The sequence below is a fragment of the Hippoglossus stenolepis genome, chromosome 10 (genome assembly GCF_022539355.2).
Source record: "Hippoglossus stenolepis isolate QCI-W04-F060 chromosome 10, HSTE1.2, whole genome shotgun sequence".
In the NCBI taxonomy this organism is placed as follows: Eukaryota; Metazoa; Chordata; class Actinopteri; order Pleuronectiformes; family Pleuronectidae; genus Hippoglossus; species Hippoglossus stenolepis.
Window position 1 is genome coordinate 22,079,743 of NC_061492.1, and position 144,179 is coordinate 22,223,921.

The 144,179-nt window shown below is 40.6% G+C and overlaps 3 protein-coding genes across 9 annotated transcripts in view; all 3 read left to right on the forward strand.

The window, feature by feature from the left end:
- The window catches only part of c9orf72 (C9orf72-SMCR8 complex subunit), a 15,461-nt gene extending 11,834 nt beyond the window's left edge, over positions 1-3,627 (forward strand). Inside the window, exon 10 of the mRNA XM_035168490.2 lies at positions 2,351-3,627. Coding sequence (XP_035024381.1) covers positions 2,351-2,537 — 187 coding nt within the window. The 3' untranslated portion in view covers positions 2,538-3,627. The remainder of the gene's footprint in view (positions 1-2,350) is intronic.
- Positions 3,628-9,182: 5,555 nt separating this feature from the next.
- Positions 9,183-93,335, forward strand: kiaa1109 (KIAA1109 ortholog). 6 transcript variants are annotated; one of them, XM_035168476.2, is made up of 91 exons: positions 9,183-9,319; positions 12,535-12,670; positions 14,258-14,374; positions 15,265-15,343; positions 15,441-15,505; positions 16,190-16,364; positions 16,842-16,923; positions 17,083-17,276; positions 18,622-18,701; positions 18,986-19,136; positions 19,466-19,622; positions 20,085-20,163; positions 21,492-21,583; positions 21,740-21,857; positions 22,721-22,876; positions 23,905-24,002; positions 24,237-24,421; positions 26,483-26,589; positions 26,727-26,956; positions 28,094-28,312; positions 28,678-28,815; positions 29,483-29,659; positions 30,024-30,152; positions 31,157-31,276; positions 31,408-31,739; positions 33,157-33,407; positions 33,718-33,958; positions 34,115-34,606; positions 36,146-36,419; positions 36,818-36,955; positions 37,087-37,157; positions 37,301-37,474; positions 38,529-38,649; positions 38,823-38,972; positions 40,902-41,029; positions 41,353-41,561; positions 41,766-41,966; positions 42,084-42,295; positions 43,486-43,637; positions 44,220-44,370; positions 45,007-45,159; positions 45,427-45,667; positions 45,887-46,035; positions 46,781-47,012; positions 47,643-47,804; positions 49,613-49,788; positions 50,658-50,833; positions 50,990-51,581; positions 55,038-55,236; positions 56,291-56,554; positions 56,875-56,968; positions 58,573-58,623; positions 58,892-59,098; positions 59,906-60,141; positions 61,080-61,324; positions 61,475-61,580; positions 62,208-62,305; positions 63,453-63,641; positions 63,784-63,952; positions 64,554-64,765; positions 65,559-65,642; positions 67,104-67,302; positions 67,653-67,712; positions 67,877-68,103; positions 68,884-69,060; positions 69,606-69,736; positions 69,875-69,998; positions 70,139-70,251; positions 70,705-70,795; positions 71,643-71,708; positions 73,693-73,961; positions 74,142-74,357; positions 74,623-74,803; positions 74,886-75,075; positions 75,423-75,584; positions 75,675-75,814; positions 77,204-77,402; positions 77,917-78,117; positions 78,610-78,786; positions 80,014-80,151; positions 80,661-80,903; positions 81,103-81,256; positions 82,790-82,947; positions 84,124-84,313; positions 84,837-85,054; positions 85,438-85,689; positions 85,902-86,105; positions 86,922-87,116; positions 87,982-88,116; positions 89,989-90,172; positions 92,096-93,335. In XM_035168476.2, the coding sequence occupies exons 2-91, from the start codon at positions 12,565-12,567 to the stop codon at positions 92,310-92,312; spliced, it is 15,597 nt and encodes a 5,198-aa protein (XP_035024367.1). In that variant the 5' UTR covers positions 9,183-9,319; positions 12,535-12,564; the 3' UTR covers positions 92,313-93,335. The 6 variants fall into 6 exon arrangements, with proteins under 6 accessions (XP_035024367.1, XP_035024368.1, XP_047197612.1 ...); XM_035168477.2 differs by lacking the exon at positions 68,884-69,060 and having other exon boundaries at positions 20,085-20,169; XM_047341656.1 differs by lacking the exon at positions 68,884-69,060.
- A 16,058-nt stretch (positions 93,336-109,393) lies between these two features.
- The window catches only part of sntg2 (syntrophin, gamma 2), an 80,630-nt gene continuing 45,844 nt past the window's right edge, over positions 109,394-144,179 (forward strand). For both annotated transcript variants that reach the window (XM_035168488.2, XM_047341657.1), the window contains exons 1-7: positions 109,394-109,914; positions 137,220-137,357; positions 137,475-137,531; positions 137,613-137,670; positions 140,301-140,344; positions 142,266-142,307; positions 143,347-143,434. In XM_035168488.2, the coding sequence (XP_035024379.1) occupies positions 109,846-109,914; positions 137,220-137,357; positions 137,475-137,531; positions 137,613-137,670; positions 140,301-140,344; positions 142,266-142,307; positions 143,347-143,434 (496 nt within the window). In that variant the 5' untranslated portion in view covers positions 109,394-109,845. The remainder of the gene's footprint in view (positions 109,915-137,219; positions 137,358-137,474; positions 137,532-137,612; positions 137,671-140,300; positions 140,345-142,265; positions 142,308-143,346; positions 143,435-144,179) is intronic.

Consider the following 144,179-nt stretch of genomic DNA (forward strand, 5'->3'; position numbering starts at 1 on the left):
ATGAGCATGTAGTCCTCAGCAGGCAGGCAGAACTCGGCAGAACACCGGCACTCACTGTTTATGGTACACGGTGCACATGAGAGGATTCTGCATGGTGTGCCAATACTTGGATTATTGGCCTGACCTGAGCTGCCCCCTGCAGTTGCAGGTGCTACAGATAAAATCAAATTCTATTTGAAATACTGGCTGCAATTTCAATATAAGCATATGCTACATTTCTGTTTTATAAATCATTTTTAAAGGAATATTTGTTACTGGACTGTTGGTCAGACAAAACAAGAATGTGGAAGACAATACTTTGAGCTGTGGTAAACTACGACTGGCAGTTTCTGTAATTTTATAGACAATAAATAAAAAATAAACAGCTGAGCCTTGCATCACAGGACAGCACTGGTTTGTAAGAAAAAGGGCAAATAATTCATGTTGGAAAGAAACTAGGAAGACGTGGCTGGTTGTCTAGCAACACAGGACGATGAATCCTCAGCATCACCTGAGAATGACTGCTTCCCCTTTTATGTGCCGATTGAAGCGAATACTGTGTTGAGTCATAATGATGTAAAGGACATGCCATTGCTTCACAGCCACACAACCCTGAGAGACTCTGGAGTGCAGCCAGCCATGACAACATCATCATCATCAAAACACCAAATGATGCTTTTATGATCATCATTTTAATCACTGACAAGAAATTCTCATTTCTCTACCCCCCGCAGGCACACAAATGGAGACTATGCCAGGTTGTAAGGTGACCTGGTGGCTTTTGATGGCCTCACACCACATTTGACATTAATTCACCTTTCAGTCAGTTCCTAGAATGTTCACTCAGTGATAAAACAAGTTAAAAACTGCTACTTTAGCTTTGCACTCAACTAAATCCATCGACTTTAGCTGCTCTCTGGAGACCCCCTTCAGTACCTTGTAAAAGAAATAGGAATAATTGTGTCTTGAGTCACGCTCTGGTCCCTTTAAGGTTACAGTAACCACCTTCTGGCTCCGCTCCAGAAGCACCTTCTTTATTCCAGACAATTCATCCGAGACTTTGCAGTCCGCCATGTCATTAGCATCTCTGCATTTTTTCATGCCATCCTCCCTGTGGTGACTTGGTCGAGGCTCCATCTGGGCTAGACGCATCCTTGTGTGCTCGCCATCAGTGGACTGACCTTTCCGCTCCTTTTAGGACAGCAGTCACACCATATTTAATCTAGTTTTACACATCTTGCTTTGCTCTTGTGTGTGAAAGATGTTTAAAGTCTTGCAGCAAGTGTTTCTTTATGCTACAGTAGTATTTAGTCAGTCTTGACTATCTGTAACCTCCTGACCCAGGCTTAAATTTCTTATTATCAGCTATAAAGTTTCAGACTATTATTCTACTTACTCTAACTTTAGAAAAATGTTGCCTTATTTAAATGTTAGTGCTCATTTGTCAGTGTCCTAACACCCTGGCTCTAAGAAACCCAAACCAAAGATTCTCTTACACATAATATGCACTCTAAATTAATTTCTTAGTTATGTAGAAACACAAATCTATGTGCTCGCAAAATACTTAGACAACAAACACACACAGACACACACACACACAATCAAGAAAAAAAACTGTTTTCTACTTTCAAAACTTCACTTTCATTGCTCCAAATTTATCTTGGCATCCTACTACATTTCAGACATTAACATTTCTAGGATCAGTGCTTGTGAAGCTCAGCTTTTTCAGGAAGGCTCAAGAACGGTGGTTGAGCCTCAAGAGTTGAAGCACAGTTTTAAGTTCTCAAAGAGAGATTTATCTGAAGTTAAAATTCAGGAGGAAAAGGAGAATGGACAACCAGTGCAACGCGGTTGTACCTTAGAACCAACACATCAGAGTGATCCTTTGTTATATTTTGGGTTTATTTAGATATAATTATACAGAAATCACAAATTTTGTTAAACTAAATATTACGACAAATGTGGCCACAAAGCATTACCGATTAGATTTTTTTTTCCTTTCTCCTTACAGTGCTTCCAAATGAGATGTTTCCACACAAAGTAAAAACACGAACATACCTCACTGTTGAGAAAATACTAACCACACAAGCAAAACCATTATTCTTGTGCTCGGGTGAAAGCATATAAGCGGTCTTGTTTATGGCGTTGGTAACAATCTAATGTCTAAGGGCGTGCAATCTTCCAGGTGTCTTGACAAGATTGTTTATGCTCACTTGCCATGCTGTAGCGGCATACATAATTCATAGTGGCATAGCATTCCTGTGCACAGCTGCAACCCAACTAGATGCTAATGCAAATCCTCTGACCCTGAGTATTGTAGGTTGTTTACGCTTACACCACAGTATAAATATTTCCTCACCTTCCTTCCCAGGCAAAAGGGGAAGAAGCCGTTTAGATCCTTGCGCAATTTAAAGACGGACCTGGATCTGACAGTGGAGGGAGACCTGAGCATCATAATGGCCTTCGCTGAGAAGCTGAGAGCGGGGCTGCACTCGTTTGTGTTTGGGAAGCCATTCTACACCAGCATGCAGGAGCGAGATGTACTCATGACCTTGTGACTCTTATTCTTCATGTGCACTTTATTTATTGGAAAGTTAACTAAAACATTTTTTTGTGATATTGTTTTTATTTTTATTTGTCTCAATGTTACATTAAAGCATGCGGATGTTGATTTGTGAGATTAGCCTGAATATTTGTTTCTGCTTTGCTGGAATGAAAAGAACATTTTGCCTTCCTTTTGTGTGTCGATCAACACAAGATTGATTGTTGCTGCTGTTATGAGCCATTACAATTAATGTTTTGATATATTGCCTTGATCAACTGTAAGCGTAATGTGAGTTTAATATTTTAAGACGACATAAATTATTCTCTGTGGAATGAATTATTCATGTGTTCTTTGCCTTCTGCTAACAAAGGGTGTGTATTAATTTATGGTGTTAAAATTGGCTGAGGTGCCCACCAGGACACTTGCAATTTAAATTAAATTATATTAATGAAAGCAAGTTATTTTTTTTCTTCACAGCCTGTGTTATACAACAACCTTGACTGGCCTTTGAACCTTTTGAACTTGTGGATTGCCTGTTAGAAAAAATCAAATTATGACTGTGTGCTGAATGTGAACAGGTCTGGTGACATTAAAAAAAGGTTGTGACTAATTTTAGCATTTGGAAAAAAACACAGAGGGTCTGTTAATGAAATCTTACCACAATCTCTCGTTATAAAGCAGATCTCTTTCTGTAGAGTGTCTATATAAATGACTTTACATAGTTGTCCAGTAAATGGATCTGCACTGGTTTATTTTCCTCCCACAGGAACCCAACTTTGCTGTCAGGATTATAAGGACATTTGTGTCTTAAAGTAAATCTGTTTTGTTTATTTGCTTTTAAAATATGCTTCCAAAAATGCTCATTATTTTGAGGTTGTTATATGTTGAGTCGATAATTATATTACAATTATACCGCATGTGTGTACAATTTTAAATCTGGAGCCTTTTTTTCCACTTGTATATGTTTAGCAGACCATGTTTGTTGCTTTATCTGCTCCTTTTCTTTTTACTTAATAGACTCATTCACTTTGTTGTAACAGTGAACTTTTGTCTTAGTGTTCAGATGGGGCAATCAATAATAAAAACTGCTCTAACAAACATCACATCTTTTAGACTGCTTTCAGTTTCTTTAGTCAGTAAACACAGACCGACCCATTTGGAATGAGGAAGCATATGATTGAAGTAAGAATAGAATTGCAAAACATGTTGAGAGCTGACACAATAGTTTCATTTTGATTTCGTAAACTGCAAGCTCCATAGATTTGGTCCCTTTCAGATTTGAAGCTGATCTTTTAACTTAAAGCTTTGAGATATTTCCAGGAATGGAAACTCAGTGTGGTCAATATGAGACACATACATGAGACAGGATGAATCTTAATGATTGTGGAGATCCATTGACTTTCCCTCTGTCTGGGCATCTGAGTTAGATGTGAAAGTCCCTCACATAGACACTACAATGTACTGTTGGTTGGCCCTTTATCTATAACCTGACCTTGGGTACTGCTTAGAGATGGAATGGAGTATCTGTGGAATTAGACAGGCACTGTTCTCCTAATGGTGTACAGATATACTGTAATATACACTATGCATAATATATAGTCGCATATACAGTGAGGATGGTTCCACAACAATACCTACTTCACATTAGCATGTGAGCAGTGTCATTAGCACTCAGCTTAAAACACTGACATGCTACAGCTGCTAGCACGTCTATAGAACTGTACTTTGATGGGCCGTCTGATTCAACACTAGCTTTAACAGCACTGCCAATAAAAAGGGAAATCTTACTCAAACACACTCTCAGATTTCTGGCAAGCTCAGTTTTGGCTGACCCAAGACAGCACTTGAGAAGGTTAATGGAATTGGGTGTGCCAAATATCCTTTTCTATTTTACCATAGAAAGTGTTTTAGGTGTTTCTCTATGTCTTGATTTAAAGATTTCGATAAAGCAAAGCAGTAAATTGACAAGTGAGGCAGAAATGATAAGAAACTTCACTGCAGCAGTTTTAGAACTGTGAAGTCCTTCATCACCAGAATGGTGTTCTCTGAGATGTGGCCACCCACAAATGGTATCACCTAGAAAAAACTGCCTTCTATAAACAACACTGTGAAAAGGCAGCTTAAAGATTGTAGTCGGTCTTTATTGCCTTGAGAAAGCAATATATAATTAGGTATCCTCTAGAGGGCCATGAACTGCTGCATATTCTAAACAAGAGTGGAAAGAACCAAAAAGGGAGAGAGGTGTTAATTACTAATACTCCGTGTTGGCATCGGCCATTTTCTTTGGATTACCAAGCATTTCAACTGCTGACAGGAAGAGACTTGATACATTGATTAGGAGGACTAGCTCGGTCCTGGGAGACCCGCTTGACCCAGTGGAGGTGGTGGGACAGAGGACGATGTGGGCGAAGCTGTCTTCTCTGATGGACAACCAGACCTCATTATTTTGAGGTTGTTATATGTTGAGTCGATAATTATATTACAATTATACCGCATGTGTGTACAATTTTAAATCTGGAGCCTTTTTTTCCACTTGTATATGTTTAGCAGACCATGTTTGTTGCTTTATCTGCTCCTTTTCTTTTTACTTAATAGACTCATTCACTTTGTTGTAACAGTGAACTTTTGTCTTAGTGTTCAGATGGGGGAATCAGTAATAAAAACTGCTCTAACAAACGTCACATCTTTTACACTGCCTTCAGTTTCTTTAGTCAGTAAACACAGACCGACCCATTTGGAATGAGGAAGCATATGATTGAAGTAAGAATAGAATTGCAAAACATGTTGAGAGCTGACACAATAGTTTCATTTTGACTTCGTAAACTGCAAGCTCCATAGATTTGGTCCCTTTCAGATTTGAAGCTGATCTTTTAACTTAAAGCATTGAGATCTTTCCAGGAATGGAAACTCAGTGTGGTCAATATGAGACACATACATGAGACAGGATGAATCTTAATGATTGTGGAGATCCATTGACTTTCCCTCTGTCTGGGCATCTGAGTTAGATGTGAAAGTCCCTCACATAGACACTACAATGTACTGTTGGTTGGCCCTTTATCTATAACCTGACCTTGGGTACTGCTTAGAGATGGAATGGAGTATCTGTGGAATTAGACAGGCACTGTTCTCCTAATGGTGTACAGATATACTGTAATATACACTATGCATAATATATAGTCGCATATACAGTGAGGATGGTTCCACAACAAAACCTACTTCACATTAGCATGTGAGCAGTGTCATTAGCACTCAGCTTAAAACACTGACATGCTACAGCTGCTAGCACGTCTATAGAACTGTACTTTGATGGGCCGTCTGATTCAACACTAACTTTAACAGCACTGCCAATAAAAAGGGAAATCTTACTCAAACACACTCTCAGATTTCTGGCAAGCTCAGTTTTGGCTGACCCAAGACAGCACTTGAGAAGGTTAATGGAATTGGGTGTGCCAAATATCCTTTTCTATTTTACCATAGAAAGTGTTTTAGGTGTTTCTCTATGTCTTGATTTAAAGATTTCGATAAAGCAAAGCAGTAAATTGACAAGTGAGGCAGAAATGATAAGAAACTTCACTGCAGCAGTTTTAGAACTGTGAAGTCCTTCATCACCAGAATGGTGTTCTCTGAGATGTGGCCACCCACAAATGGTATCACCTAGAAAAAACTGCCTTCTATAAACAACACTGTGGAAAAAGGCAGCTTAAAGATTGTAGTCGGTCTTTAATTGCCTTGAGAAAGCAATATATAATTAGGTATCCTCTAGAGGGCCATGAACTGCTGCATATTCTAAACAATAGTGGAAAGAACCAAAAAGGGAGAGAGGTGTTAATTACTAATACTCCGTGTTGGCATCGGCCATTTTCTTTGGATTACCAAGCATTTCAACTGCTGACAGGAAGAGACTTGATACATTGATTAGGAGGACTAGCTCGGTCCTGGGAGACCCGCTTGACCCAGTGGAGGTGGTGGGACAGAGGACGATGTGGGCGAAGCTGTCTTCTCTGATGGACAACCAGACCCATCCCCTGCAGGACACCATCACAGCCCTGGGCAGCTCCTTCAGCGACAGACTGGAGTATCTGATGGAAAGGTATAGCCGGTCGTTTCTTTCTGCAGCTGTTACACTGTACAATCAGATCTGCTCCCAGTCACCACAAGCACCTTCTATGGACTTCTGCACTTTAACTCAGGTTTTTCACTTTTTAACTGTGCAATATACATATCTATCTGTGAAACTCCATGGCTAATGTGCAATCCATTTCACTGTATATATGTTCATACAGTATATATTCTGTTTACAATTGTATATATTTGTTTTTATTCCATTTATATTGTATTGCATGCTACTTATTATTACTTTACTGATGTCTATTTTTTGCTGCCCTCTTGTTGCTGTAATGTTGCAAATTTCCCCACTGTGGGACGAATAAAGGATTATCTTATTTTATTTTATTAGAAGACGATATGTTGTGACTGTACTAAAGCACCTCCATAAGGAATTTAGAAAACAAAGATAATAATTCACATGAGACGTGTTTTTTTAAAGCCACAGTCTTGAGGATGAGGCTTAATTGAAAAACATAGAGCCTGATATTTCGGACTATACTATTTATGAGATCTGGAGCAAGGCATGACAGCAAATTGTGTAAAGTTGAGGATTTTAGGAGTGCTACTGATAGAAGCTGCTAAACTTTCACAGAAACATAATAGCAGAGGTGATGCTGTTTGGTTCCAGATGATAGACACAGCAGAGCTCCAACTCCTGTGATAGCATTTTAAGCCAGGCTAGTGTCATAGCCACTTAGGCCCACTGAAATACCTCATTAACGTTTTGATTCCATTGGATATTGCACTGACATTCATTGTCCCCAGTGGAACAATTGCCTCTTGTGTCGCAGTGAGACTTTAAAAGACTTAAAAAAAATACACTGATAACTGGGTTACCAGATATCCATGGCAGAGGATCAATCCCAACAACCTTGGTGAACACCGTACGTTTCCTGTAGCATCATTGTCAGGTAAAACACTTCATTTTATCTTTTGAAATACCTCATCATACACTGAATGGATTGGAAGGAAATTGAGAACATTCATGTTTCCCAGACTTTTCTTGTAGTGTAAACCATGAGGTTGACATGTGCTGTTTTAAGTGAAATCCCTCAACAAGTATTGGGTGGACTGTCGTGTAGTTTGATGCAGACATTCTTGCTCCTTTCAGTACAAATTGTGATCACTATGGTCCTCTACCTTGCATTTAGCGCCATGATCAGGTCAAAATGTGTGTTTAATACAGTACAGTACAATACCTGACAAAATAATCCTATAAGCCTCCTGTGCTTTGAGAATAGGGCAAATTGTGTAATGTTAACGTATGAAACATTACGACTGAATGAGGATATTAACACTGTCCTCTCAATTTTGTATCTTTTCTGTCAGCTTTTATTCTTGAGATATATTTTTGGGACCCACCTGGTAATCAGGCGCTCCAGCAAACAGCTTCTAATGGTAATAATCAAAAGTATCCAGATACTGAGTATTATAAAGTATTTCCTTTCTTTGTGAATGAAGCAGTTCTGTAACTTAGGTGCTCAGTGGATTCTTGATCCCTGCTGTGAAGAACCCTATTTATGAGCATGTTGCCTTGCTAGCATTAGCATTAAGCTCAAAGCACTAAAGTGTCTTAGCATTGTGCACCTTTAGTCTTGTTTCAACAGGCTGTAAAAATCTCAATCTACAACAGAGCATGACCTGCTTGCATATCGCAGTTTCAGTTACAGTATTAAAGAACACTATTATGGTTGTCTTGGAGAGGGCATATTGCAATGTGAATTGAAAATCTCATTTAAACAATTGAAATTTTGACAATACATTTTTTTTACAATGGCTTACCCACCATAATTAACAGGATATGGGCTCTGTTTTATTATGTATGCATGGGCTGGTCCTTCCAGCACCACATTTCACTGCTGCAGAAACGGACGCTGTTGTCTTAATGAACCCACTGACCAAAGGCCTTGCTTTCTTGAGACGGACAAAGATGTAAATAACCCTTCTGTTTTATGTTTACTTATCATGGGAAATATTTCAGCATGTTACCCTGGACAAATATGGCCCACTCTGAAGATGAAACCCATCTTGTTTAGTCTTGATCTCTTGACCTATTATACATATCTTCATATTGCACATTAATAAATATATAATACAAATGAAATATGATATATATAAATATATATATTATCTTTATTTTTAAGCTTTTACTCGTGATTCTACTCTTGTTCTTAACCACCTGTCTTTCTCTTTCTCCTGTTCCTCACAGCACGTGCTCCTTAATTTACTTGTATGATTTAATATGCACACAATGCACATTCCTTGTATGTGGAAACGTTCTCTGCAACAAGTATGATCCTGAGACATGTCGGTCTTTGCTTTACACTTTCAATTTAAATCTAAAACAATCTCAGGCTGATCCAGTGCACCCACTCAGCATCTCAACAACGAAGACAGAGCCACTGCTGTAAAACCTGCTGCGTTGATTGGTTTTCACTGCCTGTCCGTCTGTGTGCCGTGGCCTCCCTCGCGCTCTCCTCTGATTGGTCAGTCTCCGCCATTCCGTTTTCCCCATTGGTCCATTTTATGAGTGCTCTCACCAGAGCAGGAAGAGATGTGAACTGGCCGTCTGCCAGGTAAATATTGCAGAGGATGCTAGCTGTGCTCTGGTCCGACACGACAAAGGGACGACAACTCCTGAAGAGCCGGGGCAAAGATGAAACCACACTCCTTATCGAGGACACTGAGGTATTTCACAGTCGTGCAGAGACTTGTTTTCACTGTTTGGATCTGGAGAAGTTAAAGGGTGCGGCCTGTTGTCATTAGCTTGCTAGCTAAGCACAGTGCTAACGTTATGATAGTTAGCGGTTAGCTTAATAACCGCATTATCCACAAGCTAAAGCGTCACTAGCCCGTGGACGGGTCAGCAGCAGCTTGTTGTGACGATACAAATACCGAAGAAATTAAGCATGACAGGCAACAATTAGCCTCTGTGAGTGGTGTTGAGGATAATGCTCAGGAAATTACTCAAGACCTGGGATTAGCTAGGTGTGTGGTTAGACTCAGGTACAGCTGAGGCTTCCAGATCAAATCTGAAGACCAGTGAATAATTCATTTAACTCAACATGTACGACTGGACCTGCTGAAGTTTAGCTTGTTCAAGACAGAGACGTGAGGCGATGATGGCTGCACCAGCTCAGCATGTAAACAAAGCCAGATACTGTCAAGTGAGGCTCCATCTCTCTGTTCTCTTGTCATCCTCCTCGGTCAAACAGCACTGGAACGTGTGTTTTGGATTCAATGTCCAAGCTGGTGCTTTGTGGATCACCTCTGTTCTCAGAACACGGCCCCAGTTATTCGGGAGAGGTTTCAGGTCATTTAGAGCAAGGCGCATATTTTGCTGATGAGCAAGTCAGTTGGCAGATGTTCAGTGCAGGTGAGCACAGGTAAATCTGGGCTTGCTTCAGACCAGTATTCCTTTCTAGTCCGTCCACTTACTTCTGCTTTGTGGTTTTCAACACCAGCTTTGTTGTTTAGCTGGTGTTGTGATGTCCTCACAACACCAGCTGAAGCAGCGCAGTCCTGATAGTTAGCTCGTGCACTTATGAAATGTTTCATGATCAAACATGCTTGTCCAGTGGCTGCCAGACTCCCAACTACATACTCAGTAGTGTGAGTACATAATACACAAGGACTATTGAGACATACTAGTGTATTATAACTAGTGTCTGTAGTTATTATACATCAGTGTAGTGTCTGTAGGTATTATCTAGTGTCTGTAGTTATAATACATTAGTGTAGTGTCTGTAGTTATTATCTTATGTCTGTAGTTATTATACATTAGTGTAGTGTCTCTAGTTATTATCTAGTGTCTGTAGTAATTGTCAAGGGTCTTTAGTTATTATACATCAGTGTAGTGTCTGTAGTTATCATACATTAGTGTAGTGTCTATAGTTATTATCTAGTGTCTGTAGTAATTGTCAAGGGTCTTTAGTTATTATACATCAGTGGAGTGTCTGTGGGTATTAACTAGGGTATGTAGTTATTATACATTAGTGTAGTGTCTGTAGTTATCATACATTAGTGTGGTGTCTCTAGTTATTATCTAGTGTTTGTAGTAATTGTCAAGGGTCTTTAGTTATTTTACATCAGTGTAGTGTCTGTAGTTATCATACATTAGTGTAGTGTCTCTAGTTATTATCTAGTGTCTGTACTAATTGTCTAGTGTCTGTAGTTATTATACATCAGTGTAGTGTCTGTAGGTATTAACTAGGGTATGTAGTTATTATACATTAGTGTAGTGTCTGTAGTTATTATCTAGTGTCTGTAATTATAATACATTAGTGCAGTGTCTGTAGTTATTATCTAGTGTCTGTAGTTGTAATACCTTAGTGCCGTTTATGTAGTTATTATCTAGTGTCTGTAGTTATAATACCTTAGTGCAGTGTCTGTAGTTATTATCTAGTGTCTGTTGTTATAATACATTTGTGCAGTGTCTGTAGTTATTATACATTTATAACCTCTCCAAACAGTCCTCATGTGAGTTTGACGACAGGTGTTGTCTGTAGTCTGATGTGTGTCTGTTGGTACGCTCACATGAAGTGATTGGGTTTGTGTCCAGTTGCTTTTAAACGATGGTCCCTGTGACTGACACTCTACAGTCTCTGCTTTTAAACAGAAACTGAAAACTCTCTGCTAGCTGTGACGAGTCACTGACAGCAGTGATCATTCTGGGATGGCAGCATAATCTGTGCTCTCATGACTCATGTCAGACAGGTATCACTTCAAAGCTGAGTTTGAAAGCAGGATCTTTATTGTTACTCATTTAGATGGAGCGAATCAGGTCTGGGTAGTGTGTAAACAGAATTGGATTAGTATCTGGCAGGTAGTTGGTGTTAAATCCCTTGTGAGACACGGATCTTGTGTTAAATTACAGAATGTTAATAGATAATCGTATTTTTATGTAAAATATAACTTTAAAAACGGAACATTTGAACTTTTTGTTGTTTGTGTTTCTTGTAACCACGAGAGAGAGCTGGCTTTGGTTCCATCTCAGAGGTTTTAATGCCAACGTTATTTACAGTGGATTAGATGAGGATTTGTGTTAGTGTGTGTTAGTCGGTGCCTTAAACTGTATTCAAGCTTGTTTTGACTCCTAAGCACGAGCATGCAGCCACACACACACACACACACACACACACACACACACACACACACACACACACACACACACACACACACACACACACACACACACACACACACACACACACACACACACTACTTTCATCAGTCCCCAACACACAAGGACAAAATGAAATAATCCTTTCCATAGAAGCAAAGTTCACCTAATGCATTTCCTCATGACACGTAAAGTAGCTGCACATATTCACTGGAGCTGGTTGGGGTCATGTGTTACACATAGCAGACATCGTTGCTTAAGTTCCCACTGCTCAGGTATGCGAGTACTTTACAAATTAACTGTGTTAAACAACAACTAAAAAAATTGTGCAATACAAAAGTGGTTAATGCATTTATCCATTTATTTTAGCTGCTTATCCAGATTATTGAAAAATAATTCATGTTAATGCAAAATGTAATGTGAATATCAGTAAATGAATGCGCCCCTATTGGTTTTCAGGGATTTATTTTATACTTATGTGATGGTGAAACAGGTAAATTGTATTATATGTGGATTTAAAAAGATCATATATTATTGGAACCCTGAAGAAACCCCGGATTTATATTTCTTGTTATTCAATCTGTCACCATTTTGTAAGACTTAAGTCTCAGTTAGCTTTATTTTCCTGGAAATAAAGCTGGAGCAATGAAAGACATTTCATTATGAAACTTTCCCTCCTTGTATTTCTTTGCTATTTTGCACTTGTTCTTTTTGTGTTTTTGTTTTCTACTACATTTTCTTCCTGTGCCCTTTACCGCAGTCTGACATTTGTCTGTTTTAGTTGTAGACATCAGACGGAGAGCCTGTAGCCATGGATGGGCATGTTGCCAAAAACAATGAAAGCACCTTCCCCACCTTAGGGGACCTGGATGACTTTCTCACCAAGCACAACTCCACCTTCATCTGGCTCCTCGTTGGTAAGAAATCTGCACTGCGAAAAGAAAAATCCAGATCAATTGGATGTTCAGACTTCAAATAATCTTCCTAGGGCTGCAACTGCGATTATTTTGACAATCTATTAATCTGTCTATTCTTTTTTCGATTAATCGATTCGACAAAAGCTACATTTGACCCTTTCCAGCAGCTTATTCGAAAAGCTACTTAATTTAACTTGTACAATACTGTTGTTTTTTTGCATTATAAACATCTGCAACTTTATTATGATAATTCCCGATTTAGATATCTACAATTTAATTCGGAATCATAATCCAAATTCAAAATGTCTTTAATTCGCCCCAATTTAAGATATTAAACACGTTCAGGTTTAAACTCAATTTAAATTGAATTTAAACCTGAACGTGAATTATGAATGATTAGAATTAAATTGTAGATAACTAAAACTGGAAAAATAAATTATAATATAATCTTTATCCTCATTAAGTCGGGGAAGCAACAGTCGTTAAAAGTATGTACATTTTAAACCTCAAAGAAAACTTGTGCAATGCTGATTTTACATGAAGCAGCAGCACAACATCACTGTGGTATGAAGCCAAAGTCGTTTACGATCCTCCAGTAAACCGAGAGAAGACGAAGAAGAAGAGGAAGAATGGCTCCAACATGTTTTCTCTTCAGGTTCATACCACAGTGATGTTGTGCTGCTGTTACATGTGAAATCAGCTTTACACATTTTGCAGCAAGCGGTCTCTGACGTCTTTAATGTAAAGTGTTCTCACACTTTTGACAGCTTGTCTCTGCTGTGTCGAGAGCGATGTTTGTCTCCGCCATTTTTCAAATGTTTACAACAGAGAGGAGACGGCGTATTTGAAGTTTGTTGTATTAAGATGTAGGTTGTTGATATGATAAAACTATTAATATTCCCTAACGTGTTTAAGACGTCCTCTCAGAAAGATTTTCATCTGTATCTGTTCCAAGTTATCCTGCCAGTATCTTTCAATTGAAATATGACAAATGATAGCTTCCAGTTATTGCTATAATCCAGGTGCTGCTGTCAGTAGGACAATGACACTGCATATCTCACAGGAGCTGTTTTCTGTGGAAAACTGCAACATCGTCAACCTGGAAAACAAGTCCTAACAACATTGGGCGTGACAGTGAAACCCAGCTGTCTGCACAGATATGAACGACTCAGTTGACAATGATGAGATAATAATGTTATTTGTTGGAATTCCTCTGTGTATATGGGTCTTGAAAAACAACATGTAACACTCACAGTTTGGTTTTTGACCGTATAAATATTTAAGTCATTCACATGTAATATAAGAACATGGCTAGAAGTTAGTGAGGGAATCATGGAAAAGTCTGTTTCTAGCAGTTGTCAGGCAGTGTAGGTTCATTCGTGTTCATGTGTTACGCTGTATTTGTATCTGTTGCATGTTTTCAAAGTGTAGCCTGCTCTTGCTAGCTTTCCCAGGATTACCAACCCTAGCTTTATCTCCTATAGTCATCTGAGAGTGACGGCAGGAACATAATGAAATATTTTTGTTTCAGTTAACAGGAGGATTGATCATGTTTAACTGGCCGTGTTTTTTTTTCTTCTTTTTCAGCCACCATTCTGTCCTGTGGATGGATCATCTATTTAACTTATTACAACTCCCGCAACATTGGCCTCATCCTCACGCTCATCATAAACCGTCTCTACAAGGATGGCTACATTCACATCGGTGTGTTCATCAGGAGCGCCGTCACAGTTAACTCAGACTGCTGAATATTTCATAATGAGCCAGGTTCTCTCAGTGATTATCTCCACAGAGCCCGAACTGCACAACACACTGCAACCAACAGCATATTGAATTTCTCGACACAAATGACACAGGAATTAATTTCTAAAGCACCTTGAGGCCATGAATTCAGCGGAGGAAGGTAGAAAATGTGTGAGGGCACAAACCTTCAGAACAAATAGCAAAGTTCTGAATCACTTTACAGATTAAATGTGTTTATGCTTTAACCTCTGTCTTTTTATTGTCTAGGCCTGAACTGAGTAAAATAATTCCTGCATAGATTTACATAGGAAGCACTAAACAAAAAACAAAACAAGCTTCTCTCACGAGATTGGCATTGGCCGAGTTACATATCCTGTCTTTAGTCTGACAGCGGATAGGTCAATAAAACCACCAACAGGAGGAAGTGTCAGCGAGGTGATTAGAGTCGAATCACTCAGGCGTCGTCATTCTTTTGACATGAAATAATTAAATCAGAGGGAGACGTGTTGTCTTCACGAAAGGAAATCATGTTTTTCTGCTCTTTCTCCGCGACCGTCTGTGACCTACTTGTTGTACAATTAGATGCTAATTAAGATATTTTTTTCCTAAATGATGTGAGAGAGATCCCAGCAACACACAGAGTTTTTATTATCACCAGGGTCTTACTTACACAACCATCTATTTCCATCTTTTATCTAACATTGAAATTAGCTGACTTGTGAGGATTCAAAGCACTGATCAAGTTTATAGCGGTTCAAACACATTTTTTTTTAATATTGTATTTTTCAGTCAGTATGATGAACACTACTATATATTTTTAATGATAACATTATCGGACATATTCTCCACAGGCTCCTTCTCCTTCTCCGTGCTGTCAGGAAAAGTCATGTTCCGAGACGTCTACTTCATCAACCAGGACATGTCAATCAGGTAACCTGACCTGAGCTGCAGTGTTTGCTCCTTCTTTCTTTCTCTGTCCTATAATCTCACAGTTTTACTGAATATTTTTTTTTTGTCTGTGTAATAGGATACAGGACGGCTTTCTCATCTTTCGCTGGTGGAAAATGTATAACCCGAAACAGAAACAGCACGGTGAGCTGTCTGTGATTATCCTCTGCACAATAAAGGAAATCTGTAATAAAATGTTGTGTTGTTATTAGATTCAGATGCAGATTGTTATATAATTTTTGCTGATGAACTTAACTGATGAGTTTGTAATTATCCTGCAATTTAGGAAAAGCCTTAATGATCTTTTCTTGGGTAATGTGTGTTTTTGTCTGTGGATCATTCAATTATTTTATCAGTCACCTGCAGAAAATAGTGTAAATTAGAGCTGCAGCTATTTTGGTCATTAGTTTTTCAGGATGTTTAAAAGCACATGTGGTGACATGAATTATTTTCAGTTTGTCACAGACAAATAATTGCTGGATTTCTGTTGCTTCTAAGATAATAACATGAATATGTTTAGACAAAGTAAGATTATATCAATGTGAGCTTTGAGATATTGTAAAGCCTTCCACTTTATTTTCCCACACAAAGATCAAACAATGAAACATTTTAAACAAGAAAGTAACCATCAGGTTATGACAATGATTCTTAGCTGTAGTCCCAGTGTATATGTTTAATAGATTCAATTTAGTTCTGTTGATACAACTTCATATTTCAAAATATCCCCAATCCTTTGAGGGAGTATAGTTTCATTAACAAACATGAACAGAATGATGGATATGTGCGATGGAGAAGTTTTGAGCTTTCTCTCTTGTCTTTTGTCATCAGACCCCAAGGCAGAGACCAGGCTATACGTGACAGTTAACGGTTTCGAGTTTCACGTCTACAACCGCACCGACCTCTATGCCCGCCTGCAGGAGACCTTCGGACTTGAACCCACGCTCTTAACACCTAAAAAAGACGAAGAGAGGGGACGAGAAGAAAGAGACAAGACCCTGGAAAGGTACAAGCAAGGCCTCAGATTTGAACTGTATTATGTTTTTGGCTTGTTTATGTTAAATCAAGTGAACATTGATTAAAAAATGTAAAACATAATATTTAAATGAATGTTCACTTTAATTGTAATTTGGAGTAATTGACAAATTTTCGGTCTCACTTTAGCATGCTACAAAAATGTTTCTGGATGAATCGCCTGTTTCTGATTAATGATCGACAATGTGAGCAGTACACAAAACTAGAGGTTGATTAACGTTTATTTATATACGTTACATGATTATCATCCTAAAATCCTCTTAAAGTGGGAAAAAAAGAACTGATATCCATCAGACAGGATTGAAGTGTGGAGATTTGATAACAAGCTATCTGAATAATCTGAACGCACATACTCACCTTTCTCCTCTGTTATCTGCATTGAGAGTGGAGGCCCAGAGGTGAGCTATTGAACTGTTGTAAGCCTGAATGTGTTGTGGTCCTCGTGCAGCGTGAACATCAAAGCAGAGACTCCAGACTCCACGTCGTCGTGGCGCTCCCTCATCCCTGTCATCAAAGTTAACATCAGCACTGTGAGTACCTCAGAAATTTGACAAACTGCATGGACTTTGGTCGGGGGTCTGAGAAAGGACACAAGGATTCCAATTATAAAAATGCCTTGTGGACACTGTTTGGGGAAAAAGGCAATTGGATTTAATTCTTCTACCGCATGTGTATTTTCATTCCTGTAGGGTCGCTTGGCGTTCGGGAACCACTACCTCCCGCAGACTCTGTGTGTGAACTTTGAGGACGCCTTCCTGACGTACACCACCAAGCCTCCATCCAGCCACCTGGACCAGTACATGCACATTGTCAAAGGCTCACTGGAAAATGTGCGTGTCATGCTGGTTCCTAGTCCTCGCTACTTGGGCATGCAGAATGACGAGTAAGTACAACTCCGTGAAATCACCTAATTCCAAAGACTGATAGTTCAGAGGGTTTGCTGTTTAAAATTGGGAATGGAGTTCATGTAAAAGTAATACCAAATACATTAAATATATAATGTAACACATTATTACACAGTATTTACTATTTATTTATTCAAAGCAGTTTTTGCAACATGTAACCATCATCATTTTTCAAATTATGTTTTTGTATTTCCTCCAAAACGTTTTTATTGCTAAAGCTCTTGGCTGAAGAATGTTAACTTCAGAATATGCTTTGCCGGTCATGTTTCAGGTGTGACATAGTAACTACAGTAAATGAGCTCATTATTCAGTTTAAAATGGATAACTGTTTGCACTGCTCTCTCTCTCTCTGTTTTTCCATTTACATTGTAATATGAATAGTATGGTGTGAATCTTAAACACACTCAGGCACAGGACTCACTCTCTCTTTCACTGCTTGTTTGTACAACGTTTTTATGGCACATTTATAAGATGTTAAAGCTCAAATAATCAATGTGAATGTGTAGTGAATTCAAGTATTTTTCAACCCGAGCCCTATGTTTATAAATGTGGGTGTGTAAATGAATGATAATTACAAAAACTTTTGGAATTGGTCCAGTAGATTGTTTATGCTGGGAGCTGTGACACGGCAGCAGTGGCTACAATGTTATCTTATGGGGCAACTGAACTGTTGCCCCATAACTTTACTGAACTGCTTTTACGTTACTTACTGTAGCAGCTGCTGCCCTCTTAAAGCTTAAGGCTATTGGATATAGAATAACAATAATAGGGGTTCAGTATCTTGCCCAAGGGCACTTCGGCATGCATATGGGGAAGACAGGGATCAAACCGCCTCTGGTTAGAAGACGAACTCGCTATACCCCCTCAGCCACAGCCGACCCAAGTAATACACTGGAGTGGAAAGTCAAAAACGGTTAACCCCACTTAAAATTGAATGACTTTGAAAGTAAAATTGCATTTAAGTTTGCCACTCTATAAAACCTTGTTGCCTCTTTAAAAAGCCATCAGTGATTTATACCTCCAGCAGTCCGTGACATCTCTTGAAGCTTTATTGAATTGTCCAGTGAAATATGTAAGAAGAAAGTTACTGTGCTTCATAAAAATCGAATTAAGCGTCTTCATGCCAGGATCAATATGAACTGAATTTTCAATAGTATAATGAATAGAAAATGTAGATGCCTGCTGAGCTGCTTGGTCAACATTAATGTAATTATTTAGATTAGGCTACAGACGTTATTGCTTTTTTTAAAATTTATGAATGTTGTTATTTTTAATGAAAACTAGATTTTGTCTGTAATGTTTGACTCTGGATTTCTTTTGTAGGCCTCCCAGACTGATGGGGGAAGGGTTTGTGGTGCTGCAGTCCAATGATGTTGACATTTATTACTACCAAGATGAACCAGGTATGCACACACACACACACACACACACACACACACACACACACACACACACACACACACACACACACACACACACACACACACACACACACACACACACACACACACACACACACACAAAAAACAAAACATATTGGCAGTGACTGTTTGATGATGGCAAAATTAATACTGAATGTAGCCTACACGTAAACCAGCAACACCATTATTTATAAAGGGGTTCTTTTGTTTTAGGTTTGTTAGCAAGGCTTTGACATCTGCTTGTTTCTGTGCGTGTATATTTGCAGGTCTGGTCCCTGTGGAGCAGGAGAGTGGGGAGGAGGTGGAAACATGCAGCGAGGAGGATAAGCTGCAGGATTTGCCTCCGTGTTGGGGTCTGGATATCGTCTGCGGAAAAGGAACCGACTTCAACTACGGACCTTGGGCCGATCGTCAGAGGTGTGTAGAAAAACACAGCAATTCAAAATGTATTAGTCAATCTCAGCATTATACACAGCTTTAACTGACAATAATGTGTGGGAAAATCATAATGTTCAACAAAATTCTCAAACAAAACGTTTTGTAATTTGATCAATCAAAGTCAGTCATGAACTGGGAAACATTGCACAGTCTTTTGTGTGTATTTTAGCACATAAGGTTAATAATGTTTTTTTCCATTTGAGTCTTTGTTGTTGAAAGGTAACAGCTCACACGTTAAAGGCTTCGGATTTGGCCTTTACAAACATGGCCTTAGATTTACCTCCACATACTGTGTCTACTTTCCTCAGGGACTCTCTGTGGAAGTTCTTCATTCCGGCTGATTATCAGGCCATGAAAGTGACAGAAGTCGCCCAGCCAGGAAAACCCAGGCAGATCCAGGCCTTCGAGCTACGCATGAACATCATCGCTGACGCCACCATCGATCTGCTTTTTACCAAAAATAGGGTGAATCTTTCTTTCTCTCTTTTGTGCTTCTCTCTCTCTCCCCCCACTCTCTCTCTCTCCCACTCTCTTTCTTGTCTCCCTCATTGATCTCTATTCCTCTCCCTGCTGCCCCCCTTGTCTTAGTCTTTATGCCTCACTGTGTTTTTGGCTATTGATATTGGTTCATGTTTTATGCTTTTTCATATTTTTATCCCGTGGCAGTGCAGGGATTTCCACAAAGCTAAGTATGTGGAGTGCATACTAAATAACAACACAAATGCATATTCAATAAAAACATAAAACAGGTAGAGTCAGGGAAGGAGCCTCATTATATTAGCTCTTTTGAACCTAGTTTTGTTCAGATTAGGTGCCTTTCTTTGATATTTAAGTCAGTAAGCCACCCTCGCTTATAATCTGACAGCATCTATGATTTATCTGTTTGCTCTCTCTCCCCCCCTGCTCTGTCTTCATCTCTGTTACTAGGAGACCAATGCCATCCATGTGAATGTAGGTGCAGGCTCCTACTTGGAAGTCAACATTCCCATGACTGTAGGAGAGAATGGTACGTGTAAGTGTGTTTCACAGAAATGAGATCACTGGCTCAAGAACAAATCCTTTTCACGTAGAAGCACACATCAGCTTATAATAATGATAATAACAATAATGATAATTATAATACTATGATGAGACAAGCTCAGTATTTAGAATGAATACAAAGAATTAATACAATTTAGAAATTAATGCATTTGCCATTCACATTTTCTCATTTAATAAATCATCATGGAAATGTGCTGAAATCTGCATTAAAGGGGCTAACAGTACATCTTGCTTTTGCTACAATTTTATCGTCTATCTTCTATCACTTATTTTTTTCTTTTTCTCCTACTATCCCCAACTCAAGTCAATTGTCAATTTCCTATAGTAAGTCACTTTAAATGGTAAATGGTCTGTATTTATACAGCGCTTTTATAGTCTTGATGGCCACTCAAACAGCTCTACTGTACATTTTGCCATCCGACCATTCACACAAACATTCATACAGTGCATCTATGGGCAGCACTTTTTTCTACGAGGGGCCATTCGGGGTTCAGCATCTTGCCCAAGTATTGTAACTTCTTTTCATTTAAATGCAACAAATGCTAAAGCTCTTGGCAGGCGACCATCACCATAGAGGGGTGGGTGGGTGGATCTACTTAATAAATCCCAAACTGGAAAACACATTTAAATTTTATTTTCCTTTGATCCAGGAGCTTCAGGGTGACACAACAGTAAAAAATACATTCATTAATTCATTTATACAGGGTCATTATTGAATGGTTTAAAAATGACATTGAGAACACTGAGTTTTTGTGGAGGCTGAGGTAAGTTTGAGGGAGAACTGGGATGACTGAAACAAATCCAAGATAACACCAAACTGGACGTATCAGAGGAAATGTCTTTCTTTGCCATTGCTGTAAAACCATGTTTGCACTTTGTAAAGGTGGTGGAAACTCCTAATGTTATGACTTAACTAAAAAGTTGCTGTATGAGATTACTTTGGGTGGGTCAAGTGAACTTGACATTAATATTTAAGTATTGCCCATATTGTACAGTGTTCTAGACCAAAGATCACATAACATCACCAGAAACATCATTACATTTAAAGCCATATCCATAATAACACCGCTGAACTCAGCCACGGTCTTACCTCTGATGTTGAGATATGTGTAATAATTTATCATATAGAGCAGATCATATTTTATCAGACATCAGTCAACACTCTCCTCTCTCCCCAGAAATTTAGTTAACATAAGCAGCTTCTGAGGTTTTGCCGGTAATTGACACTATTTCCAAGAATCCTGTCACATTTCCTGAGAATTGATGTCTCTGCTTTTCTGCTTCTGTCCTCAGGCTACTCTCCCACTATCAAAGGTCAGCTGCTTCATGTGGACACCACCAGCAGCATGCAGTACAGGACTCTGCTGGAAGCTGAGATGTTAGCTGTAAGTAGCAGGCAATTTATCTATATATATATTTTTTTAAAGAAATTTGAAACTATTGCCAAAGTGCAAGTGCAGGTGCGAAACAAACTTGCTGTATACACATGGAAATCGCTCTGCTAGTTGTGAAGTCAATACCTGTCTCTGCCTTGAATTCAGTTCCATGTGATAGCAAGTTACCCTCGGGTGTGGAACATGCCTCAGTCGTGGCAGTGTGAGATCGAGGTGTACAAGGCCACATACCACTTCATCTACGCACAGAAGAACTTCTTCACAGGTGAGTCCTCCAGCAAACACACGGGACACATGACAGCATTTGGCCTGTAACATTTTAATAGTAGAACTAGTGAAGCACCTGTTGTAAACCTGCCTGTTTAGAATGGACTGTCTGCTTGGCCTGTGTTAATGCTCCGGAGCTACTTCAGAATTATTCCTTGTCATTATATTGAAGATTCAAGACTTTATTTATCATGTGCACAACAATTGCACACAGCAGTCGCTGGCATTGAAATGCTTGGGTCCCAGGCTCCCTTCTAGCCATGCTATATTACACAAGCAAAAAATAAATTTAAAAAAAGGAAGGGGAGGAAGCTGTCTCTGAGCCTGGTGGTGCGAGCCCGGATGCTGCAGTACCGCCATCCAGATGGCTGCAGGCAGAACAGTTTATAGCTGGGGTGATCGGGGTCAGACTTCACCACCCTCTGTAGAGCCTTACAGTTCAGGGTGGTACAGCTGCCTAACCAGGCGGTGATGCAGCCAGTGAGTCCTCCTCAAACAGTTCTACAATATACTGTCACTTTTTATTTCTTGTGTGCTGGACGTTGTGTGCAAATCTTAGTTGGTGCATAGTGAAGTTAGAAAACTTTGTGTCCCCGCCCTACCTCACTCACGAACATTGACTGCTACAAATTAATATTGAACGTATCGGGTGCCCAAGATTGCACCAAACTCGGCACTGCACTTCTCATGAGTATTCTTAGTGGTCAAGTGTGAAGTTGATTAGATGAATTGTTCTCAAGGTATGCATTCCACACACAACGACAAAAAGAAAGGCCGACAGACAGAAGTTTGTGGAATTATAGGTTCAGGCATGAAACTTAAAGGAAAAGCATCTCTTCACTGATCCCTCTTTCTTTTTAGATTTGATCCAGGACTGGGCGAGTGACAGCGCCCCAGACATCTACTCCTTTGTGCCCTATTCCTGGAAATTCAAGATCCTTTTCCACCAGTTTGAGATGATCTGGGCGGCAAACCAGCACAACTGGATTGACTGTTCCACCAAGCAGCAAGAGAATGGTAAAAATGAGGCTCCTTTTAGATGCAGTTACTTTCTACTGTGCATTGAAGAAAATATCCATATTTTTAGTCAAGATCAAGATATTTAATATATTTTTTCCAAAATTGCACATAGTTAAAAAGGAATTAAATAACTAGTGCTTTGCCTGTTTTAAACTGGCCTGCTTTAGAATTTTTCATGTCATTAGTGAGTCCTCCGTTCGACAGTTCTACAATGTACTGCCACTTTTTATTGGTCGTGTGCTGGAAGTTGTGTGCAGAGCTTTTTATATAAAGTCTATAATGCATAAGGAAGTTAGAAAAGTTTGTCTTCATCCTACTTGGTTTATCTTGGTGAAGATTTTATAGTGTTATAATAATGTTTTTCCTAAAATGAAATTGAATTTGCTTTGTTACTGTTCACCTGTGTGGCTTGTATGTAAGATAGTACTGATTTACTGCTATTTGAGAGGGCTGTTAAATAAGATTATCTAAATAATCAGGCAGCCAGATATTATTGGCAGCAGGCTGCCAGTTGCCGACTGCTGCTGTAGTTTATCCAAGGACGTAGAAGGAATGTTTAACTCAGTCTGCAGACTGAAGACCAGCTGCCTTCCCCACACTACACAGCACTGCCTGTTAATTAACTGCTTGCTATAATTGGACGTATCACGTGTCCAAATCAAACTGAATGTGACACTGCACTTCCCTGGAATTTTAAGAATCCACATGCCAAGTGTGAGGCTGATGAGATGAACCGTTTGTGAGATTTGCGTTCAACATATGTTATATGTTACATGTTATGTGGTTACTGTTTAGCATTTAGTATAGCATTAGCAAAACAAAACAAAGCCCCCAACAAAATACAAACAGTTCAAAACCAGCCATGAAGGCAGTCATAATGCATCTCAATCACTGAATGCTGAAGCCCTCGACAGGACACTTTGACTCTGTTCCTCTTCATCTGTCAGGATGTGTTGTACAGTATTTACTTCACAGAATCCCAAGAGCGCAGCAGACTAATTAGGTGCGTGATTGTTCTTTTACAGTGTACCTGGCAGCATGCGGTGAGACGCTCAATATAGACTTCACTTTGTCTTTCAATGAATTTGTTCCAACCACCTGCCATACCTGCTTCATCCTGAAGGTAAGTCATTCCTGAAATGACAGTGATTTGTCCAAAAATAGATGTCTGTCAAATGTCCAGGTTTCATTTGATTGTAATTGCAATGTGTTTTCTAGTTTGGAAAATATTTCTACAGATGACTGCAGATTTTTTTTTTACTTCAGTGATTTTGCTATACGCCCACAGATGTTAAAACTGACGCCAACTCTGAACATATGTGGGTGTTTAAATGTGTACGTGCTTTGTCCACCTCAGGCGGAGGACACAGACATGCGACTGTCGTTGCCGGAGTGCCACCCAAGCCGCTACCCCCTCCTCACCCTGGCCAAAGACTACCAGAACATGAAGCTGCCCCCAGACATGTTCATGCCAGGAGAGATACACAGTGCTCCTCCTCCTAAACTCAACAAGTCTCGCTGGAGGAACATCACCCACGCAGAGTGAGTTTAACCTACAAACCATCTCTTTCTAGTTGTGGACCAGAAGTGAGCATGTTAGCAAAGAGCAGGGTGACTCACCATCGCAACACTGGCTCACATCAGCGCTTAGGTAGGAAGGAAATGTTTCCCAAGGTAGTAGGAGTTAATTTCAAGAAAATGCACCACTGACCTTCACTTTTCTTGCTTTGGTTGGTTCAGTAGTTGCTGTCTGCTGGTTTTAAGTTAGATGCTGTGGTGGAGGAAGTACTTAAATTTTGCTTAAGTAAAAGTACAAATAAATTGACATATGTATTCACGTAAAAGTACCACATTAACTTTTATACCTGGATAGTAGGAAGTAAGTTCTTTCTTTTAAATATTTTTGTTTTAAAGTATTTAAGGTAAAGGTAATTGCAGAGTGTAGTGTAAACCCTAATGCAGGGGTGGGGAACGTCCGACCTCCGGGCCTTGTACGGCCTGCAAGATTGCTTGATCTGGCCCACGAGGCAATTCATAAATACCAACAAATATTTTTTCTTAAGAATTCAGTCAATTGCACTTTGAAAGGGTGTAGCCTGCTTGCATGCTTATGCTATTGCATTATCAGTGGTTTAAAATGGTTTAAAAATAACGACAATAATATCATTCATCACAAAATTTTCTGGGAATATATAACGTCCAACAAAATTTGTTAGTGTGACAGGACTATCATAATATTTTTAACAATGCCCCAAATTAGAGGTTTGATGTTGAATGGAATCGAGACCTTGAGAACCGGAAATTAATCGATTTGGGAATTAGTGGCGAAACCCAGCCCTAATTAGGACATTACCAATGTATATGGGAATTGTCAAGAAAAGTTTTAATAGGTGTATTATTGCATTCCGTAAAGGCACAGGGAAACATTTCTGTCACCTTAATTATGTGCTAGTGAAGCACCAGTGCAACCAATGTAAAAAGCTAGTCTGGAACCCTGGTTTGATTTATATGTTAATGATAAACAATAATTAAGTATGGCCCTCGAAAGATGTTATGAAAATTTAAATGCCCTTGATAGACAAAAGGTTCCCCACCCCTGCCCTAATGCAAAGGTCAACTACATCATTCCCACAGAATTAATAAATCTGTGGCGGTAACGGGGGTGCACATGCACGAATGTCACTCTTGTGTGCAACAGATTCCAGTTACACAGACTAAAGAGTGAAAGATAAGTTCTCAAGTGAGACACAGAGCTGCATTGCATGACACAACTGCAGCTGTAACTGTGAGCTCTGACTGTCTGGGTGGACTGTAAAAATGATATGGACAATAGCAAGAGCATGCGGTAGCTAGTGGTAGTGCATCACCGAGAGTGAACACATGGCAAATAGCGCTGCACACACCAAGTTAGCAATCTCTTATTATTTACTGGAAACACTGTATTATGGCAGAGTCTCTGCAGTGAGACTTCTGAATCCATTTGAGCTGTATCCTCACCCGTGATGCTGCTGCTGCAGTTGCACTTTGCTCCCTTTTGAAGGAGGCAGGGTCTAATGTTACCTGCCTGGTTTGATTGGATCAGTGGATCAATTCCCCTCGCGTTATTGATTTCTTTAAAAAAAAAACGGAAAAAAAACAAGGTGAACATGTTATGCAATGCTTTTTTATAATTGCATTGGAGTAGAAAGTAATCAACATCCATCTTAGTCTGCAACCATTTTGGACAACCTTGTGCCACTTTGTAAGCACCACCCTAAAGTTCAGCGAGAGTTCAGAGATGCTAAAGATGCATACTCTGTGCACTGGTCTGTACATGATAACTCAACATCCAGATCATTTATTATGTATAGCCCAGAGACAGACCATACTGATAGAACACTGCAAGAGACCTGCTTACCCTCCTGGGAGGTTACGATCGAACACTGTGTGAGCCGGCGCACTCTGTCGCTGCAGCCCATTTAGTTTCTGTTGCCTCTACTGTAGGTCTATGAGCTGAACGGTTCATAAAGCAAATGATGAACTGGAAAATCTATTTGAAATGATGAGAAATTCACCACGATGACGGTGTACTGAGTGCATATGTTTTTTCCTTCCATACTCCAGAGCTGGCTGGGTGGATTGCTGGAGTGTACCCAACTTCTTGCTCATCATTGACTACACCTGGCACCCCATCTATCCCCAGAAGGCTGATGAGCAACTCAAACAGTCATGTACGCGCACTGCTTTCATATCAGCTTTCTACTGTCGTTTTTTATCAAACAATAGTAGTTTTAACTGTCTGTAAAATCTTCAACTTATCAGTGTTTTTCATAATCTTATCCACTACTTGCTTGCTTTGTTTATCTAGTGTCTGAGATGGAAGAGTCCGTGCTGTCAGCTATGCGTCCCCCGGAACAACCATCCATACCCCCCAATGTCCCGCCACGCTTCGCAACATCTTCCTCAGCTGCTCACAGCCGGTTGCCCACTGACCCATGCGAGCTTCCCCCTGACAGACTTCATGTGGAGATGGAAATGTCTCCAGATTCTCAAATCATCCTCTACGGACCTTTGCTCCGAGCACTGGTTTCCATCAAGGTAAAACAATACTTGAATTATTACCTCCACCAATGAGCTTATATTCTCATTTTGTTTGTCTGTCTGTTAAGCTACTTTTAGACAAGCACTGAACTTCACTCCGGAGGAGGTGCATGTGTGAACACAAATGTCAGAGTTAGACGGTCTGGAGTTTCTCCGGACTTTCTCCAGACTTTCTCCGCCTGGCCTCCCGGTATAATGTCCGTAGAAATCCTGGAGAATTCGATGTGAGAACACAGCGGGGGATCCCCCACTGGATTGAACACGTCTTTGCAGAGAACAGCCTGCTGCGTTGTGCAAACTGCGGGTAGCAGTGAATTCTCCAGGTCATGTCTGAAAACTGCTTTAGTAAGCAGGATTATGCTATTGCGCAAAAACGACTGCACTAATTACCATGAAATTTGGAGTGGAAGGATAACCATAACATGTTGGTGCAGATCCAAATAAATGGGCGGATCCAATAGTTGAGTTTCACTTTGCACTCACTCTGCAACAATTCTCTCAGAATTTATTCAACCTATGGCTTGAGCAGGGATGCTCATGCACATGCACAAAAATTAAACCTCATTAGCCAATATCAAGAATTTTCTTAAATTTGTTGTTAAGATGTTTTCTACGAAAACTCTAAGTCAGATTCATGATGTATTCTAAAACTGTATTGTTTCGCATCTGTGTTCTTATATTGATGAATGCTAGGTGTTTGTACGTTGAAAGTGCTTAAAACTACTACATATTACACCAGGGTGTTTAAAACCCTAAAGATGGGTGACTATTTTTGCATTATAATATGCACTGAAATGTGTTTGTCTTTTGTTAAGATAAAATGTATAAAATATTATGGATTTAAATCTGTAGAATTAAAGTAAAAAACACGAGATATTGATGTTATTATGACAAGTGTAAAATATTTCTTGGTTTAGTATGAAACTGTGGCAGGACAAATTAGAATATGGTGGACCGTCACAGCTAAGATATTTAATGGGAAACACTGCTTTGACATGGTGAAATATGGCATTAGCCTTGCTGAGGTCCACACTTTCAGAGAGTCCTTCTAGTTTAGTAATAATCCACTCGAGTGGATTGGTGTTTCCAATAATCCATCAAAGAGCCTTCAAACCTCCCCTGCTGTTCCCACAGGAGAACTATTTTGGTGAGGATGACATGTACACAGACTTTGAGGAGGCGGTTTCCAGCCCTGTGTTATCCACCTCAACCTCCTCGGGCCTCGGCTGGTCTCCTCTGGGCATGGAGGACGGCGAACGGAAAGACACCTCAGACCTCCACCCCCTGGACCTGCGACCCTGGGACATCACTGTGCTCATCAACCTCTACAAAGTCCATGGCCGACTTCCAATTGTAAGACGGATGACTCCCAATGTTCAGTTAATGGGTTGGCAGAGTCAGAGAGATCAGTGTAGAGGCACAGCATGTTAGGGTTCTGTCCCATATAATGAAACGGTTCCATCACTACAGTGTGAAATAAAAATGATGGATATGTGCACTGTGCATGCCAAACAAGCTGTTGCTACATAGACACAAAGTTAATTTGTATAATATAAATTTGATATACATAAATAGATGAAAGATATCTAGTCGCTGTTTTTCACCGGGCTTTTTTTCAATTAAACCTACAAGTAATGTTTGTATCGATGTGAATTTATATTTATGAAAACAGTTTGATGCAGTTTGATGTGTTTGTTAACATTCTCGGTTGCCTCCAGCACTGCAGCAGCGAGGGTCCCGAAGGTCCATCGGGCTTCTTGGAGCGGCTGTGTTTTGAGATGAAGAAGGGTTACAAGGAGACAATGCTTCAGCTGCTCCTGTCTCCCATTCACATATTCATCAGTGACAACTACCAGGTATGAAAAACAACTACACAGCTGCCTGATGCTGCTGGTTTTTGCTCCAATAGGGTGGAGATATTGTTTAACCATTAAATGTTATTTGTATAAAATCACAAGAGTAGGACTAAATGTCCATCTTAGCAGTTCAGGAACACATAAGACAAGACTGTCAAACAGTAATACAGAGACCTTTGAGGTATTATTAGACTAAAGAATTATCGTGCAAACAACTACTCTTCCTTCTGTTAACTGAAAGGGTGACTCAGTCCTTGGAAAACACCCCGAATAAAGCTGTGTTGCATAATGTGAACCATGTTTGCACGAGCCACGTTTGCATAAGCAGCTGCACATTGTATAACCTCACAGAATCAGATGGCCCGCTGCTAAAAACAATCCGGGGGGAAGCTCTGGATCCTGTTTCCTGCCTTGAGTGAATAACTTTCTCTAATCCCTGTCAAAGAACCCGTGGCCCTCATCTCTGTCCTCTGGTGGGATAACAATCTCTATTTATGCCACGTGGAGAATTATTATGGAAACAAAATATCATATTTAAAGATTAAAGATAGATTTCAGCCGCTGCAGATGACCTTTTTTTCAGTTTTTGCTTTTTTGCCCACACTTTACAAAGCAATGGTTTAAACTAAAACTCTGAGTGTTTGATTAAATGCTCTCTTGCCCACAGCGTCCCACAGCAGACGGTGTCCTGAGGGACGGCCACCTAAGTCTGTCTGGACTGCAGATGAGGGCCCATGCCATGTTCTCTGCTCAGGGCATTCCTCCGGGCAGTGACACGTTGGAGTATGCCTGGCTCATTGACATGCAGGCTGGGGGGCTCACCGGCAGGGTCACTATTCCACAGGTGCGTGTGTGCGTATTAAAGCTAATGTATGTACATGTAGCCCTTTGGTACGATTATGTCAATGAATCTTTACGTCACAAGACAACTCCTTGTATGAATCACCTGTACAATGTAATTCTATCCAAGAAACATCCTGCCACAAATGCTACTTTTGTGACTTAATAGTGTTCAGAAGCATTGTTATAATTTGATTTATTTTTTGATTGTTTTATCTTACTTATTGTAATGTTGTATTATATTTGATTGTATTGTAGGTTTTTCTTCTTTTCCTCCTTTTTTAAACCTTTTTTATTTTATACATTTGTGAGTGTTTATTACATCTTTTTGGAGCACTAATGTATCTTTCTGTCTTTATGATTATTAGCTGGCCAGTATAGTAGAGTGGGGTGAAACCTTTGTTTTCCACGTGGTGTCCCGAGAGTTCCAGTTGGAACAACCCAAACCCTCAGTCATCTGCCAGCATGGAGCTGACCGTCGCATCTGTGATGCCAAGGTACAAACACACAAGCTGTGTCCCAATTCAGGGTCCGCCTCCTTCAGAGGACACGGTCTACAGGACGTAGACAAAGGCTGAACCGAAATGAGATGGTGTACAGAGGATTTTCTTGATCAGCGTCACCAGCTTGTCCCATCCCTATTGCTGTTGCTTAGCAACAAAGCTGCAGTTGGGCACAAGGAGAAAGTTTTAATGCCCATTGGTTTTATCACTTGTGCCATTAGCTCTTCTGTTCAGTTGAAGCTTGATATTCAAACATCAGTTGCTCGGTGACGACATTACCTCTTGAAAATCTTGAGGACACATCTGTCGGTAACATGTTTAGGAGCATTACAAATTGGACAGCCTAGTCACGCCTCTGTGACGCAATTGGTCTTCAAATACATGTGAAGGAAGCAGCCCATGAATTGAGACCCAGTTACTGTGTACCAGGAAATTCTACACAAAGTTTGAGCTGCATCTCTTGACTCATTAGCACTCCCGCTGCTGTCCAGCTTTGCTATAAACGAGTCAGCAGCTGTGTGACTAGTAAATTAGCCCATTATGGCTGAAATGCTTTTTTAAAGTCATATTTAAATGTCAGTCAGAAGTGTCCAGTGCGAAATATATATGTGCAAATGACATCAGATAATAAACCACCGTGAACCTTTCTCTAATGATGCAGGACTCAGAACGCACACTTTTTATACAGTGGGAGAAATGGAACAACAGCCTGGAACACAAAACTATTGATCTACTCACCGCAGCCATACACAACGCAACATAACAGACAACACCATGATGTATGGAATGAAGTTGACAGAAAACAAGTCACAAAATGTCTTGTTTGTATGTGAATACTAACAAGGGTATTTTTAACAAACCTGCCTTAGAGCTCTCATTAGTTTGTGACAGCTGAGCAGCTGTGGCTGAAGGCTATGCAGTGTAGTCAGAATAAATTGGTGATGGCGTCTTTGTAAGAACAGAAAAGTTACTGGTTCTAAACAGTGGTTGTCTTTCAGCTGAGCTGCCTGCCAGGTCACTGTCGCACATCAGAGGAGCTCAAGTACACCATGACGCGACTGGCTGTGGACGGAGTGGACCTCTTCATTGTGGAACACGGCTGCGCTGCCAGTGTCAAAGTAATTGTGACCCACCAGTTTTGTATTTTAAAGTTAATATATTGTTTAACCTAATGTCCATTAAAAAATATGTGTTTAATTTTTGGCATGTGTTCAGATCTTTCAATTTTCCTTTCTCTCCTCCTCCCTAGACGGGTATTATTCGCGTGGCCAACTGCAACCTGCACAACCAGGCAGTGGGAGAGGGGATCAGTGCTGTGGTGCAGGACGTCAACATCCGGCAGTACATCGAGCAGCAGCCGCACAGTGAGGCGACCAGGCTGCAGCTGGCCGGACAGGGTCAAGGTCCAGGTCAGCCGCTAGGTCTCGGTCAGCCCCCTTTGCTGCGACGCTCTGTCTGGCTGGAGGCAGGTTCAGTCAACCTGAACCTCATCACGGCAGACATTGCCTTGGCCGCTGACCACCCAGCCAAATGTGAAGTCCAGAGGCATTTTCTGGAACTACACGATGCTCATTCCAAAAGGTAGAAAGCTCACACCATCATCTGTTTTTTGCTTTTCCAAACACCTCTCACATGATGTGAACTACCCCAGAGCAACTTTGCAGCATTGTGGTATTGTTTAGCTCATCAGTCACTTTTGTTCATCTTTATTTCATCTTTTTATTTTTTACAGTGGACCTCTGTAGAATGAGTCACCAATTGTCATTCTGATGTTCACATCATAATTATAAGTCAAAATTTTTTCTCTGTCATATACAGCTTAGGATATCTGCCTCCTTCTGGATAATGAATATATCATGATAAAAGGTCTACAGGGGGGCATTATCGGTATAGATGTTCTTTTCTAGCTTGTAGTTGGACATGACAAGGGATAGTTCACCATAGAAAGAAAATTCACGCATTATCTACTCGATGGAGGGGTGGGTGAAGTGTTTGAGTCCAGAAAACACTGCAGCCAAGTTGACACCTTCTTCAGACATAATAAAACAATAGAAAAATACATAACATGCCTCCATACTGCTCGTGTGGTGTCATCCAAGTGTCCGCAAGCTCCGACATTCATATTCGACTCGAAGCTAGGTCATTTACACAGTGTTTTAAGCCTAAAAGTCTAGTAGTGGACGTTGCGATGCTAGCGCGCATCCCGCACGTGCCCTAGGGCCAGAGCTTGTGTGCGGTTTCCGGTCAGCAGCACCTCAGTCATTTAGGCTTAAAACATGGTGTAAATGATGCAGTTTTCCGTTGTTTTTTTATGGCTGAAGAAAGGGTCTCATTAACTTCAATTGTATTGAAATCTGGCTGCGACACTGTTTACCCCTGAGACTCCAAAAGTGTTTTGTGGACTCAAACACTTCACCCACCCCTCCATCGGCATAGTGGTGAGTAGATAATGAGTGAATTAAAATGTTTCTGTGAATTATCCCTTTAAGTCCAGTTGACCAGTTTTTTAGCACTTGGATATCCCAGGGCCTGGATGACTGAGAATCTCCACAGACATATTAACTGAATGAGGAAATGATTTAATTATTAGATGTTAACCAAGACAGGGAGACTAACACAGACATACCTGTCATTTGACAGATAAAATATAGTAAGATGTTTAAACTTTCAGAGAGACTACATGTACAAAGATCCAGTCCCTCACAGAGGCTCCACTACATCTGCCGATCTGTTTCCCAAACCCCAAGATCCTCAATTGGATTCTTATGTCCTCAAACCAAAGATATTCACTTTACTGTCATTAGGTGCAAAGAAACCAGAAAATATTTACATTTTGACGATGCTGTTAAAATACCACTCAAACTGAATATTTGATTTTCAAATAATTGGCAATAAATTAAGTAGTGAATAACCGATAGCTTAATCAATTCATTGTTGCAGCCCTATTTTATTCTTTGGTCTCTTTCTTCCTTTTTTTCCCCTCCCCTCGTCTGCTCAGACTCTGGTTCCTGTGGCCAGAAGAGGCCGGCATCCGCAACAAGCGCAGTAGGAACCGCTGCGGCTGCCTCGGAGGCTGCAGGTTCTTCGGAGGCACCAACATGGGCCTGGACTTCTTCAGGCTGGAGGAGCTGACGCCGTCGTCCTCCTCTGCCTTCTACTCCTCCAGCTCTGAGTCAGACATGTGTTATGGCCAGTCCTTGCTACAGCCTGGGGAGTGGATCATTACAAAGGAAACACCCAAAGTGGACGGTATGGATTCGCTGTGATTTCTTCTACAGCTCCTGATTTCCTTGAGAGTAACGGTTCTCCTCCTGGAGTTTCTTCAGGGGTTTCTTGTGGAAAACGATGATTACTTAAGATCCACAATGGTTTAGTTTGATATTAAAACATTTAAAATTTAAAAATGTATTCTTTTCTATCTGGGGGTTTATTACATGAGAATATTTGAAATAAGTGCATTATTATTGATCTTTTTATTTTTGTCTTACTCTCTAAATGTGTCTAGATCAAATGTAACATCTGATATTATCTAAAGGGTGCTCTCTCCGTGTTTTCTCAGGGAGAGTTGTTGGACTGAAAACGGACACACACTCGCCATGCCTGCCTCCTGAGCTGCCTGAGAGGCGTGGTCAGCAGCACCTAAGTCTTCAGGTACCTCAACGCTGCCACAGCTCCGCCTCCTCATCCGAAGAAAATAGTTCATCCAGTGCTGCGTTGCCCCTGCTGGCCGGGGAGAGGGACACACCCTCACCGAGCACAGAGGAGCGCATGTTGCCCATGAACGGCAAAAGCCCTGCTGAGTGAGTAACATAGAATTATTCATAGTTTTTTTTTCTGTGATGTAATGTATTTTAACATAAAATTGTTAGTGGGGAGAGAATATTGGAGCCACTATATGGCATCAATTATAATCATTGATTTTTCTAAATGTTATTCTTTCTCCTGTTATATTGCAGCACCCTAGGGGAAGTACCAGAAGCCTCACCAGTCTCCCCCAACAGCTCCCACGATCGCTCCTCCATTCGCTCTCCCCTCTGCTCTCCTCTCAAGCGTCAGTCCTCTGTACACTCCAGTCGGCTGGGCAGCACCAAGAGCCTCTCAGCTGCCGTCTTCACCGACAAGCCCCCTCCAGTGCTGTCTGGAGGCGTCCAGTTCAGCAGTGAGGTTTCACGCAGCGACGAGAACGTCCTGGATTCACCCCGGCAGCGCAGAAGCTACGGCTCCTTTCCCTTCACGCCCTCAGCAGACTCCAACACTTTCCATCAGTACCGCTCTGCTGACTCTAGCATGTCCGTAGCCGACAGCGAGGCCTACTTCTCTGCCGCTGAGGACTTCGAGCCAATCAGCAGCGCTGATGAGGGTCCAGGGACGTACCCAGGCCGTAAGAAGAAGAGGAGGCAGCAGATGCAGCAGCCACAGCAGCCCCCGTATCACATGGAGAACTACAGGTCAGCTGATACGATAACATGAAGTTAAATGAGCGATGAATATTTTGCCAGTAGAGCTCAAAAAAGTTAGTTTCAACTATTCTAGATGCGACTTGTTGAATAGTCTGTCTCAGAAAATGTCACAATGTAGAGCTGTGGACAAATACTACATTAACCCTAAAATAGATTATTGGTTTTACAAACACTTTATTATTGGTTAAATTTCTCCTCCAGCTCTTTGTTTCCAACTATTGTGTATTATACTAGAACCGATGATTATTTTGATTGTGGACAAATCTACTAATGATTCTCAGATCATTTAAAGGGTGGAATCCAGGGGCGGGGCCAGGGGAACACTGTCCGCACCTGAAATGTGATTGATCAGCTACAGTTTTTCTTTAGCATTTTTTTTTCTTCAATGCCATAATAAACACATGTACATGGTATGATAACCATCGATTTTCTTACCATGGTATATACAGTGAAACTGTTACACCTAACCTGGCAAGTACAAGTTAAATATGAAGATAAGGTGACATAGTTCACAGTAACATCAGAGAGTTTCCTACTTTGTCTGTTTAACAGCAGATGATTTAATGCCAGGTTGCTTTAAGCGTTACCCTTTATGAATAATGTTAAAGGGACAGTCTGAAGGGTCCTGCATGATTTACATTTTAAGATTGTGATGAGTGCACACATTTTCCTTTTTTTATTTTTTCAGTTCAAATTTAGGGCTTCTGCTGTGAAATGTCGAGCTATCTTTAATAGTTTCATGCAAAAGATTTTACAAAAACAAATACTGTTCTATTTTGTCCTTATCTTTTCTCAATGTTTCATGATAACTGGGTTCATAAGCAAATATTACAGAAACCTCACGCATTGGTGTTTGTGTTTAGAAACCATTGCAGGTTGGAATGAAAAGCAGTAAACACATGGGTCAAATAACTTTTGATGACTCAGGCTAATAACTTTGCATTGACTGTAAAAATGTCTTGATGACACATTATACATGAATACATTAATGGTGTCATGAGATTTTTATGTTTAATACCCAACAAGTTTTACATTTTTATCGCGTAAAGCAACTTGCCCCAAGTGATACACGCTGCAGTTTTCATTTATTGCTTTAATTTGATCATGAGTGTGATGCAGAAGGGCTGCAGCAAATTAGATGTTTGATCCTTGGGCAGCCACTTACTGCTGGTGTGTTTCCCAAATTGGATTTCAGTGTTGTTATGCAACTACCTTGTCATTTTTAATATTACCCCTAAATGTTCTCGCGTTGATTTCAGCACGCCTTTTGATTGGTACGGTCTCCGCATAAACACAAAGAATCCATTCAGCCTTATGAAAAGTTTCTGCTCCCACAAGCTCGTGCAACAATGAGCTTAAACACAGAAGAGGTGTCAGAATTTAATATTGGCTGTAATGCTGCGGAAAGAAATACTATTATTAAATCATCTCTGATTTATTGTGCCAAGGTGGGAATGTATAACAACATTATTCAACAGAACAAGTATTTTGACATACTTAACTGATAAGTGTTCTGACCTCCCCCAGCCGGAGCTCCATCTACCACAGCGTTGAGGGTCCCCTCACATACGTTCTCAATGGAGAGTTGATCACTGAGCCACGTCCGCTGCCGATGCCCCCAATGCTGCCGCCGCTCCCGCCCCAACCCCTGCCCAGCCACATGTCGCAGGCCTCTTTTGTCTCAGCCCTGGCCATGGAGGAAGAGAGCTCGGTGGAGGCGGAGAAGACGTCTGAACCCGGTCTAGTCACCCGACAGCCACACGTCATGGCGTGCTACCAGAACTACTTGGCCCACTACCAGGTAAATTGTTCGACTTCTGGTCCATATCTTCATCTTTAATGAACATTTGTTTTTTAGATCAGAGAATCCATCACTTTGCAGCGTTCCTCTCACAGCTTCCGTCATCTAATAACTTTTATCTGTGTTTGATTGGTTGTTTGATTCTCAACATCCACTGCACCGAGTGACAGTTGATAAGAAATTTGTCACTGCTCTTCGGATTCTAAAGAGATAATTATCAGTTTATCGAGAGAGTGGCTGCTGTGTCCTACCAAGAAGTGATTGCTCAGCTCAAAGAGGAGTGTGCACTGAAAAATTACATCCAATTATATCAGCCCAGTAAGATTAAATACACATATAACCAGTAAACTGTCACTGCATTGACTTTATTTTCTCTTTTTTTCCCCCGGCTCTGCCAGGTCACAAATTGGTCGGTCAAGCAACCCACCAATAAAAGGACCTCCAAGTCTTCTCTTCACCGCCCCTTAGATCTGGACACGCCCACCAGTGAAGAGAGCTCCGCCTCCTTTGACCAGCTTTCCGTACCCAGTTTTAAGGTCTTTGACTAATGATTGAAAGTAGTTGGTATTTCATGTAAACATTTTTTATAAACTTTAGAATTGTATGTTGGTAATAGCTGTTAAAAGCATCTTCATCTTAAATACATTGTATTTTTTCTGCATGTCAGGTAATAAAGCAGGGCCTGTCAGCCAGTTCTCTACTGGACAGAGGAATTCAGCTCATGGGAGAGAATAACAGGTATTTAAGAATTACCTTTTTTTTAAATTAACATAAAACCACTTAAAGGTGCATCTGAATGATGAATGGCTTCTTTCCAGCAGCTGTGACTGATCCTTTAAATGTGCTGCAGAATCAGAAATGTTGTCTTTGCTCGTCCACAGTACACCATACACCCCCCTGGATAAGAGAGCCATGGAGAACACAGACGAGGACACAACAACAGACGACTGGACTCTGGAGCAGCCTTTAGCTCAGACCAGGACCACTGCCATTGTGGAGGTGAAGGGGGCCGTCAATGTGGTTCTCACGCCCCTTGTGGCTGAATCCCTGGACAGGTAGCTACCAGGCCTCATAGCGTTTTTCTGTGTGTTCTTTCAGCTCTCATAAAATATGAATTGTCTTTTTTCCACAACCTTTCTGTTTCACCTCTGTGCTTCCTTACACCACTTTTCCAAACACAAAATGTTTAATCTCAGTTTGAAAATCCTTATTAATAAATATGAATCTGTCTTCCCCAGTCTTTCTCACATAGTAAGTTATTTTTAGTCTGATGCTGCTTTTTGACCTTAAGTCTTTTTAATCCCCATGCACACTGCAGCTTGGCTCTAAAATTCTGCTGACGGTGCTTCAGAGTCTGATCTCGTTCTTGGTTGTCTACCAGTGTGAATCTTGAGTTTTCCAAAGGCCAACACTTCTGGGTTAACAATGCAACAAAGTATGTACATGGAGCTCCTGGTTGATGGTTAAACTGTAGGTGGGAGGTTAAAGACTGGCAAGAATTCAAGTGGTTACATAAGCTGTTTTCAAAAATGAGATCTGGAACATTGGGCGTTTTTCGGAGTCTGCCTTTTACATATGAAGAATGCAGCAGGAGATTGTTTGAGTGAGACGTGTTCAGGAAAATCTAAAGGAAATTCAGGTGAGGGGTGGTGCCTGGGTACAGCACGCAGGAGGCAGGACAGGTGGTATACATTTTCTCGTTGTCTCATATGTGTACAACACCTCTATTATCAAAATGAGATATTAATATTGGAAACAATACGACACAAACGCATGCTCGCTGTGAATTTCCTTGAAATTGTCCTGCTGTATTCACATACTGCTGTATTTTATCACATTCCACGGGGGTCTGGCAGGAAAAGTTTGTCTGCAGCAACTGACTCTTTGGGTTCATAGATACAGCCCCTCTAGAAAATTTCAGGAAAACGTCTGGACATCTGTGAAAGCAGCTAAAGTAAATGTGATTATACTTAAATATGGAAATAATTTATGACAATGCTCATACAGTTTTCATCTTTGCGTTTTTACAGAAGTGTTAAATCATCAGCGAGGTAAAACAAAAGATTTCTAATGCCTCGAAACTGTGTCTGTGTCATTTCTGTGTTTCAGGTACATTGAGTCCATGGTTCACTTTGCCAGTATTCGACATCCTGCAACAATTCTGGACGACCTGCACGGGAAGGTCCTCAATGAAGCCTATCAGATCAGCAAGTCCACAGTCACTGAGTCTGTGAGTAAAATGATTTAATCCAAATCAGACATGAAAAACTGAAAAACATTTCCTTGTTTTCTACAGTGTGAAATAAGTGTTTTTACATGTTGTGAGATTTGACTGGTTTCATAAACACACACTTTTCTGCGCATTTACTGATGTCTCACTGTTTTGGAACTGTATCCTCTCAGAGCCAAACAGGCAAGCAGGAGCACAAGGTGTCCAAGACAGAGGGCACGACCCCTGGCTCCATCAACATCCCCAACGGGCAGACTGACTTGTCCGTCAAACCAGATAATGTGAAAATCAAGGGCCTTCAAGCCAACGTTTCCATCCCCAAGGTGAGAGCCATGACCCTGAATAATGAGAGGCCAACTCTGACCGAGAGACTTTCAAGAGCAGCATGAGCGTAGCTGTACATCACTTTACATTCTGATGGTTAATTCACGCTCACTGCAGTGTGTAGGGTTGTCTTATAAAGCCACATTTTTTTTATTCTTCAAAGTCATTTAAAAAAACATAACAGAAAAAAATCTGAATTAATGTTTGTTATTAATGATGCCACAGTTAAATATAATAATTTTCTTTTTCTGTTCCACTGTGTGAGCATTAAAATCTGCTTTTACTAGATATTTGATTTGATACATAAATTAATCTCATTTGCACAGCTCACCGATACCAGAAATGTATCACAATACCTTGCCATTAAAAACTGTACAATACCCCATTTATCTAGTATCACCCTATAAGGAATTAAAGTGTTTTAATAGGAGCCTTATTTACTATAGCTTTAAGACAGAACCTTCAGATTTTCTCTGGAGGACGTGTATGTGTGAACACAAATGTCCAAGTGATAGTTTCCGGAGTTTTTTACTTTCTCCGTCTGGCCCCGAGTATAAAGTCTACAGAAAGTCTGGAAGCGCCGATGTGAGCGCACAGCAGGAGATCCTCCGCAGGATTCACCGCAAGCAAGTGGGTGGGGCTAATGACGTTTCTAATTTGACAGACGTAAATATGAAAAAAATATAGATGTCAATAGAGTTCGTGGTGATAAGAGCCGGTGTCGGTGTGCAGTAAACAAAAACACATGATCCCTGCAGTAGAATTAATACATTACGTCCGGCATCTACCAGCTGCACCCCCACTCACCTGAATCCTGCGGAGATTTTGTTGCTGTTGTGATCGCGTCTGAACGGAGAATCTCCCGCTGCATTGTGCATGTGCAAAATGAAAACTCGGGAGATAGTCCAGACCCAATTCGCTGGACTTCCTCCGCAGGTCAACCAGCCTATGAGTTTTGTCTATGTGTGATGGCGAGTCAATGCATGTGTGATGTGCAGTGATGTGCTCTCATCAGATGTCCATGAATTTGGCTTCATCTTTTTAGCTAGCTCAAAAGTGTGGCAAACATCTCTATATGCAAACATAATGTTCAAAATGGTAAAGTTAACTAAAATATATCTGCAAGCTGTTATAATTCAGGCATTCAGGAGTTTGCAAATCAATAAAACCAAAAATAATTTATCAATTCATACTTAATCTGTACTGATTATGGTAATCATGTCGTTTAATGTTGTTATTACTATAAAATGTGTTCAGTAAAATTCAGACCTCCACCATGGAGGTGTGCTGAGTCTCATTAAAACACTGCTAAGTAGCATTAAATGTAGAGTCAACCATCAAAGCACTCACATTGGCTCAAGTGGAGTGGACTTCTGGTATAAAAGCTTAATAACACTACGACCTTGATCTAACGTTGATTGACATCAACCCAACGATTAATGTTATAAATGTTCCAATTCACTGTCAAAAACAAACATTTAACAGAACATTACCACAATTTAAGACGCATTAAAATAATAAACATAAAATAAATTACATTTACTGTAAATCTGGTATTTCATAGTGAAAAAGCTTAAAAGTCTGTGCTCCACTGAGCACATGTTCTAGTTTTCTATTTAATCAAATGGTCTGTGTTTTTTATTTTTTATTTTTTTGTATGAAGCACTTTATTACTTAAAAATATATATTATTATCAAAGATATGTAAAATATCAATAAATGAGAACATGCTCGCAGTACTGTTTCAGTATTGAGACATTCCAGCAGGTATCCCATCAAAGTCAACATTTTGCTATTTTGACAACACTACTTGTAATTCTTCATATGCTGTAGACCAAAACATATTTTAAAGAAGAATACAACTCAGCACAGTGGTGTTTAGTTCAGCTTGGTTCAGTTGTCTGTTTGTTTTGTTGTGTTTCCTTGCAGGTGAACCTCTGCCTCCTGCAGGCCTCTGTAGAGGAGGGGTCACCGTCCTGCTCCAGTAAGAGTGTCACCCATGTGTCACTTGTGGCACTGTGCTTCGACAGGATCGCCACCCAGTTCAGGATGAACAGGTAATGCCTACACTACTCCCCATGTCATTGTATGTCTGTTTTGTTTGTGTATGTGTGTTTACACTGACTAAGCTTTTTGGGTCATGTCCACAGAGAGATTAGACTTGCTGTAAATTGCGATTTATTAATGCTTTAAACTGCCTGCAGGGAGATTCAGTTGTAGCTGTTTGGTTGTCATATGCTCCTATTCATCTATTGATTTCAGATCCAGTAGGGGTGTAAGATTTCTGCACAATTTAAAAAAAATAAAAAAATAAAAAAAACTTGTGTCTGTTGCTGTCAAGCTGAGAAACAATCACACATTTGCTTTCTTCTTCTTTCAGGGGAATCGTAGAAGAGACTCCCAACACGACCGAACACGGCCGACCCTCCGTCATGCTGGAGAAATACGCCTCGGCCACGAAGATGCAGCCTCAGTCCTCTGGCTCGCTGCGCTCCAACGCTGGCATCGAGAAAGGCAAAGAGATCGCTGCCAGGCTCAACGTCCACCGTATCCACAGTCAGCTGCGGGGCCTTGACTCAACCTTGACAGGTTGGTTCAGACAAAACCTCCCTTTTGTCCCTGTTTGAGCCCTTTGTGCAACTGGTCTTTCACATGACCTTTTTGTTGTATGTATAAACTTTCCCATAAACAATGTGCCCGTATTTGACCTAAGACCTTAAAGACCATTAAGACCTTTTTGACTTGTGTACATTTGGGAAATGTACATTCTATAAATTAATTTTCCTTCCTTAGACATCGGCACTTGTGCCATCACAGCCATCCCCTTTGAGAAGTCCAAAGTGCTGTTTGGCCTGGAGGAGATGGAGGAGTTTTCCCTGGTAGATGAGACGGATGCACAGGGCATCTCAGGCGATCTGGGCCGTTCCGCAACATCTCCTGAGAAATGGGGCTGGATCATGTTTGAATGTGGCATCGAGAACCTCACGGTCAAAGGTGAAACATGCTTAACACTTTGAGCCGCAGTCATTGCTGCTTGTTGTCCTGAAAGATTTAAAGATGACTCTTATCAAGAAAGATGGGAAATTTAATTTATAACACTTCATTTAACAGGGGGCCGCCAGTCAGGAGCCATTCTTTACAATGCATTTGGTGTGATGGGACAATCGGACACTGGAGGGAAGACTGGAATATCCAAGTCCAATGGGTCGACGGGATCGCAAACCGGAAGTGGTTACAGCACTGACGTCTCTGATGACAACCTGGCACATGATCCTATGAGCCCCGCTTCTGATGTCAATGAAAACTCAGACTCAGACGACCAAGTAAGATTTAGTGAAAATGCTCATTCTGGGAAGGGATTAAAAAAAGGAATATTTCCCTAAGATTTTTTTCACAAAACACATCAGTTTTTCAGTTTTACTTCATTTTCATCCAGAACTGAAACTCTGCTGTTTTTCATGTGCTCCAACTCAATGAATGTCCATATTTAACCAGGGTGTTTGATTGCTATAACCCAGTGAAAATGTTCTTCTTTTATCAGTTTTTCATAAGGTCACCCTATGTACATCTTTCTGACAGTGATGGCAGTCATGACAAAGTTGTCCTTTGTCTCAGCATTTCCCTAATGGGAGAACAAAATTTATAGCCAGTATTTGCTCCCATTAGCTTACTGCGTTAAAATGAATCCAAGGTAAGCTAACAAGCTCCTAAATGTCACATAAAGTGCAGGTGGATTTGTGTGTAGAATCAAATTAGAAACAAAAGGCTGAGTCTCGGCCATAACTCATTAATATTCATCCGATTTCCTTCCATCTTCCCTGAACATACAAATGTCACTGCTTATAGCCGCTGTTTGATTCGGATTGAAGTCATTATTGTCTTCACACTAAATTAATAGACTGCTTCATAGAGAGAAGAAAGACATTTAAGTGATACCGCACACTTAAATGTGTTTTTTGAGCTGTAAACAAAATTATATGGCTGTTCTTTGAAAAAACACATCAGTGCTGGTTTTCATACAACATTAATCCCAAATGTTTTTTATTTTTATTTATGGCTTCAACATGTTATGTTACATAGAGTCAGCTGATTGAGATGTCTCTACGCCACTAGCGACCGCTCGTGAGTGGAAATCTGGAAAGCTGTGCTCATTTTCAAATCTATGCAGAAACTAAACCTCAGTTGTCTCTCTCACACACACACACACACAATTTCAACCGCTGGCTGAGGGCTGAGACAGCAGCCTGTGCCGGCGGTTCAAGCTTTGGACAGCCGTGGTCTTGGCCGTCAGTAAACTCGGGAGCCTCTTCTTAATATTACGTTTCTGTCGAAAAGTGTGTGTGCTGCTTCTGGAGTCGTAGCTCATAGCTAGACGACTTAGTTTTAGCAAGCGGTTGGTCGTATTTGTGTGTGAGGTGGGCTACGTGTGTCTTAGCCCCGTATTTTTTACTTAAGCCGTAACTAGACCCATTTTAAAAACTAAGTCATGATCCAGTTTTCTTCTGCTCTGCAGGACGAAGGAGTCGAGTCGGACGACCTGAAGAAAGACCTCCCCCTCATGCCGCCACCACCTGACTCCAGCAGCATGAAGCTGACCATCAGAGAAATCTGGTTCAGTTTCGCTGCGCCCACTAATGTGCATTCACCTTCACAGGCCATATCCAGGTACGACTGCACTGACGTATATGCACCGTCTCACATTAAGTCCTTCACATCATTACAGAATATCAGTGATTTGTGTTTAACCTACACGGATAGGAAACCTCATTCTGTCATCAACAAGATGTCTTCTGGCTGATGTACAGTAAGCTCAATAGCAGTTTCCTTTTAGCGTCACTGTTGGTGCAGCAGTATAGGATCATAAGTACAATATTATCAGTTGGAGGAGGTTTTTATGAAAAACCTTCGCTCTTGTGTGCCCCTGGCAACGGTTGTCAGATCTGTCAGCTTCACAGGTCGTCAAACTGTAAGCGCCCACCAGCAGGTACATTCTGAGATTTGTACTGTGCATCTCAGTTTTATTAAAACTCAACTCAATTAACCAAGTTCGCCATGTACTGTACCTGGAGCTGAGAACGAGGGGTTAAAATCTTATCTTCACCACTGTGAGAGAAAGAAAATCTTTCATATACATCCAAGCATTGTATCTAAAACATGAGAAAAAGAAGGCAAATGTGTTTCAGAATATAAATGGACAGTTATAAGATTATAAGGTGATTAAAGATCCTCTGACTCTTGTGTTTACAGGCAGTTAAATCTGCTCAGCACAGCCACGCCTGCGATCGGGGCCTGGTTGGTTCCCATTGACCAGCTCAAATCTTCTCTACGGAAGCTGGACATGGAGGGCACACTGCGCGTGTGTGCTGTTATGGGCTGCATCATGACCGAAGCTCTTGAGGTCAGCAATACATCTGTAGACACAGAGAACTACTCTATGACTGCCTTTACATGCGCACTAGAATCCTGGTTATGACCTATTTGATATTTGGTGTTTACATGGAACATTGTGAAATCTGGTTATTCATATTCCCGTGGACATGATAAATTTATGTATCCAGGTTACATATAACTGTATACCGCTTGTGCAGGCGCCTGTGTTGTTTTACGTTACCATGGTTACAACAGCACTGTGTACCGGCAATTTTTATACCTGTATGGTGGCTAACGACACCGCTTTGGCTTATTGTGAAATCAGCATCATGTCAGGGATTAGCTTGATCCACCTTATTGGCAGCAGTGGGAGACGAGGCAATACCAAATATTAAAGGGATAGTTCACTGAAAACGCCTGTGAAGGCAGTGGTCAGGAACCAGGATTTTATATATATATATATATATTTATTCAAAACAGCATAATAACTGGGATACTATTGTATATGTTAACATGTCGCCCATGACCACGTGAAGAATATCCAGTGTCCTTTGGCTTAAATAATGAAGTAACTTCATTTAAAAAAAGCTTTCTAATAAGTTAATAAGTTCAGAACTCTCTGTAATGTCCTAGTTGTTTGTGTCTTGTATACGTCCCCCAACAGAAAAAGAGCATCCACATCCCGATCCGGAGCAAGTACAACCGCGTGACCAAACGAGCTCGCTACCTGCATGAGAATCCCTCCTGTATGCTTTGTAATATCCTGCACCGCTACCTGCAACAGGCTGACTACTCTGTCATTGAGGAGGCGACCATGGTTTGTGCAAAGCTTCTGAATATCACACTTTATCATAGTGTCAGTGCAACAAAGCTCTTAAATTTGGCCATGTATAGTTAGATCACTCATAAAATGAAGTTATATGGTCTCACTTGGACCCAAGTGCACAAAAAAAAAAGAAAAAGGTGCCAGTTATCGTAAGTGCTCTGAAGTGGTCTTGGCTGCCCTTCACAAATTTGATTAATCCTTTACCAGTTGGAAACAGTAGCAGTGATCCAGATCTCTCCTCTACTCCTCTCACCACAGAATGATGGAGTCCCAGCTCTTGTCACTCTAAAGAAAGGTTTGGTAGCTTTGGCTCGACAATGGATGAAATTCATCGTGGTAACTCAGGGCTTCAAAGCTATAGGTCTGATGAGGCCCAATCAACTCCCCAAACCCAAGGAGCCTCAGCAGAACCTGGTGGAGACCATCATGGGCCTCGACAACGGAGCTGCGCTGCAGAGTGACACCAGCGCTGACGGAGCTGAATTTGAGTTTGACGCAGGTGGGAACTTACGGCTTTCTATATCATGTTATAATATTATGTTATTACCACAGAAGGACTGATAAACCCACTTGAAGAAGATTCTGTGGTTTTGTGTTAATCTTTCCATTAGTTTTTATGAAAACATAACCTCCTTGGCAAAGGTAATGCTTCAGTATTTGCTGTGATAACAGTCAGATTCGTCTGCCTGGAGTTTTATTTTATTTAATTATTGTGAAGCCACAGTGAGTGAACACACCATGCTGCTGGAGGGAGCATGCAGTCGCCCCCCACCTAAAGAAGCCAACTCTGGTCCTGTCAGTGGAGTGGAGATCATGAGGAAACTGTCCAAGTCCCACACACACAGCGAGTCTGCACTCAGGATTAAGGTACCACTTTGTGAATCAGTTTAACTCTGCTTCTCAGTTTTGTTCTGTCATCTAATAAATGTAATTAATACACGAGCATGCTGGGGCTGGGCAATAAAACAACATCAATAATTCTTGCAATATCATTTTTATCAATAACAATATAACAAAAGTCAATAATATATCGATATCATGCTTATGCATTGTCTAAGCACAGTGAGGAGGTATAATACATAATTGATTTACCTCAGATTTGAAAAATGTTTTGCTTTTTATTAAGTGTTTGTCATTCTCTCCTTTTTAAGAAAGTAAGTGTTTAAATAAAGAAAACTAATCTGCAGATGTATCCAAAAGAAAAAGCACTGTGTGATGGAAATACCCATTAGTTGCTGCCTTTTAAAATAAAAAAACCTGAAGTGAATGTTTTATTTAGGATTCATTAAGAAAATGACTGTGGCGTGAAGATGATCTCACTGCTGGAATGCCAGGAGGAATAAGAGCTGAATGCAGAGATGACAATTTTCTTCTCTCTGCCGGATTAAATTCGGATGTGTTTATACCATTTTTACGATCTGTTGAGGCTATTTAGCTCTTTTGTCAGAAAAAGGATCGCCTCAACTTTGGACTATTTACATAACGGTGCCAGACACAATGCATCCCACTGGTTTTATTAAAAATGGGGGGAAAAAGGCACTGGCTGCTCATGAGAGGTGATACACGGGGAACATAGCCTCCTCTCAGTAATCTGTACATTTGTCATACCCAGGGCTCCCATCCATACCAGTCGCTGAGCTACACCAGCGGTGACACAGCAGCTGACTCACCCGCTCATGTAAGCCGCGCAGGGCTGCCAGCCAAGGACAGCCCCAGGAAGGAGAGTCTCCTGAGCAACCTGACGGGCAGCTTTCGCAGCCTGCACAACCTGCTGGAGGGCACGCCCCAGAGGAACGAGCCGTCTGCCGCCGCTGCCACCAAGAGCAGCTCCCTCACTCGCACAGGTACTCACACCTGAACCTCTGTTGTTTAGTGTGTGGAAGGCTCTGGCAGCCGGTGATTACAGGTGTGAACTAGATTCTCACTACAACACGTAACCATCGACTTTCCATTTCCGCTGCAACGCTGACCTCTACCGATCAGTGCTGTGAATAATGGCAAACCAAAATAGACTCACAGCTTGGGCCGTCCTCGGGCCCATGCCCACTGTGAACAAATATGCAGAGTCAGTTTGCCATGAGCTATTTACTTTGTTGCACTAACATTTAGCAACCCCTGCTGATATCACCTGACTTAATCATATCTGGAATACTACATTTAAGGTTTTAATGCAACACTGACTGTTTTGCCAAACACAAAGGAGCGGGAGAAAAATAGAGGGAAACAAAAAGTAAAGTGAAAAGAAAAGAAAAATACCTACTTATTTTTTTATCTGTATTCAAAGTAAAACCATGAGATTAATGTGTGTGTGTGTGTGTGTTTGATGTTAGAGCTGGAAACCAATACAAACCCTGTCCTTGTCACAACCTTTGTAATCGACATGTGTCCATGATGCAAGTTGAAAATAATCATCTGTGATGTCAGATCGGCATCATGATGAAATTTACTCTCAATCTCTTTCCTCTTGGCCTCAGGAAACAGCCTAGGGACAGACGTGCTGACGGAGCACCCGCTGCTATCGGAGCCCTCCCCCGTCAGTTTTTACAACTGGATGTCCAACGCTGTGGGCAACAGGACCGGAGCTGGAAACCAGGAGTCTCCAGTTAACCGCTCCCAGCACAACAGCCTTCAGACAGGTCAGACAGGGAGCACCCAGGGGTGTGGAGGGCGGTCTTAAAGGATAATGAGTTATTAAAACATTTTTGTCGTGGGTTGAGATAAATTAATTTCTTTGGAACCTTCAGGAAAAAGTCGTGTTTTTTTTAGCTTTTTTTTTGTAATAATGATATTAAAATACATACTAATTACTAACACCTCCATTCTTGCAGTGGCTGCAACAGCTGTTGTGTTTAGTTCAAAATGTCAATATAATGTTGTTTTACTAGACCCACTGGATTCTCCTGTCCACCACTACCAGTATCAACCACTGGCAACATCTCGCCCAGAAGGAGGTCAGGGGTAGATACTTAGTGTTGTGCTGGTGGTGCTGGTGAACTTATTAGTGTGCTGAGCAAAACAGTTTGTCTCCTGTGTTAGTTTATTAGTCACCTACATGTAGAGCTCTGTCACTCTAGCTACTGTCGGTGGAAAACATTAGATCTTAGCCTTCATCTATTTGGGGTGAATTTAGACAACAGAATACATTGTTGTCTGGATGTCTTGTCACCACCACTCTCCCGTACATGACCTGACTTTTGATTTTCACCACTTTGGGAAATCTTTGTTGCTCTGCGGTAAACGCAATGCAACGCTGAATAATCTGATTGTTGCCAACGTGATTTCCACAGTCGTGGTAAACCTTTCAACGGTAACAGCGAGCTTCTCCAATCAGAGACGTACCTATTACACCTGAGGATTGTGGGTAGTGTACTACTTGACATTTTGCAACTGCATGTTTCGCGAACAAATTGATTGCAGTTGATATCATACGAACTTGTAGCTTCTACAGGAGCATATAAGATTGTTAAACGATCTTGTAGCTTCTGTTAAATCTTCCTTGGATGGATAAAATATTACGGCTAATGATCAAAATCTCTATTCAGAAAATTGCGATTTTTCTTCCGCTACAACTCTATTGAGTCACTTGGCTTTGATCACTTTCTTTTTATCTGACCACCGTATTGGTTATTTGCGGTCATCTAGTACAGCCGCCTGCACAGGTTATAAAAAATTAGCTGAAGGATATAAATGGTGTTTGCTGTCTTGACTCCCATGTAACTGTGCCACAGTTGTTTCCTCACTCATCCCCTCCTGCTCAACACACTGAAAAACCAAAGAGTGTTAGCAGAGTTAATGACCTGAAATTTCTTTCCTCCGTCACAGCGCTGCCCCCCCCCCCCTCGGTTCCTCTGTACTCCCACTCGTCCTCTGAGTTAAAAGCAGCCTCGATCTGCATTTATTTCATCCTCACTCAAAAGAATCAACCACATGGATCACCGAACAAGATATATCTCTTATTTTCACAACTTAGCAGAGCACTTCAGCCTGTGTGGCTACTGTTAACTGTGTGTTTTGAAGACTGGATATGTGGCCGAGACAATTAGTTTAGTCATTATCTACTTACCCAGGTGTCAGTCAAAGACAACACAGCAAATTAGCCCGAGCAGCTCCACACAAACAAATTAAATGAAAGTGATGAGGCTGTTTCAATTTCTTAACTGTGCATAAAATGACCATAAATGTTCCTCTTAACACTCCCAGTAATGTGATTGTTCCCTTCAGCTTAATTCCCTCTAACGTCATTGTTATGAGGAGCTGAGTGGTGAAGTGTTTACACCCTGCAGCACTCACTGCTGTTTATGTGTTCACTCATTCTGCACACACTGCCGCTGCTCACATGCTCTGGTGAGAACATTTTTCAACGGAGAGTCTGCAACACCAGCCCCCAGGATCCGTCTGACCTCACAGCGCATGTATCCCAAAACCTCTTTATCGCCACCCTCAGGTGGGACGTGTAACCTGCCCACAATCCCGTCTGCGTCTGACTTCAACACGGTGCTGTCAAGTGACCAGAACACCCTGGACGGAACCCACTCCCAGCACAGCACCAGCCAGGACGACATGGCCGACATCGAGGAGGGCAACCAGTGTCCGGCTGCTGTTCAACTGGCCGATGCTCAGGTACCGTCACTGCATCTGTCTGCATGTCTTTGTTATTTTGGGTCTAAACTGTCATCGAGCAGATAATTAGCTGCTTTCAGACATGCACTGAACTCCGGATAACCTGCTCTAGAGTTTCTCCTATAGTAAAAATTCCAGAAAATGTCCAAATACGCTCAATTGAATGCAGGGGGATATTATCTGGAGGATTCACCATAAGCGAGTCGACACATTGATGGCGTTTCTAACACACACACACTGTGTGTATGCAAAACTGAAAAATACAAAGAGAATAAAAATATCCGAGGACAAAAAAAACAGTACCACACAGACAAAGCTTTTGGTGATGAGAGCTGACACCGGTGTGTGATGAGCAATAAATAAAACACGTGATATCTGCAGTGGAATTTATACCTTACATCCTGCCTCTGCTTACTGCGCCCCCCCTTACTTTAAATCTTTTTTGGGTTGTTGTGAATACTGAGCAGAGAATCTCCTGCTGTGTTCTTATGTGAAAGGCAAACTCTGGATGATCTCTGGATAATGTCACAATTGAGTCCGGACTTTCCCCAAATAGAGATCATCCAAATAGCTAAAATGTCTGCAGCTCACTGATTAAAGATTGATTTATCAATTGTCACATTCCTTGGAGCCTTTTACACATGTAAATCTGTGGTTTTAGACTTTATCTGTTGAATAAATGGAAGCAGGAATATTTGATGGTGGCCTTTTCAAATAGAATGAGTTATTGTTGTGTCATCATCATCAATCAATTTCTGAATTGTAGATTAAACAGTACAAGAAACAATTTTTGGTGCCTGTGTTATATTATTGAGTATAAAGACTTCATCTGTCATGTCGTGCTTTGATTTTCTGTTTTCTTCCCTCAGGTTGTTTTCAAGCCTTTGCTGAGCTACACAGGGATCCAGGCTCAAGACACCACTCCTCTTAGTTACAAGATGTATTTTGGGGAACACCTGTCTTTCTCTGGCAACCTTGAGTGTCTAAGAGCAGACATCGTCGACTCTGATACCTCTAAGGAACGCAAAAACAAAAGATCCAAGAGGTAAAATAATTCTGAGCCATAATATACCAGTATAACAACATTTAAAGGTGATTACGAAATTGATTGATTGTGTTTTTTGTGTTGCATATTCACAAAACAAACGTTTTAAATGTCTGTTAACTGCATACTTAAGCATTTGTCTGTGCCTCTCTCTAGCTATAGACAAGGTTTGGTGAATGTCCCTCCTCTGGAGTTCAAGCCAGCACTGCTGATTGAGACATTCAGCCTGAACGCAGTGGTGATGGAGAAGTCGACCAGTGCTCCGCAGGGACCCACCGCAGCCCCGCTCTCCTTCCATGACCTCAACCGCCGCCACTATAACACATTCCACTGTGACTTCACCACAGCCTGCCAGGCCATCAGCCAGCGCGTCGACATGGCCCTGGTGCGCCTCATCCACCAGTTCAGCACAATGATCGATGACATCAAGGCCACGCAGACAGACATCAAGCTGAGCCGCTACACTGCCGGCTCTGCCTCGCCGACGCCCACCTTCAAGGCCCGGCCCTACCGCCACTTCAGGTCGTCGGACTTCAGCCGCAGCTCCCGGGGCAGCCTGAACGGGGCGGGCCGCAGCGGAACCCAAACCCTGAAGAGCAAGAGAGTCGGGGGTGGAGCAGGTGGAGGAGGAGCAGGGGTCTCTGGGGCTTTACCACCTAATGGACCTCCATCTGGCATGGACACGCTGGGGAGGAGGGAGCCAAGAGGACGCACCTCCCTCGGACGTTCAGAGCGACGCACCTCCAAGGTAATGGTGATGATAACTTTCGGTTATTTCAGAGAACTTGGGTGACTAAGATGCTTCACTTAGGGGCGTTCAGGGGAGCTTATATTACCCAGTGTTGTTGTGAAAGAGAACTATTACTGAGGGATCTCTTTTAAAAAGACAAAATAACTGGTTGAGGGCATAATGTCAACAGCCACACGTGAAAAAGTGGGGCACAAGCAATAAGAAAACAAGATAAGAAAGAAGTCATTAAAATGGACAGATACATTAATAATCTGACATTTCATCTGGTCATTTGTACTGTGTACATAAGTTAGAAAAATAATCTAAAAGATACATACTGACAGATATTGATATTGGCAAACACTGAACTGGAAATAAACTTGGAATCAATTCCGAATGTTTATGTTTTCTCATTTGAAAAGGTCAGTCGATTTGTCAGACTCAGGAACCACGGCAGGTCATTTCAAAGCACAGATGTTGGCTTTAGAGCGGCATCTTATTATTCTACGACATGGAACAGCTGGTCCCTGCTTCAGGACTTCAGTCAATCTTTATTTATTGAGCACATTAAAAACCAAATAAAACATGGGAATGATCAAATAAAAACAGACATGGAGAAGAGGAGAGAGTAAATAGAAAAAACATTGCGTGTCTGGATAAAATCATAAACACAACAGTGTTGCACAGAGAGAAAGAAAAAAACAAATAAATAAGTTTGGTCAGTCACGTCTTCATGATAACATTAAATCTCTGACGTCTGCGGGGCTGAAGATTAGAAACTCAATTTTACTCTGCTTAAGTTGTAGGAAGCTTTTGTGGGTCAAATATTTTACAGCCTTATTTCATTTATTTGTGTGTGACTCCAACGATCGCCAGGTTCCAGCAGGAGGCTCAGCTCTGTGTGTCAGCTGTGACTTCAGTTTCTCATCTAATTCGAAAGGTGTAAAAAAAAAGGTGTCCAATACATGGTCACACTTGTCCAGACCTTTAAATATAGATTAAAAATCACAAGATGGATTCCTGTTCTACTTATAAACTCTAGAGGGAGCCTGTAGATTACAAACGTCTTTCAGCTCAGGCTCCATTCACTGAGACATAGAATACTGGAGAATGTGCTTGAATCTTTCTAGAGACTTGTCTCATTGGGTAGTTATTATAAGACATATTACTTTTCCTCAGCAGGGGGAACATCTGCTCTCAACTCTGAAAGGCTATGAACTTTGTGAAGAGAAGAGGTTTTTATCAAAGTAGAAAATGTATCAGAGGGACTCGTGACTGTCATCACCTTCCACAGGTGTCTTATAGAAACTCCGTCTCTTATAGGAAGCTCTGTGTGCTGACGTACCTGCGGCCGTTTATATCAGTCCCACCAGATCATTTTGATTATTCTTGTGTGTCGCAGCTGCTGATCTCCCAACATTCATAACTTCCTGTTTTGCAAGTTGTCTTCAAAGTAAAAGCACAATTTTGATTGCGTTATATCCAGCTGAATTACAAAGCTTTTAGTTTTGAAAAATTGTAAACTTGAGTCTAAACATTGTATCAGCTGCTGAACAGACCTCTGAAACAGCCAACATGCAGTGTATGAAATAATTACAGTAAATCATTCAAACTTTTATACAAACAACACAAGTGAACCGTAATAAAGCAAATTGTGTCTCATTTTATGAAAAACATTTACTATTAAATCCAGATAAACCAGGTAGGACGAGAACAGAGTTTTCTAAGATCACTCTACACCATAGACCGTTTATAAAAAGCTCTGCACACAATGTCCAGCATACAAACAATTAAACGTGACAGTATATTGTAGAAATGTTTGAGGAAATAATTCTGAAGTAGATCCAGAGCTTTAACACAGGACAAGAAAACAGCCCATTCAAAACAGACCAGGGGCCTCATTTATAGCCGTTGCGTATGCTGAAACTTGAGTACGCCAATACTCGCGCAAACGTTGGGATTGCTAAAAACAAACTCGACGGGAGAATGTGACCCATGCGTACAAACATTTTGGAGACGGGAAAATGGTGATGCAGACGTGAGGTGGTGAACTGAAGCAGATTATTGATCCACTTCATCACTAACATTAAAACCAACAGCTTTATTTGGGCTCGCACGACAAAATATTCCATAAGAACCTTCAATTGAAAAATATATAAAAGAACTTACAGCAAATTACGTTCAGATTCCATTAAACCGCTGAGGTACAGAGCCGAGTCATTAATAGTTTTTAATAATATCTTCTAACACTGTGCGTGTATCATCAAGGATGAGTGTGTGTGTAAAATCCCTGCAGTGAATGAGACTGTGCCATTAGGCCCACAGAGCGCACTGGAGATCACTTACAAAAAATTCAGAAAATCTATTCACTTTGAAATTTCTATTTCCAAATAATAACCCAGAGTGGAGGATAGGATCCACTGATGTGTGAGGTAATCGGTCCAATTGCTCTAAATACATAAATACTGCGGTGACACTGTGCGTAATGCTGCACGCGAATGGAAGGATGAGGAGGAAACGAGGGTTCAGAAATCACGATTTTTTGTCCCATGATGATGACTGATCAGCTGATATAGATTCTATAGATCTGTGTGCTGAACTGAGTCCAGTACAACAACCGAACCATCCCAGTACAAACACAAGCATATAATAATAATAATTATATTAAATTCTATAGATTAGGGACATGACAACTGCTCTGAATTTAATAATCCTAGAGTTTTGGATGATTAAAATAAGTCCAGGAGATATAACAAGTTCCCCCACATTCTGACAGGGTGCAGCGCTTATTTTTTGCCTCGACCTTTGAATTAGATTTTTTTTTATTCATGCTCGTTCTTTCTATTGTGCTCTCTGTCACTCACTGTATTATCAGAAGCAGCAGCAGCAGTGTATCAGTGTATCTCTTTATTAATCACATCACTGCTGTCCCATAAAATCGCTCTTCACCGCCACCTCACTAACAAACACCTCATGTCAGTGTCGCTTCCTCTTCTCATCGCTTGATGCTATGACTCACCGTGGAAACCCATTGGTCGGCAACACAACTTAATATTCATGAGGTGCTTTGTATTGACCATTTATGGTTAAATGTGGGCGTGTAGAGGGCGGACTTTTAAGACAAATCAAAGTACCAACGTTTCCAGGTGGACTGTGATTTATAAAGTGAACATTGCGTTCAGGTGTGCGTGTGCACGGTTTTACAAATCAGATTAAAATTTTGTGCGCACGTACACTTTTAGTATGAATCCTAGTCACTGTTTTATAAATGAGGCCCCAGGTTTAGGAAGGGCACTGCATTAGTTACATCTAACTTTCACGACAGCTGACAGCCTTATAGATGAACTGTTACAGTAAACAGAGGGGTAATAACATCAAGTCAGCCAAGCTGCTTATTTAGCCTTCAGGTCCATATTAAATATTGCAGCATTAATAAATGTTTCATAATGCCCAATATTGCATAACTTTTTTCAGGTGTCGAGGAAGGGCTCCCGTGACGTTGCAGACCACATGGCAATCCAGATGGATGACTCTGACTCCATCACAGTGTCAGAGCAGAGCGAGCCATCAGCAGAATGTTGGCAGAACATGTATAAGCTGCTGAACTTCTACTCCCTCATCTCCGACCCCACTGGCATCCTGGAGAAAAGCTCCCCTGAGAACTGCCTGTCAGGTGGGAATCAGCCGTCAGTCAATTCTTTATTTTTGTCCTCTTTTCATACGCCTGAACATAAATCTCTGCTTCACTTTTATGTTTTTTTCCACGCATTATTTTCCCAAGACCTTGCTGTACACTTTTTTTCTCTTCACTTCTTGGCTATTTCCATTTTTTCCATCTTCCTCGCAGTCCTTTTTTCTCTGCTTCGTACAAGCCTTACACCCCACATTGTTTTCTGACACTTCATTTCTTTGCTTTTTTCCTAACTACCTTTCTTCTCTTCTGACCTGAAGTACACAGCTTTTGGTCTTAACACCTTTCTCCCAGTTAAATTATTCACATTTAAATATCCATTTAACATATTTTGGTGATCTTTATTCATATTTATCTCATACAAAGCGCATTTTCTTCTGACATTTTATCAGCAGGAGAGGAGCTTTAAATCAGGACTCCAACGTATACGTTGTTTTCACACATAGCCCTTTCGTGCTAAAGTGCCATGCCAGCTGTCAATACAATGCTACAGAGAAGTACACTGAAGATAAGCTCCCATCAGGTTCATGAGCTGCATCTGCCTTCTCTCTCTAGGTTCATTTTGACGTTAGATGTCCGACAGGAACAGTATCTGTATTTGCAGTAATGGGATTTGATTGGCTAGCGTCTGAGTTTGCGTATTTCTTTGAACGCAATTTGATGGTTCCTGTGCTGCTGCTTGAAAAGTTGAGCTCGACTGCAATGGAACTACAGTGCAGTTTGGCCACGCATGATGTCACCATTAAAACTGAATAAGCAGTGTTTCCGTTGAAGCCTTCCAACGCATATGTCGGATTCCTGCGTTAGTGTTGGGACAATGCTTCAACAGAACACACCTTGTTTCAGTGAGGGAATGGATGCCTTATAGAGTTGTTATCACAAGTCAAATTTAGGTCATTCAAACATGCCATTGTTATTTCATTCTCCACAAATAATGTCTTTCTTTACAGAAAAATGGCTTAGAAACAGGTAAAAGTGTGTTTGTGTAAATCTGTATCACGTCCCATCAGCTCTTCTACATGTGTATTTTCTACAGACGGTGGGCATCGACCCTTGGAGCCGCTCTGCAAAGTCATTTTCGAGAACGAGCAGCAGGACCCCACCACGCCCAACAAGCCCCCGGGGGCAGGCGGGCGGCGACGTAGCCTGGTGAGCTCCGAGCCCCAGCACGTCACCCTCATAGTGTTCGGCATCGGCATGGTGAACCGCACCCACCTGGAGGCTGACATCGGTGGGCTGACCATGGAGGCCGAGCTTAAGAAGATCCACGGAAGTTTTACTCTGAAGGAGAAGATGAAAGGTGAGGATGGTTCTTAATATGTTAGTGAGTGTTAGCTATTTACTTTATTTATTTATTTATTTATTTAACTTTGTACCGCCTTTAATTTCCCAAATTCGTTACGGAAAAAAGATAAGTCTGAAACGAGTCAAGCATCAGAGCTTTCCAGTTTTTAATTATAACATCTTCAGCCCTGGAACTTCCTCTCTAAGATTCGGTCTAACTTTTCTTAAATTTTGAATACATAAAATGTGTTTTAATTCGTGGTTGATTTCCCAAAAATATTGCACAATTAGTTCTGTTTGATGTAATCATTTCTTTCTCTCTTTTTTTTTTTACAGATATCCTGCACCAGAAAATGACTGAGACATGTGCGTCGGCTCATATAGGGGGGGTAAACATTGTCCTCCTGGAGGGTATAACCCCTGACATCCAGTATGTACACCTTCTTCTTCTTCACTTCAGCCAGTTTACAAATGGATTTCACAAAAAAATATACAAACAAAGCCTTTTTTAAATATGAAGGTTGTTATATCTCCTCGTAAAAGAAAGTGTTTTAATTATACTTTGCAACCTCACCGAATATTTCAACAGTGAATTAATCCTGTCTCTGGATGATGCTTTGTTGATTGAGTAGTAGTTGTGTGCATGTACTAATGTTTCTCTAATTAGCACTACTCTTATTTACCTTTTAATAACAGGTTTTTACTGTGGTTGCAAATGTATAGAACTTCATAGAAGTCTTTGCTTTGCTCGGCATGAGAACACAGCAGCATAGATGCTTCCATGTCGAGTGCACATCTGTGTTTGAAAATGACCTGAAATGAAAGAGAAAAGTGGGTGCTGTACTTTTAACAAGCATTGTTGTTCAACGACTTTTTTCCTGCCGGGTAATTTAAACAGCAGTTCTTGTTTTTAATGCAAAGCAATTTCCGTAAAACATAACCACCTTCATCAGGTTACAAGATTCTGTAGTCATGCATCGAGAGGGTTTGATGTATCTCCACACCACTTTGATTCAGTTTAGAACTTCACAGATGTGTTTTTCTCATCTCATTTTATTTAACAGATGCTCCCACTGTGAAAATATAACTGAAAGTTAATCCTGTTTTCATACAGAATACTCCAAACGGAGCCCGTGTATTTAAATTTGTGTACGGCAGACAGCTCGGCACTTTGTAGTCGTAACTGATGTGTAGAGTTGCCCAAAAAGTCTGGTATAAGTCAGAGTGTTTGCAGTGGCTCTCACATATTTCCCTCTTTGATTCTAATAAACCCAGCATGCAGAAGGCGATAAATAGAAATAGCGGGATCAAAACTAAAGCAATGGTGATAAATATCAGCAGATTGTCAACATTTTCACTTTAGAACAGCATTCCAGATGTACTTAAATTACAACATTAAATTTAACTGTGGTCCTGTGTAATGGCTCAGCTCAACGTAGCCCAGTGGTTTCCAAACTAGGGGTTGGGATCCCCTGGGGGGGTCGCAAGATGATTTCCATAAATTAAGTCAAATTAAGGATGAATTAGAAACCATAATGGTATTACAAATCATTATCATTATCATTATAGCCATAATCATTACAAAAATTCAAGTTTTATTAATTCAAATTTTTTTTTTTATCACGACTCTGATTTTCTTTGTCCCAACATACCCCCTTAAGTGATTATAAAAGATTGGCATCAGCATCAATTGCAGCAGGAAAATTTGCAGCACCACTGAAAACACTGGTGATCTACTCCCAACTCCAGCGAAAATGGGGTTCGCAAGTTTCTGGTCCCTTTATTTTAGGATCAGAGGCTGAATTGTTTGGAAAGCCCTGGCCTAGCCTTTTAAATACTGCACTATTCCTCTAAAAGTATTCAAAACCAATTAAAAGGGAGCACAAGCCTCAGAGCTGACCACATGTTCCTCCTCAGTGTTTGGCTCGTGGAAAACTGTGTTCTCACCCCATCAGAACTGTGTCACACCTTTTTTATGCTCTTTTACCTCATTTATTTACTTTCCTTGGCTTTCTCTTCCAACTGCTTGCATAGACTGGAGGATTTCCCAACATCTCCCACCAGCACAGCTAAACAAGAGTTTCTGTATGTTACTATATCATACCACCATGCCAATACCATCCAGAGTCCTCATGCATCAGTCAATCAAAACCCGTGTGTCAGTGTCGTGACTTCTCATTCTACCTGTGCCCAGAAAACTGACCGCTCCCCTCAATCTGCATGGTGTTTCACTGTTTGACATCCTCGCAGTAATTTCACCTCAGTTGCACATTCATCTATATGTTTATGTCAACTGGAAGGGGGAAGAAAATGTAAGTGCTATTGCTCATTCCAGCTTCCTCTTGTGTTTCAGAACTGTGGTCAAATGCAACATTGCTAAGTCCCAGGCCTTGTACAGCGCCCAGCGAGGACTTAAGACCAACAACGCAGCTGTCTTCAAAGTGGGCGCCATCATGATCAACATTCCCCAGCACCCGGCTACTTTACACAGCATGATGGTCCGCAGCTCGCACCAGCTCTCGAAACAGATCTCTGACCTCATTCGCCAACCTTCCAACATGTATGTCTGCCTCTTATATACATCTTTTAATGTCAATCATGGCATGAAAACAAATGAATGTTTTACACTTGACGCCATATTTAAAATCCTTGATTTAAAAAAAATGGCAACCGTTGCCTGACAGATTCATACCTGTCATGCACCCCCTAATGCCATTCGATAGTAGCGCCACACGTTAGTGACAGGTTACGACAGCGCACCCCCACTGTTGCCTGCAAAGCCTGTCTGTGGTCTGTTTCCATGGCAATACTGAATTATGTTAATATATTTATAGAGTTTGAGATGTGCTTAGGATATAAAACAACTTTCTATAATTTGATATTTACTGGATTTGAAGGCAGGATCTCTAAAGCTCTGCATAAAACACTCTTAGCTAAATCGAAGCAGTTATATACAGTTTTGCAGTTCACAGTTTAACAAGTGAAAAGTTTTGGATTGATGTGATGAAAAAGTTGAGATACTTGATGCTAGGACTGGGTTATATGACTTCAAATCAATATTAAGATTTTTTCAATCTTTTACCTCGATTACGATTAATGCACTGAGACGCTTCACTCAGTGCTGGTGAACAAGAGACTGCTAATTTGCTCTTTTCTAATCACTCACACGTAGAACTGATCTTTATAAAACACCTGCTGGACTCATATTTATGTCCCTGGATAAACTGGGCATCGCTAAATGTCAGTTTGGATACATTTTTTCGTCCAACTGTTAACATAGTGAAAATGACACTGCGCTTCCTTCATCAATGCGAAGTCACTGCTGTTCCTGTCTGAAAGAACTTTTTTTTTTTTTCTTCCCTCACAGTCAGCCTCCGAACAGAGAAGACACCCCCACCCCACAGCCCTCGGACAAAGCATCCAGTATCAATCAGACCCCCGTGGAGGCCAATGAATTCCCGCAGCTTCCTGAAGGCCTGGAGAAGAAGCCCATTGTCCTTAAGTTCAGCGCCATGATGGATGGCATCACCATCGGAGCTGCCCTCCTGCCCTCACTGAAGGCAGAGTACAAAATGGGGCGAGTGAAGAGCCATGGCATGACAGGTGTGTGTGAAAAAAACGCGTGACGTTGACTTCCATGTTTAAAAACTAGGAGACGTTTCCTGTATGTCCATTTGTCAAGATATCTCAGGAATGTCACAGGAACTTTCTTTTGACTGGGCACAAGAATAAATTGGAAGTACCTGGAAATAAAACTACTTAAGTTAAGTACAAATAAAAATGTATTTAAGTACAGTTACAAATTAATATTACTTCATTACATCCCACCACATCAGGTGGAAGTTGTGTGTGAAGCCTCCACATTGTGGCATTAGTAGTGCAGTGTAGTAAACATAAAGCTGCCGTTTCTCGTTCTTACCTGTTGCTGAGCATCACTAGTTGAATGGCTGCTGGTTTGTCATCAGCTGTCACAGGTTAATTTGATAACAATTTAAATATAAATGAAACATGGCTGCTGTCAATGTCGGTGCTTGTCAAAGATAATTTATGATACAGGAACCACCTCTCTGTAACAATACTGAACAACCACGAGTGAACGTTGTGTTTCTGCAGTTTCAACAAATCATATATCAATAATATCAAACTTTATTTTCTCGAACCATGACCTTCAGTATCCTGTGTGTGAGATACACACATTGAAATAACACAGCTGTTAAGTAGTTAGCTATAGGTTGTTAAAACAACATTCAACGTAATTTGAAAATGTTATTGAACTCGTATTGGCGAATCTTCAAGGAGATCACTGTCAGCCTCCGGTGATGGATGATGGCCTCGTCTATCAGCATATATGCCTTCTGTCAGAGTTAGAAGCATGCGTGAACACATACAAGGAACTTGTCTTTGTTGTTTTTTCTCTTAGTGAATTAATTAACACATTCAGCAGAACAACAAACAACTCAATATGTTTTAAGTGTACAGTCACCTTTAATGTCAATATTGAGTTAAAATATTAAAACTTTTCTTGCTTGTCTCCCCTCTAGGAGCACAAACAAGTTTCACTTTTGAGTTGCCAAACCACAAGCTTTGCTTCCAGTCAAAAGTGTCTCCAGTGGACATGTCCACCATGCCACCATCAGCGAGCCTCACCCTGCCTCCAGTCACCATGTCAGGAGAATACATCATGGAGGACCACGAGAGCCACTCAGATCAGGGCTGGGCACCAGACGACTTCCCAGCCAAGCAAGGAAACTACCTGCAAGGCAACTACCTGCGTTGTGTGGCTGAGGTAAGACGATCCTGATGCAATATTCCAGACAATAAGTAAAAACTGATCATCCACTCTTACCTCTTTTACACCAAAATGAGTGAGTATTTGAGGGGGGGTTGTGGAAAACGGGCTTAAGAGGAATCACACCCTTTCTTCTCTGATGTGCAGATTGGTTCATTTGAACACAACCTGACCACAGATCTGCTCAACCACCTGGTCTTTCTGCAGAAGGTCTTCATGAAGGAGGTCAATGAGGTTATTCAGAAGGTGTCAGGTACTGTCACTCAGACCCACACACTTATTACATACATTTTGTAACTGAGGTGAGTTGCTGTGTGGAAAGGATTTGACACAAACCAACAGATATCTATGGAACCTGAGCAGAACTATCATTTTCACTTCTCCTGCTGTTGTAACAGCCCAGGTTTCCATTCAGATCAATAAAGTTAATCTAATCTTAAACATCTGACTGCTCCCCGCAGTATCCTGTAGCCTACAGCTGCTGCTTAAGTCACTGAAAAAAATTGGTTTTCCACACAGAACAATGCTCAAGGCACTGGCAGAAATCCAGTGGTGTTCATTTCCACAACGATATTAATAGTAATTTGTTTAACTCACTAAGCTTGATCGATGTAATTGCCCAACAGAGGGAGAACTGGGAGTTTTATGCCATTTTAGCGGAAAGAGTAATGGTATAGCCTTCAGCCGAGTTTGTGGCAAGTAATCTCATCAAGGAGAAGTCTTAAAATCTAGTTGTAATGGGACACTTCATCAGATATTACACCTCGCACATTTTCAGACATACACGGACGATAGAGTCCCACTATATCATGTTATCGAGCATTTTTCAAGAGTCTACGAGAGCATGTGAGGTTGACCTGTATCTTTTCTGTGCGTGCAGGAGGAGAACAACCAATCCCACTGTGGAACGAGCATGACACCTCAACTGATGCAGACAAGCCAAAAATCCTGCTGTATTCACTCAGCCTCATGTTCAAGGTATCTCATGTTCCTCCTGTCACTAAGAAACAGCACATCAGTCACGAATGGTTTTGGTCCATATCTTTTGTTATGAGCAATAAAACCAGTAGAGTCTTTCTCTCTCTCTCGCTCTAACAATGGAAAAAAAAGCTGCACTGTTATTCTTCAGCCAGATTTTTTAAACTCACACCAGATCTACCCTCATCTCTTATCAGTGGTCTCGTAGACAGGTTCATTTCTAAAGTTCTGAATGTTACTAATACCGTTGCCCCCATGAAGATCATTGTTGTCTCTGAGTAAAAATACTTTGGATTCACATTGAAATTGTAGCAGGTCAGAGGGCATCAGCTGAGTAGGCGGTCCTTCATATGTGGCCCATGGGCTCTTTGCATTCACACTGAGAAAATAATGTGACCACCTGCATCCCAGACAACCTTGAATGTGGTCTGAGGGATCGGGTCTCAGGTCGCCTCTATAATGATAGTACAAATATCTTCATTTATATCAAATATTATCCACCATGTCACGCAATGACTTTGCATTGTTTTTTAGCAGATACAATTCTAAGTCAATCGATATCCATCTCAGGAAAGGTGACGGTGTTCCCGGTGCCACCACTTTGTTATATTTTCTCCCACTAGATTATGCAGCCTTGACAGAAATTGAAACACCTAAGGCCTCCTACCTGCTGCCTTGATACTCGGCCTACAAGCTTCTTTTAAAGTTGCTTTTAACTACTGAGCATGAAATGAACTCCAGACAGTCAATTGTTATCTTCATTCTGTCAAATAAAAGCTCTAATCTGGACAGGACTTGCACTAATAAATAACTATAGGCTTAAATCAAACCTAAATTTGTTTTAGTAAAGATCATTGAAAAGGTCTTTGTTGGTGAAGGATAATGCTTTGTCTGAATTTGGACCACACCTCTACCCTGAGACTGTACTTATTCAAGTTTTAATTGGTGTTTATTTGAACAATAATCAAACATTATTGTATTGTTGTTACTTGTTCTCAGCGCAGCATTCCACGTAGTTGACTGAAAGATGCTTGACACATGGGTGGGACTTTGAGTGAAAGCATGTGTCTGAAACTCACCTTGCCTTGTGTTTCGAGTGTCAGTTAATCTTGGAGGAATTTTCTGAATGTTGCTGCCTTGATTACAGGGAATCCAGATGACAGCAACCACTCCCTCCATGCGAGCAGTGCGCTTCGAGACGGGCCTGATCGAACTGGAATTGTCCAACAGGATCCAGTGCAAAGCTCAGCCTGGTGGCAGCAGCAGTTACCTCAAACTGTTTGGCAAATGTCAAGTGGATCTCAACCTGGCCCTGGGACAGATAGTCAAGCACCAGGTACAAATCAGCCTCACACTGGTTTACATGTGGCGAAATCTATTGGGGGCAGATGCAGACACAGATGCTTTTTACCAAGTTGTGTTCCTCTTGCACTTATCCTAGGTTGCTCCCTGATCCCATTTCTCCTTTCACTGTACAGGTGTATGAAGAAGCTGGCTCAGACTTCCACCAGGTGGCGTACTTCAGAACACGGATTGGTCTTCGGAATGCGCTGCAGGAGGAGATCAGTGGCTCCTCAGACAAGGAGGCCGTCCTCATCACACTTAACAGGCCGATTGTTTTCGCTCAGCCTGTGGCATTTGACAGAGGTTAAATTTACATATTGTCTATATCACATCTAATATCAAATGTTAAAACTGAACTTATGTGCCTTAAAGGGCCCATATTGTGTAAAATACATTTTCTGGGCTTTTACTATCCGTAATTACTTTAAGGGGGTCAGTAGGGGCCCTCAAAGTATGATAACATTCACTCTCCGAACCCTGAATGAATCCATACCTCTTGCATACTGAGTATTTGTATTAAATACTGTATATTGAATTTTACAATTGGTGCACACTTTGTGTATCATATTCTAAAACATTTATCTATCCTCAAACTAGAAGGAAAAATCTGTTCAGATTTGACATGAGACTTTGTTCTGTTGAGTTATTTTTGTTGTGTGGGAAGAAAGTCATGACCATGTCCCTTTTTAAATTTGTTTGGTACAAAAACATCCAAGTTGACAATGACAACAAACAGTTTCAACTTGCATGTTTTGGTATTTTGGGACTAAATATAGCTCTCAAGTATATCCCATTTCAACACTGGTTGCATCTGACTCATGTATCGCACATTCAACAAAAATACAACGACGGGCTTCACATGACTTTCATGTCCGTTCAACCCTTCCCGTCTTCCTTCCTGCAGCTGTGCTCTTCTGGCTGAATTACAAGGCAGCCTATGACAACTGGAACGAGCAGCGATTGGCCCTCAACAAGGACATCCACATGGCCACAAAAGAGGTGGTGGACAAGCTGCCAGGCATCCAGCAGACGTCAGCTCAGGCTTTCAGCACGCTGTTCCTGCAACTGACCGTCAACGACCTGGGCATCTGCCTGCCGATCACCGGCTCAACACAGGTACACCAGCTACGATTGTTTTTTCATTTTTTATCTTTTTACATTTAAACTTGTGGCTGTAGATGTTGAACTTAATATACGATACTTGTATACCTATATATTCATATATGATTTATAAACAATAGTACACAATAGTAGTAACGTATACATTTTGATGTTACATATAAATGCAGGGCTATATCTTGAGCAAAGTTTTGTCATCTTCCTTAGTGTTAAGCACTTTTTTTTCAGTATTCCACATACATGCGAAGGTCATGGTTTGCTTCTTTTAAAAGCAAGTTCTTGTTAAGATAAATCATTTTCTACTGCTTGCTATTATTTAAAATCTCATTCCAGATTAGTCTCACATTTTTTTCATCTCCTCTGGTACTTTGATGACCATTTTGCTTTTATCAGTAGCCTTGAGAAGCACAATTGCTTCCATGTTCTTTGTTCCTGAAAAGAGCAGTTCTCTTGTTATCAGCTGTGATATCAGTGTTTCCCCTACAGTAGGTTACAGTAGGTGTAAAGAAGGTAGAAAGGCTTGTAACTTAACATACGAACTTTCCCACTAATCTGCTACACCACACACTGTTGCTCTCAGTCTCTCTAACAGTTAAATCTATTGATGCAACACAATACATCTTTGATTTTTGATAGGTTCATCCCTCCACTTTCTGCTGCATTAGCCTTTTATAGAACATTTTTAGGGGAAACACTGGATATTAATGAATGGTCCATATCAGTTGTCTTGTTATTCTTACGTCCATAGTGACGAGATATACCAGCTGTCATGTCACACTTATTTCCATAGAGAGGACAAGCACCAGCTACGGAGGGCATCAACTCTGAAGCTGGGGCCAGCACATCTGTAGGCCGCCATAAAAATACAAGAAAAGTAACCGACAGTTTCTTACATCTCTTGTGATGGCTTGTTGTGGGACAATGACTTACTGTGATCAATTCTCTTCCATAAATACAACACGATTCAAGTTCTCCTCTGTTTAACAATAGCAAGTCACACTACTCTGTTAAAAGCTGGCAAAACAACTAATGAAGCTTGACCTGGTGTCTGACGTGTTTGGGGTGTGTAATTACAGAAAAGAGACAATGCCAGGTGATGTCCAGATTGTTGCTGATGTCTTGCCAAAATAATTTTCAGGGACAACCATGCAGTTGTATGAAGTGTTATACCTAACACTAAACAAGGACATTAATACCCACATGCCTTCCCTCACATGGCAGGCTTTGTAAGGGAAGGCATGTGGGTATTAATTTACCTGGATTCCTGTGGTAACTGCCCCAAAACTATGGTCTGATCTTGATCAAAGTCATAATAATAATTCTCTATTTGGAGGGTCAGGAGGTGGACACACATTTACCTTTCTCAAGTTATCCATCCATTGTCTTGTGCTTATCCGGGCTCGAGGTAGCTGTCTAAGCAGGGTATCCCAGACATCCCTTGCCATGCTCTCCAGCTCATCCTGAGGTGGTCCTAGGTCTGTAGGAATATTTAGTCCCTCCAGCGAGTTCTGGGTGGGTTTGCTTGCAATTGGGCATCCCCAGTAAACATCCAAAGCAAAGCGTCCAGGAGATATCCGGTCAGATGCCCAAACCACCTCAACTGTCCCCTCTTGACTTGAAGGTGCAGCGGTTCTACTCCGAGCTCACCCCGGATGTCTGAACTCCTCACTTTATCTGTGAAGCTGAGCTAAAACACCCAACGGAGAAAACCCTTGTTGGGTGCTTGTGTTCTGGGTCTACCCGGAGCTTATGGCCATAGATGAGGGTTGGAACAAAGATTGACTGATAAATCAAAAGCTTTGCCTTGCGACTCAGTTCCCTCTTCACCACAACTGTTCCCAAAACTGAGCGCTCCCCTCACTAGTTGATTGTCCTCCCTCTGCCTCCAGTTATGACTGAGGTAATGATCAGACTCCTGTTTTAGTACCAATGCAGAGTATATCCAGAAATTCAGGTAATATGGACAAATCACTTCAAATCCTGGACAAAAACATAATCTAACAAACTGCAAAGCTTGGTAACATTTCACCTGTAGCTGTATATACTGAGCCCGTCCTTGTTTATAGTCATTCATCTGCATGTTTTTGCATTATGGCATAATTGTTTTGCAAAACTAGCATGTTTTGATTCGAGTTAATCCTGCAAAGTATTAAAATGCACATGAAAGTAACTACATTTATCATTACTTTATTTGATTATTCAAGTGGTTATACAGAACGACAGAATGAAATGTTACCATCTACTGTAAATATGCCTTTTCCGAACACATGGAAGTGGATTCTTTTCCCATTTTCCCTGGCCCTGTGTAACCTCCCTCTGCCTGCCCCTCCGCCAGGCCAACCACAGCATTGATTTTGATGCCAGCTCAGCGCTGGTTCTGACCATCGAGAGCACGCTAATCACTGCCTGCTCCTCCGAGTCCCTGGTGAGCAAAGGCCATTTCAAGAATTTCTGCATCCGCTTCGCAGAGGGCTTTGAGACCTCCTGGGATGATTGGAAGCCTGAAATCCGAGGGGATCTGGTCATGAATGCTTGTGAGTGACCGATTATATGGAAGTTTGAAAAGTGTTACTGAGGTGGTTAATTTTGTTTCCATTTTACAATAACCCTTTTTTAACACCCATACTTGATCAATGATTAATTGAGTCTTCTCAGGGAGATCCCGCTATCAACCTGCCTGTTTGGAATGGGCTGTTCGCTTTACCTTGTGTTAATGCTCCTGAGCTACTTCCGAATTATTCTTTCTATTTCTAACTGTATCCTCAATGTTCCTGTTATGTGTGGTTGTTAACCTGGCTTCAGTTGGTAGAAGCAGAATTGTGTCTTTCCATTCAGCATCTCAGAAATATTGACTGGCTTGTTTCTGTATGTGGCCCGTGTGCAGGTGTAGTCCCTGATGGTACATATGAAGTATGTTCCAGGACTACAGGGCAACCGTCCGCAGGCAAGTTCTTTTAACTAAGCCATAGTCCATAAAATATGGATCACACCCTCCAGCTCCACAATAAGCATGAGACAACTGTTTGAAATTTTTATTTTTGCATTAATTTCATCCACATCCTCTGCTGTGCTCTTCTCTCCCTCTTGGTATCGTCCTCCTCAAAACAGAGAGCAATAGCGCTGGTACCTGGACTCTCAACGTGCTTTGGAAAATGTGCGGCATTGACGTGCACATGGATCCCAACATCGGCAAGCGCCTGAATGCTCTAGGCAACACGCTGACATCACTGACAGGCGAGGAGGACACTGACGACATCGCCGACCTGAACTCTGTCAACATGGCGGACCTTTCTGATGAGGACGAGGTTGACACCATGTCACCCACCATTCACATGGTCAGTCAATAGAGGCTGCATTCGTTTGCATTTATTTTGTGGTCGTAGGGACATGAGTTTTGACTTACTGTTTCGACTTATTTAACCAATCCTGATGGTATTAAACTGTTAATATGATTTTAAGAGTAATATTCATTTGGCAGCAGTTAGATTAGATTATATTTTTATATCAATTACACTCACAAATGTCTGTTAAATATCAGGTTACAGCCAGAAACCAGTTAGCTTAGCTTAGCAGAAATGGAAAATCTTTGAAAAGCACCTACTAGCACATCCAAAGTGACAGTTTGTGGTTTTACGGTCTGTCTGTCAAGGTACAGCTGGCTCCCTGGTTACCTGACAGTGACATCAAGACTTCAGGAAGTCACTGCCCGACCAAGAAATACTCTGTCACATGACCCTCCTTGTTGGTTTTACTCTTTAGTTTTTGTGTTGATTACTCAAACGGGATACATTTTCTTGAATAGCAAGGTTCTGGCAGTCAGGTTTCGTAACATTTGAACAGAGCTGGACGTCTCCACCGGTTTCCAGTCTTTGAGCTAAGCTAAGCTAACAGGCTGCTCATGATAGCTTCCTTCATATTTACTGTACAGACATTAGAATGATATTGATTCACAGAAATCGAATAGGTGTATACATCCTGAAATTTTGAATGATACCCTTTTTAATATTTCATCAATACATGTAAAGAAATCCTACCTGGCTTCCCTCAAAGTTTCAGAGGGTTAAGTCGTTCACTCTTCCAACTGTCCATCCATCTGTCCCTGCCGTTGTTTACAGAGTCCAGAGTGCCAGTTCAGCCCTCGGCTGACCTTAAGGAAGCGTCTGGTAAACCACATCCTGGGCCTCAGCCCCAGGCCTCAGAGTGTGTCTGTGTCACCCGACTACTCAAATTGTGAATCGCCTCGCCTGCAAGCGAGCTGTGACAGGGCCCAAAGACCTCTCTCCTGGTCCTGTGTATGTAGCATCACACAGTGTTCTCTCTGGGCTGAATAAATCACTGGCAAGGTGGCGTCAAATCTCAATCACCTGCCATTAACAGATCAAGGTTGTGGATTCCTTAATGCTATGCAATGCTGTGGTACGCTCTAGCTAAATATCATGCTAGTGTCGCTTAGCATTTACTTTCACTGCCCTCCTCATTGAGCTTCAGTGCCGGGTGAAAATACTTAATTGGTGTTACACAATTCCTGTGGCATCGGAGCTGTATTTTTTTCCTCTTTCACTTTGAGTGGAATGGTGAAGGTGGTGGTGGTGTCTTCTGTTTTGTGATATTTAATTTTGTCAACTGTGGTGTCTGACTAAACTACACATAACATTTTTAACCGAATCATAACAATGAAATAAACCTTTAATCATAGGTTTGGGAATGATGTCTTCTTACTTACAGCAGCTGCCTGGCAGAAACCTTTGAGACAAAATGGTTTGTTTGATCAGCAGGTTTGTCATGACTTTTATCAGATAATTGTGTTTTGGTGTGTATCAATGCTCTGACCCAACAGGAGACAATTGACCCCAGGAGGCAAATGGTGATGGGGAACCAGGTGATTGACGCTAGAGGCAGGAAGTTCACCAAGAGGGTGGTGGACATCAGAGAGCTGAACGAACAGGCCAAGGTCATCGACGACCTCAAGTAAGATTTGTTTTACCAACTTTAACTTCATTCCTTCTGATCTGATATTGATCATTTTAAAAGCTTACACTGGTAAAGAAAAGTCTTGTGTTCCACTGCTATCTTGTTAAAACTATCATCCTCTTTTCATGAGTGCAGGAAGCTTGGGGCCAGTGAAGGCACCATCAACCAGGAGATCCAGCGCTATCAGCAGCTGGAGTCTGTGGCCGTCAACGACATCAGGAGAGATGTCAGGAAGAAACTGCGTCGCTCCAGCATGAGGGTAAACAATCATCTCCTCCACAGTTAGAGTTGTATTACTTTTATACCTCGGGCTCTATCCACTTGAAATTATACAAAATAGTGACAGTATGGGTGCCATATATTTTTACGGGACCTGTTTTTGTGTTCTTTGCTCTGTAGGCGGCCTCTCTAAAGGATAAGTGGGGTCTTGGCTACAAACCAAGCTACAACCGCTCCAAAAGCATCTCTGCAGCCGCAGGCAGGCCACCTCTAAAAAGGATGGACAGACAAAGGTAACAAACGATTGCAGCCCTGGCACTGTATAATCAGAGAAATGATACCATTAAAGGTGCTTCAACTAGCATTTACTGTAAACAAACAAGACCACGTAACCGCTGTCTGTGACCTCTGCAACACATTTACCATTAACGCTCTCGCAAAGAGGATGTGGTGACTCGCAAATCAGCACATTCTGTTGAGGAGAGAAAGTGTTTGCCCCATTTGTTATAGAATAACACAGAGATCTCAAAGTTAATGTCTTTAAAGCAGTTCACACGCTGCAGAGCCTGTATAAATTAATCTCATTAACTCTAGAGTAGAATTAATGACAACTGGAACTAAACATGATGAACAACAAGGAAAAAAGTCTTGACTCAAACCTACTAAGAGCAACCTAATATCACTTAAAACTTGACATGTTTATATATTTGTATCTCGTGCCACTTGGCGTTTCCCTGTGTCTGTAGTTCCAGAATAGGAGATGTAGATGATTTGCCAGATATCAGAATGGATGCTTCATCTCCCGGACCCCGGGTCACCTTCAACATCCAGGACACGGTAAAACTTCATTTGAACACTTTCAGCACCATTTTACTCACAGAAAGATATAACACATTATGATTGTTTTACTGATTTAAGATCATTCAAACTGAACCAATATTAAAAGGAGACATATGATATTTTTTCTATTTTTGTTTTGTCTATGTATGGCTTTTTGTGTATGCAAAAGATCTGTTAAAAAGTTTAAAAAACTAAACAAAGTTCAAGGTAAGGGAGCTTCATGGCCCTACAGAAAACACTACTCAGACATTTGTTTATTTGTTAATCCCTCATTTGGCATCACGATGCCCCGAAATAACATAGTACACATCTAGCAGTTGCTCTGCTACACCCCTAATAAAGCCAGGCAAAGCGAGAGCAGAGGCTGATATTTCCATCCTGTACTGGAAGCAGTTGACCAATCAAACCAGAGTAGGCTAGTTGGCCAATCAGATCAGACTGATTGGGCTTTATCGGGAGGGGGTCTTAAAGAGACAGGACCTAAAGCCAAGTGTTTCAGACAGAGGCTTAAAAGAGGAGCTGCAGCAATGGACAGTCTGAACATATGAGACAAATTACAATGATATGAGCATAATATGTCTCCTTTAAGATGAGTGACGGTTTTGTGCCATTTTATATTGACAGTTTGAATGTTATCATCTCACCCTTCATTTGTGTTTGTTTCGCACTGTAGTTGATCACAATGCTCCATGATATTTACATGATGCTGTGACTCATATGATGTCATAGGATCATCAGTTTTACAGTTTATTTTTGAGATGCTTCAAAGGGAGACACCGTTGTGCTCTGAGGATTTGTTTTCCTTTTTAACACTTTTTTTAATAACTGTTTTGTTTAATTGAAGATTAATAATCAGGCGTTGGCCTTGGCCTCTGCAAATTCACCAGTCAGTCCAGATGAGATATTCAAGGTATATATGGTTCAAAAAATTCAATTTAACTAATTAAAAATCCTAACCAACAAATACTACTTCTGTTTCCTCCTCTCTACTTTGATTTCCTTTACGGTGCTGACAGGATTATAATATGCAAAATCAAGACAGGATGATGAGATATTATCTTCTGGTGTATAGATATACAACAGTGTGCTCATTTGCATAATAACACACTGTTACCCTGCACTTTGTGTCCCTGGTTATATTATGATTCCTTCCTGGTGCACAGAGATCACCTGGATTTATATTTAAATGTGGTATTAAAAGTAATATTAAAGTTCCACACACTTTATTATTCCTCTGTTGACAAAAAAACCTGATGCTTCATCTGCCCCAGAGATATATGAGATAGCAGCTCATCCCTGACTATATTTGGATGACTGAAACCCAAGTGTGCTTTCAGATATTAGTTTGCTCGTAAAATATAAGGCTTCCCCCTATAGATGCAAGGTTATGGTCGGTATGCTGCTTAATGAATTATGGAGGGTTAATATTCTCATCCTGTCTTGAAACTGCATAAAAACATCCAAATCAACTTATCTTCAACCTTAACACATGGACTGATTTCTAACAGCGATGCATGGGTGGCCTCTGAACCACAGTCTGTCAGCTGTCGATTGACACAACCTGTCCACATACACTGATTCTGCTATAAAATGATGTTGTCTAATAGCAGTTATTGCCTAACATCACAAATTATGAATAGTTTATATAATTAAAATAATCGGAAGGGGAAAAAGTACGTTGTTGGTAATTCCTTTATTCTCCCCCTCTGCACATCTGATTCACTCGTCTCCTGTGTGAAAGGCTGAAGGCTTAAACAGTGTTACCTTCCTGTTTTTGTACTGTAAAGAACTTATAACACTGACCAAGTTTCCCACCAAGGTGCATTTTGTGAAAATGCTTGAACTTTTGACTGATCTGTATCTGACTCTGTCAATAAAAATATTAGCTGTATCCTTTAATCCAAGACTTTGAGAAATATGTTCTACCCTAAACATTTTACTAGACAGAAACCATCATGAAGGTGAAAATGTAAATTTAAAAGAAAAGGTTTTATTTCCCATGAACCCAGACTGAATACAGAATTTAGCTTTAGTGGTATTTCCCTGCTTGGTGTAAATAATCAAATCCATCTGGCTTCTTTCAATCGTTCTTTAATGAAGACAGACCCAGACTGACTCTGGTAAAGGCAGCAGACCAAGTTTGTTTCACTTCTGTCCTTCCTTCTGTCATCTTAACCACCTACTTCCATTGTTCACTGATTTAGGAACAAACTTACATTAACAACATGATTGGGGTTTCTTGGATTTAAAAAAATCAGGACAACCAATGTTGTTGAGCTGATCCTCAGACTGGTCACAAATCTGTACTAGTCTCAGATGTTGTTTGCTTTCGTCAAACATTTTCATTCTTTACACATTTATCAGTGTCCAGCAGCAGTCAGCCTCTTTCCAAACCTTTCTCGGGCATCTGTCGTTGTTGCTGACAGCTGGGCTTCTTCTCCTGCTGCTATTAAGGACATTCTGCTCGCAGACTCCGGTGTTTTGCCATGGTCATCCTCTTGAAAGTGTGTTTTTCCTTTACTCCTGTGGGGGTGTCATGTCTTTGGTCATCTTCCTGTTTGTCACACTCTCTGTTTAATTTCTTTCCACTGAAAGTATCTGACCTCTCACCTCCTCTGAACAGTTGCAGGTTGGTAGTGTTTTGTAACATGCAGTCATAAAACTGAAACAAACACCGATTGGCTATAAATAAAGACAAGAAAAAACTTGTGATCCTCATGGTCCAATTTACAAAACACTATCTCCTTCAAAGTTACGATCTCTTGGCTACCTTCCTACTTAAGTCATCAACTAATCAGCAAAATTCTTAATTGATGCCTTTAAATAGGAAGAGCTTTATACAGACGTATAAACTGTCCCCTTGTGTGAGTTTGACTTTCTGCCCTTCTTTGAAGTTTCCTGAGGAGACAGAGGTGGACCTGTTGTCAGTCTCCATTGATGAGCCATCTCATCCTCATCATCACCCTCATCTTCATTCTTCATCCACTTGCGAGGGCCAGCACTCAGTTTTCAGTGCCCCTGGCACACCAGCTGTCTTCTCACCCACAATTCCCTTCCAGCATGACGACATGCGGCGCGACGACCTGTCCTCTTCCTCCTCCGAAGACTCCGAGAAGGAAGACGAGTTTGAGCGTGAGAAACCACAGAGCTACCGAAGGCCTGTGTGAGTTGTCTTGTTTTGTCCACTCAAGCATAACTGTGATAACGTTTTAAGGAAAGCGCCGTTAATCTCATGTTCTAATTGCTTGAAAGCTTTGCTTTTATGATTAATGTTTTCAACCGTGAATACAGCTTCGCAGTTTTCGAAAACCAATAAACAATCCTCTTAACTGTTTGTTCACAGCCAAGCATCTCACAGGAAGTCCTCTGGCTTTTCTGCCGTGAGTCAGCTCTTCAGCGAGCGCTGGCCTAGCACGCCTGCCAACCGCAGCTTCGGTGGCCCAACAACTGAGAGAAACATTGACTTTGAGCTGGATGTCCGTGTGGAGATTGACAGCGGGAAGTGTGTCCTTCACCCCACTACTCAGCAGCCTGAGCACGAGGACATTTCCTTAAGGAGGTACGATGAAATTCATGTTATTCATTCTGAAAACTACAGAATTTAACCAATTCATTTTTTAAATAATGTTGCTTAAAAAGTCAAATCAAACAGGAATGGTTTGCCAGATAAAGTTTTAATGCTGTACCTGAGACAGAGGTGACAGCCTGTTCTCAGTGGAAACAAGAAGTACAACTTTCTATATTCAGCTAACCAAACAGAATAAGGCATAAGCACATATGATGGTTCTACATATGACAAGCCTCTATCCCTGCGGGGTTTATAGGAGCTGTGAGCGCAGCCTCAGGAGTCTGGACCAAGAATCTCCCCCCAAAAAGAAGAAGCTGCAGCCCACCTACACCTCCACCACCCATCTGTTAGCTGGAAAGAAATGTCCCTCCTCTCTGCAGACCAAATCTAATGACATGGAGACCACAGTCTTCTACATTCCAGGAGTAGACGTTAAGGTCAGTTTCTCCCTCTGTATCCAAGTTATCCACAAGTTTCTACTGCGCTCTGTTTATTTATTTTGTAATGTTTTCCCTGCAGTTGCACTACAACTCCAAGACCCTGAAGACGGAGTCGCCCAATGCCTCACGTGGATCGTCTCTCCCCCGCACGCTCTCCAAAGAGTCAAAGCTGTATGGTATGAAAGATATCGGCCCTCCCAACCCTCCCAATGCTGTCCAAAGCAAGACTAACTCGCTCCTACCTCCCCCGCCCCCACCTATTCCATCAGGTACTGAGCATTCCCTCATTTTTAATTGCATGCCCGAGCACCATCCGTAATCAGCGAACTTAAGAGTGCCACGTCTCTCCGATGTGACGATTTACATCCACGCGTAGACCCACCGAATCAAATGCATGTGATTACATCCTTTATTTTTAAGGCATGAATCCAGAGGGCACCTTTGATCAAAGTGGCTCATGCATATTGATGTGCACCACATAGGGAAATACACCAAAGACAGAAACTACTGTTAAAGTGATTCCGCTTAATTTAAAGTTTACGAAATGAACTGCCAGAAGTGTTGCAGACGTTTGGTCTAGACCTTAGCCGTGACTCTAGCTCTCATGTGTCTGCAGCCAAAGGTAAAGGCAGTGGAGGGGTTAAGGCAGCCAAGCTGTATGCCTGGGTGGCCCTCCAGACTCTGCCAGAGGAAATGGTCATCAGCCCCTGTCTGCTGGACTTCCTGGAAAAAGCACTGGAGACCATTCCTATCACTCCAGTGGAGAGGAGCTACGCAGGTTGTTTCATTGCACCAACTGATCTTTAAGGATACTTATTGTACATGTGTATGAAAGACGTCTTTACTAGTGTTTGTGTTCCTCTCTCAGCTGTAGCTTCCCAGGAGGAGGACATGGGTCAGTTTGACCCCGTGGAACAGCTGGAGGAATCCACCACCTCCCTGGTTTCCTCCTCCACTTCAGCCTACTCCTCTTTCCCTGTGGACGTGGTCGTCTATGTTAGAGTCCAGGTACGAACAACCTGACTGCAATTCTCACAGCTCGCTCAGTGTAGTTTTTCACAAACATTTGCGGCACTAGATAATAACCTTAACAAATAAAATTAGTTTGAGTAACTTGTTCACGCATTTTTCATCGTTCATCTGATCCTATTGATGAGTTAAATTTTTTTAGCTTTACTCATATGTCTTGAATTTGGTACATTTTTCTTGTTTCTCCTCGGGTCATACTTCTTATTTATTTATTCATTCATATAGCACTTTTGAAAACAAAGTTAGAAAACAAGATAATAATTGTAATTAACATGTCAAAAAATCCTTAATCAAAAGAAATAAAATGAAGTAAATAATATATCAAACAGAACACTTTGAAAATAATTCATTTGATTAAATTAAATAAAAAACGAATTACAAAAATCCCATTTTATAAAATCAGATTTATTAGGTGACATAAAAAAAAGATGTGTACCAGTTTCTCCAGAGTGTTTCTGTGTCATGGGCACTATACTTTATATTGTGTATATTTTAGTGGTTATAGTTTATTGCCATTAGAGCTGTCACAACATTTGATTTTCACTAATTTATTATTTTAGCAGTATCTAAAGAAAAGTTAGAATAATAATTATTAAAATAATCAGTCAATTTTCTATTTAACATTTGTTATTGCTTTTTAAATCTCATTTATGTTCAATATACGACTAACTTCTAATACTTAACATGGTTGTGCTGATAGATGATGATCTTGTTGCTTGAAGGTGGTCAGGACGATCACGCATTAACCAATTCTTTCATAGATTTATTAAATTGTTATTATTATTATTGTTATTATTATTATTATTATTACTCATAGTAGTACCATTGAATTGGATAATTAGAAGTCATATTTTGCCCTGTTATAGTTTCATGTCTCCATTTCCTGCATAAAATATTTCCTAGTCAAGATAAGCACATGCACACGTACACGCACACACAACTCTGAATGTGCCGTTTGTGTGTAGGTGCCCCACTGATATGGAAACAGAGCGGAGGAGATCAGAGACAAAACAGATCAGTTTTATTAGTCTGTTTGATTTTCGTTTTTTGTGGTCTTTGTCAATTCCAAGATGCGTCATGCTCAGCACACAGGGTAGAAATACTAATTAGAACTAATACTAGCTTTTTGATGGGGATATTGCAAAATACCAACTTACCATTTTACTGTTTTCAGAGAATTTGCAGAGATGCAGTTATTTTATGAAATTTCCCAGTGATCTACATCATGCTCTTACCTACGTATTTGATGTCTGTGTAATTGCACATCAAGTTTCCACATTTTTCTAACTAAATTGTGAATTAAAAAAAAAAAAACAGATGTGTATTTGTAGTTTTTAATTCATATCTTCGGTTTTCATTTGTGTCTAGCCCTCTCAGATCCGCTTCAGCTGCCTGCCCATGTCCAGGGTGGAGTGTATGCTCAAACTGCCATCTTTAGACCTGGTCTTCTCCTCCAACCGTGGGGAACTGGAGACCCCAACCGGAGGCCACCCCAACGACGCACCACACCCGCCGCCCTCCTCCACCCCGCCGGGGCAACATATCCCTAAACCACCTCCAAGCAAAGGTGTGACAATGCCTTATTCAGTTTCAATAGAATAATGGTTAAAGTTAGCAAAGGTTGTGAAGAATAAAGTGTGTGAGGTCCAACTCACACACTTTTTGTCCTCTTCACTGTTCTTTCACTCAGTCTGTCACACACTGTGAGCTGATCTATTAGCAGTCGCTCCATGCTATGTCTGGGCCCTGTGTGATTTAATGTTGCTCACAGCTTGTTCTCCTGCATTCATTACTTTGCTGCATCTTGGGTCTTCTTTTTTATTTAGTCCAGTCACATGTACAGTAAATATACAGTTTGCTCTGAAGTCCAAAGGGAACTGGTTGTGAATTAATATTACAGAATACCATGAATATGAAGCAGTGTGCAACAGACAGTTCATTTAGACCTGTGATCTGATTGGCTTCCTCTTTTCTGAAAATGTGATTTAAAAAAAAAAAACCTGCTACCACTGTTGATTGTCATATTTTACTTTATTTATTCCTGCTCAGTCTTACATCCTCTCTCCTCCACCTCCCTCCAGCGTCTCCGTTATTGGGGAGCCCTCTAGGCAGGAGCCGCCACAGCAGCAGTCAGTCGGACCTCACCGGCCCCCCAAGTAACTCCTCGGGCCTCAGCTTCACCGCCTGCATGTCTGACTTCTCCCTCTACGTCTTCCACCCCTACGGGGCCGGAAAGCAGAAATCTGCTGTCACTGGGTTGCCTCCGGGCCCGGGGCCATTAGGTACGAGGAGAGGGACAACCTGCTGTAATGTTGTTGTGTGCTTATGAAACAGGGATACAGGTTTTCACAAAAATCGGTGTCTAATATTATGGCTGATAAAGACTTAAGCCTCTATTCTACTGGTCAAAAAACCCACTAACATCTTTAGTCGGAAAGGAGTCAATCCCCTTTTTTCTGTGGTTTTACCCATGTTTAAAGAAACCTGTGCAAACCTGCTAATTTTACTGTAAAAGAGGTTTTACTGAGATGTTGCACTGCTCATAGGAGTTGTGTAAAAAAGCAGGTTAAATAAACATGTGCAAATATTAATATATAAGTCTAGTATGAATTAGAATAACCATGACAGCTGACTTTACAGTATATATTTAGTAATAATGAGGTACACCATTATCTCACTCTACTTCCAACTCTTATTAATGTGTGAAAGGACATTTAGATTAAAAACAGATTAAAGTTTAAAGAGCATCATAATTATCTCCTCTTTTCCTTAAGGTACAGTAGACGAGGAGCCGTCCTCTGTAACAGGGAGGAAAGACTCTCTGAGTATCAACCTGGAGTTTGTGAAGGTCAGTTTATCCAGGATGAGGAGAACAGGATGCCCCACATTCATCGAAAGCTTCATTCCTGCCAAAGGCGGCAAAATGGACACCACCCTCATCAACATCTCAGGTACATCATCAGCCCCAGTGGAAGGCGGCCTCATGCAGCAGATTATTTGTCTTCTCAATTCATTTTCTTACTCATCTAGGACATTCTGTAAAATTTAAATGGTATGAAAATTCACACCAAAAGAGTAGAATAATAGACCCTCTTCAGATCTGGTATTAACATCTGTCCTGAGTGATCTGATCACGTAGTTCACGTCGGAACGCACCCAAATGCGTCCGGAGATTCAATCACTCAGACCACAATCAGAGGTGGTCTGAGTGATTAAAGCAGACACATGTGGCGACATTTGTTTTGACTGTGTTACCACATTTGTGTCCCGGGCCACATATGAAGGACCTCCCAGTCAACTGACATCCTCTGACCTCTACATTTTCACAATGAAGTGAACTGATTTTTATGCTTTCGAAGGTTCAATGTGTAAGATTTAGGTGAAAGAGATCTATTGGCAGAAATGGAATATGAAATAATCCTAGTGATGTTTACACTACTGTGTTTCATCTAAATTGTACAAATTGTTTCTTTCGTTACCCTAGAATGAGCCCTTTATATTTAGATACTTATATATTTTCAGCGGGTCCTCTCTATGGAGGCGCCATTTTACAAATGCACTAATGAGTAAAGTAGTATGTTTATCACCACACACCTTTCAGTTATTTGATGAGGTCTGTGGAGTAGGGTTTCTTCAATTAAAAAGGTTGACGTGTTCTCAGCCTCAGCTGCTTCTCAGCTGCATCGATAAGGTTGCTGATGCCACAGGTTTAATGCTGCTCCCAGGGTCTTTTTAAGGAACTTCAGTTTATCAAAATTTGTCGACAACTGTTCAGGGGAAGCTTATATCTGCTGATGAAGTGTAAAATGTTCATTCCAACACAGTTTTTATTTTTATTATTGCAAGTTCCTCCAATCTGGGACTCGCATAGTGTTATGTATTGCAGCAGTAGAGTCAAGGACATTTGAGTGAAACAAAAACAGAACCAAATACTTTGAGTGTAGAATCTTTGAGGAATGAGAAAAACATTTTAAGTAACATAATAATCCAACACAATACAGATGATTTATCCTGCAGTAAATGCTTGAGCAGATGAATTGGATATTTTTTTGAGTGCAGAAAAGACGGTTGATGTAAGGGTGATAATTTTCCCCCTATAGATTTGTTGTGAGGTACATTTGTTCGCACATTTTACAGGAATGTCTCGTATATGAACAAATATAATCTTCTCCTCTTAGCTGTGTGTGACATCGGTTCGGCTTCCTTCAAGTACGACATGAGACGACTGAGTGAGATCCTGGCCTTCCCCAGAGCCTGGTACCGCCGAAGCATCGCCAGGCGCCTCTTCCTCGGAGACCAGACAATAAACCTGCCAGGTGACTTTTTGACCGTTCTGTGTTTGTTGGTTGGCTAATAGTATATTTACCCCTCTCTGTTTTGTGGAAAATCTTGTGAACTTTATCCGACATCATGCCAAACACAACTTGTGTGGCCAAATTTAGGCTAATATGTTGCATCCGGAATCTCTATGAACAAAGAGCTTTTCTATGCTTCTGACAAAACTCACTTTTTTTTTTTAAGTTTAAACTTTCGGTCTATTCATTGTTGACTTTAGTTTGTGAGCAGTGATAAAACTTTGTAAAAAAAACTGGGTTAAATATTAATTTATTCATTCATTGTTGAATGCCGAACTGTGCAAGTAAATTCATGATTTTTCAAATCTCAGCTTTCGATTGTCTCCAATCCACTGCAGGTTTTGCTAGTTTTAATTTTTAATATCTCATCACGCTGACCTTCCCTCAGCCAACATTTCCTGCTACTGTTTCCCATTGACATTTCCAAGATTGTCCTTTACTTACATCTCTCAACCTTTACTTTGCTTCAGCCTCTGGCCCCGCCACCCCAGACTCGGCTGAAAACGTCACGCAACATCTGTCCCCAGAGTCCAGCCGGAAAGCTTACTGGAGGACATGGGACGGCAGCACCGGGACACACATTCCCCAGTCTCCCAACGTCTTTTCAGAGCACTCCACCGGAAGCAACATGTCCCCAGGCGGCCTGGGTCACCTCAAGTCCCCCGCACCCGGTCGCACCAGGAGTGTGTCTGATTCCTCTGCTCCTCGGAGAGGTGATTACCGACATTCCTCAGTGTTTCCCGCATACAGAATGAGATGTAGAAATGGATTATACTGTAAAGTTTGTGTATCTTAATGCAGAAGCACATCTCAGATTTTTAAGAGCAAAGTCCAAAACCAGTAAATAGAATTATGGAAATTATGAACTGCTCTCGATCGCCTTTTCTTTAATCTTTATAAATTTTCCTACAGATTCAGTCACAAAAACATCCACTCCCTCCTTCAGTAAAAATGGTAAAGCAGCGGGTCAGCAGGGGGCGCCGTGGGAGACATTGGTGGTGTTCGCCATCAACCTGAAGCAGCTCACCGTCCAAATGAATATGAGCAACGTAATGGGAAACAACACGTAAGTAGCGGTTTCAGAACTATTTCATGTGGATCATTTTTCCTCTGTTAGCTTGAGGAGATGGTTAGCTTGGCTTAGCATAGAGACTCAAAACAGCTGTAGTTTTATTTAGACATGAGTGGCATCAGTCTTTTCATCTAAAGCTGCAACTGGAAGTCCCAGGAACCTTTTTCCAGGAACTAAAAAGTTCATGCAGACCATTGTTTGCCTGCGTTTTCACCAGGGGAGGCAAATTATCTTGCTGACATACGAACAACCAACGGCTAAAACAAGCCGTCCACCAGGTGGCGGTAATGATATAGACAGTATAACAATGATGATGCTACAACAGTAAACATGAACGAGAATCAGATTATGCTGTGGACTTTGACGTCCGCCCACCTGTTGTAGTTTTTTTTTCTGCGGCTTCATTAAATCGAAGCATTAATGTACAATAGCAAAACTAAATCAAAATGAGTGATTAAGCATATTTTCCACGAGGTCAAACTATTGCTATTGACATCATATAAATGATAAAAAAAAGGATTATTCTTGTATTCATATTAAAGATGATTGAATTACTGATTTGTAGTCCAGTTGTCCCAATATTTTATGTTATTTCAAAAAGTTTTTACATTTATATAATTTTATATTTTGTGGAAGAGAAACTGTTGAAATAAGATATAACCCTACATTCAGTACCTTCTCTGCAAACACAGAGAGATGATGCAACAATTAATAAATATTTATACATAAACAGGCATCCGTATCATTTCCACCCTCAGGTATTGTATAGCTAAATCCTCTGGGTGTTGCTTCAAATTGGCCTCAAACTTAAATGCGGAAGTAAAAATTCTGGCAAACTAGTCGAGGAGGGATTCAAGTCACTCAGGAAAGCTGTGAAAAATAACCTGGAATCACTTTTTGCTGCATTTTTTACTTTTACTGACCAAGACACATCCGTCCATCATGTGATATTCTGAGCCTGTATCGCTCAGTTCATAACTTATACACACACGCACACACACACTGCCTTGTACTTCTATCTTAGTGAGGACACTCATCTTACCTAACGTTAACCATAACCTAACTTTAACCTAAACTTAACCTCAAAACATGTCTTTACCCCATAAACTTTAATGAATCATGTTGTGGGACTTTTTTTGTCCCCATAAGGAAGACAAGTAACCACAATGATTTAGGTCCACACAACATGAGTAATACCTGGACCACACACAAACCAAAAAATATTTTTAATTAAAGAAATATTTGTATTGACATAAGAGGTGAACCACAAAGTTGTACCATTAATGAATAGTCTAATCCTACTTGACACATGTTGAATTGACACAATGAGATAATGGTGTGCAGTCATACAGACATTCATATAATGACCTAATGATTTGTCAGTCAGAGCCAGCACTTGAGGTCGAGCTCTTTTCCTTTTCAGTTATGTGTTTATTCCCGGGTAAGTCATTCATGTTTCATAGAGAGCACCTCTGCATTATTCAGCAGCGTTTCAGGATGTGCTCACTGTTGTGTTTGCTCCCGCAGCTGGACCACCAGCGGGCTGAAGAGTCAGGGCCGACTGTCTGTCGGCAGTAACAGGGACCGAGAGATCAGCATGTCTGTCGGCCTTGGCCGCTCCAAGCTCGACTCCAAGGGCGGGGTGGTGGGTGGCAACATAGACGTGAACACCCTGGAGATGGTCTGTGAGTAAACAAAGCATTGACTTTTCAGAAATCTGCTGTTTTTCTGCAACTCGTTAGTGACTCTTTGTCTCCCAGAGCATAAGCTGTAGGATGTGGTTGAGCCAGAGTTTAGTGCAGAGCTCTGACATAGCACTTGGAGCAGAACAGTAATAAAATATAGACGTAGAAACTCTTCCACATTTTACTCTCACTTTTGCATGCAGTTTTTAAGTAAGCTAATATAATGCATATTTATATGTTGCACACATTTGCAAATAGAATATATTTAAAGAAATCTCTTCTGACATGTGCATATGAGCATTTATTTTAACATATTTCCCTTTCTGCAGCTTTGCATCAGATACTGCTCATTCATTCAATTCAGTTTTATGTAGCAGACAGTGTGAATAATTTGTTCCTACTGATTTTAGAATGCAACCTCCAGTTTATAATACACAGAAAAGAAGTGGAAGCCAGGGAGTAATTTGAGTGTTTTCTTTTTTAATGTTGTTTGCAATTCAATTTAGTATCGCAACAACATATCGTAACGACATTTAATGTCATTTAAATGTGACATTAATTCTGTCTGTGACAATAAATCTGTGTAGTAGCAACAAAAAAGTCACTTGAGGGAATCTGAAGTCAGCAAAAAAGACGAGATTTTCTGTTTGTGTTTAAAAACTTGATTAAAGACCTATTTAAAAAACACCTACAACAGACAGATTGCACTGCAGGACTAATTTAAAAACAAGCTTGTGAACTTGGACATGACGAGAAAGTTTTAATGCCCCTTTTTAACATGTGTAGCTTGAACTGTTGATTTAAAGCTTGATACCCAAGCATTGGACATCTTGTGGTCGCTTGCCAGCACCATTACCACTTTGAAAAACGGTACGTCTCTGAAGCGCAATGAATCGGTCTTCAAATGCAGCCTCCGAAGGCGACATTAACGTAACTTACCAAACATCAATACAACGTAAAGCACACTTCAAAAATTGGCTACAAAAAACTGTATAAAAGAACTGACAGGGTTTAATAGTTTTCAATCCATTGTATGCTCTGGTCCTAAAAATAGATTTGAAATAAAATCTTTTGCCTTTTGTCTCAATATCTTCCTCATCGTGTTTGATTTTCATTTCACTGTACAAGCAGCAACTCGGTGCCACAGTGCTAAACACTGACCGTCTTGTTTTATAGCCCACATCTCTGAACACCCAAACCAACAGCCCAGCCATAAGATCCAGATCACCATGGGCTCCACGGAGGCTCGGGTGGACTATATGGGCTCCAGCATCCTGATGGGAGTGTTCAGTAACGCTGACCTGCAGCTGCAGGACGAGTGGAAGGTCAACCTGTGCTCTGTTGACACCAGCCTATCAGAGAAAAGGTATGAAATTATGTCAGCTGAGGCTTCGGCGGCACAACAACACTGGGCTTTACTGTATTAGCGAGTGTATTAGTGAACTGTTTGGTGGATTCTAATAAAGGAGCAGCTTTGTTTGATGAAGAAATAGATGTGTAGAGAGTTCTTCTGTTCTCGATGTTCATAAAGGGCCGTTTCACATGAGACACGTATAGTCCTATTTGTTTAAACTGTGTATTTACTCATGTAGTCAAGTTAAAGTATTACCATCAGAAAGAAGATTATCTCCTCATGTCTGCATATGGTCAGAATAACATGACAAAGGAGTGAAAATAGAAACCATAACATCAGAGGATGAATGTTCAAGCCAACAATTCTGAATGTTTCACACACATAATGTTTGGAGCAAAGAGTCATTCATGATGCAGTTTTGTTTAATATTCCGACATAATATTTCTAGCTGCTTTATTTGCCTCCCTGTGTTTCCTACCGTTTTAATCTCAGTCATCTGTTTCCCTCCCCATCTTCTCTCCTCTGCTCCTTCCAGTGAGATCTTTGTCCATGGAGACTTGCAGTGGGACATTTTCCAGGTGATCATTTCACGCTCCACCACACCGGACCTCATCAAGATTGGCATGAAGCTGCAGGAGTTTTTCACTCAGCAGTTCGACACCAGCAAGCGCGCCCTTTCCACCTGGGGCCCTGGGCCCTACCTGCCCCCCAAAACGCCCGTCATCAACATAGAGAAAGGAGCTGCTGAGCTCTGTAAGCCTGCATTTTTCTTCTATACTGCTGTGTGAAATATTTAATGCAGACTCTGGCATAATAAGATATGCACAGCATGTGTCTGAGGCAGTCCTGCTGGTTGTAGGAAGCAAAATGATTTGAAATTCTAATAAGCTTAATTTGTATACCGCTTTTTCAAACAGTTGACAAGGTTGTTCAACAACTGAATGTAATCAAACATGCTCCTGAGATAATTAAAAACAAAGCAGCACAGATTAAAAAAAGATAGTAGGTTATATGAGGATAAAAAAGCTATAATACATAAAATCTGATCTTGTTAGTTCCAGCAAGATGCCTTATTATTCCACTCAGAGCTTATTTGTCTTCTCATTTTGCCTCTCCTTATTGTCTTTGTCACACAGACATGGACGCGGCCCATCACCGCCACTGGCCCGGGGTGCTGAAGGTAATCGCGGGCTGCCACATCTCCCTCTTCCAGATGCCCCTGCCCGAGGACGCAGTGCAGCTGGGCGGTTCAATGAGCCTCCATGGCAATCACATGACCCTGGCCTGCTTCCACGGGCCCAACTTCCGCTCCAAGTCTTGGGCTCTGTTCCACCTGGAAGAGCCCAACATCGCCTTCTGGACTGAGGCTCAGAAGATCTGGGAGGACGGTGAGGAGGAAATGTTCATTTCAGGGACTTAACATCGTCCTAGCAGTATTAATCAGACTAGATAATCCATTGAAGAAATAGCCACTGAATAAACAAGATAGAGAAAATCGTCATTAGTTCCTGTTGGAATTAGTAGTGTTGATATGAATTTATACGTTTATTTTTCATACGTCTGTTTTTAATGTATTAACGTTTGTTTTTGATTTGTCCAGGCTCCATAGATGTTTCTACTTACATCGTTCAAACACTGGATTTCCATCTTGGTCACAACACCATGGTCACAAAACCATGTGGTGCACTCGAGAGCCCGATGGCCACCATAACCAAAATAACCCGACGGCGGCATGAAAACCCTCCACATGGTGTCGCTACAGTCAAAGAATGGTTCAACTACGTTACTGCCATGAGGAACGAAGGTAACAATTATTATTTTTGCTTTACCTTTAAATCAATGTCTCTACAGTCCATCCTAATGTCGTCACACACAGGGAGACACAATATTTATTTCAATACTCATAGTATCTGCTGAACCTGAGAACGGATTCTGTTCTCTTCTCCCAAATATGAAATAACTCAGCCTCACAAAGTGGAACTCAGTGGGATCATTTTAGGGGTTTGCGTCAGAACATTGAGCTAGAATAGGTGCATTGTCTAGACTGTCAAAACAAAGAAGGAAAAAAATTTTCGGAGCCGATTACAGCTTGTGTGTAAATTCCCTATAAAAATAAGTTTCCTCACTAACACAGTTTTAAAAAGTGGAAGAGTCAATAATGGAAAAAAAACGTCATTCACAAGTTCAGCTGATATGAGACTTTTGTACTTTTAATTTAAAAACTGTCAATCTTTTTTCTTTGGTCACTGATTGCTGAGTTATTATTAAACTTGCATGTGTTTCTCTACTTTCACTATTTCATATGAAAACTGATCAATATAACCTTGATGAAGATAGGATTTACTGCAGGGCCGTTGTATTAGATTGCATTAGTTTGTAAGACGTACCTAATAAACTGACAGCTTGGTGTAAAGGGTTGGTTTTAGTCTCTCAGAATTTTCTCCTCTTCAGACAGCTCTGACAAAAAGCTTTTATTTTCAGAAGAGCGCCTCTCTGTCTGCCTCGCAGCTGCCTGTTATCTCAAATGTAAAATAGGTGCAGATAGTATTTAACGAAGCAGAGGAGTGTGAACATGACCTTAAACTCTAAAGACTTTTCACTTTTTTATCTCTCGCTTCAGAGCTGAACTTGCTCAGGAACGTGGAAGCCAACAACCAAGAGAGCGGAGTAGCTGCCAAAAGCTCCAGTCTGCTGAGCAGCTTCCGCAGCTCCTCCAGCTACAACCACGAGACAGAGACGATATTTGCCCTGCCCAGAATGCAGCTGGACTTCAAGTCCATCCATGTCCAGGATCCAGAAGAGCCTTCTCTATCAGGTACGGTAACAGGACATTGCTACGATGAACCACTGATCTCAACCACCACTGACATCAGCATTATCTGAAGACAAAATACAAAATCTATGGACTGGTGTGTGGTCACCGTGGCCTGCAGCGCTGTGTGGAAGCAACCCCCGGTGGTCTCTGCCTCACAGATGTTCACGCTGTATGTTTTGAAGGAAATTGTTTCAAGAAATAGGATTTGCTTCATTTGGTTCATGGTCATGGAAATAGCTGCCGTCCCCCTTCTGCCCCGAGCATGAGTACTGAGAACCTTGTTGCTGATTGGCTAGAACAGTGTTCTGGTGTTCGGGTCATCTAGCTTTCTTTGTTTCCCAGATACAGTACCACAGATGTGTATTTAAACCAGATTTTTCTTCAGAACACACACAGAACGTTTAGCTACCAGACCGTGAGGAGATATTATATTAGATTAAAATCGCTTACCCCACCTTTACGCCAGATGTTGTTGTATTTGTACAAAGAAAGTTTGTTCTTTTTCGTAAAAGTATCAAATCTTTTTAAACCACATACTCTTTCTCTTCAGAAACAGGGTCTGGAATACTTATTGTGTAAATTGTCATATAAAAGCTTATATTCACATCATGTCTGATTGTTAAACAACAGCCCGGGGCATGTTCAGCCAGTTGGTAATGAAGCCTCGTCGTTGACTTTGAAATAGAAACTCTTTAAATTTAGGAAACAACCTTAAACACAAAGTTTATGTTCAATTTTCATTTTATTTTATTTTTTTACTCACATTTTGCAAATACGATTTAAAAGAAACGTATACAAAGCAAATTTTGCTCATTAAAAGAAGCCATGACTAATTTCTGGTCCTGATGGTTTTTTTTCTACCCAGACTCCGACAGCAAACCCAAGGTGGAGTGCAGCGTTGTGACAGAATTCACAGACCACATCTGCGTCACCATGGACGCCGAGCTCATCATGTTCCTGCACGACCTGGTCTCAGCCTACCTGAAGGAGAAGGAGAAAGGTTTGTGTCTTTACCGAAATCTTTCATTTACCCAGTTACTTCCAACTGTGCACACAAAGTCATGGGTCACCTACGACAGGTGTGGCGGTGAAATTGTCCTGCTTGTTAAGAACATGACTCATGGGGGGGCGGCGTACAGCTCACCTGGTAGACCCCGCAGAGGCCCGGGTTTGATTCCGCCATGTATGCATGTCGTCCCCCACTCTCTCTCTGTGCCCCCTTCACAAGCTTACTCTGTCCTATCCATCAAAAAAGGGGATAAAAAGCCCCAAAAATACATTTAAAAATAAAAAGAACATGACTCATTAAACCATCCAAAGAAGATTATAAATAACTAGAATAAATAACCAAATAAATGGAGCACATTTGTCTGCCTCGGGACCTGCAGAGCTGCTTGTGTGCCCCCGGACACATTATAGAGCAGCATGAAAAGTAGGCAGCTGAGTGTTATTTTCACACACAGTGGGGAGGTCAAGGAGCCCGACGTGCGCAGCATTTTAATGGCTTTCCTCTTGTCACAAAGGAACAAATTACCACTCTTAATGCCAGCGTCCATGCATTCTTCATGACAATTAAAATAGAGCCACCACTTTGTGCTGTTGATAGTGTGAGCAGACCGAGAAACGAGGCAAACGCTGAAAATGTTCCTGTTTGATTTATTTCTGATCATTGAAATCAGGCAGATGTACATTTGAATGTGAATAGAGTTAAAAGGTCTTTGCAAACCAAGTTCATATTTTTCATATGCATTTTTTTTTTTCTACCCATCATCCATTAAAAATCACACACAGAAACCTTGCACACTGACTCCATTATGTCATTTCAAAAAAAATTTCAGTTGAAGATAAAATTGAGTGGAGCAGTGAGGGGGATTTTGTGGTCCTCTCACAAAAACATTGGGTCCATCAAATCCTGAGAATTAGTCAGGAACAAGTATTCTGGATTTCATCTTTTGATCAAGGAGCTGGGAAATTTGCCCGATCGCTTCCAAATCTAGTTCAGGATGTCAGTTGTCCAGTTTGCTACGCTACCAGCACTGAGGCCACATGAGGAGAAAACAAATTGCTGTGATCCTATTGATCCTGAACAGCTCAAGCAACAACTTTGGCACATGTGGAAAACATACAAATCCAACACCTTCTGAATATTTTGGATGGACAAGAGTCTGAGCATAAGTTTGATTGACACAGCGTGAGGTATTTATTTTTTTAACATTGGACAATGGTGTGCAAAGACCTTGAGTCCAAACTATCAGGGTTGTACTTTCAAGGATATTAATGAATACCCATTGTGATTTACCTCTGCATGTGGTTGAAGAATGTATTTGTCTTGTTAGAGGCCCGACCCATTACCCACTATTATCTCCAAGTGAAATCCCGATCCACTCGGAACCCTAAATGTATGACCTGTGACCCGACCTGTCACCTGGATGTGTTGTGTTCTTGGAAAAGCTTCTGTGACATGTCGCAGCACCTGCATCTGTCAATGTGTTTCCTCAGCTCGCGGCTATCAGAAGCTAATACATTGTGGCAAAGTCACTGAGTTCACCCCTGGCTTCTTCTGTCTTTATGATCTGTTTTAATGTTCTAGCTAGTTCAGTGTTGGTGCTGACAGCTGTTTGAGTGGAAGTGAAGTGGTCAAAGGGGATGTCAAAGGCTTTTCCAATCAAATTAATCTGACTAGGTTTCATATGAGCTGCTTTAGATGTTTCAAATTCTGCAATTCATCATTTTGATTTCTTCAGTTCTCAAATGCTACATTTATAAAATGTTTACCCATCACACAATGTTTCTCCCTGTGGGTACCGACCCGGGGCAGGGCTCTACTCTAGTGGAGTGTTTGATGCGACAGGCTTATCGTTTGTGTTCTCAGCACTTTTCGCCCCACGGATGTTTGCGGCTCGGCCGGGTCAGAAGAGCCCAACAGCCCTGCACGACGAGAGCTCAAGCTCCGGAGACAAGGACAAGGACAAGGACAAGGACGACGGCATTAACTACACCACCGTGGACTGGAGGGAGTTCATGTGCAACACGTGGCACCTGGAGCCGACTCTCAGGTCAGCGCGACTTCACCGCACAGCAGAAATGTTTGGTGTTTTCTTAGCAGGCCCGCGCCCTTTCTTATGACGGAATCAAATTCAGTCCGAGCAGTCATTCAAAACAAACAGGAGAAGATTCTCACGCCACATTTTTATAATGATGCAAAGAACAAACATGCAGATCCAGATAAACAAGGCTGTCACACATCATTATGTAAATGGACAATGGGTTTAGAGAAAGAAAGAAAGACAGACGAATTTAGACTGTCCCTTTCAGAGTGACTTGACATCTTGTCATTTCTGTTCGGAGGAAAACAGAGGAATGTAAAGGTCAAACTCTACTTCAAGCTGATTTTGTTACATTTGTTGGGTCTGTTATGAAAAGAGGTGGAAGAATTATTCATACAATTATTTCATTTCAGAATCAGCTTTATTGGCCACATAAGAATTTGAATCAGTTTTTCAGCTCCTAGTGTATTTACATAGAAATAAACGTACAGCAATGGACGAGGACAACAAAGAACTTAACAAATACGTCAAAGAATGGTCCCAATTTTTTTTTTAAATACTTCTATTATAGAGGCGGGTGCTCTGAATTGTATTGTAATAGAAACTGGTTCTGTGTGTTGTAAACGTTACCAGTTGGGCAAAGAAGCGAAAAAGTAGTGCAATGAAATAAACAATATATACTATCTATATCTATAGGTCTATCTATCTCTATCCATATATCAATATATATATATATATATTTGGCTATGCATATATATTTGTTATGTAGAGCATGTAATAGCAGCAATATCACATTTTAAAAATACTCTATTTGTATATTCTCTACAAAACATCAAGATCAAGGGTGTTTTCTCTGACTGTGTGGGAATCTGATGTGTTCACATCACAGACAGATGACAAAGAAAGGCATTAATACCAGAGAGAGGAGTGCCGGGCTCTGACTGGCTCTCATCCGGGAGGCACACATACTGGTGCGGAGTACAGGAAGTTATACAACCCGATCAGACAGACCACGCGTGATAGAAAGAAAGAAATAACTTCATTTATTACATTTGCCGAATTTGCAAGAAGGCTCAAATAATTAGGAATTAGTTGTAGGCAGCGTCTCACAAAGTTTATAAAGTTTCTCTTCACTCAACAACTCTCAAACAGCAGATTTTAAAGGGATTGTGGTGATATTATGGAACACAAACATCTGCTGCTTCAACAAGAGGACAAACACGTCATTTGCATCACAGAGAAGCAAATGGTGATCAGACAGCGTGTTTCACGTGTACTTACATGGTGTGTATATGATCATTCAGTGTGGCCCAGGATGCATTGCTACTGATTACTAGTTATCTATTTCAAGCATCAGCTCCGGGACAGAAACGAAAAAGTAGTCATCAAATAACTTCCTAAGTTAGAATACAAAAGTATTTAATGAAGAAAATGACAAGTGAGCCATCTCAATTCCTTCTCATCTCTATGGAGAGTTGCACTTCATGATTGACAGCTGTTTGTTTTGCCTCATGTGTTCAGTGGGAATATCGTCCGATACTGATCAGTGGCCGATCAACCGGAGCACCCTTAATCAAGATGCAGGACTGTGTAACCTGCATTTTATGTTACAGCTGATTGAGATTGATCAAGATTTTAATACTGATTAGTTGATGAATTGATGGCAATACTTTATTTTATAAACCATTGTTTTGTATGTTATCAACAAAAATAAAACGATGTAGTGGGGTAAAGTAAAAGGTAACAGAGAACGGAAGATCTTGAGTAAAAAGTACTGAAGTACTTGAGTGTTTGTGTTTAGCTACTGTGAGTGAGAACATATGGACAAATAATTTGAAAAGACTAATATAATCCTGTGATTATTAACATCTGCTGTTTTTAAACATTTGGTCCTGACTAAACTGGACATCTCCTCTGTCCCTCTCTCTCCAGGCTCATCTCCTGGACGGGACGTAAGATTGACCCGGTGGGTGTGGACTACATCCTGCAGAAACTTGGCTTCCACCACGCCAGGACTACAATCCCCAAGTGGCTGCAGAGGGGCGTGATGGACCCGCTGGACAAGGTGCTGTCGGTGCTCATCAAGAAGCTGGGCACGGCTCTGCAGGATGAGAAGGAGAAGAAAGGCCGCGACAAAGAGGAGCACTGAGGAAGGCTCAGTGTAACCACTGTAATGAAAGCTGTGCAAACTGAACATTCTCTACAGGTAACAAACACTGGATTACTGTACGGCAGTGGTGACGACTGTGCAACAAACAAACAAACATGCCCGTTCTACCTGCTAAACCCTGTGAAATTCTGCATAGTTGTTTACTGTGGTGCGTGCCACTAGCAGCTCCAACTGAAGCACTTTTCAGCGGTTATTCTCTGTATATTTTGAACAAAGTAGCAAATGTTAGTATTATTTGACTGCTTTAATGGTAAAACCCTGCCTCTTTTACCTGTTGTAAATGACCTTACTGAAATCGCTTGAAAGTTTATTTTAAGGCTTACCGATATTTCATGAGAAATGATTTCTTAAACCATTGCCTTTTCTTTGTTTCCCATGGAACACATGGTAGATAAGCTTTATGTATTTTTAGTTTTACCACAGTTAAAGTTCCAGTGTGTTGGATTTAGGGGGATCTGTCAGCAAGAAATTTAATCTAATTTTCATGATTAGAATTTTCATAATTATATTTTCATCAGTGTTTTTATTACCTCAGAACGAACACTTTATATCTACAGAGTCTCCATGTTTCTACGGTAGCCTAGAAGAGACAAAACAAACACTGGCTCCATCAGTTCTCCTGCACGCTAGGAAGGGGAGGGGTATTTAGTTGCTTCACCACTAGATGCCACTAAATCTCCTACACACTGGTCCTTTAAGACCAGAAGAACAGTTCAGTGACAGTGTTCTTGATTTATATTTTATTTTATTTTATTTTTTTGAGGTGAACAAATGAATACGGGGAGGTTTGAGATAGTGATAATATCATGAACTTGTAATTATGATTTGAACAATGATTATTTTATTTATGGGTCTGTGAATTGCAAAGTCTATAACATGTCGCTTGGTGTGTCAAGCATATTTTTGTCTCTTTTTTTAAAATCCATACAGTAGAACCAGTGTATATAAATGAATTTCTTAAATGTGTTGATTTCCTAACTTAATAAAAATATTGCCATTCAATTTTAAAGAGATTTAATCTATGATTCTGAGATGTTCAGTTGGATGTAACTTCCATTTTTAAAGTGATGTAAAACTTCTGTTAAAGGTCCACTCTAAAGGGTTGGCCTTATTTCCTTCGTTCAGTGTCCACTGTGAGTTGTGTACTTGTTCTGGTCACGGTTACATTCACACCTAAATGAGGGTTTGTGTCGGTCTGACGCTCCACACGTGTGCACCTGATCCCACATTCCATTCAGGTGGATACTGTATTGTACCTCTGCTGCGTGTGCAGTCGACGTGGTCACAGATATTGGGCTGCACGCGGATGTCTGCACCGGGGTCCCTGCCTACCCCTCTGGACATCAGTGGATGATGACATTTTCGACACGAGGACCAAAGACCAAACTTTAAATTCACCTTAACACTAATTTCTACTCTCCCTTTGCAAAAGTAACCCTGATGATGTCACTGTGACATCATCAGGGTTATCTTGGCTTCCGCTGGCACAGGAAGTTGATGTTACCAACCGGATGCATGGAGTTTGTAAGATGTGTTATAGTTTGCATCGTGGGTTTAGGACCTCGACTCTTACCAGTTACTAAAAATCCTGATATCCCGGCCTCTGCTCGATTCTGACGGTTCTTTTTAAGATCTTTTGCGACATTTTCAAAGTGCAATTCTGAATCTTTACTGATCCCCTTGAATGACGTTACGTTTCTTTAGCTTCAGCACTTTTAATGCCTCCATGTCGAGATGTCAATCCATCCTATTCTCGTGAAGCTGGTACATCAGGAACATGTTTTACATTCCTCCTCTTGTTTTCTGTACCTCTCATAAAAGATGTCTTAGTGCATCTTTTTAAACTGTCTGAGATATTTGCTTTGTTTGATTTCTTCCCTCAGTCTGTTCCAAAAAAACCATCCCACAGACTGACGGCACATACGTACCAAAAGCCTCTGCTAACAGGAAGTCGATTATTTCCTGCTCTGTACATATTAAATTCCACCAGATCCATAAATTAACACAAATGCGTGATGGATGAAATACTGAAATGATCTGATCATGATTTAATACCATTACTCAGGAACAGAAAGAGACCATATGACCATTTGTTCTGCAACTCGACTGTTTGGAGACATCCAGCCACGATGCAGTAACACTATCTGTAATCTAAGAGCCACTGGGGCTTGTGCTGCTCATTTTCTAATCCATGAAATCCATTACTTTGTGTGCTAGGTGTGTAGAATTTAAAATGGAACTCAAATTAACTTGGAATGGGTTTTTTTCAGTTTTTTAAATGCTTCATATTGTTTGAATCAAAGCTTTAATGGCGTCGACAGTAATACATTTTCTTTCCTCTGGCAGCAATTTGTTTTTGTTCTGGGCTTTTAGGTAAATTGCAAATCAGTCATTTTAAACAACCTCCACCAGTTTCTTCCCATTCCCCCCGAATCCATAAAAAACCCTGCTGTGCTCACTGCAGAGTTTAGTTAATTCACTGTAAGACCCCCGCCTCACCGCCACCACCGCCACCACCGCTAATCTCTGCCACTGATATCCCACCGCACCACGAGCCATGCTCCACTTTTGGTTCAGTTCCACGGGTTTGCATTTTTGATGGTGCGTTGGCGGGTGAAGGGGGAGAGCAGTGGCACAGTGGAGAGGAAGTGAACTGCAGGTTTCCTCTGTGATGTCTGCTGTGAGATTACAGCCGTGTCACCTGAGGACATCCAGACAGCTCAGTGTGAGAGCGCGCCCCTGTCTCTGCTCTCGCTCGCCTGGGCCGGACGTTAGTTTAGATTTTGATTCCGCCTGCTGCACACACACATGCCTTTGAGGTTCTATTCAATTTTTGATATCTCTGTGTGGTATTTCAGTTCTGTCACAGTAAACACACTTTAACACGAGAGCCAAGTGAGTGACCAGTAGATGGAGTCAAAGGTCCCACAAACTGAACCCCTGCCTAATGAGACCGGTTCCTTACCGTCCTGCTGCTGAATTATAAAAACAGGAGGGAACACATAAAAAACTAGTGACGGTCATGTTGAATGTGTTGAATTGCCTGTCGTCCTGGCCTGGAATCAAACTGGACAGTTTCCACTGAGTGTGTCCAGTCGAGGAAAACTGACAGACAGCATGAAGTGTCATTAGTTGTGGGCTCAGATTGTTAAGCATTGGGAAAACATAGTTGTGATGTGTGAGATGTTTATAAAAGTCTAGAAGATCACGCTGAAAATATGTGTGAATATTTTATCTGCAGAATGTGTACGTTTAAAACATACGGGGTTTTTAAAGGGGCTTTTATGTAAAAAACATTCTGCCGCCAAACGTGGGATCCTTCCTGGAGCAGATGGTGACTTTCGCCTGCCAACAACTTCAGCCGTCGTTATTTTTACAAGACAAGCGGAGCAGCCACTTCTCTGACCATCACTACAGCGACCCACTCGCCGGGCTGGGGCTAGCTGTTAGCATGCTAACATCCGTAACTTGTTTTTCAATACTAAGATATGAATGTGACTCAAAGTCTCTGCTAGTTTGGTGAGTAAACGGCTGTTAATGTTAGTGTTGACTATGTAGCGCTAGCAGAATCATATATAGCTCATTTTTGCAGTTTTAGAAAAAATACATATCTCTTTCCAGAATTATGTGTTTGTGTGTTGTCAGTGGTTAAAACATTTGCTAATACTGTTAGCTAATACTGCTAATCTTTAAAGAGAACCATTTCCAGCTTAATTAATCAGTAATATGGATTTTGTAAAAAAAATGAATACTATAAATAGGTTAAAGATAATTTTTTTGAAGTATTTCACAAAATAATTCACTTTTTAAAGTTATATGACAGAATCAATACCCCCTCTAATGTCCAGTACATTAAATATTAAGCTATGGTTATAGGAGATATTAGCTTAGCATAAATGCATGAACCATTTAGTCTGACTTCAGAATTAGTCAAATTGACAAGTTGTAACAAAGCCCAGCACACAAACCTCTATAAATACCTCAAGAAGTCATTTTTAAACTTTTAACTTTAAATTCTTTTCTTTTCTTTAAACAAACTCTTTCCCTCGGGTTCCAGGTTTTATGCAGAGACAAGTTAACGGACCCCATCACTGTATAGATATGGAGGTGGTGTCACTTTTCTTATTGAACCTTTTTATCGTCTTTGTAGTAAGCAAAGCGTTTCTAAGCACATCATTACCAGGAATATGACACGATCTAAAAACTCAAAATTGTTCTCATCAATAGCTTAAAACTCATATATAAAGGATAAAAAAGTTGTTTATTGGAATTAGTAAAGCCCTTCAGTTCGGACCAGTTTCTCTGTTTAGATTTTGAATATTTCAATTATCCAAAGTTGAAACTGAACTGAGAAAAAGCGGAATACGGAGGTGATAGTACTACATGTAGAAAAACAGTTATTTGAGAAGAACACCAAATGCAAAAAGGTATAAACCACTCATTCAAAACAGTATTACGACTAATGACTTTACCTACTTTACTTTATTTAATCTAGACATAAAACTTAAATTTTTTTTTTTTTAAAAGATTCATCTTGTGCGCTACATCCCAGCCTAAAGACACAAGTAACACTGATTATGTTTCTATAAAAACTATTATCGTAACAAACCAAATGATTTCAGGTTTTTAATTTCTTTCCAGTAAATTGCTTTTTTTTTACCAAGAGCAATTTTTTTCTCATCTTTTTTTAAATGATCAGCCTGTTCTGAATGTCCTCATTAGCCCAATGATGGATAGAAAGGAGCAGAGACACACACCTTTATGAGTGTTTGAATGCTCTCCAAAGCCGTCTCCTACATCTTGCCCTGCAGAACAAATGTGCCTGTGTGGGATAACGACCGAACTGCATTCAATTAAACACCACGGAGTGCCATTATGACGTACGGCAACTAAACTGTCTTAATACAAATGAGCAGGCTGAGATCTGAGACACTTTTTGATTGAGTTTCTAATTGCTTGTTCCACTTCATCAGCTTTACCTCGATTTAATAATGGAGTGTAACAATATGGCTGGAGTGTTGAAAGGAGAAGCTGCTGGTTAGTGTAATGGTCTGAATGTGGCTGTGTCTCAAACACTCGGTTAGTGATCCGCTGGCCGAGCCGTGAAACGCCGCCACACCGAATAGACGAGAGTCTTCTCTCACTTGGAGGGGACCTCCCTGACCGCCACGTTTTCTGAAGCTCCTGAACATCTGCCGCAGCTGCTGCAGCTCTCTTATGTATGCTAGAGTATGGTGCTTCAGTACTAATGCCAAGGTAGCAGTTCAATCTCCCTGTGGGACGACTAGCTGGCAGTTTAAAGGCGTTTACGTGTTGTGGAAAAAGCTTGTAAGTCTCAATAAGTGCAGAAGCAGCAGTTCTTTCCACTACATTGTACTTGTAATCTGAGTATGTTGCACTTATCAGCATTTTTATATTAGTTGATGTGAATATATGGTTACATCTTTAGTAAATATATACAGTATAGGAAACGTATGAAATGGCCGTAAAGTAAAAGCTTGTTGTTTGTTGTGAGAACTAGAATGGCACTCAGTAGAGCACAAACCTCTGCCAAGGCCCAGCAGTTCCCTTAAAGTCAACAATGCTGCAACAATTTTACACACTCATATTCACTTCCCTAATGTGCCTGATTGTTTTCATCAAGATCTATGAATTATTCTCCAAGAAATCAGTGAAAATGTAAAAAAAAAAAAAAACTATGTCACAATGTTAAACAAAGTGGTAAAAATTATTGTCTCATCTGACCTTTATCCAGATCCACACCAAAATGTAAAACATTCTTCCCTGTGCCCATGTCCCATCCTTCCACCAAGTTTTATCTTATTCTATGCAGTTGTTTTTGTGTAAACTTGTTCACAAATAAACAAACGGGCAGGGGTGAAAACATAACCTCCTTGGCGGAGGTAAATATCACCAACTCAGCCATGGACTGTAAATAAAGGTCGATGACATGACCACTCCCCAGATGTACATCCCCGATGTATGTTCAAGTGCTCGTTTTTTTGGTCAGTACTCATGTGATGCGATGAAAACAGCGTGAAACATCACGAATGACAGGTAAGACTGAGTAGTGATTGGTCGAGCATGTGTATTGGCGGGACCTCTCTACTGCAGCTCCATCCTCCAACCGTTGCTATGCAGACCCTGGATCTGGATATTTTAGCTTCATTTTTAAATATTGGGTTTTATTAGCATAACATGTTATTAACATAGCACATTTTTGGCCACTTGGGGCAGTGCACATGGAAATGTGTTTGCAAAGTTTCACTTTCAAGCAATAAAAAAATGTCCTTTGGATTCGTGTTTCTGGTGACCTTTTATTTAGTTTTTTTTTTTTTTAGAACAATGTGTCAGCACGGAATTTAAATTTTAGTGGAGTCTCTCACCTCTCATCAGTAGCCAGGAGGCTGCTGTACTCTTCCTGCCCTGCAGTAACAGACAGTGGAACAACGTTAACAACTAGGTGGTGGACATAGTGAAGCATTTAGCAGCTAAAGATGTCGATTCTTCCCTGAGGACTTTGTGAAAATCCAGTCAGAGCTTTAAAAAAATCTGTGAATGTTGAACTTACACTTCAAGATGCCAAAAACATGACTCAAAATAAATGCTAATGTAGTTCAGTCAGAAAACTCACGTTCAAACGTTTATTGCAACAGTAGAACAGGTTTAGTGTTTGGCGCCTAGGCTCCGACTTAATCACTCCTCCCAATATGATTACATAGATATGATGGGAGTGATGAGCAAATACTTCTAACCCCCCGTCGGAGCGTACAGGTGGATGCTGGGGTGGTGGAGGGGCTGAAGCAACTGGCAGCAACACTTACACAGCAGTGGGGGCAAGCAAAGGGAGTGGTGGGACATTTTCTCTACTTAAATAGACGGCCTAATAAGGTGGGTATGTATTATAGATGATTGTGGAGAGTGAGGTATGTCACATGATTGGAGCAGCGCAGCTCGAGTTGGCCGCCTGAAGTAGCTCGCAGGGGTCGCTCCTCTGAATCTGTAAATAAGCAGTGTTTTCTATCTATGCCACATGCATGGTGATAAATGCAATGGGCCAATGCTGTGTTTATGGGTTGTGGCCAAAAGTGTATGAATTACGGTCCTATTTCGAGTCAAAAGGCACTGTGTGCATTCAGGCATGGATACCGTGTGATTAACAGTGTAATATACAGCTTAACAGCAAGTGTCATCTAATGGCTGCAGGTCGCAGGTGACAGTGGGTGTGCAGTGTGCTCGAGCTCGAGCTCCCAGTCAGGCTTCACCCCCCCGTTCTTCCATATTTCTCTTCACTTTCTTTAACATTACGAGACTTTTTCACAGATTACTTCATGGCTCTTGATGAAGAAAGACAGGCTTGTTTATGGGAGTCATTTTGATGAGTGTGTGGAATTTGGTGCAGATCCAAAAGAAAATCCATGTTTAGCGAATTAAGATGTTGTTTCATGAGGGGACTGTTGGGCCTCTGCGGAGGTATGAACTCTACTGAATGTCTGGTGCTGGATACTGTACGGTACCTGTCCAGAACCAAAGCACTGTCTGTGAAGCTAGTTATCCAACAGTCGATATTACACTGTGAAACGGCTGGCAACAGAAGAGATTGATATCAAACCCAATCTAATTGACTTTCTGCTAAACTGAGTCCCATCATTCTGCACATGCCCACACTCAGGATTGAAACAACCTGTTTCAAACCAGTCAGGCCTTTGACAAAATCCCATGGCTCCCAGACCAGACAGCGCACCACACCACTGACCGCTCTCACCTTTGGCACTTGTCAGACTTATCTCTGGCAGCAAGAGATTAAATGTGTGTTGGCTCACACAAACAAACCACACACACACACACAGACACACACAGACACACAAACACACACATTTGTGCCTTCGTGACTTCAGAGGACCTTACATTGATTGCCTGGAGACTTACTCTAACATTAACCATAGTGATTACTAAAACTAACCTTCAAACATGTCTTCACCTTAATATTAAATGATTTACATGATGGGACTTGCTTTTTTCCCCATAAGGAGGACAAGTCCTCATAATGTGACTGTGTAAACACACACACACACACACACACACACACACACACACACACACACACACACACACACACACACACACACACACACACACACACACACACACACACACACACACACTGCACAATGCGGCCTGCCATAGCCATATGGAGATATGTGATCTGCAGAGTCAGGTCTGTTGTTTCCTGTGCATCATTAATGAAGTAGTACTGAAGTAAAAACAAGAAATTCACATCTTCACACATTAGCTGTTGTTGTAACCTCCTCGAGCCTTTTTCCTCTTGTTTTTTGATTAATTCATCCAGACTAGTGTTACAGTTAAACATTTCTCCAGGCACCATGTGAACTTTAGATACGTCTGCTATCTCACAGCTTGTTCACTGACCCCTCCGTTATGCAGATGCATGTAAACAAGGACAGGAGGTGTTTCATCCCACAACTATTTGCATTAAAAGCCTCACGGGCCAATCAGCACTTTTAAAAGGGTTATAAAACTACAGCAGATAGATGAATATACTTGATAGTGATGTTCACTCTTTTGGCTGCCTCCATATTAGCTCCTGTATTATACTTCCAGTCAAGCAGCTCTGACTAATGTCTTCAGAGTCGGCCAGGAATCAGGATCAATATTAAATGTACAGGAACACAGTGTTTGTTTGATTCACGATCTATCTGGGAACTTAAATTATGGCACTAAGCACAGACATCATGTCGACATGAGCTCACAGGCTTTTAGAAAGAGTTGTGAATAAATTCTTCCATGATTTTCCGACCACCTGAGACCTCACAGACTGTCCTAAAAATAGAAAAAAAGGATGATGCCTGGAAATTACTCCTTAGTCTTAATTGTTTTAGACCTCACCGCAGTATTTGACAGCTGATCATAAAACTTTAATCGGCTCACTTAAGCGCTAAGGTGGGTATCTGGCTCAGCACTCCGCTGTCTCAGGTCCCATCTTTCTAATAGACCATTGTCTGTGAGATGATTCATCTCCACACACAGCTGGAAAAATCCCACAGAGCTCAATTCCAGGTCCTGTCCCCGTCCGTTTGTCCCCAGTACCGTACAGGCTCCCATGATTAAACAGAAGTGTATGTGTCTCCATGCACAGAAAATACCAATTTATCCAAGCTGTTGCAATTTAGGAACAGCAGCTACTGGGTGACTTTAAAAAGAAACTAAGAATAAAAAATCATTTTGACCTTTAGTTTTGACCTTTTTAGTTTACTTTTAATTGGGGATTTAAAGGTCATTGTAATAATGTGGTTGTTGGGACTTTTTTGTGCCATAGAAACTGTCTTGAGAAGACTGCCAGGGTAGAGGAACAACTTATTACCACAGCAATGTTTGCTAGGAACTGATGTTTATGTCCACTTGTCCATTGGTCCTATAGACGTGTCCCCGTCCTCTTTTGTCTGTCTGTTAGCAGGATTACGTAAGAACTACTGAACAGGTTTCATAGAAACTTGGTGGAAGGATGTTGTATCGGCCGAGGAAGAACCCAGCAGATTATATTAAGATTTTTTTTTTTTTTACTTAAACATGGTAAAATATAAGGTGATTTTCAAATTGTTGTGAACTTCTTTAGAAATAATGCAGAGATCTATGGAAAAAAAACATTCAAGCTCATTTAGGGGACTGTTATCCAAACAGTGTGTATTTTGGTGCAGCCTGATTGAGTTTAAGGGGCCTTGGCGGATGTGCTTGATGGCGGATGTGCTTGACATTCTTTCAGTGCTGTTTGTCTTTTTGTCCGTACACAGGATTACGCAAAAGTTTGTAAAGTCTAGTTCGTAATGTGAAGAAACAACAGCAAACTTACCTGTTAGATCTTTTCAGTCTGCTCCGACCAAATTCTGCTTTACCTGTGCTCCCAGTTCACCTTCGACGATAATCTGCCACATACAGCCAGGTCTTGGTCTCTCTGCCTTTGGACTTACCTCTTGGAAATCTGTTTGCCTGACCTGCTCTCTGTCAAACCCCTGCTCCGCCATTGCTCCCGATCCGGTTCACATTCAGGCCAAGATGTGATGGAGTTCAGCCCGATGTCAGACTCTGTGTTCTCTGCCTCACAGTCGAGTTCATTCAGTCTTATAACAATGACACATTTTATTGCACTTTTTGAAAACATTTCCTTGGCCTGATTTTCATTCAACTTTATTGGAACAACACGGCTTTGTATCCCAGAGGTTATACATTATTTGTAGAACACAGCTTTATTGAGACAGCACTTAGAAAATCAAGGTAAAAACAAACATCTTGACAAAAGATATAGAAAACATAATAACACAGGGAAAAGGGGGCAAAACAGAGAAGTCATTCATTATATAAAATCCATAGAGAGAGCTTCTTTTGGAATTTATTCAAACATTATGTGACAGGGTACTGAAAATCTTGTACACTTTAGTCTCTAGCTAAATTTAATACTTTAATAAGTTGCTGCTCAGGGTTGTGCCAGCTTATCAGTGCCAGTGAGGTATGTAACAAGAGATATGTGCTTATAAAGTGTGTGTGTGTGTGTGTGTGTGTGTGTGTGTGTGTGTGTGTGTGTGTGTGTGTGTTTGTGTGTTTGTGTGTAACTGAACAGTTTAGGTTGAAGGGAGAAAAGTAAGGACAGAGAGGGGGGATTACACAAGACAAGGATCCCAAGGCAGATCTAAATTGAGAGCAACATGAGTTCAAGATTGCGTTTTAGCTCAGCGGCGAGCCACTAAATCCATCTGTGCTGACAAACACCTATCAATAATGAAACGAAAAGGCAAACGGAGAGATGTTTTCTACTGTTAACGTCAGATAAAGCCCTGTCAGCTGCCAGATGATGAAGATAGGGAGTTACAGTTGTCCCTGAACAGTGAAACGTTCAGTTGATTTTCAATTAAAATGCGTCCCCACAAAGACTTAGTGCATTTACTAGAGATGCAGCGAAGCTGAGTAAATAAGGATTTAAAGTTTTCAGTCCGTAACACAGATAGAACGGTTGTAATTCTTTCATTAGGTGTCTTTTAAGGCTGTTTTCTTCACAAAAAACTACAGAATACCTAAAAAATATATTTACTGAACGCTGGTTTTACATAATCTTCACTTAATTAAGCTTCTTTTTTCTTTTTTTCTTTTTTCTTTTTCCTCCATTTTAGTAGATGGCATTTAGTCAAAGAATATGCCAAATAATTTTTTCCCAAAGATGGTTTCTATCATTTTAGGTAGTTCTCATCACACTGATGTATGTTGAAATGTTCATCTTTCTGGTTAATTTGGTTTCTTTGATGCTATGAAAACAGCACGAAACGTCATTATTGACAGCTACGACTGATTCAGGATTGGTGAACACATGTATCATCGGGATCAACACAGTGGCTCCACTCCACGATGACTAGCTAGACTTTGTATAAAGATGGACGATGTGTCGCCAAATCTTCATGTTGTACAAAAATGAAGCTAAAATATCCCTCATATTGGTGCTTGTGACGTCATGTGAGTCTGTGCAGCAGTGATCGTGGTGAGGAGCCGCGATATCAAGGCTCTCTGATAAACACACTCACCCAACTGCGAGTCTCAGCTGTTAGTCATGAGGTTGAAGAAACAATTATTATAGCATCAAACTAATTAAAACCAAACTTATCATGAAGACTTGAACATACACTAGTGTGTAAACTATGTTCAAGAAAAGTGTGTTTAACATGCATGTGACTTTTGCCTGTGCCCCATCTGCTAACATAGAGGAGGCAGGGTTTATGACCTATACTGCAGCCAGCCACCAGGGGGCAGTCAAGATGGTTTAGCATCACTTTTGAGGAGCTGTCATGTCGTCCATCTTTATAAAAAGTCTATGGATTACCACTGCACAGACTCTGCATCCTCCATCCTTTTATACAGTCGATGGTTAATATATTTAAACGGCCAATTTTCAGTTTAATAGACTCAAGTATTTCATTCAATATTTAATCACATTCACTAAATGAGTTGATTTAGTTGCTTTCTTACTTAATCATGTGAATTAAGCAAAATGTCAGTTGATCAAAATGGATTTGCTTTCATTTACAGATACAGCTTGGGGAATGTCAATTACTAAACTAAACTTTTGTTTCAGCTTTCGCTTCATCAAGGAGAGTATAGATCCACAGAGCATGCTGTGGCGCTGCACTGAAGCAGCTGCCATTTTCATGGGAGCAGCACAGAACCTACAGACAATATGGCATTCCAAATGGAATTAAAGAACATGATATTCATCTTAAATCAGTTTATTCGTTTGCATTTTTGCTGTCTCACCAGGTCAATGTCAATGTGAGCAACTTACGTCGCACTTTTAAGCATTTACCTTTTAAGCACCACTCCAGCTACTCCAGTGCACTCTTGTGAAATCTGGACTGAAATGATAACTTACTGATGCACCCAATCCCCGTATGCCTCTAAAAAACAGGGCTTGGTGGAGCAAGATGATGCACTTAGAGCATTTCACAGCAGGTTTGTATTTCTCATGAAAGAAAGAAGAATTTGAGGTAGTGGACTGTGTGTCCACCTTCAGATAAGATTTTCAAATATGACAACAAAGTATGTGAAATTGAGAGGGAGACTGAGAGAATTTAAGAAAGTATAAGACCTTAGGCTGAACTTTTAGGAACCCTGCCCCTGTTACTGTCTGCAGAGGATTACTGTCTGATGAGTTTCCAATTTGAACAAAAAAGGTTGTACAGTACAAGAAAGATAGAAGCTGAACCAATTTAGAGCAGCTTCCTTAATGCCAAGCAAAGAATTCCGCCACACAAAGGCTGTGCAAAGAAACGAAAGGATTAAAACAGGAGCTTCACCTAGATTCACTTACATTAATACACCGGGGCAGCCCCCAATTCTGGGTATTGTTCAGAACCCAAACAGAAAAGTTTCAGAATTGCATTACTCATCAAAATCACAAGTTCTCCCCACCTGCTTCCTCGGGAGGAGAAGATTAAAAGTTTAAAAGTTTAAATTTGGCTTCTGCTCCTCACAAACACCAGTTCCAGAATTGAGTGGAGAAATAACAACTATACCAAGGAACCTGTGCCTCATTAGCTTCAATCGCAGAGTCAAATAAAGGTCAAGATGGCAAAACCCAGCAGAAACTGGCCCAGCAGCCATGATTCATGAATGAGATAATGATCCTGAAAAAAAGCTGGTTGTAAATATTGTCTGTGGAGTATCGTTTTTAACACCAGGTTTTCGGCTAGAAAAGAAGTACGACACGTGCAACACAACCTCATAAAAGTGAGAATATTTAGATTATATCGGAGAAAGGCCGTCACTTTGAAGCTTTGGCACAAGGTCTTCAAAGCCCCACAGAAGTTAAAGATGCAAGAGAAAGATATAGAGCAACACGCTCGCAGCTGAAAGGGGGGGGCCGACGGGACTAAATAACTGATTGATGGCCGGACATACTGATGTTTTTCTTTCATACACAGTGAGACCAGATGCTATTTTCCATCATGATGCCGTGGTTTAAAATTAAAAATTAGTTTCATATTAAAAAGTTATAAGCTGTCACTGCTCATGAATTCATATAATATTATACATTTCACTTCTACAGCTCACTTTAGTTTCACTACAGTCAACATGTTCATCTGTATTGTTTAATTTGTGCAAAGTGTAAAACATCTGTCGCTGGTGTTCATGTCCTCTGTGGGTGAATTTGGTTAAAGTTAATGTAAACTAGCTTGCCGGTTACACTTCAGTTCGTAAGATATAACCATGGACTGTTTAAGATATGCACGACATGACGGCTCCCAAAAGTGAAGCCAAAGGGTCTTCATTGCCCCCTGGTGGCTGGCTGTAGCATAGGACATAAACCGTGCAACCTAAATGTTAGCAGATGAGGCATGGACCAAACTAAAAAGTTAAAAAATACACATCAATTTGAAAACAGAGTGAAATGTCATGATTGACAGTTGAGACTGACTCGGGATTGCTCGAGCGGGTGTATTGGCGGGACCTCACTACCCCAGCTCCACACCAGGATTGCTATTGCGCAGACTCTGGCTCCAAATTATGTCATTATCGCAAAATGGCAGCGTTCGTATCCAGGATATTTAGCTTCGTCTATGGATAGTGGGAGGATGTGAAGAAGTATGTACAGTCTATGGATATAACATGTTTGTGAGCTGAGGTGGATTTTGTTACCTTTGGATAAGGCCAGGCTTGCTATTCTCAATCTTTAGCTACTGGCCGGTTATCTTAATGTGTTATTTTGAAGGTTAACCCTCAGCAATACTTCTTCCTTCTTGTTTTCAACCGTTTTCAAGGTAAAGCTGCCACTATTTTGTCCTGAATTAATCCTAGCTGAAAATGGCCAGGTTAAAGATAGCAAACAAAATCACTGGATCAAAGAAGCAACAAAACTGAATGCATTCAAATGACTGCTGGCACCGTGGATGGGCCATTTTTAACAAGCCTGTTGCAAACAAAACTCCAAAGGGCGTTTTCAGCTGTCAGGGTCTTGCTGGTCCACTTTGTCTTAGTGATTTGTGGAGCTTGGTGGTTCTGTTGATACAGAAACTTAGCGTGTTAACATAGCAGTTGTTCTTGTTAAGGCCATATACAGCAGTGGAGTCACTACTGTCAGTAGAGTCAGTATATTTCATAAAGTAGCCTCGCCTCAGACGGTTGAAAAGGCATTATTACTTCGTGAGAATGAATGCTGCAGTTTTCTTTCCCATTATAGAGAATAACTATAATGTTAGCTGCTCTATTTATGGAGTCCATGAGTGTGGCATGAAAAATATTTTTTGCTCTGACTTTTGAGGTCTTTCATACATTAAAGCAATTTTTTTTTTCTGCAGCTCTGCTCTGCCTGTAAAATAATATTGGCTTAACTAAAATTCAAGGCTGCATAATAAATTCCACAAGGCCGTCTCTGTTTGAAGTAGCCAACAAAAAGTTGGAGAATACATTCAGCTGAAATCCATAACCAATGCTAAAACATCATCTCATCCCCTTTTGCAAAGAAAAAAAATGATGTCATGAGTGGTTGTCAGTCATTGAAGTGTAGCTTTCGTAATAATCACACCTTTTCTATTCCTCTGATCATAGTTCTGTGCGGTGATACAGTGCTTTGTAGAGGGCCATCAATGTGACTCACCCAGATACACACAAACCTTTAATCCTGAGCACAAAAGAATACAAAGGTAAAGTCTGGTACAAGTTATAGACACTAGTGCAGTGGTCATTTTAAACCAGCCTGTTTGGAATGGGCTGTTTCTTGGCCTGGGGTAACACTGTCTGCAGCTTTCCCTCTGAAACTGTGAAATTGACCTGCAGTAATTGGCAAGTAAACACTGACTGCTGAGCTTTCACCAGTTTATTCAAAGTTTGTTAAGCTTAACTCAGTACACGGATCCCGAACTACAGAATCCGTTTTCATTGCCTTGTCGTGAACTCTACCATTGTTGTGAACGTGCTGTTGTTTGGATCAACCAACCTGCTGCTACAGGGCGCTGACTGCCTGTTTATTCACATTTTATTAATATTGAAATACATCACGTGTCTAAATCCCACCAAATTTAACACTGCACTTCCCTGGGCTCTTAACAATACACACCCCAAGTGTGAAGCCATTTTGTGCAAAGGATGAGATATAGGAGTCACAGAGACCCCATACACACCTGGTATTAAAATGTCCTGAATGTGTCTCCGGGGACCACTTGTGATCGGATGTCACTTCCCCGCTCTACATGCAAATTAACACGTATGTCATTTGTGTTAGTTAAGACCAAATTATGTTGTTTCGACACCACAGATGTGTCCAATGTCACTGTTTGTGTGTGTGTGTCGGCGTGAGAGAGAGAGGGGAGTCAGGAGGCGCTGAATGAATCTCGTGCAGCTGCAGTGAAGAAAGACTTCACCACTTACAGAAAAGCATCTGTCACGACGTCGTGGTCAGTGTTGATTTTGGCGATGGCCACAAACAAATCAGCGTATGGGCGCAGGTAAGAGTTAAAATAGGTTCAGCTCATAGTGAAAGTCAGTGGACGTCAGCTGAGTAGGAGGTCCTTCATATGTGGCCCAGGACACATTTGTGCTCCACTGCTAAAAGAATGAATTTAGAGCTGTCCACTCTTGATCGGTAACAAAAACCACATGTTAATGCCCAATGTATTCTCATTTCTGGAATACACCAGCTGTATGAGTTAGTCTGGCAAACTTACAGTTGGATTTCAGTGACAGAGGGACACTGTCCCTGTAGGTGATCTGATTGTGCTCATTACTCATCACCGGACGTGAAAACCCTGTAGGTTATCTGAGGACATAGAAGAAGACATGTCTGCAGACTGCCTGTTAAGGCATGCTGCTCCACCCCTTCTGACTGCAAGATGCTGTTTGCCTGCTTATTCACATTCTATTAACATTGAACGTAGTATGCGTACAAATCACACTTAACTATGCACAAGAGAAGCCCATTAGGATAACAGCTCTCGAGATATGCGAGCCACATCCAGACAGACAGAGATTTCTGGAATTGGTAGATAGACGTAATCCTACAAAGTGAAACCATCTCTCAGGTACTGTGTGCACACAAGAGTGACGGTTATTGGAAGAGTCGCCATATTCTGTGTGCAAACCTTTCTGTGCCCCTTAAATCCAAAGCCAGTCTGAAGGTTGCAGGAGTCAGACAGCAGAGCCAGATCCCTCAAGCCAGCGATAAGGAGTCAGTGTTAGGACTGGCTCAAATCATCATCCCTGACCCACCTCCCCTCCAACGGAAAAGATGAGCCAGGCCGGCTCATCTCAATTCTGTAGCACCTGAGCGTTCCCACATGTCCACAGAAACTCATTTGTGCCAATACTCATTTAGCTGAGCTTCACCTGAACTGAGTCGAATGGGAGAGCTGCAGTCCTCCTGATACTGGTGTTTTGTGTGGTGACATTTTCTCACCAGAGGCAGCTCGGGAACCAAAGACTATAATTTCTACTGATTGTAATATGCCCCCCCACACAGCTGTACTGCTGCCACTCCTGACTCCAGTGAAAGAGAATGAACACACGAGTGAGTGATGGTGAGGACATAGTGCAGAGTGAACGGGTTACTGTGGTTTGACGCAGGAATGGTTAATGGGAGAGCAGGTGGAGAGACATGCAGACGGATGAGCAGCGGAGGAGTCTCACACTCAGCTGCCGGAGCCGGAGGAGCAAACAAAGATCGTCGACTATTTGTCTGCAGCGGGAGAGACGGGTGTGATTCCAGCACACAGGCAGCGACACAACACACACACACACACACATATATACACACACACACACACACACACACACACGGCTCTGTATATAAAACCCCAACGCGCCTGTTCGAGCGGACAGGGATGCTGTCTCCGCCCGCCTGGGTCGTGGAACGGGACGCCGGTGAATAATACCCGCGGTCGGTCGGCGCATCGCTGGTATAAATGACTTGAGAAACTCTCGTCGAAGTGAGCGGACGGAGAAACGCGGCTTTTTCTAATGGGAGATGAATGTGACCGGGAAACAGAAAGCTGAGCTGACCGAGCGACCCGCCAGCCTCCCGCTGCCAACTTCGGTGAGTGAACCGGCGCCGTGGGATTTCCACAGCGACGAACTTCAGTCACAGATCAGTCGTTTTGATTCCCCTGACACCGTGTGATCCACGGAGCCCCGACTGTCTTTAAACCACTATCTGCTTCGTCCCTTGACTTAAAAATACTTGTCAATTCCCAGCTGCATTTCAAATGTAAATGTCCGACATATTTTGAATAAACCGTGGCACTGTTACGCGAAGCAGTTTGTAACTTTTATAAACAGCTTTAATAAGTAACCCTCCGTCCATCGCCGGTGCAAATAACGTTACATCTTCCAGGGCGGCTGCGACCTGTTTGTGCCGCGCTACAAGTTCACAGCAGTTTTCGCTGAACCACTGCAGTGTATCGTTTATAAATGATCAATATGTTCATGCCGAGTCCACCATGAGGCTATGCCAATTCCGCTAAGGGTGGTTACTGTCATGTAAAAGTCATGTAATCGGATCCACGAACAAGTGAACTTGAAATTTGTAGATATGTGAGTGGAGGCTGGTGTGACGTTCCTCACATGTGGGGGGTCCAGCGTGTTTTGGTGACACACAGAGTAGCTTCTCTCTTATAACTTAATATCTTGTCTTGGTCAGCACTGTCTGTCTATCTGAGAAGGTTGTATTAACCAGCAGCCTGTGTATATCTGTAATCGACATCAATTAGTTTCAATAAGTGCCAGATAAATAAGATATTGTCTGCTTGTTGTGTTGTTCTGGTTCCTCAATTACACAATGGCTGTCATTACCATTGTTTTTCTTTTATGGGATACAGACGTTTATACACGCAGACATTCTTAACAGCGTCATACTTAATTGGGCATTGTGGTTAGGCTACTTGAACAAGAAAGCCTTTCATATCCTTTGTGTGGGTTGATTAAAATAAAATGCAACACACGTACCTAAAAATTACAAGACAATCTTAGTAGCAATGAAGATAATTACATAACATTTGATAATGATTGTCTTACGTACCTACCTCCTTCCATGAACACCTCCCGTTAGCGTGTCACGTGTCCCTCATTTGTTTTTATGTAAAGTTTTAAAGGGTCTAAACAGTGAAGCTGCTGGAGCCCTATTGCATTTGTTCGGATTCCTAGTCAGTTCTGCTCATCCAATCATGACAAATCTTTCCTGATCTTGGGTTGTTCAAGAGATCGTCTGGGATTTCACAAGCCAAAGAATATTCATCAAAATGTCTTAGTACATTTTAGGGCTTCTATGACACCAAAGCAATGTTTGGTTTTGTCTTTATGACATTCTGTTGGGGCGTTTTCATGCAAGAAAATCCGGACCAAAGGTCACGTCTTTGCTACATTGTATTGATTCAATCCGGTTAGTTTTGGTTTCTGCAATTGGTCTGAAATTGTCCTGAAGCACCTTTAACTCCTCTCATTTTGGTTTGGACTTAAGTGAAAATTATGAAGGATCGGATCAAACAGGCACTATATATACAAATTGCTTCTCTTTCTTTGACAAATCGTCAACAGTTCAGCTTTTGTACAGTGATTCATAGAAACCTTTTCCTGCTTTCATCAAAAATATTGCTTTGATAACCTCAATCAACATGCCAATTGATACATAGGTGTATGATGTCATGAAGCAGTGTACACAACCTTGAAGTGGAGCCACAACGGAGACGTTTATCTTCAAGCCTGTCAATTCAACAGTGTGAGGGAGTGAAGTTTGTAAGGAGAGATCACCATGCTTTGCCAAATAGCTCTGGAGTAACCTTTTTGTTTAACAATCTAAATCTGCTTCACTCCACCTGATTTAATGCCAAATCTTGAAAGTCTTGGGCGACTGACGAAAACTACATTTCATGAACAATTAAATAAGAAATATGAATTTAAATTCACCCAAACTGCTTGGACCTCAAAGATTGTCGCTCGCAGCTATTTAATTCTTGCTTCAGTTAACAGACCCCCTTAGGTTAAATATGACCCATCTTTGACTGCATGAAAAACAAAGTCCTTTTAGGCAAGTCTCACCATTCGGGACCCATCTTTGCAATACCCCTGGGCAGTTATTTCAACATAACAAGACCAAGCAGGTATCTAAATGAATGGAGCGAGAGCCATAACTGCACATTCAATAAAACATTTAATAATACATTTATTTGGTATAGCACCTTTCAGAGAAATACGTGCTTCCCAAAAAAGATCATAAAAATTTACAAATGTACAACAATAAAAGCATAAACCACAAGATGAAAGTGTAAGAGAGGACCATAAAAAGGTAGACTAAAACCACAGGAAACCAAGGACCCCCACAAGAAATAAACTAAAGGACAAGCACTAGACATCTCTGGGTGAAACAAAGGCCAATGTGAACAGATGGGTCTGTTTTTCAAAAGATTCTACAGAGACTGCAGATCACAAGCCTAATGAAAGAGTTTCTTAATGTTTCTTAAATTATTTTCACCCCCGAGTGTGGGACAGCCAGTAGGCCCTGGGCAGATGACCTAACAGACCCACTGGTATGTCGTCCTGTTGGATCTGGTTAACAGCCTCGCAGCAGCTTCTGGACTGTTTGTAGACGGTTCAGAGATGATTAATTAGAGATGGGAATTACAGTAGTCCGGTCAGGAGGACACAAAAGCGTGAACAATCATCTCCAGCTCCAGACACAACACATACTGCAATATTTCTTGGTTGTAAGCACAATTAGTTAATAAATATGGTAATCGAAATGCTTAGCCTGATTGAAGATAATCTCTATCATCTGAAGATGTATTAGCCGCTAGGGGCAACGGACAATATTTTGCTGCTTCCTGTGTAGACGGATGATATCCGCGACCAGTCCAAGTCTCTGTCTTCCATTCTTTTTCTCTCCACAGGGGCTGTTTAACATAATTCGTCAAAGTAGAAACTGAAACCAGAAGGCTTCTGGCCCCAAAATCTTGTCAGTCACCTACAGATTCTGAATATTCAAGTGTAAAATCTGTTTAAAGATTAGATCAAAGTTAACATAGAGATTTCTTAAATTTGAACCATAAAGGTGAAGAAAGGATCCAAATACTCTCAGCAACATAGGGAGCTATATAACCTGAAATGATGATCAGAACCTCTGTCTTATGTTTGTTTAGCTGCAACAAGATGTCAGACATCCAGTTAATGGTCGTCAAGCAGTTGCTCAGAAGAGACCTGTGTTATCAGGTTTAAAGGAGATATAAAGCTGAATGTCATCAGCATAACTGTGATGACACCTCTGTATTAGCTAATGATGTGACCTAAGGGAAGCATATGCAAAGCAGGTATAGAAAAGTACACCACAGGACAGAGCAGTACTATCAGACCTGTAGGGAGCAACACAGAGAACTCCTATCTGAGAGATATGAGGGGGAGCAGTCCAGGGAACTCCCAGAGAAACCCACCCACTGGCTGAACCTTTATGTCATCATTCTGGGATCCACAGTGTCAAAAGCTGTGCTAAGATCCAGCCGTACCAAAATGGAACACTCACCCACATCAGGAGACATCGGTATGTCATTGGAGACTCTGAGAAGAACCGATTCGAAGGAGTGCCTCTGACGAAAAACCTGACGGAGATTTATCTCAAACGTTGTGTACACTCAATACAGCAGTGAGCTGTCTGGCAACAGTTTTAGAAACAATGGGCAGCTTGAATCTGGAAGCTGTAGTTATATGGAACAGATTGATCAAGTTTTGCAAATTTTTTTTTTTTTAAATAGACTGAACAACTGCATGTTTGGTGACTGGCACATAAACACAACATGTGTAGAATCACTTGAAAAATCGAATCAGTTTGTCCCACAAGAAGGCCAACACCCCACACGGGTTATATCTCTACTGTGCTTGCTCAAGTTTTCGCCAAACCTACCTCTTTTACAACTCAATTAAGGCCTTGTTCAAACCTGGTATTAACATCCATCCTGTGAGATCTGATCGTAAATGTTCTTATAGTTCTTCTGTTCTTACCTAGCATTAGAATGCATCCTGAATGTCTCATGTGACCACTTGGGATCAAATCTCACTTTTTTTTCCGCTCTATATGCAAATAATTATATATGTCATTTGTGTTTTGCGAAGACCGGATGATTTTGTTTTAAGTCAGTCTGAGTTTACAGATGTGTCCGATGTCAATATTTGTGTGTGTGTCAGTGTGTGTTACGGAGCGAGAGAGAGAAAGAGAGTGAGCTGAGTCAGAACGGACCAAATGGATGGCTGCATTGTATAGATCCTCTATGAAGAACAATTTTAGTGGAGTGCTGTGACTTCATGTCATCAGCTCATGCATCACACAAGTTTTTGTTTTAATATCCTCCTCTTCCATGCTTATTTGAAGTCTGCACCCACTGCCACCTCAGCATGCTCTCCAGTTTGGCTGTGCCAGGACATGGTTTCATGGACTGTTCTTTTCAGGATTCTTTTCCTGCTTTGTGTCCTCCCTTATGATGTCTCTGATGGTATTCGGTTGTTGGCTTGTTATTGCCTCCACTGGTCACATGGCATCTTTAATTTCAGCTTTCTCCAGAGTCCTGCTTTGTGGACACTTTCTATTCACAATACATTTGCTTTTAGAGCTGGATACCTCAGCCTCAGGGCACACAGGTCAGCAGCTTGACTCTGCTTAAGAGTGTGTTCAGTTTTCATACACACACCTCTCTCTTCATAACTGACTGGCTGAAATTATACAGTAAGCAGAGTTTTGTTGCAGGGGACTTTCTCACAAACTGTTTTGTTTGTGAGGCTTTCAGTCCATCATGCACATGTATGATCACCTGGTGTGCTATTTTGCGCTGTTAACCATAGACTTGATTGCTCTTCCACAGTATTAAACTGTTATTTTACAGGTAACTATTAACTGAACGTCTCTATTGGTCCAAATTATATGCTCAACAAATTAATGTTAAATTAATTACATACAGATGCTTTTTTTCATGCAGAGTGTCACAAGTTATCTTTACACTACGTATCTGACTTTGTAATATTACAGGCCCCCGTTTCTGGAAAACATAAGCCAGATGTAGTGCTTTGCCAAATAGAAAAGGCCATTATGTCCCAACACAATTTCTTTCCAGCGATTCTGTTCTTAAACTGCCAATTTCTGCCAAGTCTCATAAACAGGTTATGTAAGCCTTCTCTCTTCATTATTTTATTTTGAAATTGACCTTCAATCAGAAAACGCTTCTAACAAGCTCTTTTAAAAATGAAACATGCAGATACATCGAGTTCAGTGATTTGCAATCACTGATAAATTAGATAAAAGAGATGAGGAGACACTCCTCTCCTCTGTTTGTTATCACCATGATACATTAGGTGCAAGTCAAAAATATAAGTGGTCCTCCAATTATCAGCTCTATATCTGAATCATTAGTGTGAAGATTTTAGTAACCGATGCAGGGGACAGGAGAGGAAAGTAAGAGGTAAATTAAATGCAGCTTGCTATTTGATGTTAAAGGTGCTTCTGCAGTTACAGTGAACTGTAGTTCCAGTATACACAGGTCTGTGCCTGCAGTGTATGTGAGCATATAGGTCTGGTTGTGTGTTTGAAATGTATGTCAGGATATATTAGAGCTGTGATGGACAGGCAGGGTTGCAGAATGTTTTCCTGACTCCTCATGCTGTGAGAGACTTCCACCCATCTCTTATTTCAAGCAATACTACTTGAAAATGCACAACGTAAGTTTAGGTATTGACATGAGGCCCTGTCATTGTAAAGGCTGAAGAGGTTCTCCAGTCGCATCAGTTAATTTTAAATCTGTAAATTCCCTCCTAAGATCTTAGTAACTACCAGCTAATTTTAAACTGATGATCCAAGACCCTTTCAGGTATCCACTTCATGGGAGACTGTCCAAGAAGGTCCCATAGAAAAGCTCAGGTTAGTGGCTGTGAGCTCCTTTTTTATTGGAGTTGGGTTGGTTAACCAGTTGCAAAATTAAACGTTTTTTCTCCATTGCAAAACCCACAAATAGAGTTTGAAAACCTTTTCAATGGAGCATAAATCTCACCAATTTTGTTGCTTGTCAAAGTCAGTTATTGAGTGTAAAATAGACTCATTGTTACCCCTTGTCGCCACTGAGGAAAAACTAAACAAGCTCCAACTGTGGGTCTCGCCACCGCAAAGTGAACAATGGAAAACATACTTGAACAAACTACACAAAGGTGAGTCTTAGAAGAGTTTGCTAAAAAGAAGGATGAGTTTAAGGATAAGTGTTTGGTTGTCATCCACTGCATGGGAGAGGTTCCTGAGCAAAAAAAAAAGGCATTTATGAACAGCTGGTATCACAAGCTGTAAAATACCTTCCAAATGTACAGTTTTATGGAGACAAATAAGGTCCACAAATAAATGGCTTTTACACCATTATTCAACTAAGTGCACAAGGGCAATTCATTTTGCATTTGAAACTTACTATGAAGTAAGTGCCAGGATAAGAGCTGAGCTGGATTTATGTTTTTTGTTTGTTTATGATATCAGAAATGTGCTGCCACATACGTACAGACTTTCTTACCTGTTGGTGCTTACTGCCAACTCCAGCTTGACACCCAGTGTCAAAAATGACATCATCATGTCTGTTGCATCCTGCTATAGCGACAGTGGACAGCGATGGTCGACCAAACAATTGCAAAATGTAAGGACATTCAGACAAGGGTAACTGACTGCTCCAACACTACTATGCAAAGGTTTTGTGGTAACACCAACAAAATCATTGCTGCCCATCTGACCCTATTGGCTGGATTCGCCTTCTTTTCAACCTCTCGCTCTTCCCCAAAATGATCAATTTCATTGGTCTTCCAAAGGGGTGACATAAACGTCAGTCGAAAAAAAGAATTAAAAATGTTATATATATATACTTGAGACTTACAACTTGAGAAAGCCTAAAAACCCATAGGCACAGTTAGAATCTGCAAACTTCATAAAGGCTCAAACCCAAGGCTGCTTGGTGGCTGACTGCTGGTGATATTTACTTGTTGGTCAATGAACTTTAGAGAAGTAACAAGCAGCAAAAACAATCCAAAACTTAGATCACAACAATTGGGAATAAATAGAGAGGATTCGATATGATTATCAGACAATCAAACATTGGCTGCCCCCGTTTTAAAGGCATAAAGATAAGTAACATTAATATATAAAATGTCTAGGCCCCTGTGGTCACAAGCCTCAGGGCTTCTCTTAGCAAGAGCTGTAGAAGCATAATTATACCCCAGTGAGGTGTAAAAGTCGATGCTTTTGTATTCAGGAACTCAAATCATTCTAACCTCCTGTTGGAACATGAACATGTGCCCTATTCTCTTTTGCTTTTCATTGTCCTGGAGCTACTCGGGTGATTGTAAAGGACACAAAACAACCAGGATTTTTATTGTAAAACTGATTCGCAGTTTCTTAACAAAAGGCAATATTCAATTTCCCTGCCATCACTGGAGTCAGGCTCTTCAAAATGAACTGTGTTATTTAATGCAGCTAAAGTACAAATGTACACATGTTGTTTCATGCCTTAAAGCATTTCCTATATATGCTGTATAACATTTTTAGTAATACTGTACTGAATAGTTGTATATACATATTTCATTTCCTGTCCGATGGATCGGGACTTAACTATGTTAATCTCCTGACGGCATAAGAGCTAACGGCAGGAGGAACCAATGAGCATTGTGTAATGGGCCAAAGGGCAGACTCCACTGTTACATCATAAATTAGTCTTTTTTAAGCTTATAATTAGTCTCTGTAGGAAGTGCAAATATACATATAATGTAGACGGTTAGAGTATCGTGCACAGTCAAACTCCATTATTCAACTGACTCATTAAAGTCTTAATTAGGTGGTGTTTTAATTTTTTTAAATGTCAAGAGGATATGTAGTGTCATAAATCTTGATACATCAAAACAAATAGGCCTGTCACTATCTTGAACCCTCCTTGAAATGTTTCCCTAGTAAATAAAGCAAAACTCATCCTCTGCATTATTAATACCCACAGCGCTTCATTAGCATTTTTATTTCGATTCAAAGCAGGAAAGTTATGCATTTTAATGTCCCAATTCATTTTTAAGTGAGATATAAAGAAGCCTACCTTGTCCCTGTAGCAGCTGATACTGGATCGTTGTGGACACTTATAACTTCAAACAACTGTATTTTGAAATGCACTACAACAGTTCTGGTGTCTAAGTGTGAATATGTCATTGAAATGGGAATAAATTATGTTTGGAAGAATAAACAATCCCAGAGTAAATCCTTAAAATCTACCTTCACCCAAACTACCCCTCCCATAGTGCCAATATAAGAGCACCTATTCCCCACTCAGTGCAGGCTCCTATTACTGCATATGGCATTCCTTAATAAATTGTCTGTATTGTATGAAAGTGAAAGAGAAAAACACGTGCATTAGTGTTTAAAGAAAAGATTTTTTTTGAGTAATTCCCTTCATGTAGTTATTTTTTTTTTTTCACATTTACCAAACCACATTCAATAATCTCATGTTAGATGGACACTGTCCACCGTGCTGATATTTGAGCAGTAAAGCTCTGTGCGATAAGCCTATTCAAACAATGAATATACAATAGCGAGGAAATACATCAAGTGGTTTTGACTCCCAACAGAGCCGCTCTGAGTGGAAGATTGAACGAGGCGGATCGCGGGAGATGTATCATACCACATCTCTAGGAGTGCTGAGCAGTAGAGGAGAGCTCCATCCATAGCTGCAGTGTTTTGACCTTGCAGGATATTGACTTACTGCGTGGTACTGCATACAGTGGATTCACTGACGCATAGGGGAATTATTTACCTAAAGCATGTGAGGTAATCAATCTACAGTTATTGAGTAAACGTGTAATTCAAAGCAGGATTTGTGGCATAGAAACATCATTACACATCATTATATGCCAAGTAGCTTTCCTGCAAATCCTTTCTTCTGATTTCTAGTCTGTGTTCAAATATGTATCGCTCAAATGTTGGTGAACATATAAAACACGTTTTTCTAATGCTCAGCAGCTTCACTGTTGTATGAGAAGCTTTGAAATGCCCATAATAAATGATTTGCTTTGAAGTCAAGGTTTGACATTTTAGGAAAACAGTAATTTGCTCTCTTGCCAAGAGTTAGATGACAAGATTGATAACACCTTCATGGCTGCAGGCTAAATATGTGGCTACGGCCAGCAGCTGGCTAACTTAGCATAGCAAGATAGCAGGTAGCAGAAATGAACACGTAACATTTGTTTGATCTGTACAAAGAGCAAAGTAGAAAAACCACAATGTGTGTTTTCATTGGCAGTCACCGCACCCAGCCAAGAAATAGTCTGGCACATAATTTCTCTAAATACTTATTAGCACTTTGATTAATTGTATGAAATAAAATAAACATGCTGTATGACATGTTAATTATTAATAGGTGAATCTGTATTTACTGTACCACAGTCCTGCTGCAGGTTACCCCTGAGTCATAAGCTGCTGCTGGTAGAAACATATTCAAAACAAGTGAGAGACATGCTGCTCCATTGACGAACATAATCCATCACTGTAAATTAGATGACTGCCGACTGTTTCCTTATACTGTCCTTTAAAAAGCCACCGTTGTCGTGTTGTATCTGCATGTGAAGAGCTGCTCAACCTCTTTATTGCTGTCACTCTGAGGTAAGGGTTAATCTTGATTGACAAGCGTGAAAATAGTTATAGTTAAAGTAATTAGTAATCAGCAGCGATGAAAGAAATGATCAAAGTTGTCTAGTTTAAGATGATGGATGATGTGCAGCATTGTATGTTGTTTTTTGCAAACTGAAGGTAACTTTGCCATAGTTTAGCATTGGATTTCTCAAACTTGCATGTTTGCAACTTTGAATTGTGCATACTGGCAAAAATGCTATGGCTCACGATTTGCAAAATATGGGTGCGTGCACTTTTGCTGTGGAAGCCAGACCTGTCTGTATAACAAGTGTTGCAAAAAACAAAATAAAGAGAATAGGACCTTTACCTATCCATTTCTGATAGTTGTTATGCATATAGCAAATGCAGCTGTAAGTTGAAGCTCTCAAATAAAAAATGTTTTGACAATTCATGATAAAAAAGAAACTTTAATGATAATTGACATTATTGTGTCACCTTAAGATGGTATGTGTGGCTGAGGGGTAGAGCGGTCGTCCTCCAACCAGAAGGTCGGCACTTCTGTCCCAGTCTTCCCCATCTGCATGCCGAAGTGTCCTTGCGCAAGATGCTGAAACCTGAATTGCCCCTCATAGAAAAAAAAAACTGCTGATAATAGATGCACAAATGTGTGTGTGTGAATGGGTGAACTGTACTGTAAAGGGCTTGGAGTGGTCATCAAGACTAGAAAAGCACTATAATATAAACCATTTACCATTTACATTTGTAGCCATTTCGCTGCTGACACAATCTCAGGGTAGATTTAATTGACCTCAAAATGAAGACACGCTGAATGCTGGGTTTTGCTTTTTATGCTTTCTGCTAAAGCTCAGTAGGATTTTTAAATGCAAAGATCTTTAAAGGATCCAGTTGAAAGTGCTCAGCTTGACAAAAGTAGTAATTGTGACACCTGCAAGCATTATCCGGTACTTGACATACACACTGCTCAGCCGTTGTAGAGCTGCAGTGACTGCATGTATCAGTATGTCTGAGTCTGAGCTTACCATTCCAGCATAATGAGACCATCAGTATAAAAAAAACTGGGAAATTAATTGGCACATTAGTTGTTATTTCTTGTTGCTGTATATGGTTAAACGATTTATGCCAATCAGGATGTGGGAGCTGGTTGAATTTTTCAGGCCTTTCAATATTTCATACTCATTAACAACCTCTAGGTTCAGATGGATGAGCTTTTATTGTAGTCTGGCCTGTAGCCAGAGGCAAAATTGGGAGTGAAGTGTGGTTATGGCCCAGAGACAGTTCCACTGATCAAAACTCATGAATCATGGTTGAAACTGTATGAAATCCATGATGAGGGGTTTGTTAATGTTAAACTGAACTGATGGAACTAAAGGGTGATTCAGTGGGGAGGGCTGTAAGTGGATTAAGGGTAGAAAACGTTCGCAGGGTGGAAGTTTTCCAGACGTTATGTGATTGATCAGGATGAAAAAAGAGAGTGTGCATCTGGAGAGTGTTGCACTAAGCTCTGGCTGCTGGCGATGTCTGTGTGTCACTAGTAAGTGTGTGTCACTTGACAGCTGTGGTGCTTTTCAAGGTTATCAGTGTCTGGAAAGTTTTCTTCCACTGCAACCAAAGTAGACTCAAATGTCAAATGTTTCCATATCAAACCGAGTGGTTGAGGTGGCAGAAATGTCAGGGTTGTTAAGATACGCAGGTGGAATGATGGCACAAAAACTAACATCCTTATCTAAACACATCAAGCTGCTATACTGTTGAGAAACAGGCTCTGTTCCAAGGCTGGACATACAAATGTAGTGACAGATGAGTTTGACTTTACTTACTTCTGAAACAGAACCTCAAGTTGCTGTTTGACTTTGGCTCCACTAATTTCCATGAATGAATACATCCATGTACCAGGGTCACACCATTAAAGGTAGGGTTGGTAATTTGTTTTGCTGAAATCCTCTTTACGTCCCAATAGCCATCAATAAATGTCTGGTAAGCCCTTGCAGGACTAAGCACAACCAATTGGTTATTCAGATTGAATGAAATGATTGGTTGGCATACGTGACTGTCATTAACCTACCTGCCTGCCTACAGGAAATTCGGCTTCCAGCTGTTGTCAGGCAGTACACGTTCATGTGTTTTGGGGGCGTAGCTTTGATGAGAGGGCTGTTGGGAATTGATTGGATTTTTCAGTTGCATAAAGTGTAGGATGCTCTTGTTAGCTTTTCCAGGCTTACCAACCCTAGCTTAAAGTGGTTTTAACTGCTCTGCATAAAATTTGTGACGTAGTAACTACTTGTAGGGCTTTGGTTTGTTGGTGATGTGCTAACTGTTAGCTCCATAGTCCGTACAAAAAATTGATAACATTTCTCCACTTGCTAACACTATCCTTAAATGAAGCCAAAATATGGCAGATTCGAACGATTTGATTCCGATTCAGAGGGCTACGATTTGATGATAAAACGATTATCGATGCATCAAAGAATTTTATTTCTATACATGATGTTTTTTTTTCAATCACTGTGTGACTCCTAGAGGTATGTAATGATCACTGGCCTCATGATTTCTGCTTTAAAAAAGTATTTGTAATGTTACTGTTATTACAAGTGTGCTGATTACAGTCAGTGCTCTCCGCATTGATTTGACATTCATTCAGTTTAGACTTGTGTGCTGCATCTTTAGCCTTTACTGTATCAGGGTGGCTCCGCCTGGCGCCCCCTTGGCAGCATCGAAGCGCATTACTCTGCTGGTCAATAAGAGATTCTGAGAAAAACTCCACATTGTGTGATAATCTGCCTGAAGTACTTCTCTCCTGTTTGTGTGTCTGTTTGTCTCAGTCATAACAAAAACTGATAACCACATGTATTTTAGTTATTCATCGATGATGTCGGTTAATGAATCCAAGTTGTTCCGGTCACTTGAACCCCGATGTCCTGGCTGCGCGCGTCTCCTTTTGATGAACTACGTGCGCACAGTGCACATGTGTTTAAATGCGTGCCTCATAAACTCGAAAGCGAATCAACAAACACAAAGTAATGTTCAGGTCCTAATAACTTCTGATTAGTGTCAGAGAGCGGGAGAGTGGAGGGAGAACACTCAGAAAGGAGAACCTGACACGGTAAAAGATGAACGGACCTTTAATTTGTGTCTGTCCTGATCCTGAAGCAACGATGGTTATAATCATGCAGTGGCTGGACATTGGTAAAAAAATTAACCCAGAACATGAATCTATTATGTCTCTACATCAATGCAGAGTCGGCCACGTCTGCATCACGATGCACCTAAGATTCGTCAAATTTCCCCACCTCTAGTATGCAGTATGTACTGCATCAGAGAAAGCCTGATATACTTTATCCTGCCAGATTTGACTAAACAAACTAGAGTAAGTCAGAATATTCTTTTTTTTGTTCGTGCCTCAACTGCCAGTTGCAGTTGCCCCTGCTTGCTTTCTTAGTTTATATCTTAATTATATTGTCACCCTGTTGTCTGCAAGATCGCTGGACAGTTTGCATGGACAAGTTAGCAGCCCTAGTGAGTTATCAGTGGGACTGATGTGTTGTGGTCCACAGAGACGTGGCTACAGGACGGTGCTACGGATCCCATCAACACCTTCTAAGTTTGGAACAATAGGAATAACTGGAGAGCAGAGAGAGAAGAGGCGGTGGGGTTGTTGAACCAAATATGTCACATTAGCGTAAAGGAGAGTTTCTGCAGCTCAGACGTTGAAGCTGTGGGGCTGCGTTCAAACTCCCTGGCAGTTCTCACATCATGTCATCTTGGTTGTTTACATTCCCGGCAACTGTGTGTGACGTCATCCACACTGTTTACGCCCCACTCCAGACTCACTGATTGCTTCATGAGGCTCTCCACAATCACTCGGTTTGTGGACTGCACAACCTTTAACTGCTGCATGCTAACGTTAAAGAGGACTGGAGGTACTACCTCCAATACTACTTTCTGAAAATTTGCATTTATACATTTTTCCTTTCACTTACAGTGGATTTATTATCAATTGCTGTCAGTTATATCATTATTACTTCCTCTTTCCTATACTGCATGTGGTGCAATTGTAACTTAACAATTACACTGCATTGTTTAATACTAATCTATTTCTGATTCAGAAGTAAAAAAAAAAAATACAAGTTTTTGGTAAAGAACAAAAAAAAATCAAGCCGGTAATGACTCTTGTAAATGTTGGTAAATCAGCTGTAACAAACAAAATGTTTAGTCATTAAAATGTTTAATGACTCAAATCGAATTTTAACATCTGGTTAACTGCATGCAGGATTTTCTACAATGTGTGTCTGTGTGTGTGTATAGACGGGCAGAGTGGTGATGAATGAATAAATCAATTGTGAAGTGTCACATGAAGATGCCCAGCCCGCAGAGCTTACAGGACACTGTATGACATATACAGGCAAGAGAAACAAACTGAAGATGTTAGACATGTGCACATACGGTAACATATCAAATTTTTATTACCAAATTCATTATCAGCTTAATAATCGCAGTGGTATGTCCAGTATTAAGCGCAGTATTACAGTGTGCAAAGTTTTTAGTTTTTACTATCAACGTTTTTGTTCGCAGAATTACACAAAAATTATTGAACAGATTCCCATGACATTTGTGAAGGGGGGGGTAGACATGACCTCAGGAAGAACCCATACCATTTGGAGCAGATTCATACAAAGGAATTTTTTTTTTTAACTGAACTGTTGTTAATCGTCGATCAGAGGTTGGCTGATATGATGGTCTGCCTCCTGGAGAACCTAGTGAACTGCATTAATGAACCTGCAAAGTGTCACTTATTATATAATATATTAATATCCATTCATTCACTCCATCCTGACTCTGTTTTCTCACACTGACACGCAGACAGCTGACGTGTCTGACCCGCTGCAGCTTAAATGTATTTTAAGCTTCTCAGTGACCATACATGGATTGGTTTGTTGCCACCACCACGAAATCAACACTGATTCATCACCACATGATGATTGAAACTTGACTTTAAGGGTCACATCTTTCTTCATAGATGTGTGAATTCATTCATTTATTCTGCCCCTTCTCACTCCGCTCCCTCACCTCAGCTCTAACTGTCTCACTGACACTTTGACACACACACACACACACACACACACACACACACACACACACACACACACACACACACACACACACACACACACACACACACACAGACACAGACACAGACACAGACACAGACAGACTGTCATCTGACACATCTGTAAACTCAGACTGAGTAAAAACAACATCATTTGGTCTTAACCAAAGAAAGGAAGGTCCTGTATATTTGCCTCAGGGTGGGGAAGTGAGATATAATCACAAGTGGTCATAGCTTTTCCATAATTGCATTCACTGGTACTAGTGTGCGCCAATGCGCATGCACGCCCACACGCACTTGCACAAATATATCATCAATTGGCAGTTGTTGTGCTAACAGTGGACTATTGGAAAATTTAAGCATATTGCCCACCCTAGAGTTACCCTTAGTAGAGGTATACACTCTGAGTGCATAAGTGCCCTTTTCCTTACAGCTTGTCAGACACATTAAATCATCTTTTCACATTTATGCTGTAAATTAATGATTATATTCACAGAATAAACAACAAAGCTGTTTCTTCCTCCCCCAATAACAAAAGCCAAATTACAGATCCTGGAAGTAGAATTATTTCTTTATCATTTATTTACTTTGATGTGATTTTACAGTTGAAAACAAACTTGACCCGTGTGTTACAATGTGGCTAAGTGAGGAAAGGAACAACAACGGTAAATGACAGATGATGAAAGATGTTCTGACATTAAGCTCTTTTTGTAGGATTGATTAAGATCTTCTGTATGTGACATATCAGTGTGTGCACAGTGCATGCATGACTCGTGTTTTTTATCCAGTGGTTAACAATAGGTTGTTTTGGAGCCATTAAGGATGTTTTCTTCCATTTTAAAGTAAACTATAAATAACCCCTTATCCTTTGTTCAAGCCTGTAAGGTATGGGTATTGTAGACTATGCAATATTTTGTAATTTTGGTATTTTTCTCAGCCATTAGTGTTTTGTGCATTCATTCTGAATGTTTTTCTAAACAGTGCAACTTTACGTAACCGGATCTAAATTGAATCTTTGAGTTTTAATTATTTAAAACTTTATCTTCCATGAAAGTGGAAAAATCCTAATTAGATTTGATAAGGCATTCAAAGGTATTTGGATTTGACAAAATGCTGTGAAGCCCAGTCCTGCTTCTTTAAGGCAGGCTTCAAGATGAGGTAATTGTGCAGAAAAAATAGGTAAAACCAGTCTGTATGTTTTGAGCTGCGTGTTTCATATACTGTTGACCATACTTGGGATTTGGCCCTTTCTGAAATATTCAATTAGAATGACTCATAACAGCTGGAGAAGATGCATCCTGGTGCTCTGGTTCCTCATGTTTTTCTGATTCAGTTGTGCTAAACCAAGTAAGCTCTCTCTGATTCACTATTTTCAACACTGAAAAGTGTGCTTCAGCCCTCCCAGTGGTGCCACTACTGTGATCCCTCGGTACAAACACTACAAACAGCTCCGATGGTGGTGGAGACAGTTTGCAGCTGCTCTCACACAATTTAGAGGTGCTACTATTTCAAACATCGTGATGCTTCTCTCAAATCTTGTTTCCTTGTTGCTTCCTGTTGTAAAAAAGGACTGTTGGTGCTTGGGATGTTTGCTCTGGCAGAACAGAACTCCCATGTAATGTGGTCAGCTGCACACAGTAACCATGTTTACATGGACACCAATAATCTGACTATTGACCTTATTCTGACTAAGACATTACAGCGCCTATGATGTTTACACGAGTTGCTTATAGAATGTCCCATTAATATTCCCATTTAAGAGCAGTCAGATTATGCCTCACATCAACATTACGTCCATTACGCCGTACGACATATCCACCAGAGTTTTAAAACCCCAATTAAAACAGTTAAATGCACAATGCTCCATTTACCATTTTGAGTGTTTTCTTTCCAATTTTGCAAACGTTTTAACTCCTCATTATTTTTCAAACCTGTTTACACTTAAAACTTTGGGCATGCACCATCAAGCAGCTGGTAACGGCTTTTGTTTTAGTGATTTTTAGTGCTTTATCTCTTATATGGCCAATGTCCTTTTCGTCAACTTTGTTTTTTGATTTTTTTTCTGCTTCACTTCTTGTCAAGCACTTTGTTAAATTGTTAAGAAAAGTGCTATATAGATAGATATAGAGTATATTATTAGATAACAGTATAATAATATTATTATTTTATTATATCTGTATTATATGTTTGTATATTAATAATATATATTATATTATAATAATATATTTATATTAATATTTGCCTACATAATAAGTGTAATCTAGGAATACTCCACATAATTCATTAATTGGATTATTGCTAATTCTAAATATGACCTTATTTGGGTTAAAGTAATTAGAAAATGCTGTTTAATATGGCATAGTCTTATTCAGACTATACTATAGTTAATCAGGTTAATATTGGAATATTGATGTCCATGTAAATGTGTTTAAATGTGTGTAGACCAGCAGACTGTGTTAATAATTATTCCAGAGTCGTTATCAACTATTGTCCCATTCTCAAATTCTTCATTGGTATACTAAAGAACGCTGTTGTTTTTCACTTAAGGGTACGAGATTGAAACTGAGTAAGAATCCAGAATGCATTGGCAGCAGAATAGTTTTCTCTTTCTCTTTATAACCAATCTTTTCTAGGATAGTTGAGCCTTCACTGACCCCAAGCAGCTGTGGTCAGAGCCCATGATGAGGACATGATGCTGCCCTGCAGTGTTAGTTGCCAGGTGAACCTGCAGTAAGTGCTTGTCATTTGAGGCTCCGATGTCTGTGTGGTGCAGTCAATGACTACATGGTTTCTGGGGGTGTGTGTCGAAAGCTCAAATTTGCTACACTTTGACCCAAGCTTTGTGTTGACCTTTGTCGGTGAAGCCAACTGCTGTGCTGAATGATGGATGGAAAACTTTTAGGGTATAATAAAGAGGACAAACTTAAGATGTCCTTCATATCATATTTAATTTATCTGCGCCTGCTCTCTGGGTAATGGAAACACATTCGACGCATCAACAAAAAGACACACATACTTCTCCTCAGGCACACAACCAATGTGACCTCCACTGGTGACTTGTTCATAAGCACTCCCCGAGCTAGTGTGACCGATCTGTCTAATCACCAACTGTCATGTCAAATTGCAATGCAATTCATGGTGGACTGAGTGTGTGCACCGTGTACACAAGGAGAAGCTTCATACATCAAATATAAGTCAGCCTCTACTTACTCCTGAGTTCAGAAATCTCCAGGGTTGAAGTTCTGTCTGTTCTTTAGCTCATTCACAAACCCGTGCTGAGATTTAAACGCATTATACTTAAGAGAGATGGAATTACAAACAAAACCTTTAAATGGTCTTAAATTAGGTAAATGCCTCTAATTTGATGTTGTGAACATCGGAATTGTTTCACGTGTTTTTTGATTTAATAAGGCTGAGATGCTCTTTGAAAATATTTTGTACTTGCAGTCTTTCATAATTTATGTTGCTCTCTTGGAGTGAATCGCAGATTTCAAGACCTTATGCAATTTATATGCAATTGCAGATTTATCTCAGTTTTAACCCCCCACCCAGTTGGGAAGAAATTGTTTTACCCACCGCAAAACCAAAAAAAAGAGTCATGACAGGGTAAATTAATATCACAAGCAGTGACAACACAAAGTGTGTTGTGAAACCCTTAAGTAGTATTCTCCACCAAACATACAACCTAAAAAGATTGAAAGGGATTCTCATTTAATCAACTGATGTAAAAGTGAGTTTTCCATTTATCCACGTCTAGTGTAGACTCAAGTATATAATTTGGATCTGGCCTGAATGGGTTCCTGTATTGGATTGGTCAAGGTGAATGTTTGAAGGTGACTCTCTCTGAGAGATTCAACTGATGAAATAAAACAGCTGTTTTCTGAAGTCCTATTCTGGTTTTTAAAGCAAGACTGCCAGTGAGTATATTTAACAGTCAGAGGTCGGTTTATCAGTGTTTCATATGTAAATACTTTTCAAAGCTTACACACAGCGCAAAGTGGGGGCAAGACTGATGCAGTTTTCATTTTCTTATCCAATGTACCCATATGAAGTGCCCGAGGTGTGGTGAGGCACATTGTTGGTGCATTGACCAACAGATAGACCAACAAAAACCTGGTCTGAGATCAATGGCTTGATTTTTTTTTATTTTGCTTTTATTTTAAGGACACTTATAATTACGGTATATGTGTAGGAAGATGTACAACACACTTACATTCAGCCTGTAACACACACAGGTGGCAGCTGTGGCTCAGTAGGTAGAAAGGGTCGACCATCAACAAGGTCAGTGGACTCAATTCCTGGCTCCTCCAGTTTGCATTGAGAAATGTCCTAAAATTGTCCCTGATGGCTGAGTCGACAGTGTTTAAATGATGTGTGATAGAAAAAGAGCATAACTGGGTGAATGCATCTGTGAAAGCATCTGCAGAGAAGTGTTCTCTCTTATTACTGGGAAAATCCACCATTATAATAGCAGCCAGCCAAGGTGCAACTGCATCTGTCTAATAATGTGGGTGGAAGATGGGACTGTCATTGGCTCATGTTATGCCCATAGACTGCATATAGAGATGGATGACGCATCGCCACTTCATCCCAGCATCCAAAAACTAAGCCAAACACCTAGACATGTATGCTGCAGTCTTGCGCATTTGGAGTCAGAGCCAGAGCTACACGCTTCTGACCAATCATTAGTCAGTCTCATCTGTCAGTCATGACGTTTAAGCCCCGACCAAACTTACTGGAAGAATGAGCTCTCGTTCTTATGGCTGTGTGATAAATGCTACCTAAAATGACAGAAACCATCTTTGAAAAGAAATTATTTGATGTGTATGTCCATATCCCATCCACTAACATGAAAGAGGCGGATTTATGACATATACTGCAGCCACCCACTAGGGGGGCAATCAAGCTACTTTGGCTCCACTTTTGGGGAGCAGTCATGCCGTCCATCAATAGTTGGACCCAAATCACACCCATGATTAATTAACAGACAAGCCAGTTGAAACATGCGCCTGATGTTTTCATGGTCTCGAAAAACATTTCATCTTTCTTTTCAAAAGCTTATCATCTTTTAGAAAATATGATTGATCCACACATTAAAAACAAATACAGCTTCAAAGCATAATATAAAGTCTTAAGGGGACAACATACAAAACCACAAAAAAGGACAATTGAATCCTCACAAAGACAGGATATATTGCTGTGCCATTGTGCTGAATTGCATTAGGTTTTATTGCCTCACCTCCCACAGTGTGGCTGTAAGGGTTTCAAGGGAGAAGAGGACACAATTTGTCCACAGTCAGCACAATGAATGCGATATGCTGTCACGAGATTTTAACTCAATTCAGTTTTGAATATATTACAAATACATGTGCGTCTGTAGGGGCTGTGTGATGTGAATGTTGAAGGTGTTGTTTTTTCCTCTGGATGAAAGACTTTATGACAGACTGCCTAAAGAGAATATGCAACCAGCGTGTGGTGTCTAACGAGATTGTTTTGTGTACAGGTGTCCCACCAGGCTGCTTTTATCCCCTCTATTGTTTTCTGTCTATACAAATGAGATGAGGTTGCAGGATGACACCGTAGTTGCACAGTCACACATGAACGAGTTGGCAGAGGCACAAGGCCGATAAATGATAAGCCTGAGAGCTGCTACTTTATTTGGGGACATCAGTTCCCACTTCCCACACATTTTCTCACATGAAGGATTTCTTTCTTGAGGGCCCTATCGCTAATTGAAAATATGAAACTAATCCACCTTCACCAGAGGAATCCAAAACACCCACTACTGCATTCAAATCAACTTTATAATCAACCCATGGGTAATGAATTGTTGTAGGTATTTAAATAGGGATGTACCCATAAGGTTAGTCCAGTATAGTAGGCTATACATCGAGCCAAGTGGTTCACAGCATTACAAAAGAACCAGCATCAGTAGAGCTGTTGTCTGAATAATTGCCCAGCCCAGCTGAAAATTGAATTCTTCAAACTAGTTGATGAAATATAAATAACTAGTGCTGTACCAGTTCTAAACCTGCCTGTTTGGAATGGGCTGTTTACTTTGCCTGTGGTGATGCTGGTTGCAGTTTTCTTTCTGAAACCGTAAAAGTGACAGTAGTAAATGAGCTGCCCCAAGGAAAGACCTGCTGTGGGACTCAGTCCACAGAGCTCTGAGGCTACACCACCACTGCTGCACAAAAAGCTGTTCACCTGTTTATTTAGGCTTCAGTGAAGCTCAACTCAGTACGCAGAACCCCAAACTGGAGACTCAGCTGTCATTGCCGTTGTCATGAACGTGCTGTTTTCATGATTAACAAGATCACTTGCGTTGATGACCCAAGCTGCTACTGAGCACTGGTCAGTTTATTAATAATGAACAGATCTAAATCACAGCAAGTTCAACACATGCCAAGTGTGAAGCCAATAGGCTGAACTGTTATCGAGATAGCCACAGATCTTTGGAATTATACAAATGCTATTGTACATTGAAAATACATGTGGAGGTTTTATACCTGTTGGCTGGGTTTTCCATTGCAGTGGTGACTGACATCTGAAGATGTTCTAACATCTGAGATGTTCTAGCATCTTTACTGGACTGGAACATGTGCCTTATTAGCCTTTAAATGTTCATAAAAGGCTTTCTCCCTCATCTGGCTGTTACACTACGAAATGTAAAACATTTGTCCCTTTTAAAATCTTTGATGACCCATTGTGTTTCTCTTGGTAATGAGAAGCTAGTCAGCATTGACTCTCACTGTTAATCTATCTACTATTACCTAATCTGTCTGTACGTGGGCTCGCATATCTTGACAACCGTTAATCTTAATGGCTCCCCATTTGGCATGTGTGTTGTTAAGGGCCCAAAGAATTAATTCAAGTTTGATTTTAAGAGTTTGTCGGAAAGAGTTCTTTTTTTAGATATGTAGTGGACAAATAAACTATGTAGTTTCTCATTCTCTTTGTAACCATCGCTTCGAAGTGTTAGTACCCAAATAAAATCTGTCCATGGTGCAGTCCTTGGGTTTGCATTTAACTATTTATTAAATTAGCCTATGTCATAAAAAATAACTGCAGTAAGCACATTTGATTTAAGAAAATTGGGCCTCATTCACCAGCCTGTCTTTGGAAGAAATTTATTCTTTCTACCTACATTTGCAGTTTCTAAGAAGATGCTGACATTCACCAATGTTTTTTTTATCAGAGATTTGCTCTTATGTAATAAGAGAATCAATGCGCACTCAAGAGCACTTGACTACTGATATGCTTATGTAAAATAATCAGTCATTGTTATTGGTATTCTTAAAAAAGACAGACAGGTTTTAGTGCATATATTTGTTTTAGAAAATTTGTATTTTAGTGTGTCACAGATTTCACACAGACATGTTGAAGAGGAGAACACTCATTCATTAACATACTCACTCATATTTAGGTATTTACTCACTGGAGTATACATATTAAATGTGTCATATGTTCCATAGTTTTAAAGGTTTGGTGTGTAGAATTTAGTGACATCTAGTGGTAAAGTTGCATGTTGCAGCTGAATACCCTCAACTCACCCTTCTCTTCCAAACATGAGAGAAAACTTGGGTTGCTTTCAGTTGTTAATTTATATCGACTGCTGACACTGCTAAATATTTCACCTTATTTTTAAAAGTTGAGTCCAATGTACCAACGTCTTTGATTGTTCTTTTAGAAATTCTTGACTTCTTTTCTTTTTAGTATTTGTGTTGTCTTTGTGTGCACACAGCTCTGCAGTCTTGTGCCCTTTTATGGGCATTGGCGGGGCATTGACTTTGCTAATCAGGAATAACTGGCGCATGCTTTTTAACTTTCAAAGTTACATTGCTTAATTTGTTAAATTTTAAGATTCAGTACTTCATATTTTATTTTGAAAACATGAACATGTAGCACCATTCTAAAACATTTTTAACTGAAATTATTAATAGCATATGACAGAGTCCTGTTAGTTTGACAACATTGTCTGTTTTAGTGTGTGTTTGCGCTGTGTTGTTGAGATGGATCTGCTGTAAACAGCTAAGTAAGTAAAGATAATTCATTCATTCAATAAGCCCATAAACATCTGTGTGACTATAGAATCAAAAATAAAAGTATCGACACCTGGTACTTCGTGCCTCAGGTGTTGGGTGTAATGGCAGGTGAAACAGTTTCCCCCTGTGATCCCAGCCAGTTGTGGAGACTGATTTGTGTTACCATTAAATGTTTCCCCTTGTTTTGTTTCTCTTGATCGTATCCACCATATATTTCCACAAAGCTGTGAGATGAAGCTTTAATGTATACCTTGTCTTCTTTGCAGGAACGGAGCCTCCATAGTCTCATAAGAGAGAATTGGTTGACCTTACTCACTCACACACTGATTGTCACCTTTTCACCCATCTGACCACTCAAGACTACGTTGTCTCTGAAAGGGTCAGTCTTCTGCGATTCTACTCAAACCAAGATATTGTCTGCAAAACAACAGCAGAACAGCAAACCAGTAACATTTGTATTTTTGTCCCTCTAAGGATCCCTCTCTTAAATAGCTTACCTGAAAAGTATTTAACACAACTGTACTTTAATGATTTCAATTGCAAGTATTCCCCTTTTTAGAAACAGAATCAGCTTTATTGCCATGTATGAGTCCCCATACTAGGAATTTGACTCCAGTGTAGCTGCACTCAGTGTACTTACAAAAATAGACAGACAACTCACAACAGACTACTACAGGAAACATAATGTGCAAGTAGGGACAAGAAAACGGTAACTACGAATTGTGAGCAGAGGACAATAGTGCAGTGGTGCAAAGACGCTCAAACAAAAATGGATCGATAACATACAAGTTACTTGTATGTATTTGGTGAATCATGTGGTGCAGAGTGCAAAGGATCATTATAAGCAGGATGCATATAAATACACAAGGTACATGAATCCTATCACGGTAGTGCATTTGAATAATGTACAGTATATACATTCCGCTTAGATTTATATTGTTGGAAATGTGTACGTGTAAACCTGAATTGAGGAACAGTATAATAAATAATAAATACATTGGGGTTTTTGGTGGATGACTAATGTACAGATATCCTGACGCTGTAGACTGGTTGTTCATCAGAGTGATGGCCTGTGGGGAAAAGATACTTTTTTCTTGTAATGAAATGTGTTTCTTACCCTTAAATTAAAATGTAATTATATTAGAATAATCTTCATTGTGCATTTGTATGTATGAAAAGTAATTCCTCTTTGAGAAATGAGGGTGACGTATTTGTCCTTGGCACAATAATAGTGCAGTAGTAATAGCCAAGCCATGGATGAGTAAAAGGGTTACAATTGCCAGGTGAGACCGTGTTGAAACATGCGGATAACCTTTAGAGGCCATTGCTTGTAGTGTTACATTCAGCAGGGTTCCAGTTATTGTGTCCACTCTTTTCATATGAAGCTGTTTTCTCAGTCAAGTATCTTTGGTTGAAATGGTAATTGCTTTCCCATCAAATATGAACTGTTGTCCTTTCATTTGTTTATGTCACATCATCCATCAATCTTATTGACTCTTGTGGCTGGGGTTTGATGAATCCCGGGAAAATAATGTAACTCACCCCTTCAGTATAGCATCATCAACGGAATTGGGTGGGGGCCGTAATTGTTTGTCTATATAATATATTAGACATTACAGATAGGATTGTGACTGAAAGGGTATTATTTATCTTACTGCTGTGTTTTTTCTTGTTTTCACACATATATAGACTGAAGCAGTTATTCTTAAAGATTAGAATAAAATGGCACATCAGGCTGCATTGAGTGTGGAAGTTAATATGTTTACTGTTCACCTTATTTTACATGCACATCCATTAGATTTAATAAGCAATGGTCATTTTGCCAAGTAGTAGTAACATATATCCAACTAGGGTCTTAGGGAGTACTCTGTTCTGGAACTCTTATGCCCGGGCCACCAGTGTGTCGTGGAAACATTTTTGTGTCCATGTTATCAGGTTAGAATGGACACACTGCCTGAGTGAGCCTCGCTGCTCTTCCAGATTGTCCGAGTCTCACCTGTTTTCTCTGTGCTGCACGGCTCATAGGGAGTAAAAATCTATCCCCACAGTTTCAATGTCTGTCTAATATGTCACAAATATTTGCAACACTTCTTGTACCCATTTTAAAGTAAAAGCATTCTTGCGTTTCAGTTGATTTAATCCATCCGTGTGTTTTAACAAGGTTTTTATTGTTATAGTAAGACTGGAAGATGCATGATTTCATACAGTCCTGGCATTTAGTAGAGTACATAGGCCTACTTTTATCTAAGGAAATACTGTAGTCATACCAGAAACCTCACATAGCAGCTCAGTAGCAGATGTGAACTAGGGTTGGACGACGTATGCAGTGAAACATCTCGATGGACTTTACTCACAGACACACACGCAGAGACCCACACACTTACACAGTGACACACAGACACCGACTCAGCTGATGTCTCTGACCCGATACAGTTTAAATGTCAATATCAACACTGATCACCACATAATGATCGATACTTTTCATAATTGAATTCAATAGATTCAGCTCGCCCTGACTCCGCTCACTTTCTTCCTCAGTCTGTCATGCTGACGTGCAGGCACACACCGACACACACACTCACACACAGTGTCATCGGACATCTGTAAACTCAAACTGGGTAAAACCTAAAGAATTTGTAAACTTAGGCAATTTATGGAGAGCAGGATGGAGATGGTGTGACAGAGTTTGTAAAAACTGTAAACAAATTGCTGTCCAAACATATGAAAAGACCCAAATTAACACTGTATGTGGATTACCTTATTACTATAACCAAATTATTTAAACAGCATTTGAATAGAATCTATAGAATCTGTCCCAAGCGTTTTGATCCATATAAACGGTTGATCACTTCATCTGTGATCACGATATCCGTGAGGGGGGGCTCAACATCGTGATAGAATCGTCCATCACCCCAACACTAATGTGAACAATACATGCCTGTGAGACATGGCAGAGCAGAGATGCAGCCATCGCACCCAGGCGTTAGTCTCAGGAACCTTTTACAAGCAATTAAATGGTTCCTGCACACCATTGTTTGCATGCATTTCCACAATTGTCTAAAGACCAGCGCATATTAGGCAAATTAGCCTGATGTATGAATAATCGATAAGCTACCAGCTACCAATGTTGGTAATGAAGAAGACTATTCACAAATGATGGTGACAAATTAAGCAACTCTACAACTTGTGCCATTGTGGATTGAAATAGAGACAAACATAAGCAACAAAGCGCAATAAAAACAGCCCAGGAAACAGATTTTATGAACTATTGAATAGATTGTCCTAAATAAAACCCGAGAGTAGCCAACCAATCAGGCATCTTCAGTGCTGCAAGCCCCATCCCCAATTGTTCCTGTATCATGAGGTAGTGCCCCTGAGTAGGGACTTAAGGGTAAAAACTTTTTTCTGAAACTTTATTTAGACCGTGGTCTTGGAACCATTCCTGTAAAGGTTCTTAGTTCCTGAGGAAAGTTCCAGTAGGAAACTTCCTCTGTAGCCGCTCTCTGTGAGACTGTAACTACTCACAGCGCTAACAGCTAAATGTTATGGTCAAATGCTAATATGCTCATTGTGACAATGCTGACGTGCTGATATTTGGCAGGTGCTGCCACACTCCTAGCATGACCGGATATACAAATTCTGATTCTGATTCCGGTCTAAATACAGTTGTGTTAGGGATTTAATAAAAACACCATAGGTTCACACACTGGTTGTAGATCTGTATTGTATTTATTGTCATGAATAAATAAAGTACAAGCTATGTTAGGCCGACGGCTCAGGATGGCCTCAGTCTAACCTGAGCAAGTCAACACCACATACTGTTCCTATGAAAAGTAGTAAAAAATGTATTTCTATGGGAAACGGCCAAACAGTTTAAGCATTTTAGCTTCTGCTGCTCCATGTCAAATAGTATAAATACTCTGAATCCAATTAAAATTCATTTCAAATGAATATGTTTGGAATAAAGGGATTCTTGAGCTCATTTTAAAGGGGTGTGGGGTATTTCAGACAAAAGATTGGGAACCACTGAGCCTTACTATCTGAAATGTGGCTCTCGGCATTGAAAGCACCTAATCAATCTGCCACTTAATCTCTAGACAAAAAAATCTTCAGGCTGTTTGTATTTCATTACAGCAGCTCGAGGGTTTGACTCTTTTCATTTGGTGTTTCCAGATCAGAGAAAATGCATTAAATGTGAGGGTGGGATTGTGCTGCAAAGGTTTATGTTTACAGGTATATGTGGAATCGTCACCCACACAGACATGGTCTTAACCTTAAGTGTGACATTGCCATATTTGTACTTTAAAGTTAAGTTGCCATATAATATCCCGGAAATTTTGTGGATCCTGTTTTTTGTAAGGTTACGATATGAAATTTAAAGCATGCAATCTTTTTTTCTCTCTCACACAAAGATACACAGTTTAACAATGTCAAGCAAAACCAATTAACCCAAAGTCGACCAGCAGACTGTCATACACAAATGACACAGAGAGAAAAGAGGATTAAAATGTTCATTGTGTACATAATTGCTCTGCTTGGCAAAATGTCAATGCTCTTCTCAATTCCAACAGACAAAATCTGGAATTGCTTTGCTGTACAATGAGGAGACCAACAATACCTATGATGTCTGCCTGAAACTGACCAAAGAGGTATTAACCATACAGAAGCTGGATGTGGTTTGCACAAGTGGAAGTGAATCCCAATTAAACGTAAGTGCGCCCGAGGGCTCGAGACTTTCCATTGTAATTAATGCTGTGTAACTAGAGAATACTGTTTTCAGTGTTCACAATATCCTCTTGCCAATAAGAAACTCCCACTTTCTAAAGCACAGAACTGTTGTACTGCGAAGACAAGCGACCGGCGGTCTGGGTTTAAGCATCAAAGTAAGCAGATACGTTTGATTATGGAGAAGCTGAAGTTGAAACGAAGAGACCCCCGCTCATCTTTCTCTTCCTGCTTTTCAGGGAGGTGCAGAGCACAACGTTCCCGTGGTCATTTCAAAGATTTTCAAAGATCAAGTTGGTAAGAAAGCGTTTATCTGTGATAATGTGTGTTTCTGTGATGTGGACTTGAAAAGGTTTCCAATGCAGTGTTGAGTGTGTTAAGCACATTGGAACTGTCATTCATTCATTAATTTTCATTAATCATTAATTTTTTAGAATCAGTTGAAGACACAATCAAAGAGAAATGTTTTTAAATAAATTCGTTTTTGGCTGTAAAGGAAGAGGTATCTGAGTGTTTGGCTCTCGTACCTTTGTGAGAGTATAAACAGTATATCATAGAGTGGCACTGAGGCCCAAACCACTTTTACATTCACAAGATCCACCTTTTATTTGGATCTGCAATAAATTGTACAAACTAATAAATATCCGTCACCAAAACATGTCCGTTATTTAAATCAAGATTCTCGAATTATTCTCTCAGCATTCAATGGTAAAAAACTCCCTATCTTACAATGTTAAAGAAAGTGAAAAAAATTACTTGAGCTGTACTCAAATTTCTTCCCTGACCCGTACATCATCCTTCCACCAAGTTTCATTGTAATCCATCCAGTAGTTTTGTAAGTTATCTTGCTTACAAAAAAAAAATACATGGAAACCAATGAACAAACAGACAGGGGTGAAAACCTAACCTAAATGGCTGAGGTAATATCTGTGTGTTCAGTGTTTGGCTGCAGTCAGAATGTGTTTAGCCTCGCTCAGCAAGACTAGAATCAGGATGACACAGTGTGGCTATTGACGATGCCACCGGGATCTCCCACACACAGACAGAGACGAACAGGTTGCTTTCCAGCATCTTTTATTTATAACACAGAGCAAACATTAATTCAAAATTCAACCTAAACTTGCCAGCAATTTCTGCTGGCGTCTCAGCTTTGCAGCTCAGCTCAGCTTGGTGTCTCTCAGTGTCTCCGTGTCTTTCTTTAATGTGCGTCTCCGTGTCTCTCGTGTGTGTCTCCCTTCTGTACCAGAGGATCAATCAGCTAACAGCCCTCAACTCCGCAGATTAACCCTCTGGTACGGGGGGGGGGGCACCTTCGTGCCCACACACACTTACCCTAACACATCCAAAGTGTAACAATAAACCATGAAACCTAATACAGTCAAATTCAATTGTTTTAGCAATGCATGAATGTTGGTGTAAGAATGGTAATTAGTGTAATTGGTTACTTAACTAAGCCAGAAAAGAGTCCCCAGCTAGCAAGAGTCTTGGAGGCCAACAGTAACGTATTGCATGTAGCTTACTTGAGAACTCATCGGGTCACTCTATGTAGTGGCCCTTTTTCTGGAACTAGAACAGTAAGTGTAATGTAAGCAATTTGCTTGAAAAAAAGAAAAAAGTTCCTAGACTCCAAGTGCTTTACAAGGCCACTGCATTAATGGCAGCTTGTTCACTTCCACCTACAACCTTCAGGTTTTTGTATAATGAAAATTTCCACAGAGTTAGTGAGCATGTCAGCGTCATTGTGACGACAAGTCTTATGGAAGTATTGCTATGAAATCTATTCAGTACGTACTTTACATTCCAGAATTACAGTTTACACATTACTGTTTATGTATATGTTATACAAACAAGAGACATTAGCTGTGGGCACGTAGACTGCGAAGGCCTAGCGAAATTAGCCCCTTGGTTTTTTTTAACATGTTAACCATCACGTAGCTTGCTAGCGCCATTACCTCTTTGAAAAACGGAAGTATTATTAATTAAAGGATAGTTTGGGCCAGGAAAGATTCGCCCGTTGGAGCCTTCGTTCCTCAGGGAGGAAATGAAATGAAAATTTGTTGGCCACATTTGAAGTAGTCCTTGAGTTGGGACAGTCTAGTCGTACCGCTGTGACGCAATTGGTCTTCAAGTGTAGCCTCTGAAAGATGCAGACCTTGATCTCTTTTGTATGTTAGTCGGCTTTGGAAATGCTAGGTTATGTAATGTCTTATTTAATTTGTATTTTATTGTCACGTCCCCCACACAGACAACAAAAGTCTTGATGCCAAGCTCACCTGAACATGTCCTGACTGCACCTGGGCTCTTTTTGTACACTTATTGGTAGTTAAAAAATATGAATATGCTCTTTTCATCTGGGTAACTACTGCATAATGAGACATCTTTCAAAGAAAAGGAAGATAAGGTTGTGTTATTTTTACATTTATTATTCGTTCTGTATTGTGTATTTCCACTAAGTCAGTTGGTCATGATCAGCGAGTCAGCCTCCAAAGGACTACGTATGTAAAGAGAAACGCCATGTAGACGAAACAGTTGGCAATTAAATGTAAGAAGTGATGACCTCTCAGTATCCTGCAGAGATTCACTATCAAAGCCTCATGTGAATCATTTCCCCTGTAATTTGCCCACATCCCTCTGAATGTCCTCATATCCCAGTTGACGCTGGGAGCTGTTTTCTCCGAACTTTTCCAAATCTTTTCTCAACAGAGGCTTCATTGTCTCGTCCCGTGCTGCTCGCAAACGAGTTTATGTCCTTATTAATTTCAAATTTCATGCTTTCCTGTGTTCTTTCTCTGAGTTGCAGGATGTTGACTGCGATTAGTCAGACAGAGACACTGATTGCTATTCTCGCCACATTACCATGTATGAAATGAGCAATTATTTTCTAATGTTTTCATTAACCTCTGACACTTGACAATTGACGCCTGCAGCCGATCAGTCGGGGAAGCTATTCGTCGGGGATGCTGTGTTGCAGGTTGGTACATTAGTTCATGACTTATTTGCTGCAGGGTTGATTTGGGTCACAGCCAAGAGTGTTGACTTGTTGCATTTTAATTTCGACACTGTTTTATTTCATTGAAGGATATGAATTGCCTTTAATATATTATTTTATGTGCATGATTTGAATCTAATAAATCTGTAAATGTCACAATGACAAGTGTTCATATATACTGAATCGTGACACAAGATTTTAATTAAATGAAACAATCATCTCATTCGTCAAAAAAGCCTCACCAATAAATAAGAAGCTTTTTTTCTTTATATTCATAAAAAAACTGATGTTACTAGTATTTGCCAGGTATTAATTTTATCTTTTAAAAACTGAATTTGAGTCCGCCTGGCAGGTTTATTGGCTCTGCTGTTTATCTAGAATATCAAGCAGACTCATTGGACTGCCAAGCATTATTAATATTAAGATTCACACTGGAAATTCTTATGAATTACATTATGATATGATTTGCATTTGCTCTCACATTTGGCTCACCATTGTTTCATATTTCATATTTATTTGAAATGTTATTTGAATTGTCAAGCTGCAGAATATTGCATCTATTTCCATACGTTAGGGAGGACAGGCAGCAAATCCAGGGGAGGGCTCATACATTCATTTGAATAAACTTTTGAACTTTTGAAGTTGTAAATTGAGTAAGAAGTATTTTTGGACTCAAACTCAAAGCCCTGGTTCTCTGTGATAACAACATAAAAAAAATCATGAACAATAGCTTTATTTTATTGAAGGCCAAATAAACAACTTTAAATATTTTAAAAGGGAATATAAGGATGAATTATGAGACACGGGCCCCAGGAAAGATGTAATAGGACCTTAACGGCTTCTGCACAGGAGTAAAACACTCAGAGTCTAGATACACATACTCCGTGATCATCGTGAATCTCCATGTGGCTGTTTTTGCATCTCTGTGTTTTTTTTTCTTCTGTTATACCCCGTTCAAGACCTGGTATTAACGTCTGTCCTGACTGATCTAATCACAAGTGGTCTGCGCTCAGTACAGGGCTGAGGTGTGTCCACATTCTTTTTGCTGTGGTAATGCAAATGTGTCCTGGGCCACATATGAAGGACCACCTACCCAGCGGTGATTTCCTCTGACCCGCTACAGTTTCAAAATGAATTCACTGTACTCTGTGTCCATGCATTGATACATTTGTGGCCTCCGCCACAATATCATCGCTATCATCAACGCATAGTGAATAATACTTTTCTCTCTCTCTCTCTCTCTCTCTCTACCGCTCTCTCGCTCGCTCGATTGTGACGACACACAAACACAGTGACATCAGACACATCTGTTAACTCATAATTTGCTATCCACAGATTAATTTGCATATAGAGCGGGCAAGGGAGTAGTCGGGTTTCACTTCCCTGTTCAGGACACATTTTAAAGTTTACTTAACGCTGACCACTTCTCCAATACCAGGTCTGAACTAAGCCTTAGAGGTCATTGAATGTGTCTTCATGGTTTTGCACCTGTTTTGCAAACATTTAGTATTGCCGTTGTGTCTCTTTGTGGCCATGGCCTCTTTTCTAACCTTTTGCATCTCTTGGTCGTTTTGTGACTGCTGTTGTTTTGCATCTCTTTATGGCAGTGCTGCATTTCCTTGTGTCTGCTTTTGCTTTGCTTTTGGGTGTTTTGCATCTCGCTTAGGTCATGTGTATCTTTTAGTTGTTGTTTAATTGGCTTTTTATAAAGGTTAACAAGGGTCACCCCAATCCATCCATGATACTATCAAGCCAATGTATGACCCTCTGACTCTGATAAGGGGCACCAGGGGTTCCCGGTCATACCCCAGAAGGGCCACTCTTGCAATAGAGCTGCAAAATTACACACTTTCTCCACTACAAAAGTACTTACCTGCTTTTCCTCTCTCTCTGGTTTCTTTAGGTCAATGGCATAAATGTAGAACACTGTACCCATGAGGAAGTTGTGAGTATATTTGTAATAATAGGCAATACCCTGCTCCATCTGTCTATATTGTTGCTCCATCCTTCAGCTTGGTTCAAAACCTAATCCCTGCATTTATCGACTCTGAGGTGCACCTCAACAACATGAGTTGTCATCTTGGCAGGAGGCGGTTTTTCTCTTGCTTTACACTGTGACAAATTGAAAAGATTGAAAAGGAGTTGATCACTATCAAAAGCTGCACAAGAATCGAGAGTGATCATGTTCAGCTGAATTTTTGACACAGACTTATTTTTTGCAGCTCAGTTTTTCTCGAATTTAGCTTCCTCGATGTGAAATGTTTCCCTTTTGTTTTCTGTAGCCCCACCACACACACACACACACACATGCACACACACTCCCTTCCCATGTCTGTCATCTCTGTCTCCTCGTGCAGACCCAAACAGCTGTTCACTATATTCCCCTTCAGAGTGTCAAAACACATAATGGGCAGTTTTTCTTCAGAACACAATCCAGAGCTTTTAATGGCAGGCTGTCACACTCTCAGCTCTGACAGACGCTCAGGCTAAAGTAACAACAGCTAACACACATTGTCGGAGACCATGTGCAGATGTGCTGTGATTAGGGAGTGTAGAAATGACCGAAAGTTTTTTCATTCAATTTCCCATTTTATTTTCTCTCTGTCTTCAAGGATGCTTGGAAGACACATTTAATATTTCTTCCTTTAAACCCAGCTGTACTTGAACGCCTCTTTGAGACTAACGTGACATCCTTGAGGATTCTGCATCTCTCGGACATCAGATAATCAGAGCTTAATTACTTTGTTGTTTTGTCACTTTGCTGCCACCCTTGCATGAGAGTGACGCCTGCCTTCAGCTTCCAACTTCGATGATATAAGTGAAGCCCCCTTCAGCCGGGCTTCAACTCAAGATTATATATTCTTCACTCATCTCCTGTTACATTTTGTTGCGGCGACCAGCTTGACATCAGTGTGGCTTGTTTCATTTATGAGATTACATTTTATCTCAGTGCATCACTCACAGTGTCTCTCTCCTGCTGTCAGGTTCACCTCCTGCGTACTGCAGGAGATGAGGTCACCATCACTGTTCGCTATCTGCGAGAAATGCCATCATTTCTAAAGCTGCCTCTCGGTAAGAGTTTGGTTGTTTTGATGCCATGTTTTTTTTTTTTACATTTACATTTTTATAAATAAAGCAATAAAGTCTTTTTAAGAATATACCTGATGAATAACTTTTGCTAGGAGATTCAATGTTATGCTCCTAAGATGTTAAGTAGATGAGTGTTTATTTCAAAGTAATAAATTGACATGTTCAGTAGCCTTACATGAGCAGGAATGTCCGAGCTGCAGCCTCCTGCTCCTGTACTTAGCTCAGCAGCTTAAAGTAAATCCAAACAGAGACTGAAATTCTTCACGTGAAGCCGATAAAAGGTGAGAAATTATTGTATGCAGGGGAGGGAGGTGAGAAATTGAAGAGGTTGGAAAGAAAAAATTGAAATACGTGGAAAATTTGGCAATTTTATGGTATTAAAGTAAGTAGGACGCCCTTTACGTGTTACTGCAGTGGAAGAATACGTAGTTCTTTTGCTGAAACACTTTCAGGCTTCATGTGTGCAATCATCAGTTCATAATTTTTAATTTGTAGCTATTCAATTACATAATACAAATTTTCACAACAAAAAAACATTACTTCATTGTTTGGGTAGTGATTATACCGTCTTATAGTGATACAGTCAATCATTTTTGTAGCTATTAGTTGAAACTGGGGACATTTTGTTACTGAATGATTTGGGTTCTCTTGTTTGGACAAAACAAGTCATTAGCTTGGGTTGATAAACACATTCTCCTCAAAGTGAGAGCTGAGAGAGATTTCGCCC

Coding starts and splice junctions, on each gene's coding strand:
- kiaa1109 (XM_035168476.2), top strand. CDS start 12,565: ATGGATGGGCATGTTGCCAAAAACAATGAAAGCACCTTCCCCACCTTA. Junction 58,624..58,891: donor ACAGCTAAACAAGAGTTTCT/GTATGTTACTAT, acceptor CTTGTGTTTCAG/AACTGTGGTCAAATGCAACA. Junction 80,904..81,102: donor TTCCTCTGCTCCTCGGAGAG/GTGATTACCGAC, acceptor ATTTTCCTACAG/ATTCAGTCACAAAAACATCC.